At 41.1% G+C, this 108,674-nt stretch overlaps 14 protein-coding genes and 1 non-coding gene across 26 annotated transcripts; 9 read left to right on the top strand and 6 right to left on the bottom strand.

Moving 5' to 3' along the window:
• Positions 1-6,132: 6,132 nt before the first annotated feature.
• LOC128306461 (histone deacetylase 4) lies at positions 6,133-23,139 on the bottom strand. Its single transcript, XM_053043983.1, has 12 exons — positions 22,577-23,139; positions 11,384-11,511; positions 11,206-11,313; positions 10,963-11,094; positions 10,808-10,878; positions 10,511-10,650; positions 9,716-9,859; positions 9,018-9,259; positions 8,517-8,942; positions 6,703-8,424; positions 6,321-6,625; positions 6,133-6,221 (listed from the first exon to the last, which is right to left on the bottom strand). Exons 1-12 carry the CDS (start codon positions 22,593-22,595, stop codon positions 6,161-6,163), a joined length of 3,498 nt encoding a protein of 1,165 aa, XP_052899943.1. The 5' UTR covers positions 22,596-23,139; the 3' UTR covers positions 6,133-6,160.
• A 734-nt stretch (positions 23,140-23,873) lies between these two features.
• Positions 23,874-27,734, top strand: LOC128306521 (rab GTPase-binding effector protein 1). 5 transcript variants are annotated; one of them, XM_053044058.1, is made up of 5 exons: positions 23,874-24,031; positions 24,121-24,305; positions 24,370-24,647; positions 24,748-24,855; positions 25,744-27,734. In XM_053044058.1, the coding sequence occupies exons 2-5, from the start codon at positions 24,140-24,142 to the stop codon at positions 27,100-27,102; spliced, it is 1,911 nt and encodes a 636-aa protein (XP_052900018.1). In that variant the 5' UTR covers positions 23,874-24,031; positions 24,121-24,139; the 3' UTR covers positions 27,103-27,734. The 5 variants fall into 5 exon arrangements, with proteins under 5 accessions (XP_052900018.1, XP_052900016.1, XP_052900017.1 ...); XM_053044056.1 differs by having other exon boundaries at positions 24,748-24,867; XM_053044057.1 differs by having other exon boundaries at positions 24,745-24,855.
• Positions 27,735-27,821: 87 nt separating this feature from the next.
• LOC128306833 (rho-associated protein kinase 1) lies at positions 27,822-37,142 on the bottom strand. The gene is made up of 11 exons (XM_053044454.1): positions 37,102-37,142; positions 36,897-37,042; positions 34,859-36,826; positions 34,380-34,528; positions 34,088-34,309; positions 33,313-34,014; positions 32,832-33,118; positions 32,576-32,760; positions 32,400-32,511; positions 31,997-32,329; positions 27,822-31,926 (listed from the first exon to the last, which is right to left on the bottom strand). Exons 1-11 carry the CDS (start codon positions 37,140-37,142, stop codon positions 31,827-31,829), a joined length of 4,245 nt encoding a protein of 1,414 aa, XP_052900414.1. The 3' UTR covers positions 27,822-31,826.
• Positions 37,143-40,091: 2,949 nt separating this feature from the next.
• Positions 40,092-44,854, top strand: LOC128306769 (sphingomyelin phosphodiesterase 4). 3 transcript variants are annotated; one of them, XM_053044377.1, is made up of 8 exons: positions 40,092-40,183; positions 40,440-40,536; positions 40,602-40,681; positions 40,756-40,972; positions 41,062-41,164; positions 41,240-41,477; positions 41,547-42,714; positions 44,675-44,854. In XM_053044377.1, exons 2-8 carry the CDS (start codon positions 40,486-40,488, stop codon positions 44,678-44,680), a joined length of 1,863 nt encoding a protein of 620 aa, XP_052900337.1. In that variant the 5' UTR covers positions 40,092-40,183; positions 40,440-40,485; the 3' UTR covers positions 44,681-44,854. The 3 variants fall into 3 exon arrangements, with proteins under 3 accessions (XP_052900337.1, XP_052900336.1, XP_052900335.1); XM_053044376.1 differs by lacking the exon at positions 44,675-44,854 and adding an exon at positions 43,737-44,507; XM_053044375.1 differs by lacking the exon at positions 44,675-44,854 and having other exon boundaries at positions 41,547-43,875.
• A 1,814-nt stretch (positions 44,855-46,668) lies between these two features.
• On the top strand, positions 46,669-51,924 carry LOC128306913 (RNA-binding protein FUS). The gene is made up of 4 exons (XM_053044577.1): positions 46,669-47,243; positions 49,042-50,912; positions 51,066-51,304; positions 51,507-51,924. The coding sequence occupies exons 2-4, from the start codon at positions 49,070-49,072 to the stop codon at positions 51,915-51,917; spliced, it is 2,493 nt and encodes an 830-aa protein (XP_052900537.1). The 5' UTR covers positions 46,669-47,243; positions 49,042-49,069; the 3' UTR covers positions 51,918-51,924.
• A 4,728-nt stretch (positions 51,925-56,652) lies between these two features.
• LOC128307179 (dehydrodolichyl diphosphate synthase complex subunit nus1-like) lies at positions 56,653-57,696 on the top strand. The gene is made up of 2 exons (XM_053044914.1): positions 56,653-57,085; positions 57,162-57,696. Exons 1-2 carry the CDS (start codon positions 56,749-56,751, stop codon positions 57,632-57,634), a joined length of 810 nt encoding a protein of 269 aa, XP_052900874.1. The 5' UTR covers positions 56,653-56,748; the 3' UTR covers positions 57,635-57,696.
• Positions 57,697-58,309: 613 nt separating this feature from the next.
• Positions 58,310-59,153, top strand: LOC128307291 (carbonic anhydrase 7-like). The gene is made up of 2 exons (XM_053045054.1): positions 58,310-58,462; positions 58,527-59,153. The coding sequence occupies exons 1-2, from the start codon at positions 58,310-58,312 to the stop codon at positions 59,151-59,153; spliced, it is 780 nt and encodes a 259-aa protein (XP_052901014.1).
• A 50-nt stretch (positions 59,154-59,203) lies between these two features.
• On the bottom strand, positions 59,204-62,841 carry LOC128306788 (IWS1-like protein). Its single transcript, XM_053044401.1, has 6 exons — positions 62,704-62,841; positions 60,968-62,143; positions 60,547-60,907; positions 59,978-60,267; positions 59,782-59,896; positions 59,204-59,688 (listed from the first exon to the last, which is right to left on the bottom strand). Exons 2-6 carry the CDS (start codon positions 62,089-62,091, stop codon positions 59,566-59,568), a joined length of 2,013 nt encoding a protein of 670 aa, XP_052900361.1. The 5' UTR covers positions 62,092-62,143; positions 62,704-62,841; the 3' UTR covers positions 59,204-59,565.
• Positions 62,842-64,367: 1,526 nt separating this feature from the next.
• On the top strand, positions 64,368-77,045 carry LOC128307325 (RNA-binding protein squid-like). 5 transcript variants are annotated; one of them, XM_053045103.1, is made up of 7 exons: positions 64,368-64,756; positions 69,412-69,452; positions 70,025-70,299; positions 70,537-70,801; positions 71,172-71,246; positions 75,980-76,057; positions 76,423-77,045. In XM_053045103.1, the coding sequence occupies exons 1-7, from the start codon at positions 64,596-64,598 to the stop codon at positions 76,500-76,502; spliced, it is 975 nt and encodes a 324-aa protein (XP_052901063.1). In that variant the 5' UTR covers positions 64,368-64,595; the 3' UTR covers positions 76,503-77,045. The 5 variants fall into 5 exon arrangements, with proteins under 5 accessions (XP_052901063.1, XP_052901062.1, XP_052901061.1 ...); XM_053045102.1 differs by having other exon boundaries at positions 71,172-71,327; XM_053045101.1 differs by having other exon boundaries at positions 71,172-71,330.
• On the top strand, positions 70,879-70,953 carry LOC128307483 (small nucleolar RNA snR61/Z1/Z11). Its single transcript, XR_008287634.1, has one exon. It is a non-coding gene; the product is annotated as a small nucleolar RNA snR61/Z1/Z11 (small nucleolar RNA).
• A 2,820-nt stretch (positions 77,046-79,865) lies between the features above and the next one.
• LOC128306465 (ubiquitin carboxyl-terminal hydrolase MINDY-3 homolog) lies at positions 79,866-85,050 on the top strand. 2 transcript variants are annotated; one of them, XM_053043986.1, is made up of 6 exons: positions 79,866-80,005; positions 80,099-80,600; positions 80,696-80,829; positions 80,923-81,508; positions 82,166-82,463; positions 82,586-85,050. In XM_053043986.1, the coding sequence occupies exons 2-6, from the start codon at positions 80,381-80,383 to the stop codon at positions 82,890-82,892; spliced, it is 1,545 nt and encodes a 514-aa protein (XP_052899946.1). In that variant the 5' UTR covers positions 79,866-80,005; positions 80,099-80,380; the 3' UTR covers positions 82,893-85,050. The 2 variants fall into 2 exon arrangements, with proteins under 2 accessions (XP_052899946.1, XP_052899947.1); XM_053043987.1 differs by having other exon boundaries at positions 79,908-80,600.
• A 29-nt stretch (positions 85,051-85,079) lies between these two features.
• LOC128306464 (uncharacterized) lies at positions 85,080-89,170 on the bottom strand. Its single transcript, XM_053043985.1, has 6 exons — positions 88,874-89,170; positions 88,666-88,817; positions 87,514-88,570; positions 87,283-87,434; positions 86,993-87,209; positions 85,080-86,915 (listed from the first exon to the last, which is right to left on the bottom strand). The coding sequence occupies exons 1-6, from the start codon at positions 89,168-89,170 to the stop codon at positions 85,080-85,082; spliced, it is 3,711 nt and encodes a 1,236-aa protein (XP_052899945.1).
• Positions 89,171-90,552: 1,382 nt separating this feature from the next.
• Positions 90,553-91,702, top strand: LOC128306337 (prostaglandin reductase 1-like). The gene is made up of 2 exons (XM_053043804.1): positions 90,553-90,730; positions 90,807-91,702. The coding sequence occupies exons 1-2, from the start codon at positions 90,625-90,627 to the stop codon at positions 91,700-91,702; spliced, it is 1,002 nt and encodes a 333-aa protein (XP_052899764.1). The 5' UTR covers positions 90,553-90,624.
• Positions 91,703-91,806: 104 nt separating this feature from the next.
• Positions 91,807-92,430, bottom strand: LOC128306455 (5-hydroxyisourate hydrolase; the record flags this gene model as incomplete). Its single annotated transcript, XM_053043975.1, has 2 exons — positions 91,807-91,946; positions 92,044-92,430. Coding segments are annotated over 2 exons (477 nt in total), but the record flags the coding sequence as incomplete, so codon positions are not given.
• A 2,125-nt stretch (positions 92,431-94,555) lies between these two features.
• On the bottom strand, positions 94,556-99,378 carry LOC128306452 (uncharacterized). The gene is made up of 4 exons (XM_053043973.1): positions 99,241-99,378; positions 97,444-97,495; positions 94,747-95,616; positions 94,556-94,698 (listed from the first exon to the last, which is right to left on the bottom strand). The coding sequence occupies exons 1-4, from the start codon at positions 99,376-99,378 to the stop codon at positions 94,556-94,558; spliced, it is 1,203 nt and encodes a 400-aa protein (XP_052899933.1).
• Positions 99,379-108,674: the final 9,296 nt, after the last annotated feature.

Raw genomic sequence — 108,674 nt, 5'->3', positions numbered from 1 at the left:
ATATAAACATTGGATCGATCGATTGTTAAACATTTCCAGTTTTGCTTTAGCTTCTATTAACAGCCTTAACCAGGGTGAGAAATTAAAAAAAGAATATTTATTATAAAAGTACCGGTCGATATTTCGTGAGTAAAAAGAAGAATAGAGAGACGGAAAGGAAAATCACAACAACAACAAAACATAAAAAGAGCTCCAGCTGAACTACGAGGAACAAGTTGTGAGAGTGTCATTCTAGTGCATATTGTTTAACAGTTACGTTTCAAATTGTTACCCTTACATGTGTAGAGGAATGAGAGCACAAACCAACGAAGGCGTTACACACCAAAACAAAATCAAAACTTTCACTTAAAAAAACATAAAACAATCTTTACTTCTCCATCTTCAGGCTTAAGGTATGGAGAGGAGCTCAGAAAGGAACGCTGATTTTAAAGCTAGATCAAACCAGCCTCCGTGTTCTAACTTTAAAAAATAAACAAATCTGTATTGCCTATTTTTCTCTCTTTTTGTGTGTTTTTCTGCTGCTATTGCATAAAATTATAATTGCAAAAGTTTCACCTTTTCCCTAAGATTTCCCTTATGTTATTTTTTCCTCCCCGTTTACTAGAAGCCTACCAGGCCCTGATGGTGTGATCCCACACTCACTGCGTGCGTGCGTGTTTGTATGTGTTTTTCTTTTAAAAGGGAGAAGGAACACCCGCTTTTCCGGTTCTGTTTCTTGTTGCTTATCCATTGCATGACTATCTTCGTAGCATTCAAAATATACTTAAAACAAATGGGGTGAAAAAAGGGAGTGTCCAGCACTCTTTCGTTTTCGTTTCATTTCGTTTGTTTAGTTACAAAAAAGGCTCTCTCGTTCACCGTTCACCGCTAAATATACATTTATATCTCTCTGTCTCGCTTTCTGGCTTGCGTGTGTGTGTGTGTGTTTGGTCTAAATTCTGAACTTTCGGGATAAGATAGCCTTGCCTACTACTACGTAAAAGATCAGGTATACCAAGATGACACGGGTATAAGTTCTCGTCCTAATACCCAGCTAAACCATATGGACCTCTGAGGTTTGTCAAGCCAAGCAATAATGCGGATTAATCATATGTTGTAATGGGTGAAAGAAAACATGGTAAGGGATGAGTCGGTAAAGTTATCCAACAGGCGTACAACAGCTGGTCATTCAAACTGGTTCATTTGTGTAAACGCGTCCACTGATGGCGATCGTTGTCTTAGGAGTGGGCTATGAATGCTTCAGGAGTGCTTATGAATGGTTAATTTATAGCTTATCCCTATCAACCCAACGGTAGTGATTTAGAAGTATCTATTCCCATACAAGCACCTCATTTCCTGTCGACTGTATGTGTGTGTGTGTTCGTTATATGTTCCTGTTGCGCCGTTTCATTCTAAAATCATGCATTTGTTGCTCTAAAGTTGTTCTCCTTTCAAGATTCACTTCCTCGAGGATTGGGGCATTCCATTTGTTGGCGGTAAATACATAGAACATTGAAATCCGTTTGTTTCTCCTGCTTCTTCTTTTTGTTCTAGTTTTCCTTTTTTTGATTTAATTCCTTTACAGGTTGTATCCTACTGGACGCAAACAAACACGTTCTCTAAAATATGTTCCCTTACTATTCGTATTTGTGTGTGTGTGTGTGTGTGTGTGTGTCTGGGGGGGGGGGGGGGGGTATTTGCTTTAACTATCCTTGGATATTTCATTTTCAAGATCACTGTGTATGTTTTTGTTTCCCCAAACATAAACAAAAAAATTTTAAAAGTATTCATGTGTGTTTTATATCTCCAATTAGCTAAATTCTCCCCTGTTTCGATTCTTTAGACAATCCGTTTTTTTTTCTTGTTTGTGACCTATGTGTGTGTGCGTGTGTTCGTTCCATTAGGATTCTTTCCTAAGCAGGGGGTTAAACTGACCCTTGTCTGTTTACAATGAGTTCCCCTTTCATTTCCTAAAAAGAAAAACATTCAGTAAACATTAACCTACTAAATGTACGAAAAGAACTGGACAGGCTATGATGCATTATGAGAAACAATCCTGCAATCGCATATCTGGTCAATTTGCTTCTTAGACGTTGTAAAATTGAATTATATTGTTTCCTTCTCTCGTCGTATATCTTTTTTCCCTTCCCCTTCCCTTAGGATAACTCATTGTAATACAGACAATTTTACAATATGTGTTGCGAGTGGGGATATCATTTCTTATAAATTTCGTTTTTCTCTTCCTTTGCATCAAATTAATTCTAACTCCTTCCTTGTCTTTAGATCCATGCGACATAGGTCGGTTTTTGCGCATTTTTTGTTTGCTTGCTTTTACTTTGTAATATACACATGTTTTTGATGATTTCAAACAGAAATACACACATATGCACACAGACACACGTACAATAAATAACGTCTATTTAGAAAATTTTGCGATGATGGCGAAGGAAAAATAAAAAAAACTGCTCCTTTTTACTGATACCATCACATACAGAAACAAAACTGGCCTTTTTAACCGCCAGTGCCCTATCCGCTTCCTAGAAGTGGTGGTTACGCATAACCGCGCACGTATTATTACAACTATTGATATATCTCTAACCTTTTCCATTTGCACCATTATTACATGATGTATGTGTTCTTTTCTTGTTTTTTTTTACGATACACGTTTGTTACCTGATACTATTATATCACTTTTTCACGTTACGCTCCATCATATGTTTTTTTGTTTCATTGTCTATCTATATGCTGTGTTCGGGTTATTTGTTTTTTTTTGTTATTTTTTTCAAAGAAAATTTGTCTACTTAGAGGTAGAACATACACAATGGGCACACGACAATGGATCAACCATGCGTTGACTTTTACGCGAGTAGAACGGGTTTCGGCAGGGACAAAAACAGAACTCCGAGGGAATTCTTATCCACTGTTAAAACTGTAAGGAGAACCTTGGATATCCCTCCGACAAAAAAACATAAACATATACTTAACTCTCTGCCTAGCACATGAACGCGCGCGTTTGTGTGTGTGTGTGTTTGTGTGTACGAGAGAGAGAGAGAGAAAGAGTGGGTGTTGTGGGGCTTTTTAGAAACATTTCTTGTGCACAAGTACAACGATATGGGACTACTATGGACTACTAACTTTATGTGACTACTTGTTGTAAAGATACGGCAATATTATTGAGCAATTAAGTTAATATCCTTAAACCAACTAAAACAAAGCAAAGGAAAAATTAGGGATAAAAAGGCCATGTAACATGTTATTACAAACAACTAGACACACACATAGGCGCACACGCATGCACACACACACATGCATTATATCCATCATAGTTTTTGCTTTTTGCTATTGTTGACTTGGATTTGGGGCGGTCCGGCCTGGTTGGAGGAGTGGCATGATGGTAGCGGCGCCGGTCTCGAACGAACGAACCGGACCAATCCCCCGTAGCAAGGACTAACTATCCGGCTACGTAGTAAAATAAGTTCAGTAAGCCAGAAATGGCAAACATGACCTAGTAGGTCGGTCGTTAAGCCAAGAAGAGAGAGACTTTGATTTCACAAGTAAAACTCTGATTTTTGTTTTGCCTATTTTACTCTGCTTTATATAAAGCACACAACAAAACTAATCTAAACAAAAACTGTACTCGTCATACTTAGCCCTGTTTCGATTCTTCTACTAAGGCTTGCCACAAACACACGCGTGCGTGCGCTTTTGAATATCTAACATCAACAAAATGTTCATATACATTTGTTTGCTTCCTATCTTTCTTTATCTCTTTCTGTTTCTCTTTTTATTATTTAAAAAATTGTACGCCCATTAAAAAGCTTAATCGTTAAAAATTTAGACGGAATATTTGCGTGACTTGCTTGGTGCACTCTTAAGTTTGTGTCTTCCATACCACAGTAAATTATAATCAAGATATACCATAGTAATTCATGGATATACATTCATAATACCATCATCAACGATAGCGTATAGCTTCGTGTACGTTTGTAGTATGTACGTGACGTGCTGCCGTTTCAAAGTAACAGCTGTTTGGTTTGGTAGCAAGAGCCGCATTTCTCACATCTAACAATTCTTTCACATCCGTTGCCGAAACATAGTTCTAACAGTAATCCACATGATACTATAAGCCAGAATTATATAAGTATGTCGCGTTTTGTTTGATTTTTTATAGGCGAGAAAGATTAAGAGATATCGAGAAACTATCCAGAAATAAACAAAAAAAATAGACATAATCCACGAAGGAAAAGGAAATATCTAAGAATACCACTACTTGGATGTTTGAGCTTGAATCTCCGGTCTGCCTTGACTTTACGAACTTGAATTCCAAATATTCATGTGTGTGTATGTGTAGGGAAGAACTTATGAGTGTGTGTTTGCAAGTTGTGTCATGGTGTTTTTGGGATATTTAATTTGTCTTTTGCGAAAGTATTCTTAAACATAGCATAAATTAATTGGGAGGGTACTGTCACCACTACAAGCGATCAGTATAAACTTTGTGTAGAAGACGGCCTTCTTCGCGCTTCTGCTGAATGATCGCAGCAAAGATGTTTAGCTATTCTTATGAATGTCGTTCGAACTTTTGAGTTACTTGTCCTTTGCATGGGCGTTTTTTTACTGTAAGCTTTGAATTATTGTTATTTCAACGGTTTCCAACATTTGTCAAATAGCCTAACTAGAGCTTGTCTAGAATTCGGGTGATGTTCTCCACAGCGAGTGACGGTTTAACACGGCACTCAGTGGGTTAAATATGCCGATACTTCTAACAATTAAATTGCGATGGACGTTAATGCTCTGGATCACCGTTTTAGTGCGTTATCAAACAATTGTAGATATGTGGGTCATAGCGTTATCAATTTCAAGCCTAATGGATGCGGCATGATTACAACTGAATATGTTATACAACACAAGCATCAAGTTTTCACACTTCTAGCTCAAAATCAGAAACGACATTCGTAAAAAATGCTAAAACAAGTCTGCCACTCTCACTCTTTCATCACTTGCGTTTGTGTGTGCGCGTGCGTACGTGCGTGTGTATTTTATGCGTGTCCAATAAGAAAAATAAAAAGCAAAAATGTATGCAAAAACTCTTCCCTATAGTTCCGATTACATGCAACCTGTACATGCATAAGAGTTTCGAACATGTATGTTTACAGTTCGATATTGTTATTTTGTTATTTTCTTGAGTTTGCTTGCTTATTGTTTGTTTTTTTTTGCGTTTTTGCCTTCGTTTCCGTAGCGAACCCGTTTGAACAAATTAATTCTAACACTAGTAAATATGAAAAATCCATCCATACAATCCATATATGTAAACGACGGATTCGTATGCAGCGATGCCTCATTGACGAATCCGCTACGATCAATCGTTTCAAACTTTTAGTTTCGTTCCATTTTAGAACTCGTGTAACATCTCAATCGTTAAGTATGAAATTCCTTCCACCCTTAATAATTACACGTTTTAATAAACACGACCACACCAATAGCTCCTGGAACAGTACCTTCGTTTGGTGCGCGTGTTTTAACATATTCTGCCATGCACGATATGCACTTTGCAGTGAGCAGAAAAGCGTAGATAGAGTAAGTTAGGAGCTACCGGAAACACATAAACAAAATATCCATATTCTAACCATTCTACAACGGCAATTCGATTTTCAATCGAGATCCGTTTTGAATGTGTTTGCTGCTTTATACTCGAATAGCGCCATTATTCGGTTATGAACTATTGCATCGAGCATGCAGTATTAACAGAGAACAGAGTTACATTTACACATCACATTAACTCGTATTTTCTCCCTTTGACAATGTGTATAGCAGTGGTAGATATACACACGACACACAAGAAACAATCAACAACATTTTCAACGTCTCAAAGACGATTTCTAATAAAAATACATATTCCTCCCATACGAAAATTGTAACATTTCCAACAAAGAAAGTGTCCTCCTCTCTTCTGTGTTTTGACGACGGTTTGCCTATCTTGGTGGCTTGACAGTTAACGTTCACGCAGAGTGAACCAACACACACACTATATATATGTTTATATATATATATATTCATATATATATATATATATATATATATATATATATATATATATATATATATATATATATATATATATATATATATATATATATATATATATATATATATATAATGTACATATATGTATCTATTATAACAATTATTTGGACTCATCTTGGTCCATCGGTTCCTCAGAATCTTCGCAAGACACATCAGATGTTCTGTGTATCCCATTGTATTTGTTGACCGGAAAAAGAGAAATGGAAAATATCATAAATGAAAACAAGAACAAATCGCCTTTTACCAGTTACGACCATTACCTCTTCAGGGACTGCATCGAGAGCCCCGCCATCGCGGTAACAGTGTCCGATTCCTCTCTTTCGCTGCTGTGCGCCTGCAGAGCGGATAGTCCGACGGTATGAGCAAATCGCTTGACGCATGGCCAGTGTGACACCTGAATGGCGATCGTTTTCTGCAGCGTTTCGATTGCCGCCTGACAGGGTGGCCGTGCCAGTTCGGACGGTGCGATTGAGGAGGTGCTTTCACCTAACAGTGCCCTTACGCACTCTTCCGCAGAATCGCAAATTGCAGGCAAATCGTAGCCTCCCTCTAGCGCGAGTACAATCTAGATGAAAACAACAACAAAACAAAGCATAACTCAGTACTTAATCATTGTAATGGATTAACAAAAAAAAACCTTACCTTGCCGTTCGCGAGTTGCATCAACTCACGCGTTAGATAACCAAAACAGGCAGGTGAAACGACATATCCACCGAGTGGTGCCGGATGTCCTATAGCAGCATCAAACCCGGCCGATACAAGCACAATGTCCGGGGCAAAATCACGCGCTATCGGCATTACGACGGTGCGAAATGCCGCCAAATACTCTGCATCTCCCAGCGGTGGATTGACGCCACCCGACCAGGCCACATTTACATTGTAACCGAGCCCGGTGCCAACGCCACACTCAGCCGGTCCACCCGTACCCGGAAAAAAATTACCATCATCGTGCCGATGGACCGACAGGTAGAGTACGGACGCGTCGTCATAGAATGCCTGCTGCGTACCGTTGCCATGGTGCACATCCCAGTCGACGATTAGGACACGACGCATTTCATGCGGCATTCGGTGTCGTAACAATCGGGCGGCCAGCGCTATCGAATTGAAGAAGCAAAAACCCATCGCAGCGTCCGCCTCGGCATGATGACCCGGTGGCCGTACCACGGCGAACCCGTTACGGTTTTCGCCCCGTGCCACCTTGTAGCTTAGGTCAATGACGCACCCTGCCGCCATACGAGCGGCCGCCGCCGTATGATGCTCGTTCCAGGTCGTATCCAAGTCGACACCAACACCACCGCAAGCGAGCCGAACGAAACTTACCCGACTCGTATCCACCTTCTGCCGATTAAGCTGACTGGTGCCGAACAGTAGCGCATGTCCTTCAGTGTGAACCGTCTGCAGTTCCTCCTGGGTGGCTTTGCGTGAACGCAGCTTGTCGCAGCGAATTGCCAACCCGGTACCGAGCAACCGCGCCCAAATGCTCTGCAAACGTCCGCTATGCTCCGGATGGTTCGCGTTGTCACCGCACGCACATACGTGTTTGAGCATCAAACTGTCGAAGGCAAGCCCGGTAGTGGTTGTACGGAGTTTTTGCTCGCGACTCGCCCCGATAATTGCTGACGCGGACGAGGAGGTAGTAAGTTGCAATGCCATCCCGGGCGGACTGCCGCAAGTAGAAGACGAGCCCGTCGCTGAACCGACCACCGCAGCCGTGGTGCCGGCCGCTGGCGCAAGACCCTCGTGCGTGTAGCTCAGCAACGATCGACTGCGGTTCTGCACGGTCAGATTTACCGGGGGCGGTAAATCGTCGTCACCACCCGCAGACGATTGGCCCGTGTCGGAGAACATGCTTTGCTGGGCCGTCTGATGACCGCTGCTTCCGCCCCCCATCGAGCTCAGATGCACTAGCGGGCTGGAGGAGGTGCGTGATAGGGGTCTAAGCAGGTTTGCCGCTGCTGTTGCAGCAGCAGCACCACCGCCGCCGCCAGATGCATGATGCGTGTAGGGATCTTCCAGCACCGATAGTTGTATCGAACGCCGCATAAACAGTTCCCGCTCGCGATGATAGTGTTGCTGCTGATGAATCAATTCAGAAAGATGCTTTTGCTGTTGTTGGGCAGTATGACTACCGAGCTCATCGTGCTGCTGGGGTAGAAGGTGCGATTGTGAGGTGCTTTTTATGACGCTGTTGGCTAGCACCGTTTTGGGTGGTTGCTTTTTGTCTGTTAAGTCGATCACTTCGTTCGATTCTACCTCTTCGCGCAGTTGCGGTTCCCGGTTGACGCAATTGGCGGCACGCGTAAGAGCCGTCTGGCGGATCTTTTGTTTCATCAACAAATGCTGCTCATACGCTTGACGTTCAGCCTACGAGGTGTAAAATAAGGTTAATATAATGTGTGTGAAAAACTGTTTTACTCATACCGCTTATTAGTGTGTAACAACGCGTCAATAGTTACCTCACTGTTCTCAAAGTGTGTCTGATTGATGTTCATCATGGCAGCCGCAGCTACACTGTTCGCCCCGGCCAACATTGGGTGTCCGAGCGGTAATGGTGCCGATTGCGTGCGTCCCAGTGGCCTATGGCCCTGTTTGTGCAACCGGGCTTGGGCTACGTGCGCATCCGTGATCGACGGTTGATGATGATACACGGTCGAACCACCGGGTCCGGCGGAATGTAATCCACCTGTCAGATGTACACGGTCCAAACCCACCACGCCACTGGCGGCTGCGGCCGCTGCTGCAGCAGCCGCTGCAGCCACAACATTTTGGCTGCACTGCTGTTCCGTAATGTCCAGCATTGGATTGACGAATGGTACACCGCTAGCACCTTGGCCGCCGATGTTGCCTATACCGAGGTGCGTCGGTCTGGCTGCGTTGATAGTCTTCAATTTTGTGATGAAACGATATTTAACTATTAGATATGAACAGTAAAAAGTGAGAAAAACAAAAACATTTACCAGATGAGCAACGGTGGCGGCTGACGAGCCAAGGTGAGGCCGACCAAGGGAAATGTTGGGCATCGACGGTGAGCTGAACAGTGACAGATCGTTGATACTGGCGCGGGATGTAACCGAACCGTACTGAGGATCTTCATTCTCCTCCTGTATCGGTGCATTGGTGGGTGAAGCACGGCTGCCCACCGTTGGTGGAGAGTTCGGGCCCGAATCGGTTGTGGTGACGTTAGCTGCAGCCGCACAATCTGAACAAATGGATAGGATGAGGTACAATGGTAATGAACATAGCTCGGCAGACAGAAACCCGATTGAAACAAACAAAGGTGACACAGAGATGTATTTACGCTAAATGCAGGCAATCGTGAGATCATGGCCAGCGACATAGATGGCAATAGAACTCTTAGCAATAGCAACTAAGATTACTGATGTTAGTCAAACGGTAATCACGCACACACGCACGCATTTTACGGAAAGGATATTCATTTTGATCCTTCTGGTTAGAAGCTAAGAGCCCGCTTTTCAATTGCGTAAAATGCTCACAAAAACAACTAGTATGGAAAACAACGAGTAGTAATTTTATCCTGTACGATTTGACTAGATCAATGCCCTTATTGACCTCTTGTCCTTTACAATGTTGATAGCCGCTGTATGAAACTGGAGATATTTAAGAAATATTGTAAAGTGTCCGGGACGATACGTACTTGTTTGCGCGAGCGCCTGGTTGTGTTGCTGCTTCTGGAGTCGGCGCAAACGCTCCTGCCGGCGGGCGGCCAGAGGCCCGTTTAGTGAACGCTTCTCAATCACGCGCTGTTTGAGGCGAATTTTCAGCAAGTTCGGTTCGGATGCTACGGCGGTAGTCAGTTAGTGAGTCAGTACTTCCGTATCAGTAAAAGCGGGAAAGTTGCCTTATATATATGTATATACAAATATATACATACATATATATATATATATATGTGGGTATAATATGTGGGTGTATATGTGTGAGATACAAATGAAGAAAGGATAACAATAATGGAAAAGGAATAAGGAAATAAATGCATGACAGGGAAAGAAAATCACTTCATAGCGTGAAGCTAGATTTCGTTGCACACATTTTTTAATTCTCTTTTTAAATTAAACTTCTAATAACAAACAAAAACATACTGAAAGTTAGAGAATGGATACTGTTAAGATTTTATGAGCAATTCCATGCAAACTCGAACATCTCAATGTATTTTCCTCTGTACTCTGTAATTCATAATTAACACGAACTTTGGTAGCAATAGAGTCACAAAACATTTTTGCGCTGCGGTTTGCTGCATTAATTCACATTCAAATGCTTGTACACACTCACACACGCACATGCAGGTATAAATAAAGAAATAAAGTACATAACACGGGCAATAATAATGAGCTACTCAAGAAATGAATACAGATCGTACGCTGCATCCGTTGAGTGTAGTACAATCTGGCTCGATTGTAGATGATACATGAAAAACCAAATGAAATCTTACCGGTTTTGCGGAGTGGAAAATCTGGATCGTACTTCGAGATTGAACTCGGCGGTGGAGGGATTTTGTAAGGATGGGAACTAACAGCCGCTGCAACGGCACCGCCAGGGAGCGATTCGCCGGATGATGATTTCACGACACCCCTGCAAATAGGGAACAGATTAATGCTCAAGTTATGAAAACTTAGTTTTAAATTATAGTAAATATAGTTTCACATTTCATAGAATATTGTGTGCTTAGGAATATTATGGGTCGTGACAAAAAAAAAAGTCGCACGATCGGTTTTTGAACGTAATTTACCAATTTCTGTATGGCAACGGTGAAGATAATCCGTTCGATGCTGCGGCCTGTTTTTTCTGTATTAAGAAAGTCTGTAAAAATAGCAAAAATTTAATTTATTAGCTAGTAGTTAGTGGTAATGTTGCTTATAGTGTGATCGCTTGTCGCGTACGTACTTGCAGCTTTTGTTTCACCTCCGAGCTTGCGTTTGCACAACATTCATGTTTCTCTTTGCGCTTGATTGCTTCGCGTTCTCTTCGTTCCCGTTGTTGGGCTGCTTCCTCCGCCATCTTTTGATCGCGTAACTCCTTGAAAACGTAGATAACAAAAACCAGAAACAAAACATATTAAGAATTAAATCCGATGTATATCGATAGCGCAACGCAAGAAAAGATGTACGAACGGCAAAGATTAATTACCTGAAATTTGTGCTCCAACTGCTGCCTATGCTGCATCTCGAGTTCCTTATTCTTCTCCTGGAACGCATGCCAAAGTTTTTGCTTCTCTAGCTCTTGCTCTTTTTGAAGCTGTTTACGAGCGAAAAGAGATATTAGCAAATGTTCTAGAATAACAGGCAAATAATTTCATTCCGCTTACCTCCAAAATCTGCTGGCTGATGTCTGCCGGGGCCGTTATCTGTGACGATGAGCTACTGTTGAGAGCGATACCGGTGTTCGGTACGACTAGTACTCGGTCTCTTCCCATGGTCGAATCACGTGCCATTTCTAAAAAAAAAAAATAGCATGGTTTCATTAGAGCTTGCGACTACTCAAATCCAACACCGTACTCATATATTGCACGTTTTTCATTCAATTCATTGTATAAGATGTTTAGAATTGCGAGATCAAATGTTGTACATGGATTAGGAAGAAAAGCAAACCCACCTCATTCGAGAGGTCTTGTATTTCGATACACTGGATGTTGAAATTCCAAAGACTTGGAAGGATGCGAAAAATGCCAGGATATGTAGTTGCGGTAATAAGTGAACACATAAAAAACACACGCTTCCCACGAACACACCCGCACCATCATGTAGGTGTGTGGGTCTATGTGTGGGCGTTGTGTTGAGTGCTTCATATACGCAATAAAATAAAAGGTACGCCTGGAGAAGCTATTTTTAGTCATAAATCGATAGACTCTGCCCTTTAAACCATGCCAATGCGCTAGCACACCCACCAAGCCGCGCTCCCCAGCTTCCCTTCCCCCGATCCGCCTTTGCTATTCCGTCATCGCGTGTTGGTGGAGTGTCTATTAGCAATGTAGTTCCGAACATGCCATCAACAATTCCGAATAATGGTAAGGATGGAAATGTCGATTGCAAGAAATATGCGTGAAAAATGTTTGTGTGCCTTATATTATACCTTCCTTCATACATTTCCGACAAAAAAAGATAATTGTAGTATAATACGGTTTGCTGTTCTATCTTATATTCCATCGTCTCTTTTGTAGTGCATTGGGGCATAGGAAACATAAATAACTGCAAAGGAACTTTCAGAAAAACTTATAGAAAATATGTAGATATTGGCTTGTCATTAGTTTAGATGTAGCGAACTACATTAATAATTTGAATAACATTAACGAAAGGTCTCATAATTCTACGATCTGTGTTCTGAAACCAATTTTTACATTCTTACTAGATTCATCCTAACAGAATAGGTGTAAATCAATCGGTATGTTTCTTAGGATTTTTATTTATATCATCTCCATAACTGTAGCTCATTGAAATGACAACATTAGCGTTTTTCAATTATTTGCGTTTAGCGTCCTGAATGTGCTGGATTACTGGCTGGATACCAACATTGAATGCAAGCCACTTCCGTAAATTATCAACATCAGTAGACATTTGTTATAATAAGGGACATGTAGGTTGCTAAAAATGATCTAAATCAAAGAACATACAGTGTATGTATGGTCGGCCAAGGTCAAATACCATATCCATGCAAATGCCTGTTTAACCGAATGTCTATATATAAACTCAGCGCAAATCCCCTAGAGGGTACACAATAAACACACAAGAAAAGTGTGTGGAATAGAGAAAGAAAGCACGGAAGAGAGAGATATTGCAGAAAATAGGGATTCGTTTCTAAATTCGAGTTTGAAATATGCAGAATATTATAGAAAATTTGAATGATACCTAAATATTTAAGTGCAGCAAAACCGAATATAGGTATACTCTTATCTTTTCTTACACGATGACTATAATATGCAGGTGTTTATTCTTTTCAAAAGCATAACAAATGTATATTCATCAAACCTTGTTAATTGATCGAAGTCAGGCGTTGTACGGTATATGCATATGAATAAAGGTGACTTAAACGCTGCCTTACAATATTCTAATAGGGGATTATCGTTTGTGACGGATATACCTTACCAGTTATCGCCATAACACATCACCTGCAATCTACCCTAAAGCAGAAGCAATGAGGCACATGCGTTATTACTTCTACATTATCTAAATTACACAAAGAGTGATTGTGTATGTGTGTGCGAGAGAGAGAGAGAGAGGTACCGGAGTGTTGACGCGTTCTCCAGCATGGTTCATAAACATTTCACTTTTTCTGTTCCGTTAAAGTTCTCTCTTATATTATATTCTCCACGTTTGGTTGCTGAGTGCGTGTGTAAAACCATCGAATGTGTTGATTGTTGTTGAACGTGTTGCTGCTATACTGTTGCTAATGTTGATAGGAGGTATGACGCACGCAAACAACGAAACACACATCAACCACACTGCCATAACGTCTGGTTCTATTTCTTTCAATCATCACACACCACTATCATTATCTTAAAAACTGTTTCGCACCTTTTTTGCTTGGCGTTCGTGTGTTTCTCACTCTGGTTGCTATTTACATCGCTTCCGTTATTCGTTCGCATGAGTTTTCGTGCAAAATTATCATTCGCTAGCTTAAATACGTCCAGCATAATTAGCGCTTCATCGTTTGTTGTATACTCCCACACAACACAATTCAATATTTAACATTCTGGAGCATTACATCGATCAAATCTCCAAAATAAACCGTGACGGCAGGTTTCTCCCTTAATGGACGCAATGGAACTCATACATATAAGCTGCCGAGCGCGCACGCACACCTAGCATTTTTTTTCTATTAAGTAGAAGTTTCATTTCATTTCGACTCCAGCAGATTGCTCCTATCCCTATGTTCGCTACGGAGAATACGTCCCTTTTCGCTCTCTACTGGACTATTTCTCGGTAACTCTTTATTCGTCTCTCTCTTTATCTCTCTCATGTTCACTCTCCTGTTTATACACCAGCTGTGGGGCCACGCATACTTTTCCCACAATGGGTTTAATACCGATTTTAAGTTAGAAAAATAAATGTATGGAACGATCTCGATCACGGATTGATTCCTTAATGTTAGGTGACATATACATAAAATTCACACTATGCTCAACTATCTTCGTAATTCGATGTTGAACTTACGCGTTTACCACATTCAAAACAATACACACACATTGTGCGTGTAAACAGCACAGCAAAACTTTCATACCGAACGCATTACCAACATTCTTATCAATCCGCATGCACCGTAACACAATAACTTCTGTCTTTAGATGTACCGGTAGTATTTTAACTCAGTAAATTTCGCATAATTGATAACTATTTCTCATAAAATAGTAGGAAGGTCAGGGACCATCAGAATAAAGTTCTGATTAGGAGGATATTGAGGAGATTATGGAGGATGAGTAGATATTAGGAGAAGGGCCAACAATACATGTAATCTTCTTAATTTTACAAGCCTATGTAGGTTGTGGACTGATTTACTTATTGGTTGACGTATAACGTTATAACGTAATTATAAATTCCAGTTTTCATAGAAATGAAGTGTCAAGAACTGCATTCTTGCAAATCGTTGTGCAATATTTGTAATATATGCAAGCCAACGAGACATAGAGCAATAACCGAACAATGTAATTAAACATTGGGACTGATGGGCCTGCACTGCACTACGTGTTTAAATAATTCACTACAGCTGGTTGCTTAGCATCCGATTTATGACCAAGAAGGAAATATGTATAATTATCTGTATCAGAATGTACATATCTCTCAAAAAATGCTTTTAGTAATGGAAACTTTCCCTTTAGTAGTGGAAACTTAAAAGTCGAAAATTTTAAACAATTTCGTACTTCATGTAAAGATTGAAGTGGGTTGCGAAACTTTCAATCCATTGTTGATGTGGAAATATTATCGATGATTGGATGTTGCAACTTGTCTAAAAGCTCTTTAAGATATATTCAAAACCAGAGTGAATGAAATTAAAGAAATAAAAATTCCCCGATCTAATTCCCTAACAAATGTTAAATGTCACGATTGCTTCGCTCTTGTTCATTGTTGGTCTTTCTTTTAATGCATCGTCTCAATAATTCTGCAATAAACAAAAATTAGCTGTGGAAAAGCGTTTCTTCCAAAGATGTTTTGTTGCAAACAAGTATTTTATTTCCTAATATTTTGGAGGTCCACTAAGTAACCATTGGGTCATGTAAAAATAGATTTATTCCACACCCTGAGGCACAAGATCGATCGAATGGCAACACGGCGCATTTGCTTCATGTAGTATTGGTTGCATTCATAGGCAAAACAAATGAAAATTGTTGTCTATTTATGTTTACTAAAAGCAAACCAATACTAGTGTTGCACAACTGTAACCTGCTGATCGCTGTGATAAGAGTTAAAAGCGATTGGTTTCGTGTCCGTTCGAATGTTTTGCACTAGGAATGATTGGTTTTCATAAGCTATTAATGAAATCTAAGGCAAAGTTCTAGCACACTCCAGGCTAGCGTAAGTTCTGAGACACTACTAAATATACTGCGTTTGATTGGAAGGGTTAATGCGATTAGTTCGCGAATTGTGTTATTATTTACATCCACCGAAAACAAGAATGCACAAGTTGCACAAGTTGCAAGAATAAACTAAAACTTCGTTCTTGATGAGTCCCTTCACGTCCCTGTTGTTTCTGGCAGATCAAATTATAGTCATATTGTTATTTTAAAAACATTTAAAAATCTTCTACTTAAGTGGTACTAACACGTCAGTAGAACAAAACCTGCCATTTTTGGCTTTCTTCGCTATTATTTCTTCGTAGTTGAATAGTCAATACGACACATTAAAACTGCAAATATCATGAAAATAAATAGTGAAGTGATACAATTTCTGCAATAATAATTGCTGTTTTAAAATTAATCAAAAGAACAGATCATCGCATAACAACTCCCACAGCAAATTTACAAGACACAAGACAGTCGTACCACGACTAAAAGCTCGTCATTTGCTTTCCTCAATAAAAAAAAACAACTGATGTGCTAAATGTGAATAATAATTATTCCCGAGACGAAATGATTATTATTAAATACAATCCGGTAATATAGCAGAAGGTACTGTTGTGGTAGTACACACGCTTTGGTGTACCAATACAAAGCCGAGAACCGTTAGGCTAGTCGAAGCGAAACAGCCAACAACGCATTCGGGGGATCTTGTCTTTTGATATGTTTTGCGTTCAGCTCTTGTGTTAGGTGAATCTTGTTTGGTTCGGTTGCAGGATTTTTTTGGTATCGGAATCCGGAACGAAGTGTTGGTTAGGCTGATAATTGTCTAGTAGCCATATATGGGGAAGCAGCACCGCTCAGGTCAGATAGTTCCTTTCACTCAAAAGCTACAGGGCAGTGGAATGCGAAAGAGTAGCAGAATAGGCAATGCGAAATGACCGAGTGAGCAAGCGAAAAACAACATTCATTCCCCCCAAAATGCCCCAGCAAACAGCAAGAGAGAAAGAAAGGGAGGACACAATCAAAAGAGGAGAAAAATGTACACGCACACAGACACAATTGCACGCACATGAAAAAATTAGACGAGAAGAAAGTTAAATCTTAATATTGGCTCGAATCCGCCGTTCTCACGCACCATGGAGCACATAGAAAACAACAACACCAACTGTTAGTAAAACTTTAAAGAAAATGTGACACTTTTCCGGCACGCGACACGTCTGATCGTTTGGAGCGTACTACTGACAATACGCACACGGAAACGACTGCGATCAACATGTAGCCCCACGCTCTCGATATCACTCGTGAGAGCCCGCACCACTCAACATAGCCCGGTAATCAGTGAGCACCTTCCACCAGAGCTATCCGATAGAGAGATAACTGCGCGAGGCGTCAAGCAAGCAAAAGAAAATAAAACGAAATGGAGCATAGAAGAATGCGCTGCACAATACAGTCCTGTAAAACTGCACACATATATGTAGGTATATACGTCTTGAAGGATATAAACAGTGTGACCAAGTGATGAAGTAGGGTGGAAGTTATATTTATTGGACCAATGGTGGCAATCAACGATGCACTCAAACAAGTTCTATTCGGTTTTGGAGATGTTTTAGAATAATAAACAAAGACTCTTTTAATTTCTAATACTTGCTTGCGTTGGCGATTCGTGGTGCACGCGTTGAGTTTTCGAATAACCCTCGCACATAAAAAAACGCACACATACATGCTCACAGAGCGGATTACCATTCGGTGTTCCAATCACATACCAATAGCCGAAAGCCCACTTTGGAATAAACTAACCATTCATACGACGCGCATGCACGTGGTGAGATAGAGTAAACGAGCAGCGGGAGAAAAGTTTAGTGAGCTACTACTGCACTGCTACGCAATGGCCCAGTGGAATGATAAATGATAGGCAATGTAGCAATATGCAACGACTGTTTGCTGACACTACATATTGTACCGAAATCAGTACCAATAGCAAACGGCAACTACTCAATTCCTACTCTATTACCCTCAGTGTTTTCTATGCTGCGTTTTAACTCTTACTCTGCCTGACTCCTTGATTGTTCTGCGTAGTGCTCAACTTGCGATTTGGGTGTTTTGTGGATTTTCAAACTAAAAACCCCAAATTTTCCACATGGAGCCTCAGAATGAAAATGGTTTGCTACTACTACTTTGCCTGCTAGGATAGATAGGATTATTCGTGCCTTTGGGCTATTTTTAATACTGAATTTGTGGGATTTTCGAAAGCAATATAACAAGTCAAGATTACAACAAGGAGTTTCTCGGACCAAGTCAACATTGTCGCCGTTAATCACAACAGCGTCGCTTTCAATGTCAACATGGTTCGACACTTACCTATATTTGCATTTATATTTTCACCAATGTTTCAGTGAAACTAATAGGTATCATGTTTGGTTCGGTAGAATCGATTTGATTTATGAAAGGTTGTTACCGTCGTTGAATACTGTTTGTATTGCAAATACTCATACCTAATTTTGAGCAAATTTTGTAAGGTTTTATATCAAAGGTTGATTATCTTCTTTAGAGTTCATTTGAAGAAAATTGCATAGTATTTTTACTATATCGAATGATATACCGAGTTCAAATGCAGTACAAATATGTCGCGCTGTTTTACGCGAATCTCAAAATTTTGATAGTTTAATGTTATGTGATTAATGTTGTACGTAAAATTAAAATTTTCAATTGAAAAATTCAAATTTTTCTATAAATACGTTGCATTTTACTATTGCAAAATTTACGCGGATTTTAAAAATTTGACATGTCACGGAGTTTTGTAAGCAGAATTTAATTTTGAAATTGTCAAATTAATCGCCGCCATAACAGAAATTACATAAATAATTCACCAAAATATATTCATATAGTAATGATATTCTTTTAAGCATGCAGTTAGAGCAGCCAAAAAGTTGTAAAAGTTCATTGAATGAAAATTTTATCAAATATGAAACAAGGTACCAATAACAGTTTCTTAGTAAGTGAATATTCTTTAGAGGCTTCTGGATGAGTTCGTCTAAACGTTCGTCGCTTACTTTCTCTCTCTCTCTCTCTCTCTCTCTCTCTATCCATCTCGCCTACACATACATACACTTTCTCTTTCTCTCTATATATACAGGCATTCCCCGAGATACGCGGTTCCTCTTATACGCGGATTCGGAGATACGTGGTTTTTGAAAATTTGACAGATGAGCTAGTTTATAGCACAAAAGCAAAAAGGTAAAAATTGGTCGAAAATACCTTTTTTGTCACATGAAACATTTCTTTCTAACTTATTTTAATGTAATCTTTCTAAAAATTCTTCTGATTCGCTGCATAAATTAAGTACAGAGAAGGATTGATTGTTTGATCGTCCGATGTCACTTACATGCTACACGGTAGTGATTTAAATGTACAGGCAGTTCCCGAGATACGCGGTTCTTAATATACGCGGATTCGGAGATACGCGGTTTTAAGAAATTTGACATCTGAATTAGTTTATAGCACAAAGTCTAAGCAAAAAGGTGAAAAGTTGGATGAAAATAACTACCTAAGTCATATAAAATATTTGTTGTCAATTCATGCTAACCTTTTCTTTCGAACAGTCGCCTGCATTGCTGAATAAATAAAGTGCAGAGAAGGAAGTCAACTATGTAAGAATGAAGTATAAACGATTTTACTCCCGGATTCGACTTACGCGGAACTATACGGAGCTATAGCAGAACTCACCTAATCTAATCTTTGACACATTAGAACCATTGGAAGATCGATCTAGTCTTCCAATCATAAAAGACCAAATTATTACGAATATTGGAACAAGAATTTGAACCATCACTCAGAGTGTGGGAGTTCCCACGTGCGTACTGGAGCAATATGATAACAAATCGATCGCAATTTCTACATCCTAATGCGTGTTATTAAAATTCGTTGTGAGTTCAAACTTACGAACACTCATTCCACTTAACCATTCAGCAGTGGAGTCTTTGACGACTTAAATTAGGAAGCTAGAAGATTAGAAAGAAATCATTCATTCAATTGAACGAATATTGAGCAATCAATTGTAACCAAGTTTCAATTTCTTGAAGGATTTTTTTTCCATCTGTCACCTTAGCAAATTTGAGTACAACTTAGACAATGCCACAGGGGCGGTATCATTGAGCCCTGGCTGGAATTGCAACGGACGATCACGGAAACCAAGTGTGAGCAAAGCAGGCAAAAGAACAGTAATAAAATGTTCGCAGTAGGTATCCAATTCAATTAGATCCTTTTGCGGATACAGCAAACAACACACAGAAAAGGGATATGTAGCAAAAGACAACCGCACGCTGGCAGATGGCGAGAGTTGTTATGGTGTACCGTGTTGAAGTAAAAATGCGCTCTCTTATGGCACGTCCCAACAATTCCTTTCCCTCCGTTCGGAGCCTTAGTTTACGTTAGCGCAGGGATTGCTACTGCTACTGGGCGGTGGACGTGAGCCGCTTTGTGTAGTATATGGCTGTGTGGTGAATACTATGTATTGTGAAAAAGGCTATTAATAGCTACTGCGCCGTATCGGTTTGCGCACTTGTTGGCATTTATAAATATAACTAAGATTTTCCACCAACCCCTCCCTATGCGCTGGTCTCCTGTCTTAACTCCAATCACACCGTACCGCGCTCAGCAAACGGTAATAACCGTTCCATCCAACAACTTTCTCGTTCATAGTACTTTCTTTTTCCAGACATTCATTTGTTGTTATTTTTTTTTATAACAAAACAAAAAGAACGGACCTCATGCGGAATACAGAGCAACATGCATGCGGTATTGTGCCACTTTGTTCTTAACATCTGTGCACTCCCGTTCTACCGTCTCCGTATCCCGCTTCCTGTTTCGTTGGAGGGTCATTTAATCAATATGGGTATTGCTACCAGATAGCATCCATATCAGCCACTTTCCCGCCAATCAGTGTAGCAAGACCTAATATAAAGCCATTCGATACATCGGCTTTCTACATTAGCGAATCCTGTACCTTGCTGTGCTGGATTCCTGCATTCGTATTTTTTTTGCGCATACTCGTTCGTCATCTACCATCTATACTTATTTCATCTTCTTTTGCACCGAGCCTCACTGGGGCAAAATTCAAAATGCAACATCCCGGAAGCCGGAAATGAAACATCCTGTGGTATCAACAACGACAGCGGCAGAACACAAGGCGTTGCATCCATTATCAACATACACAAACACGGAAAGTCCTAATTCATGGTGCAGGCGCGGTTAACGTTATATTGGTTGTTATAAATAAAACGACAACACAAAATGAAACACGGTTTCTTTTTTTGCAGCCTTCGCGGCTCCGCTGAAAAGAATGTTCGCTTCGACCGGATAATTGTATATGTGGGTGTCAGCGCATCTAGTTAGATTTTAATTAATGTGTTCAATTGGATTCATTACAGATATACGAAGACAATCGTTCATGCAGTCGCAATCACAATCGTGTATGCAAAAAATAAAAATCGTTATATAGAGGTTATTGTCGGCTTCATCTATTCAGTATCATTTTTGAAACGAACTCCCTAACGGAAATCGGCAAAAAAGCAGCAGATACAGTGAGTGTAAGTACACGATATCATTCATGTACGTTTTCAACAGCAGGAGAAACATGAACAGTTAAACATGAAGTACGATACTTGAGAAAGTAAAACAAATGTTATAAATGGTATCCACAGCCATGATGAATTCCAATTAATTCTATTTGCATCGCGTATGTAGGCAACGGGAAACAAATAATAAATTTGACTCCTGGAAGAATGTGGAGCCTTGCTGCTGCCTACGCACCGACACAGATGGATGTATAAATCCTTCGGTACGATTGTTTATTTTGTTCATGTTTAAAAATATATCATTGAATATAAATTGAAATTACAGCGGACTCATCGCAACTTTTCTCGTTAAGCGTTTGTTTGAGGTGAAACAGATGTATAAAAACGTTTTGTATTTCTGGACTACATCCCAACAAATGCAAATTCAACATTACTGGGCTGTTCCTCCACGGAAGGCATTGCACATAATTGTATGTAATATTTATTTTGTATGTTATGCAAATTGCTATTATCAGTCCAATCTGAATCCTTTATTAGCCCAAAGCTATACTATTTATTTTGATATATATATATATATCAAATATATATATATATATATATATATATATATATATATATATATATATATATATATATATATATATATATATATCTGTTTATTGAAGAAGCGCTTCGATATACGTGGCCAGAAAGATTAGACGACTGAAACGGCACGACTAAAATTAGAATCTCACTATTTGCTGATTATTGCCAAGCGCGCTATAAATACCGCGCGGGAAGAAAAAAGCATAGGAAGCATGGTGGGCAATCATAGAATAGAGACAGAGGAAGGTGCAATATGGGTGGACGCGCCCGCATGGGAAAGCGCGAGATAGAGAGCGACAAAAAAAGAGAGAGAGAACAAACAGTGTAACAGCGAACGAGCAAGTGAAGAGGAGAGGAAAAAAGAATAAATAAATTTCGTTCGACAATCCCTATTTTTGGCATCCTTTTTTCATAAACGAATTTTGCGAATATCGTTTATGCCCCAACTGTACCGCGTGCGATTGGTTGGGCTATCGTTTGGTGTACCTGAGCGATGGGTTTATCCTACTCCAACCGTACCGTAATACCTTTTCCTAAAGTCTTCTACTCGTTGCGCATATTGCTGTGCACGTGAAACCCCGCTTAGCTATATTTACATGCTCCTTAAGCACTCGACAGACCTCCAAGCTCAGTCCAACAGCATCATCTTCGACGTCGTCGCCACGGCATCCCTGCCCAGCATGGGCCTGGGAAAACAACCATAACAGATGATTGAACTGAACCCATTGAAGGTCCAAAGAAATTTTGTCCTACCGTCTTGTTTTGTTGCACAGCAAAATGCAACATTCTTTGAGCACATGCGATGGTTTGGGAATGGTTTAAAACTATGCAGAACTACGAACAGATTACTCACCTTTAAAGAAACTGTGCATTGTTTCGGCAGTTTAGTGGCTTTTTCTCCAAAATCCTGTCGACTCCACTGCGGTCGCTTAATTTAATGTTTTTTTTAAGAAACTGTTTGAAGGACGCAGATTGGTTACGTACGCCACATTTTGCCGAGTAGCGAACAACTTTACAGTAACTCGCAAGTTAGGTTAGGACCGTAAGTCGAAACACGTTCCGCTCTACGCTGGGATTGTATCCCACCAAATTCTTTTCCTAGGCAGTGCGCAAAATATTGGGTGATCGAGGCGGAACCGAACGAAGCCTCAGATAGTCTTGTGAAAACTACGATGTGCTTAATGTGTATAGTGCGTTGTAATAATAGGCTGTGTAGATACCGCGTCGTCCGCGCCTTTTATCTGACACTAGTTGAGCTCTATCGGCAAATCGGAAGAAGCAGCATGACTGTTTCCCTACAGTAGTAGCATAATCTCTGAATGTGTTCACTTCCGGTGTATGCTAAACATAGTAAAGGACAGCGGCCACTGGACTACGGCTCCGGCCTTAGACGACGTAGTAGCTTTTTCTGCTGATTCTACACCTACAATACTCTACCGAGCAGATAGTTTTCGGGCAAGATAGGAAACGTATGACCTGTTGTTCGCAACTTCTCGCACACTAGGCAGGATCAATCCAATCTTTGAGGTTCGCTATTTCGATACACCATGCTAGCGTGAATGCCTAGACTTGACGATAATTCATAACAGGAAAAAGTACACTAGCGTGCGCGATTTTCCTATTTGCCACAACACTCTTTTCCACTACACTCACTCTAAAATTGCAACTTTATGATGATCTAGAAAGATATTTTTCGTTGTTTATTGTGTCTGCTTGTTATCAAAAAGGAATCCAAGTGTTTTCATGCTGTCAAAACGATTGCTGCGATGACCAAGGTTGCTACACAATCAACAAGTGGGCCGACGGCCCCTCTCTGTACGCGCTCGCTGTCAAGGTTGCTATATGCAGCTCGCTTGGAAAAGATTTTGTAAAAAAACAACAATACATGATGCAATCACATTAGCTAAAACGTTACCTTATAGTTTTCAATTACCATTTTCACATAAAGTTTATGTCAAAGTTGTGATAAAGGTTTACTGGTTTCAACCATGTTATTTTTCGATGACTCGATGGTTAAATTTTCATTTATTATTTCTCTATGCTGAGGAAATTTTTGTGTTTCGCTTTTGTTGAAACCAATTCTGTTTATCGTCCTACAACCGTAAAGTTAAAACAGCAATAACTCATGTACATCTAGTTGTGCATTTCGGTAGCTGGGCTTGCTACATCACGTTCACAGAAGTTGTGAACATTGCGAGCCTGTTCGTCATTTGACGTAGGGAAAGGAACAGAAAAAAATAACGAAAACCTTCATATAAGCAATTTTCGTTGTGCCGTTCTGGTGTAGCCCGGTTTCAACGGATGAAAGGTAAACATTAGCGTTTTCGTATTCATTCTTTGAATTTTTTACAACACACTTATACACAATACTGTTGATCTTTCTACTGATATCTTAAGAAAGTTGAATACTTCTTAGATGGAGAGCGAAAGGGATGAAACGGAACCGCCGACCGGATCTGCTACTGCAACGGAAGCAACTTTGGCCAGCCAGAACCAAAGTGCCCATAAAGAGCTACTGCGAATGCGAGGAGAATTCAACCAACAGCGAGCTCGAATGAAAGAGTTATACCTTGCCAAAGAAAGTAAGTAACGGGTATGTGTCCGTGTCGGCAAAATTTTATGTTTTGTTGCAATGTTGTTCCGTAGATGAATGCAAACGGCTTGCAAGCGAATCGGCTAATACGCGAAAAGAGCTCGAAGAAACTAAAGCACAGCTTATGATAATGGAGTTTAGCAGGGAAAAGGATGCGGAAGAACAGCGAAATAAGGTCGAGGACGAGAACCGTACGCTGAAGCAACTGGTGAATGAAACATTGGACGAGTCGTCCATAATGCGCGAATCGGTAAAACAGATGAATGAAGAAAATTCCCGGCTCATGGATGAGATTCGGCAGCTCAGGGAGGAGCTTGCGGATAGCAACCAAGTAGGTTATGTTCAGGTTATAAAGCATTGCTAAACAGCTTTTTCCTGGTTTTATGGGGGGTTTCTACACATTTATGTCTTTATTTCTCTCTTTGGAGAAGGTGTCGCCTAGCCTTGCTAAAACAGTGCAGCAAGCGAAGAAAATAATACTCAAGCTCGGTGCAGCCGATTCAAATAGCTGCGACAACCTGGAAGATTCAATGCGGAAGGTAAAGAAATATGTACGTATGTATGTGATCGGATAGGAACGAATGTTCGATTTTATTTGTTTAGTATGAACCCATTTTTGTTTGCCAAACTGTGTAGAACGTACCCGTGAACCCCGTATTGATCGTTGCTTGATTTGTGTGATACACAAGTATGTGTGCCTTCATGCCAAACATCCGCTTTCCGCCTGTTCCTGCAAAGCCATGAAAGCTATCCAACCATGCAAAAACGCCAACTGTCATAATCAACTATCAACGCGTCTAGAGTAGGGCGCTCTTCGTTCATAGCATGAATCAGTTTGAAACAGTTTAGACCTTCTATTTCGCGATGGACCCTTCAGCAACAGTGGATGTGGTAAGAGAAAAATGTGATTGATAACAGTGATAAGAACAGTGGATTCATTCGTAGCTTATTCCCTATATCTGAGGTCTGCCTTGTTGGGGATAAATCGAATCTAATCATAACATTAAAACATCCCCTAACGAATGAATGTTTTACTGCCTTGTGCGCGTGTGTGTGTATGTGTGTGTTCATGGCACAGTGTTTTTTTAAGTTCGTATGGTTTGTACAAAAATTGCTGGAATAAGCCAGCACTAGCACAGTTTAAAGCAAGTTTACAACATGATTTATAATTTCGATTTATTGATATCGCAGAAATTAAAGTATACATCATCACCACGCATGTACGGTTATATATTAGTTTGGATGAAATGAAAAAAATCGTTTGTTATTGTTTTTGTTGTTCCCGTTCATGTAACAACATTACACGCTCGATCATTGCGACGGAAATCTAAGGATCCGCTTGTTGCGGAACTAGTTGCTCACATTGAATGGTACAGCAATTGCAACAAATATATTAATCAATATATAACCGCCCATTTCCAATACAGGCCCAGGAAGATGCGGAAGTGCTGCGATCATTGGTAGTACCGCTGGAGGAAGAAATCAAGTCACTAAAGGAAAAACTAAGGCTCGCATTCGAAGAAATCGAAACGTATAAACGTGAACAAAATACAGATGGCGGACAAACGTCAGCCTTGATAGGAATGCTAAGCCCGGCCTGTCCAGTACAGGAGACACCAACGGCCAATGAGCACATAGTTTCACAGTCTTGCGAACGATGCGCTACCTATGAGGCGAATTTAGCTCGCCAGCAGGAGGAAGAAATAAAACGTACAACATCATGGGAAAAGAGCCTTGAGCGGCTGAAAGAACAAGTGGACAAAGAAGCGGCTCTGCGTGCCGATCTCGAGGTGCAGTGGCACAAGAAGCGCGAAGAGCACAAGAACGAGGTACAGAAACTTACCGAATGGTCCACTGAGACGGAACAAGCACTCGAGAAGCTCCGCCGAGAATATGGTCAGCTTAAGATAGCCTTGCGGGATGAGTTACAGAAACTAACACAAGAACGGGAGCACATTTGCTATAAATTGAACAGCCTCCAGCAGGACAACGACTTTTTGTCCGGCAAGTATATTGCCAGCTCGGACGCATTGAAGGACCAAGAAATTAACTTTCCCCAGAGCATTGAGGAACTACAAGAGCTAGTGTTGACGCTGCATGAAAATTTAATCGTAACCAAGGCGGGATGCGAATTTGCCGAACGTAAAGCACGAAGCATGCAAGATGAGGTGGCACTACTGCAGGAGCAGCAGCGCTGCCGTGATCGAGAGGCCAAAAAAGCGGAACAACATTATATTCAAAAGCAGCACCAGCTGTTTGATCAGTTACGCAAACAGGAACAAGATTTCAACCGGCTTGAAAAAGCACGCGAAAAGTTAGAACAGACCGATATCGAACAGCAAAGGAATAATTCGGATCTGCGTATGCAGATCATCGACTTGCAAGGCTACACTGAACGGCTCGAACGGCAGAACAATGACTTGCGCAGTAAAATGATGGTACTGCAGGAGGATCTAGCAAACAACGAGGCCGTGCAGAAAGATTTCGTCAAGCTGTCCCAATCACTGCAGATGCAGCTTGAAAAGATCCGTTCGTCGGACACACAGGTGCGTTGGCAAGACGACGACGACGTCGATCAGTGTCCAAACTGCAAAAAAGAGTTCACCGTTACGAGGCGTAAGCAGCACTGTCGACACTGTGGCACTATCTACTGTCAACCGTGTTTGTCCAAATCCGTACCTTCGGGGCCAAATCGGAAAGCGGCTCGGGTGTGTGACGTTTGTCATACGTTGTTAGTCCAGGACACGGCACCATACTTTAGCCGAGAACCTCCACAATCACCATAAATCGACCGAAGGATCCTCAGTTTAAACGATCACTGTGATGATTGAACGTTTGGTCATTACATCTGCGCCATGTAAAGGGATACATCCAGGCGTTAGATATTTACTTTCGATTCAGTACTACAGCCACTTTGAGAATCTGTCGTCTCATTACAAATACGCCCAACAAACATTTAACAGTGAATTATGCCGTGTGTAGTTGCAGAATGGCTGATTTAGTCATGGGCAACAATTTCGTAATTACAATATTATATTTTAGATGTATTTTTTATGTTTTAGACAGCACATTCTTCTTCCTATTTTGAATACTGTACATCTGGTAATATATACGGCGTATAGTGTAGCTTGTTTAAAGTGCAATCTGGTGATTTATAGCGACCTGCTGCTATTGTTGAAACCGATGCTTAACTCAGACTTAACTTGGATTAATACGATTACGTGTCAAAGACTAGACATTTTAAGCAGATAGTAAAGAGACGAAAGAAAACGTTTAGTTAAAGATGACCATTCCCTGGATCGGACGCCTTTTTGATTCGGTAACCTTTTCGTGTATAGTTGTATTTTCTTTGTTGAAATTTAAAAACGAATTAATCTGTAGTATGTTATTTGAAATAAAGAATTACTCTTCTGCACGATCAGTTCAGTTCTTATAGGCGTGCTGAAAGAAACCATTGTGCGCTTTAAGAAGAAAGTGAACATAATAGCCTAAGTTCTTTGTTTTGTTTATTATTACAAATTTTGCGGTTTTTAGGATCCCTACTTCCTTAAAAAACGCCAATTGCGTATTATTTGGAAGTCTGTACAGTTGGCAACATTTGGGGTTTTCTCACTCATACATTATTCCTTTTTTATATTGTCGGTTTGTATAATTCCTCTGATTCCATTGTTTTTATTTACATCTGGTAGTGGTTGCATCTGCCTTCTGATATGAATAGTACTTTCATTCGCTCCTAACTTCTGTTCTTGCAGTTGCAAATCGAGCAACGTATTCTGCTATAATAATGGTTATGATATAATTCATGTTTTGTAAATTTCGGGAAACGTGTTATAGTTAACCGTGCGAAATGTGTTCCGTTCCAAGGCACTTTTATGTTATAGCAGGGCACATGTTAAAACAGCATTTTTTGCTGGTTCATTCGCGCACTGCCTAATCCGGTAGTATCCATTTTTTCGTTCAAAATTAGACTACGTTTGACCTTTTGAAACTGTTCTAGAGCGCAACATACAGATTCGTTGTTTGTTACTTAATCTTCCGCCACCTGCTGATGCTCCCCCTACGATCATTCGATTAGATTAGCTCACTTATTACATATGGTATTTTCCCTACTTTCATATCGCCGTCCTTTGTTGTAAGCTATTTATACCTCTTGGAATAAAATGTTGCGAAAACTATATCTCCAACAATCCAACAGAATATACAAAAAAACAACAACAGTCTATTCTAGGGGGAACTTTTTCCATAGAATTATCATAGCACGAAACAGACAAATGCATTGATGTGCGAAAAATACCACATCGAGTCGTAAACTAAGTCGTAACTCAGCATCAGCCTTGTAAGGAATTTAGAATTCTCCATAACGTTTCCTCTGTATCTACAAAACTCTCATGTGGTTTTTAATATTGTTGGTCGATGTAGTTGCATTACTTTCTAACCGTTTATCGATTTTTCCCTGTGTTGTTTGTTAACTTTTGTAGAAAAAAATAATGTTATCTGCTTTCCTTTTATGTTAGAAGCAAATCCACTAATTCGTCTATGAATACTTCCGTTTCAAAATATACGACTCGCACGTGTTTGTTTTCTATTACTTATAATACGCCGGATTATATAGTTGTCCAATCCAACTCCCGGACAATACCGTCTAATGCAACTAAATGCAACTAATACTAGCGAACATTACTGATGTGCTATGTCACTGCTAATAAATCTGCTGTACTATCTGCAACTGTTGACTATTATTTAAAGACAAAAAGTTAACGATTTTTTTTACAAAACAAACACTTGTACACTTTCGTCATACAATCTTATCGAGGTTAATATTCCCTTTTTTCGGGTTGCAAGTATTGTTTTTGCTAAACGCAATTTTCCAGCAATGAATGGTCCTAGTAATAAAAAAAACAAATACAGCTAATACATTTTTTTACTGCGGAGTATCGCGGTGTTTACATACAGGAATGCAGCAGATGAACTTAGATACTGACAAAGGGCGGTTTTATAGAAAATGGATTTTATCGCAGTCGGTTTGGTCGTTTATGTATTCTCTTTAAACGTGTTTTCAGCAATCAGCAAACAGAATCCTTCAAAATGGCATTGGTTGGTGAGTTATAATGGGAAGTATTCACACCTGAATTAAATTATCGCGACAGGCAATAATTATTAATTTAATACTAGAATATCGGCTATGACCATTTGTTAAGAAGTATGCCTGTATGTCTTTGGCAACGCCAAAATTGGATGGTTTTGCGCGCGTTTAATTCATTTTTAGTTTAATACAGGGGTCGGCAAATGGCGGCCCGCGGGCCAAATCCTGCATTATCCTGACAATTTTGAAAGACCAAACAAACAACACAAGATCTCTTAATCACGACACTAGCAATGTATACATGCGTCTCATCATCGTCGTCAAATGAGTCATATTTGTCTACATTTTTCAACAAAATTTCTTTGGTCGTCTTTTCCCGACCAATTAATTCTTGGTCAGTCTGAAAGCTTACTTAGGTTGCTTGAACGCGAAGACCAGGTTATGCGGTAATGAAGACAGTTTGGATTCCCATATTCTGTTTAGTTATTGTTTCACGCACAAAACGAAACCTCAATGTAACGATTTTCGGTACCATGTGACAGTACTTGACAATGGCAGAGTTTGGTCAATTATTTCAAAATCCGACTGAGCAGCTTCATTTTGTCACATTCCGCAGATGTTCAAAGGATCGCAGATATTCAAAGCCAAGAAACATTGGATGGCATTATAGTAATATAAAAAAGTATAAACAATTAAAAAAGTATTGCGTACAATTTGGAACCATAATTTAAAAAAGAAGTACATGTACCAGCAGAACCGATACGCTTGGATAATTTAAAAGAAAATCTTTTCAAAGATTTTCTTATATCACCTGTGTCATATATCTAAACCCTTATTTAGAGTATCTGGCCCGCAGCTTCAGAATTGCTTGTACTATCTGGGCCTATTCGTGAAAGGTGTGCCGACCCCTGGTTTAAACAATTCACTTTTTTTAGAACGGCCAGGCCGTATCGACTTATTTTTACCTCGTAGCCGGTTAGTCAATCCTTGCTACAGGGGTTTGGTCCAGATGGGGGTTTTCCTTGGTCCTGTCGTGTGAAGACCGGCGCCGCTACCAATGCACCACGCCATTACTAGTAAAGCAAATTGCATGAAGAGAGATTGAAATAATAAGGTAATACAGTCGCAGGCTGTATGGTTCATTTATAACACTTTCGCTTGTTTGGAGGATGTTAACACTAATAATTACGAATTACGCATGATAAAAATTAATAATGATCCTTTTTTCATGCTTAATTGTATAATTGAAATTCGCAGATTAATTTCTGTACGCACACGGCGTATACGCGATTACAAGAGGACAAAAATATGGAACAAATGCAACATTTCGATCGCACATGGTGCATGGCTCTATTATCATATTGAAAGCAATGTTCGCTTTTAAAATGAAAAGTTGTGTAACGCTTGAGATCTGATGAATGCGAATAGTCAAAAGCTGTTGATCCTCACACTTGAGCAATTTAAAACTGAAAATTGGAAAAAACACTATCTTCACTATCACTTTATGTGTTTTTGTCCGTGGAATTGTTTTCCGTGTGCTAATATGAGGATCATGAACAACACAAAATTAGAATGAAATTAATTCATTTACAGAAGTCATTCGCATTACGCATTCACAACTATTGTCACACAAATCAAATAAATAAAATATTTCAATTACAACGAACAAATTATCGTTTGAAAAGTTATTGGCACGGTTTCCGGCGAACGTTACTCGATGAGTAACTGGATGGATCGATACATTGGTTTGTTTTTGCATTGCTCCATATAAAAGAAGGACAGCAGAGGGGATTAATTGCTTAATATGTTTGGAAATAAGAAAAATATCAAATAACTAAAAATTTGATACCTGTTCTAATTTAATAGGTTTTAAGCCTTTAAGGTGAAGACCTTTTTTGTTCAATTGACGCTTCACGCTGAATAATTCCTTAAACCCGTTTCAATGGTCTGGCAAGTTTTAGATAGATTTTCATTGCTTTTGTCAATTATGTAAATGACGATTCATCCTAAAAAATCCTAAAAAGACCAAAATTGGATTATTATTCATCCCAAAACACAGTCGGTGAAAACTATTTACCGACTGCAATGTAAAAAAACGATTTTGCACACCGTATGACACGGGTAATGATTTGCAACTGTAGTATTGAAGTTAGTTTAAAATTGTGGAAAACAAAAATTCGTATATGCTGTATAGCATACAAACTGGGGTGTGAGTTCATCACGAACGATTGCTCGTGAGCAATCGTTCGCCAGAAACCATGCCATTATCATTCAACGGACGGTTTGGAATGAAAGAATATCCGGGAAGTTAATAGAAAATATAAAAGATGCTTAAAGTACAGATATAAACGTAGCAATATTCGCAGCCAAATTATAATGCCATCAGACGGCACTGATCCGTATACTAATGGCGGTGTCTGTAGTTGATCACGGAGGCGATTGCTTTAGAGAAGCATTGGTTGGCAGAGTGGCTGATCGTTGTACTACGGTTGCCGAATTTGGTTTGTTATTTGATCGAGCAGATTGGCTGAAAAGATTCAAAAACTGAGCATTCCTATATAAAAAAAAATCATTCCTAGCAGACCGGCGCTTCTTACCTGGGTGAAACTTTCGTTGAATCCATATTTGTGCTGGAGTTACCTGATGGTAGATTGTTACCGTTGTTACCTAGACCACCGCCACCACCAACACTACTACCACCGGTCGAGCTGTTGGCACTTCCACCAAGCGTACCGACATTGTTATTCGAGTTAGCCTTATAGCCACTCTTTTGAATGCGCTTGGACAAACGGCTAACCCAACGATGTTGATCATCGTTGGAGGCAGCGAGCAACAGCATTTCACGTGCGTGATTTGGATCGTGATGCAGCTTACACGGTGCTAACGGGTTGTTGTTGTCCACATGCTCCTTGTGCAGCTTGAATCGGCAGCTAAAACGTTAAAAGTAGAAAAAGTAACGTGAAACCATTTGCATCAGCCGCACAATATTAGCAAGCTTACCGTTTGCATTCATATGCCGGCAGTGATTTGAACACGTGCCAGAGCGTCTTCTGGCACGAAGGAAGATCGCATGTCGTTGGAATATGGTAACTTATTTGGAGAAACTCGTGACCTACGTGCAACAAAACATGTATATAAGAGGGATAAATACTACTAACAGCCGCATACTAGCTTACCTTTGTACTGCAGCGTGAGTGGCTTTTCATCGCTACGCGAAGAAGCAACGTCCGATTGCTGCTGTTCATCTGGACGACGTGCCTCACCCTCGCCAGCATAAAGTAACTGGAAAATCCGCGGTATTTCTTTGGGATCGGCTCGAATGACGTCACCTTGCGTAACTGGACGTACATGAAACACCTTGCTGCAATGCGTGTAAAAAGAAAATAATGAATTAAGCGTCCAGTCAATGAAACGCATTACAGGTTATCACACCTCAGATCGATTATTAGCAATGGATCGCTTGTATTTTGTTTGTCCAGCTCTGAACTGTAGAAGATAATTCGTTTAGGAGAAACCACCACAAATTGGCGCTTCCATCCGTGACGCTTTATATTCTGTTTGTTCGGTACGCTTAACCAACCCTCGAAGATGGAGTCTTGATTTTCTTCCATCATGTCATTGTCAACAGAGGATAGTGATGCTGTCTCGATCAGTTTTATTTGCAGATGTTCGATCTCTGTCGCTTTGCAATCGATTTCCATCTGTAGCTTGGTTTTGATCTGAAAGAAAGGAAGGATAATGTTCCGTTTCATCGAAACAAGACATTAGATGGTGATAGGTTTCGTTTTTTTGTGCTGTGGTGTATCGTCGGAAATCTTCTCCATAGGTACGATCGGTTATGTAGTTTTGAGGCGTCGGCCACTTTTGCGACTGTCGCCCCAGAGAAGATAGCTATCTCATAAGTTATACATACATCTATTTCACGCGATAGTTGAGCGATGGTATCATTATGCTTCTGACACAATTCGTCATATTTGGCACGTTCGACTGACAGCTCTTGCTGCAGTCGCTTGTTCTCCTTTTCCTTCTTGCGAAGTTCTGCTGTCGAGTTGACTTTCATTTTCTGCTTGCTGGTCAAGTTGTTATCCTTCCGGTTCATAATTTCCGCCAGTTTATTCACCGCCTGCTGTTTCAGAATGGTTTCGTTCACCAACTTTGCTCGACACTTGTCCAGTTCTCCGAGTTCGTATTTAAGACGGTAGAGTTCCTCCTGTTGTTTCTTGCTTTGTTGCATCATATCCTCCAACTCGTACTCCTTGTTGCCCAGCGACTTCTTCAGTTCTGCTTCGACATCCTTCAGCGACGTAACCACTGCTTCTTTAGCCATCAGATCGTTACGATGTTTGGTAAGCAAATCCTTCAATTCCAATTCCTTCATTGTTTTTTCTTTCTCCAAATCTGTCACTGTTTCCTCGGCGATTGAACGTGCCAGTGCTTCTGTGTCGGCGCGAGCATTTGCTAACTGCAGCTGATGCATAATATTGCAACGTTCCTCGTCCAGTTTTTGCAGCTGACGCATACGATCCTTCATCTCTTCGCGCAACTCGTTGTATTGCGTTTTATACAATTTGGAAAAATACTGTTCTACCTCCAGCTGATCTTGGACTTCTTTCATCTGTGGATCAAGAGAGATAAAAAACGAATTTAAGCGCTGTGTGCAAACAAATCAAACAACACGTCAAACCTACCTGCAGAATATCCGTATTGTGCAGCTTTTTTATATTGGTCACATCTTCTTCCAGTTTCTTACGCGTATCACGCAATTGCTGCAGTTCCTTCTGTGACTGCATTTCCTTCGACTTCAGATGAGCGACCTCGGAACTTTGAAGGCTAATTTCGGATAGCAGGCTATTCTTTTTGCTCTGCTCCTGCTCCAACTGACTGTGTAAGGCAAGTACCTTTTCCGATTCCTTTGAAAAACAATTGTAAATCAAGATAAAACGCATAACCGCGTGGAGGTTTCTTGCATATAATTCATACCTGTCGATATTCGCCTTCAAGTTTTTGCAAACGCTGTTGAATCTGGCGATAGTCAACAGATAGCATGGACAGTTGACGTTCCTTTTCTTGTGAGTTTTGTTCGGCTTTCTGTCGGCCCAATTTTTCCTCTGTGAGTTTATTTTGCAAAGCTTTCCAGAAACGTAAAATATAAAAAAATGGTATAAGTTTTTTCCGTTATTTTAAATATCAGCGAAGTATAATAAAACCTTTTTTCTGCTTACTTGTATTTTATTACGTTTGACTTCTTCTTCTTTTTCTTTACCGGCACTACAACCTCAAGTGGTCTAGGCCTGCCATTTGCTTTATTTACCCGTAGCTGAATAGTCAGTCTTGCGTACGAGGGATTGGACCGGATGTGATTTTGGAACGGTCCGGTCGTGTAAACACCGGTGCCATAACCGAATGCACAACCGGACAACCCAACGTTTGATTTAAAGTCATCTAAAATAAGGACGTACCTTTTACTTCCTGCATGTTCGCTTCCTCGTTGTTCAACAATCGTGCCTTAGCCGTTTCCTGATGCGCCTGTACCTCCTGTTCGTAACGGCTTTGAACTGCCTTCAACTCACATTCCACCGAGGCATATTCTTTTTCCAGCTCCGAAATTCGATCGACAAGAGTACGATTGTCGGCAAACACCTGCTGCTCGCGAATCGAAATGCGCTCCATATCTGCACACATTGATTGCACCTTCACTTCGAGCTCCTTTTGCAATTCCATCCTCTTGATTCGCGTGTTCCGCTCCTGTGTTAGCTGGCTTTGCAGCTCCGTCATTTCCTGCTGTAGCATATCACGCATCGTTTGCAGTCCCAACAGCATTGACTGCAGATCGAGTGCCTTCTGTTCTGCATTGCTGCTTAACATTCGGAGCTCTGCGATCTGCTTTTTACATTTCTGGCCAGTCTCCACCTCTGCCTTGTACTTTTCTTGTACATCCGCCAGCTGCTTCTCGAGGGCACTGATTCTATCGGTATATTGTTGGAGATTGTTCATTTCGCACGTTCGCAGGTTTCGTTCTTCCTGTAGCCGCTGTTTTGTCTCTACTAACACGGTTTCGAGCTTTTTACGCGTTTCCTGCTCTCCGTCTGCTCGCCGTTGTACTTCACGGTAACTATGCTTCAACATAGTTAAATCTCGCTCGTACTCGTTTGCAAGGGTTTGAATATCTGATTCCCGTTTCGTTATAAGCTCAATCTGTTGACGAAGGGTACGTTCCTGTTTTTCTAGCGTTTCGACGGCCTGCTTCTCACGCTGCAGCATATTCTCTAGTCGCATCAGCTCAGCGTTATTTGACAGACGGTGGTGGTGTGCTTTTGCTACAGCTTCCTTATTGTCAGTGGTGTCCTCTGTTGAATCATTATCGTTATTTTCACCTTCGCCGCTTAGCAATTGATAGTCGGGCGAGTAGGTAAATCCAATGAATGGCAGATTATCGCCAACAAAAGTGGTTGGCGTGGGAAAGTTAGGGCCAACGCTGTTCTTACGGTCAACTTCGACAAAATTGCGCGTATCGTCGTCACCGCTTAACTCGGGCACTACTGGCGGTACCGAATCGCGAACATTCTCAAACGTCCAGGTATCGTTCACAAAGAACGGATGTGACTTGATCTCCTCCACACTGTGCCGACCGAGCCGCACCGTACGATCCGTCAGGAAGCCTTTAATCAGCGATTTAGCATTCTCGCTCATCGGGGCATTGTCCGGAAATTGAAGGCAATTTTTAAAATCCATAATCTTACTGTACGTTCCTACCAGACTGTCGGAGAAGAAGGGCGTATCACCGATCAAAATTTCATAAAGAAAAATGCCCACCGACCACCAGTCGCACTCGCGCCCATAGCCGTCCGTAATTCCCTGAAACTGCAATACCTCCGGGCTAATGTAATCCGGCGTTCCGACTGCATTCGACGAACGCACCAACCCATCGCTGTCCATACGCATGCATGTACCAAAATCTGCTAGCTTGAGGTGACCGTACTTGTCCAACAGCATGTTGTCGGGTTTAACGTCCCGATGGATGAAACCCATCTGGTGGATCGTGTCCAGGGCCAACACAACTTCCATCGTGTAGAACAGTGCCCACTTTTCCGGTATCTCGTAAACATTCATCAGCCCTACGATGTCACCGCCGGGCATAAAGTCCATTACCATGTACAGAAATTTTGCATCCTGAAAGGCAAAATGCAACTTGACGATCCAATCGGAGTTTGCATTTGCCATAATGTAACGTTCCTCCCAAAAGAATGCCGTATCGGAACGTGTAATCATTTCGTACTTGGACAAGCGTTTCATTGCGTACACCTGTTTGGTGCTTTTGTGTCGTACTAGCAACACCTTACCAAATGATCCACGTCCGATGAGTTTGATGAAAGTGAAATCACTCGGATTCATCCGTAAGGTGGTGATGTCACGGGCCAAATTCTTGACTAAGGATGAGAATAAAAAAAATTACCGTTAGTGTCTTACTGTGTAGCGATCGGGTGCTTGATTCCTTACATCGTTTGATAAATGTTTCGATGTTCTTAACTATCTTCACATTATCATGATCACAGTCCGCGACTAGCGCGGTCAGTGTATCTAGCAGGCAATCGATGTTGCCCATGCTTGTCGGGTCACGAATTTTCTGCTCCAGGGACATTAATCTGCAGATAAAAATATGGATTGAATGTTGAATCTTATAACTACCGGATCCACTACTTACCGTGCCCTACGAGCCTCGTCCATTGGTTTCTTACTGGACATGATGTTTGTGTGTGTGTGTGTGTGTGTGTGTGTGATTTTAATTTTGCTTTACATTTGATTAACCACCTAGCTGATCGTTACTTCTCCTAGATCGGATTTACATGCAACAGTAATTCAACACACACACACACTTACAGCACCAACAGTTTGGCGGAAAAGTTGCTATTATCGTTGTTTGTTTCCACTATTCCAAACCATATATATACACATATATATTTCCTTTTGTTTCTTAAAATCGCATCTATCTACCTTTCAGGTATACTTGATAGCGAGTTCCACTTGTTGATGATCTATCACAACTCCATTCAGCCCTAGCGGTGCATTCGATACAATCACTGGCGGTCGTACATCTAGAACACTGTGTTTTAGTTCTTTCTTAGTAGGCAATGCTTGTTAACGTTACAGGATGTCCAGGATTGTAATACATTCCATGTTCGGACGCAGTCCTTGTAAACTCTTTCTTTCTCACTTGGTCACTCCCGCTCTTTCTTACTTTATCGCACCACGTTTGTCTTATTCTTTCATTCCTGGTACTGTTACTGTTTCCGATGAATCTCCACTCGTTTCTTTCTGCGCCAAATTTTCGGCGATGACGAACGCGAAATACACAAAACTATCAGCACACTGTTTAGCACTTAGCTATTAACGTGCCGATAGACACGGTGGGCATAAACAGAATCGACGAATTAATTTGCCAAACGATAGGAAAGCCAAAATCCACAACCATCAAGTAATTTCCAGTACGCCTCCCTTTCTCAGTTTAGATAGATACGACTCTAAAGCCGGAAAGGCGAACTTCTTGGTTATTGCGAGAAAACACGTCCCACCGAAGTGCAGGTAATGCGATAGAGAAAGAACCACTGGATAAAGCAAAGTATGCTGCGATAAACTGAAATTGCGACACAAAAAACAGGAGCAGAAACATTTAGATTCTCAACCGATGACACTACCGCAGCATTTCACTGCTTCCTCTTTTCTTCTTTTTTAAGACTGTTGCTTTTTCATCTGTCATCGAACTGTCAAAAACGAATGAGCGATGCGTAATCGACACATTTCAATTTGGCTGCTTACAATATCGTACGAACGGGTTTGGAGTAAAGTTTAAAACTAGTATCCATCAGTTTTTTTAACTATAGGTATTGTAAATATTTAACAAGCATTACATTCAACTGTCTCTTAGCAATTTTATCTTTGCAGGAATGAAAAGAAGAAAATTGAAATTCTGTACGATGAACTGGTATAATTGGATAGCGACAATCGACGCACAATGTTTGATCGACGGACATTACAGTTCTGCAGAAGAAAGAAATTTGATATATAATAATTTTCTAGTGCTTTGAACTTGCCATATGACAAAAATTCTATTAAAAACTAAATTCTAAATTTGCTACTTTACAAGAAGATGGTAATGTCAACATTGACTTTTAGGAAATTTCTATTTTCAATAGACCTTGGTCTCGGTCCAAAATTGGTATAAAAAGGATGTTCATGGCATCTGACAGACTGCCATCTTGAAATTCAATTTGAGAACTGCAGTCGATGTTTGTTTACCATCAAAAGCTGCACACACAGTACTAGTGCAGTTGAAGAACGCGTTCGTACAGGTAAAAAATCTTTTCATTTCAAAAAAATCTAAAATTTCATCCTTCACCACATAACCTGATCGCACATATTCTGATATTTCCCTTCGAAATAACCGCACACCTTGTGAGCATTCTCAGTATGGCCTTTGGGAGCCGGTAGAGCGCTCTGAAGTTCAGATTTCTTGTCTTGATTTATCATTTTATCCCTAAAAAGATGCATTCAAAACAAAAAAAACCATTTGAAGTTGAAGTGTAACATTTAGAAAGAGTATGAGAAACCCTGGACCAAACCTACTTCCACTGTCATTCGCTTTCACCCGCAATACCCAGGTAACTGTTCTGTCATGTTGAAAAATGTCAATTTGCTCTAGATAACTTTACATTCTATATTCATATACCTTGGTCAATAGGGCGCTTCCCGGCCAGCATAATTGGAGATTTTGTAAGCATGTGGTGAATTTGCCGGATTACATAGTTAATGCGAGAAGCTCAAGCTCTCTCGGAAAATGCATGGGGGGCTCTCGCGCGTATTTTTTCTCCCGTGAGCTTTTATTTTCTTTCAATGTGTTCGTGCACGCGGATCGAGGGTGATGAGTAACAGTGTGTGTTGTGTAACTGTGAACTACAACACTGTACACGCGATCGATGCGGACGAACGGAGGCACATAAATAAGGACGAAAACAGCATGATCCTGGCCGTAGATGTACCCATAATTATCACACTATCAGACAATAAAGTCAATACACGAGTGATTGGTAATGCTAAATGAGATCATACGGAAATAATCACTATTTCAGAACAAAAACAAAACACCAACTATGTTTAGATGCATAAAAAGAGAGACGGAGATGCATAAAAAGAAAGAGTTTAGAGAGATTCCTAACTCCAATATCAATGCGATTGCCGAAGCAATCACGGAGTTTAGGAAGAAAACAAACATTACACATTTAAGGCATTGCAAAAACAGGCATACAAACTCTTCCACTCTTTAAAAACAGCACCCGTTAGCAGACCGCAAATGCGCATCACTTGGAAACTGTCGCGTATAGTTGGTATACATGCACAGATCGAAAATGTTCTAACCCTACACACGTCCGTCCAGGACTGGACCTTGCTATGATGGGGTGAGGAAGATGGTCGCTTTAGCTTAGTGCGCCGGCTTAATGCGGGAGCAGGATCGCTGCGATGAAGGACAATGCGAGAAGGAGAGAATTCGAGTGTGTATGCGCTTTACTCGCGAAAACCGCTATTAGTTTACGTACACATTCAACTGCCTCTTGTCTTTTCACGGCGTCGCGCGTTATTCACCCAAGATTGTTTGGCCTGTAAATCACACTTTATTTTACTCTCATTGTTTGTCGGGTTGCCAAGAGGGAATAGTGTCACTTGCCAGTAGGGTACTTTGGTTCACATAAATTTGGTTGAAGCTCGCTTCAAACAACTTCATTTTTTTCTAGGTAATATCATCACAGCCGGTTGTTCTATAGCGCACATTATTGTTCTAAGGATTTCCGTTCGTTTGTGTTAAACTGCAAGCTGAAATTATATGTTAACCAAACATTTTGGTCATATTCTGGATAGTGTTTGTAGGGACTTTGGCAGCCGCACTTGTGAATGTTTTGTTTATTGGTAGCATCCCATCAGCGTAGCACCATTGCATTCCGGTTCCGTACAATCTTCTAATTATTATTTGTGATATTACTTTTTCAATAGTTATTGATGATTTGTGATTATCCATCATACGTATCTCCGCTTGGCAATGTATTCCTCGAAACCTTTGAATATTAACATGCGAATGAACCCTCATGTGGTAAGATACTCTGCTGTCGTTATTATGGAAGCAACACTGACTATATTTTCAATTATTATTTACAGTACTGTCGTTTTACAGAAGTACTACGACATCCGCTAGTGCAACGATGTGAAGAATTAAGCCAAATATTTGAACATGAAAGGTAAACATGTGCACATTCATTGCAACCAAGTTGCCTTATGACCTTATGACTTTGTTTCCTTCCACCACGTCCAGCATTCACAATTTGTACGACATATTTCCAATGCTTATTAACTCGATCTTCGATCTAAACGGCCCAGGATGGAATCTTCGTAAGATAACACGCGAGAATGCACGGTATGAGTTCGAGTTGTTGCATGATTTTTTCTCTCCCTTGCGAGGTCCAATGATCCGGCTCTGCTATAAGATAATGGAAATAAGCAGATATGAAGTGCCTATTAGAAATTTGCCGGTAAATGTGAATCTTTTCAACTGTTCGATCGACTAGCCCGTATGTGTGCAAACAACTTCGGACTTATTGTTTGTATTTTTTGGTGACAGATTAAAATGCAGCATATGCTAGTTGCCGGTTTATATCCACCATTCTATTCAAACCGCGTTAGGATCGATCCGTTTCGACGACGTGCCGTTGCATTAGTGCTAAGTAAGTAACATACAGATGCAGATATATTATTTGTACGCAGCATATGCTAATGTGATGGTATTTCTCTGCTTTCAGATTCGTTTGAATATTTTCTGATCAGTTTCGCTTTGTACGGTATAGTTCCATTGCGTAATTTGTACCCAAATATTGCAGCAAACAGTGTAGAAAATAGTCGTAGTGAAACAATTTATTTGATTCTTGCGGCGGATCTTTTCATCGTTTCTGTGCCGAGCCATCCGGACGTATACCTGTTAGCGCCGGAAGTTGCCCCAATGCGACCAGCACCACCTATAACGCGATCCAAGAAAAAAAAGTAAATTTATTTCTTATTTGAAAATATCTGGCACATATAAAAAATTTTATATTTTTTTCTTTTATCTAGCCAAAAAGATTCTACAAAACCGCTGAAATACTTGCTTCCCCAGCGACTATTCATCCAAGCTCCTGTGGTAAAACCACATCGGGTAGACGCAATAGCGGAAGCTTTCCATTGGCGCGCTGAGGGTGTAATTTACATCTTGGCTGACGTTTGGCTCGGAACGGAGGTTAATGAATCGGAAATCATGCCAGATATCGATTTGGTGCGGTATGTGCGAATACTGGTCAAGCAACTCCATGGATTTTCTAACTGTACTGAAGTGGGCACGAACACCCAGATAGAGATGTTGCGTCGCGACACGGAGGGTTTAATTGTACCGCGTATTACAGTTTTTCTACGTTATTTGTTCATGCTTTGGCCCCTCGATCAATCGTTCATGGACGTTTTAGAGCTGTGGCTCAGTTATATCCAACCCTGGCGCTACATCGATGGAAAGCCCCGTAATCGCGAATATGACGAGCCAATAGATTCCCAATACAATGGATTCATCGCGTGCAACCTAAACGTGTACAGCGAAATGTTCGTTTGGCTGATGCTGCGAATAGCGGCGAGTGATGAACCAATTCAGCGTTACACCATGCTATTGTTCCGCACTTTAAAAGTATTTGGTCAAGGCAATCTGCTTCAGCTGTTACGTCAGCAAAATGAACGACAATCCAAGATAAAGATGGATTCAAATACCGTTGCTAACATATTACCAGTGAAGCGAGAAAAATTCGAACTTATTACCTACCCGTTTGATGATTTTCGCCCTAACCTTATTCGACACGAGGCCCTGCTGATACCGATGTTCACGGAACAGGTACAGATCGCTCTTGAAACTATTACGGGAAATATTTGTACTCGTATACTCGACAATCGATCTGTGTTGGCAGAACTAGCCATCGAAACCGAATTTGCGCGTCAATCGTGGACGCGATGGATGCCGTTAACATTTATCCGACGCTTACAGTATGAACGTACGGCAGCAGAATTGAGCGAGGAACAGCGTCGGCTTGAATTCGCGGTGCAAATTCTTCAAGAGAGCTTCTTCATAGTACCAGTGTACAAAGAACGTGAACCTACCCCGACACACAAATTGTCTCTATCGGATCCCCTGAGAATCGGTGACGATGCGATCAAACCGGTCGCTAGTAGTGAGTGCAAGTTTTTGGTGCGCTTTCTATACCAGGTAAGCTTAAAGCTAAATGTAATGTTTGGTGAAGATATGAAACGAATGTGGGATCAAGGTGGATTAATTGGGAGAGTTGCACGGAGGACTCTGGAAGCGCCATCTACGATAGCCAATTTTGCCCGTATGCCTATATGTACCCAGGGCTCAAAAACACTGGTGTTCACGGATGTGGGACCACGCATCAATTTACGCTTTCTAGCTTCGTACACGTCGATAGTAATCATCTGTTGCTCGTTCTTGCTCGGATATATTTTCTTCGGTGCACCGAGCTTCGGCTTTATAGCTTTGTTACTTGTGGCGTTTCTGTATGTACTTGTAAAACCAGAGAGCGACCTTTTTCGTCAACGTTTACACTTATAATACGTATTTGATTAAGTTTCAGCTAAGTTTTAGAAACGGAATATGGATGTGGTTGTACTTTGCAGAAAAGTACTATCATTCCCCGAGTTACGCTAATAATGCGTGCTAAAGAAATTCGCGTACCTCGAATTTTCGCCTAAGTCGATTAAAAGGATCGTATTACGAACGTCGTACTAAAGAATCCAATACTTATTTATACGTATTAATATTATAATACGATTTATAAGTATTATTACAAATCGTGTTATGCGTATTACAAAACAATCACAATTTGTACATCAATGTACACAATTTCTCAAATATAACATTAGTTTTCAACTTATTTTAATGTAATATTTGTAAAAATCGTCTGAATCGCTGAACATATTAAGTGCAGCGAAGGAAGTCGACTTTGTAACTTTGAAGTACAAACGAAATTGCACCATGATTTGACTTACGCGGAAATTCGAGTTACGCGGGTGATTACGGGGTTATAGCGGTCCATTATAATAGCATATCTCGGGGACTGCCTGTATTTGAAGTTTGACATATTAGAAATTGAAATCCAAGATCTTGCATTCGGGTAACTCGGATAATACAACTCGGACTGTACAATAATTTTATGTTAAGCTGCATAATACAACTAAAACTTAACTCTGTCAACCACTATCATATTCCAGGCTACTGGCTTTGGTACTTTGGCTACTGGTAGCCAGAAAGTTTGGATGCATATTTTTGAAAACGTAAGCCAATATCAATGCAACGTTCTAATGAGAATCAATTTAACTTTTCAAGTTTACTCTGCTATTAATATGACGCCTTCACTCAAAACCGTTTTTATTTAGAAAATTAAATCAGAATAATAACTCAGGTGATAGATAATCGTGAATTACTCCCACCAAACAAATTTCAAGTCAATCGGATTCCTAGAACCAGAGGAATAAGCAATCATAATCGGTTTGGCTACCCGGGTAGCTGGTTATCTGGAATAGTGTTAAAGAAACAAACAACGGCCATAAAAAAAACAAACCCAATACCGAAATATCAGATTCTATAGCGCCGTTCAGACGTATGTAGAAAAACGCGCAAACGAAGCGCAAACGCTGTCAAGCGGGCCGGTCGCGCTCGGAATCGTTCAACATACGTGTGAACACCTTTTTTTGGTCGCGCCACTCAAACGATTAGAATTTGAAACGGGTGGATTTTGACCGTTGATTTTTGTTATTTTTTGTTTTGATCTTGGATGTTTTGATGTCGCGCTTCCATTTTTCCTGCAATGCACGTTCGGGCGCGACATACGACAGCGTTCGCGCTTTGGTCGCGCGTGTTTCTACGCACGTTTGAACGGCGCTCAAGTAATGCCATTCTCTCGATGGTGAAAGATAATGGATCTAAAAGAAAGTAAATACATCGTTAAGCATAAGGTCGAATAAAATGTCAAAATGCGATTTAAAAAACCTAGATAATATTTTTCTTTTCTGTCTATAGTGTTGGTTGGTTAGTTTTTTTCTATCTATCTTCTTGTTCGTAGTTTTGTTTGATCTGTGATTTGTTTGGTTTGCGTAACTTTGGTTTCTAATTTGTGTTTATTATCTTTCCTTTTTTCTTCTACATTTAGCTTTGACACGAAACGCGAACCCTAGGGAGAATTGAGTGAACTAATAGGTTGGGAAGTTTGTCAGGCCAACGTGAGAACAATAAGATCCAGCTTATTTTAATGTAATCTTTCTAAAAATCGCCTGATCCGTTTGCCTAAATTAAATACAGAGAAGGAAGTCGACTCTGTGACTTTGAGGTATAAACGAAATTGCACCAGGATTCGACTTACGCGGAAATTCGAGTTACGCGGATTTTTTCCGGGTTATAGCGGTCCGCTATAATAGCGTATCTCGGGGACTGCCTGTATCTCCGAATCCGCGTATACGAGGAACCGCGTATCTCGGGGACTGCCTGTATTTCACATCTTCGGGTGTTCACACGAGAGCATCGCTCGTATCAAAGTGGGTAAAGAGACTAGGTGGGCTCATAGCTCTTTTCAGAAGGCCATTTTTAAATACCCATTTGACGTTTCGCGTTACGGTATCCGTGCACAGTTGTTTTTGTTTTGATTGTGTTGCCTGAAGCTCTTCCTGCAAATTTGAATCAATAATTTCTGTTTCCCAAAAAATTGAGAGATTTATAATCAACAGTATTCTGCTCCTTCCCTACTCTTTGCGAGTTTATTTTTCAGTTCAATAAAGGTGTCCAGCTTCCTGAGCCGTGTGTGAACAACGGGCAGCCAACTTCGAAGTAATTTCGGACCGACAACTGATTGGCATAGGTCCTAAACAGCCGTATTGACAGCAGCTCGTAAAAGTGGGACGGTTTTTCTCCGGCATAAACGAAATAGATCACACAATCACGTAATGTCCGTCGTTACCAAACAGGTTGCCAACACGGTTCATATGCGTTTCGTGGTTCTCCAGGATCGTAAAACTTTTTACGTATGACGCCGCGATGTGCGGGCTCGTTATCTAAATAATCTAATGGACTTCGCACAGCCTTGATACTCGTAGATATCCAGTACCGTACCGCGAACTGTCAAACCATTTCAACTTTTTTTTCATAGCGCGGTTGTCAAATCGTTAGGGATGAGCCCACCTAGTCTCTTTACCCACTTTGTCTACGAGTATCAAGGCTGTGCGAAGTCCATTAGATTATTTAGATAACGAGCCCGCACATCGCGGCGTCATACGTAAAAAGTTTTACGATCCTGGAGAACCACGAAACGCATATGAACCGTGTTGGCAACCTGTTTGGTAACGACGGACATTACGTGATTGTGTGATCTATTTCGTTTATGCCGGAGAAAAACCGTCCCACTTTTACGAGCTGCTGTCAATACGGCTGTTTAGGACCTATGCCAATCAGTTGTCGGTCCGAAATTACTTCGAAGTTGGCTGCCCGTTGTTCACACACGGCTCAGGAAGCTGGACACCTTTATTGAACTGAAAAATAAACTCGCAAAGAGTAGGGAAGGAGCAGAATACTGTTGATTATAAATCTCTCAATTTTTTGGGAAACAGAAATTATTGATTCAAATTTGCAGGAAGAGCTTCAGGCAACACAATCAAAACAAAAACAACTGTGCACGGATACCGTAACGCGAAACGTCAAATGGGTATTTAAAAATGGCCTTCTGAAAAGAGCTATGAGCCCACCTAGTCTCTTTACCCACTTTGCTCGTAGATATCCAGTACCGTACCGCGAACTGTCAAACCATTTCAACTTTTTTTTCATAGCGCGGTTGTCAAATCGTTAGGGATGAGCCCACCTAGTCTCTTTACCCACTTTGCGAGCCGCATTCGGCAGTTGCGGCATAGTTTGGATTTTTGCATGACATTGACAGAAGGCGGCAGACTGTGCCATAAACCGACTTGTCAAGCTGTATGTGTAGTTTGGCTGTAAGGATAGCTTCATGCAGGTGCAGAAATCAATTGAATAATGTAACTTTACTGGATCAACATTACAGTACGCATTGTCCGTGCTTTTCAAATAACCGAGGTCGACCATCTCCAAACGCGTCTCCCAGGGCTCATCTGTACTCTTCCGAGCAGACCAAATTACGTTTAATTTAACTGACTGAGTAACTAAAAAATAAGTGACACAAAGAAAATTTTCAGCGTCAGAGCGGCCAAACGTGCGGCTAATTTTCTTGCATTTTCTGAATGTACACGGGCCGTCATCGTTTTGGGCCTTTAAAGTTCGTACTGTAGGGTGTGCAAAAAGGGCTTTCTTGCCTCCATTGCCCATAACTCCGCTATAAAAAAGGAATCCGATTTTCGTTTTGCTTTCTTCTATTGGGTCCGTTCTTCAGCAACACCCATACGTGTATTCATACGGGACTAGATGTTTAAGGCGAAAGCTAAGTCTTATAATTGAAAATTAAAGTGAAAATAGGAAAGATTTAGTCGACCGGGTAATACGGATTGGCACACAACTTCCGGCTCTACCACGATTGCACACCATATAAACGGAAATACGAACAAAAGAGGTAAACTTCGCTCACCGGAAAACTACGGAAGCTGCAAGTAACGATCCGCGCGGGTTTTATTTTACGTTACTTCCGTTCTTCCTTCCGGCCTCCGTATCATCTGCTTTACCATCGCTTCCAGTATCTGAATTCTGCAGTCAAAATCTTCTATCAGGTCAGTAAACTTTGTTATCCCTATCCCCAACAACCATATTCTTATTTCCTTATTAACCTTATTGCTATCATTTCTTTCTGTATTTTAATGTTGGAATGCATTTGATGCTTGGTACTACTTTCAACATGTCAAAATTAATTCCTTTCCTGACGCAGGGTAGTTCTATTTTCCTTTGTAAGTAATTTGCAAGCTTAATTCTATGCTCAAGGTCCCGAAGTAATGGTGCGTTTGACAGCGTGAGATTCAGTTATACACGCTTCATTATTTTGCTGGCATTTTTCTTGGACGCTTCTATTTTTTTCACGGCAAATGTGGATACCATCCTACCGATCCTCTTTCTCTTCTAAGACCTGGACAAAGACAAGGTTCTTTGCACAGTTTTTGCACATGGTGTTTTAGGTTAGGTTTTGCTTTGCGGGTCTGGCCGTTGGTGGGTAATCAAAAAGGGAAAAGTGAGGCGCAGGTAGGGACCACCTGCCCTATTCCCCAAAGGTGCCTGTCTCGAACATAAAGGAATATTTTATTTGAGTCTCTACGTGCTTTAACGCATCAAACAAGAACAAGACTGTGAGATTTCATTCCTCTATATGAGAGAATGAGACAAATATTATAGTATTTCACTGATACACATACACAAAAGAGGTGCGTAAATATGGCTTGCTAATAGAAACTTCACCGCCAATGAAGAATGAGCTTACGCACACTTTTATACTAGTCTGGTGTATGTATTCATTTTCTAGGTACACACTTATCCAAACGCCTCTCTGAATTCTACAAACATGCACACACACTAACATGCCTTACGCTCATTCATGTGTGTGAAGGCGTTCGTAGGAATATGTCGGCAAAAGATGTCCCAAGATTTAGCCAATTGCTTCACTTCCGGCATGATTGTGCTGGACATTATTTTTCTTCCATTGTCCCGCATTGCATTTGCCTATATGTTTTCCACATAACATAAAAAAGTATATTTTATACTTTAGTGGCGCTAAAACGGTTCGAACAAGCAGACAAACAGTTACCGACAGAACTCTTTCGTAACTGTGGAGGCATGTGTTTCAATTTCTGTCTAAAAGTTAGTTTTGCGAATAATGAAATCCCCATAGAGATTAAAATCTTCCAATTTGAATCTTTAGCATGGTTTAGACTCTCCAAATCATTTTTCATCGCATTTCATCAAGTACCAGTAGGAAAAGTCGCGCGGGAGAAAAATGCAACCTTGTCAATTTTCACGCTTATAGAACACAGCAAAATTACAATAGTAGAGAATTTTCAGGTGTAGTAGTTTTTGTTAGTAGGGACATTTGATAATTTCCAAACAATCAAAGTATTACACCTGTATTGTAACCATATTGGACTGAGTGAAAAAGAATAAATAGCAAAATTTAGGATAAGCTAAAAATGTAAACATATATATTAAATAAATTTTAAACATTGCTGCTTTGCACTGCTGATTGCACTGTTTAGATAAAACGTCTGTTTCTCGGAAAAAAAAACGTGTGTACTCAAAGGCGAATTAAACTCATCACGAATAATAATTATGGCCGAATAATGTTAGTCTGCGGTATGTCGAAACATGGGCTTTAGTATTATTAATATTATTTTTGAATAGCATGCTGACTATGTACTATTTATATTTTCGATTATCTTGATATTTATGAAAATTCATATAAAGACTCGCGGTGCACTTTCATCTCAGGAGTCTATCCTTATAAAGAAACAATTCTTTTGCTCTCGTTCGAACTCACAGTAATGATGTTGTTTTTTTTTATCTTTTTGCGTGTTTGCCACTGCACAGTCCGAACCTATTCTACGCTACCCCTGCCATGGTGATGGATGCCCAACCCTCGCCGCAGAATGTCGGCCGAGAATTTGTCCGCCAATACTATACGCTACTGAATAAAGCGCCCGATTTCCTGCACCGCTTCTACAACAGTTCGTCGAGCTTTGTGCATGGTGGACTGGACGCGAAAAGTCAGGATGCAACACTCGTGATCGGCCAGAAGCAGATTCAAAATAAAATCCAGCAGCTTAACTTCCGTGACTGCCATGCCAAGATAAGCCAAGTGGATTCCCAAGCAACACTTGGCAATGGAGTGGTGGTACAGGTCACCGGAGAGTTGTCCAACGATGGTCAACCGATGCGACGCTTCACGCAGACGTTTGTGTTGGCCGCGCAATCGCCGAAAAAGTACTACGTGCACAATGACATCTTTCGCTATCAGGATGTTTACTCGGATGACGACATGGACGATGCGTGTGACCGTGCGAACGGTGGCACGGACGAGGATGGGCTACATCCGCTTGGCACGGACGGTACCGACCCAGCTGCTTTGGTCGTCGGTGAGACGCAGATGGGGACTGGACCTGGCAACACTACCAATGCAACTGGATTGGTGGGTGTCGGTGTACATGGCCATCCGACGCAACCGGGCCAGCCACCTGTGCTAGGGTCGCAAAACGCTCCGCAAGCGCTGTACTATCCATCGAATGTAATCAGCTCGTCTGGGGCTGGTTTGCTACCGGGGGTAACTACTTATGGTGCACCACCATCAGGCGCTCAAAATCAACCAGCTTCCCAGCAGCAACCAACGCATCAGCCGTCCCAACAGCAAGCTCCCCAGCAGCTGAACGGACTGCATGAAAGCTTGTTAAAGAATGTGGGTACACCTGAGGGTGCCACGGCTGCTGCCGTCGCCGCAGTACTACTCTCGTCGTCCGCCGATCCGCAGGGGCTGAAGTCCAAGATCGACCAAACGCCAATGGGTGTACCTGGTCATCTGCTCCCCGGTCAGCAGCAGCAACAACATCAATCTCAAATTAATCAAACTCAACCACCAACCACCAATCAACTCGGCCTAGTTCAGTCGCAACAGCAATTACCGCTGCAACAGGCACCGCAGACCCAGCAGCAACAACCGAACCGTCATCAACTATCCGCATTAAACGATACAGACTCTGTTTCGCTAACTTTAGGTGAATCAACGGCTACTGCAACGGGTGGTGTCGGGTCTGCTTCTCACGCGGAGGTGCTCTCTTCCAACGATCTGGACAAAAAGCAGCAGCAACATAAATCCCATCAGCAGCACTCGCATTCACAGCAGTTGCATCAGAAGCAGCAGCTTGGTTCCGGCAATGTTGGTTTCGGCAAACAGCAACAACAGCAGCCCGTATCACTTGAACCAAAAACATACGCCAACCTTGTCAAATCGGGTGTAAGCTCTTGTACACCGTTGAGTTTTGCCTCCGCTATACAGGCATCGCTGAGCTCACTTAACTCATCTCAACAGTCTTCGCAATCTGGCGGTCAGCAGCAACAAACGCAACAGCAGCAGCAGCAGTCGCATCAACAGCAACACCAGAGCTACAGTTCCAATTCGGGTAGTAACAGACAGCAACAACAGCAGCGGGATATTCTATCACCAACACCCGTAGGTGGTGTTAACCAGAACACTTCGACTAACGGTAGTGTTGGTAATAAGTATGGTTCCGACAGACAGGATGATCGAGGCACGCTCGGCAACGGAGGCATGTCCCAGCAGCGATCTCAGCAGCAGCGCTCAATTCGCAGCAATGGCACCAGTAGTAACTCAATGGGGGGTGGCGGTCTACGACAACAGGACAACCGACAGTCATCATATTCGCGACAAAACTACAATGACAGTGACGGTACGTTTCAATTTTGGCACATGTCTGTTTACGTATCCAACCGATTTCTTTACTCCACCAATCTTCATGTAGCCCGTCACATTGAACAGTTATGCGCTCGTATTGAATAGTTATGAGTAATACAAATTTTTAATACTATTACTACTCTTTCAGATCGCCGCCAAGGCTCATCCTCGCAGTTTGGCGACAACCATCAATTGTTCCTTGGTAATATACCGCACCACGCCACAGAGGAAGAATTGAAAACGCTGTTCAGCAAATTCGGCACCGTTGTAGATCTTCGCATTATGTCAAAATCGGTTCAAAAAATGCCAGGAGTACGCACGCCGCCTCACTATGGTTTCATTACGTATGAAGATCCGACATCAGTTCAGAACTGTCTTGCTAATATGGTATTTTGCAGTATTTTGTACTATATATACACGAAATATGAAAAAGTTAAATTAATATATTATATTCACACTGTATATATATATATTGAATTAGCGAAGAAAAATGTTTGCTTCCATCACAGACGTTTGAAGGCGCAATGCTAGAAGCAAACCAGATGTTCGGTTAGAACGTGCTTCTAATTGATCTTGTTGTATTTTTCAGCCGCTCTATTTCCCCGAAAATTCCCCAGACGGGCATAAGCTAAATGTAGAGGAGAAGAAAACAAGAGTTCGCGGTCCAGGCGATGGCAGTGGCCGAATGAACAGCGGTGGTGGAGGACTAGGCAACGCCAACTCAAATGGTCCCCGCTCAGGCGGTACTGGTTCCGGTCAGTCCCGAGCACCAGGTGGACAGGGTGGCGTATCCTCGAACAGGGGTAGTGGTGGAGGCGGTGGTGGTACTGGCCAACGCAGCCTAGGTGGTAACGTCGGTGGAGGCGGCAACGGTGGAAATCGGGGCAACAGTGGTAGCTACGGTCAGCGCTCCGATCGAGGAAACAATGTAGGTAACAGCCAACGTTCCGTGGGAAACACAAATGGTATCAGTAACCGTGGCTTTGGATCAGGGTACTAAAGGCTATACGGGTCCCGTTCAAAAACTACCGTTCAACTGAATAGAAGTGAAAAACAGAAATTACTTTGGTACCGGTACCATCGATTCAAATTTCATCAGACAAAACTGTATCGCTGGAACCACCAAAAAAGAAATCCTAAGGTTCCAACAAAAGAAACAGCAAGTGCTTGAGTTTATTAATGAAACTAAGGAATTCTTCACGGTATGCTAGTGCAGAAAAAATGAACGGGACAAGGAAACCCAATGAGTATCGTTCCCTGTTTATATTCTGCTGGGGAAAAAATTATGACCATTTAGAGCAAACAAACATCAATGATACTAACATACAAGAACATACAACAAGAAATAGCGGTTCTTATCTTCTTTCTATTTTTCTTCTGGAGACGTAATGATCCGCTAGATTACATCTATCATATATTGGTATATGTACTAGCTTTATTCTTTCACCGTGTAGCCGGACGGCGTAGTCCCCATCGCCTTCATAGAAAAAGAAGATTATGTTTTTATTATACTTCTATTGCATTCGTTTTGTACACAACATGGACTTAATTTGGAAAATTGTCATCATAATTCATTCGCTGAACACGTTGCAACACTAAACGAACAGAGTCATGCTATAACTGCTTCATTGAAAATGCGACAATTTGTTGTAGTGCATGGGATGACAAAAGTTTCACCAGTCCTGAGAAACTGTAGATCTGAAACTGATCGCTACTTACCGAAGGAGACAGTGGAGAGGGACAGAACTGACACAGACTAGTAGCAGACAACCTTAGGATACTAATGCATCCAATACGCAATGATTTTCTCATTTCCCGAACAACCAATCAAATTCCAACAAAGAAAAAACAAACAGTCGTTTCCAGTTGATACGATCATATGAAATAGCAACACAACACAACATGTAAGAGCTATGAAACTATAATTATTAATAGTTCCGGGATGCACGTCAAACAAACAGGGAAAAGGCTAGAGAAGGCGTGAATAGGGAGAGAGAGAGAAGGAGAGAGATAGGAAGAGAGATAGGGAGAGAGAGAGAGAGAGAGAGAGAGAGAGAGAGAGAGAATAACAGTAAGATAAACTATGCTAAAAAATAAATGTCAAATAATATTATCAGCGAGCGAACAAATAGATGGCCGTTCGTTCTAACAAGCGCTCGAGCTCCGGTATGCTATGACATAGGCAGTACCGGCTTTTTCTAGGAAAAAGTTAATTATACTAATGCTGAATCTGCACTCATAAACATACAAGGACATGCAAAAACACTACACAATCGCCCATTAATAAAAGCTTTGTGATTGCCTCGGGATGGAGCTGTAATGCGTACGCATGTGTGCATGTGTATGTGAGTGTACGATTCATTGCATTTTTATGATGATGCTTAGAACGTTGAAAAAAGAACTTCATTGAATGCAGCGGTATTCCATGTCTCGCACAGGAGTACATCGATGCATCTAATACAAGGTCGCAGATACACAGAAAGGTTCAGAGCATCTCTAGGAAAACAAGGACATACCATGCAACTTTTCTTTAATTTCTACCTTCCGTAAGCGTAACAGTGTAAAATAAAAACCTAAAACAAGAAAAAAAACACTTAGGAAAACTGCTCCGCGCACTGGATAAATTAACAGAAGGAAAGGCATAACAATAATTCTATTTAATTTTCTTTTATTGCAACATATTGAGCAAGATAGCGAAAGAAGATTGTAAGCAACACTCGATAGAAAATTATCTCGATACTTAACTTTAAGTTAACGCAGACTAAACATGAAAATAGTTTGAATCAAGTATAGTAGTATCAGTGAACATTAAGTTATAATTGTGTTTTTTATACTATGCTAGTATTTCGCCTATGCGGTTAAGCGAATAAACGATGGGATTAATAGTAATACATGCGGATTTGGGAAGTGTCTGTATTTATTCCTTGGTTTTCTTAACATGTTTTTTAAACGATGGACAAATTTCTTTCAATTCTGAATACGGGTAGTGCCTTTTCCTTGAATTATTTTTTTCTTTTTCGTAATTTAGTATTATCATTATCATTAACTTATCGTTCGGTAGAGGTAGAGACTTTTGGTGTTTTTGGTAAACCTTACCAACATTCATTTTCCATCTCGAACGGATTTTTGTCCAGATTGGTAGGTTGTAGTGCAAGGATATTTGCTCACATTGTATAGAACATCTTTCTACTGCTCCACTGAAAGGAGGGATGTGATGTACAGTCAGTATAGTTACAACGTGCTTAACCTCAATGAAACATCGGTTCCATTCCATTTCCGGTTTGTTTTATTACGTTTGATATGGTTTCGACGTTTCGCAGTATTTACCTCAAAGTCGAATGCATCTTTTTCTTCTTTATATAATTGTTTCCTCTATATAAAATTTCATTCATTGTAACGCTTTTCGGGTGATTGTGATTGTTTGAGCGCTATACCACTGGTGCACGAGCGAGCGAAGCGATGAGCGCTATTGTCCGCTATAGTCCGCTCTCACATTTTCTCTATCTGCGACGACGCTGCGCGCTTACGTTCGCTTTGCCCGTTTCGTTTCCACCATGCTCAACCATGCGCACAGTTCATTGATTTTCAATCAAAGCAATTTTTTTGTCAATCATCTGTGCGACTTAACCTACCTTATTATTTGCGTTGTTTTGAATGGTCGCCAAAGGGAAACCCACTATTGCACAATCACTCCCTGGGTAAACTCTTTCCATGGGTCGCGTGTCTTCCTTTTTTGGCCAGGACGAGGGACAATCTAACACAAATAAGCAACACAAAGCAAACAAACGTGTTTATGTATCCAAAATTACTACATGATGATTTGTGCTATCTTATTGGAGGCCAAAAGGAGGATAAAGCTACCATAGCAAAAGCGCGTTACAGGGAAGAAAGTTCACTCTAATATTTAATATTTTAATGGACAACAAAAATTAAACCCGCGCGCAGGAAAGCCACTATCACACGATCCCTACTAATCCCAAACTAAAACATACCTTAAAAAACGGATCCTAGTATTTTAGTTGACCTAGTATTTTTGTTTTCAAATGCTTAAAGCAATACAAATCTAACCGGCTATGCAAAACACAAATTATTATTATTATATAAAATTTGCGTTGTTTGCTTAATGAGATACACAATGTTAAACAATCTACTAAACAATAAATGAATAAAAGAATCGAAATTCACAACTTAGAAACTAACTCATTTTGTATTGCAAAACGTACTGGACTATATTCCTGTTATCAAGATTCAAGATCAAGAGCCCCGGTAGGAGTCTTTGTGTTATTTCCGGGCAACTCGGATTACAAGTTACGGCGTTGAACAGTTCTGGTTTCCCCAAACCATTGAGTTTTAATACTGTGCCTCATGTATCCGCTCACAATGATGGTCCAAGGACAATCCGTACGAAAGATATTTTTTGGATCGATCGATCGATGCGCGACAGGAACCGACTCTTGCACCAGGACTTCCATAGGAAAATTGGACAAATGTGGATGCAGATCTCCTACGGTTTGTTCAGCACCAGCAAGATCTATCAACCCCGCGTACATTTTGGTTCGAAGTTGTGCCTAACGTTCTCGCAAAGGCAAAAAGGAGGCAAAGGCGCAGCTCATCACGAACAGACATGTGTTCATACGTACGAACATCCGTGTTAGTGGATTGCATGTGATAAATACCCAGGATGCAGGATAGACAATATCGATTAGGTCCACCACCAACTACTGGTGCTTGTGTGTTTTGTTAAGTTAAGTTGAGATCGAAGAAGTATCTCTGAGTGTTGCATGGCGAATCTCCCAGAAGCACAGCGAGCGAACCAATTCAATGGCAAAGTGCTCCTTGAATGTTGCAATTGTAAATTCCACCACGTGCAGCTTCTCGAAGTTGGCGCTCGTATGATTGTAGGTCCATTTAGAAGAGTACAGATACAGTGGTAACTGGTGTTGGTGGTGATATAGCCGGTTCCGATATTGTATTCGAAGATGATGATGGCCCTGGCGGACCATTCGAAAAAGATGATTAGGGGCGGCCCAGTGGCGGATCAAACGGTAGGCGGAGTAGGCCCTTCTTACTGCGCTTTTCGCTTTGTCTCATTTCAAGGGCCTCAACGTTCCTTACGATTAAATCTAAGCAAAAGGGTGAAAATATGTCCGGAAATACCTTTCTTCGACACGTAAATCAATTGATTTTAACTTATTTAAATATAATCTTTATACAGATCGACTGATGCCCTGAATAAATTAAGTGCAGAGATGGAAGTCGATTCCTTGACTTTAAAGTATAAACGACCAGGACCAGGATTGGATTTACGCGAAAATTCGAGATACGCGTAATTTTCTCGGTTTAGTGGTCAACTGTAATAGCGGATCTTGAGGACTGCCTGTACTTAAATACATATTTTTGGCATTTTGCAATTTAAAAACAAATCACCCAATTTGAAAAGCTGTAAAATAAAAACGGGTTTGTGTTGAGGTGACAACGCTGTGAATTATTAACAGTGTAAACTAGAAGAGTTAATTTAATTTTCATCGAAGCATTGCTACATCGATATTTGATTACGTTTTCAAAAGTTTTATACATCAAAACTTTTTGGCTACCCGTGTAGTCGGTTGCCTGGAATATGATAGTTTTGTGCTTCCCATTGACAGGGTAAAAGTCCAAGAATGTCAACAATATTTACTTTTTCTTCGTATTTGTTTCTCCGCTCCGTTCAGCGAGTGTACGCACTGAATTCAACATTCACCTGTCATCATTGTGTGGGAAAATATACATGAACCGTGTCAAGTGAAAGGTTGAAAAAAGATCTACGTTGTAGCAGCTACAGCAGCTTCGAAATGAAACCACACGAATTGAGCAAACTTAAGACACCAAATGTTATAGCGAGTTCAGTCTGGTTGCTGCTTCACATCATCTTCACCTGGATAGAGAATTTATTGCGGTATTTACGACGGTGCCGGAAAGCCATCCAGCCACTAGGAACAACTATAGAATCATACTGCATGAAACAATCGCAGCAGTACGTGAAGTCGCAACTCCAGGCGGTATCCAAAATCCCAACGCATCTGGTGGTGCTACTGGGACCTGAACAACCTGACTATTTACGACTATCGCAGTTCATTTACTGGTCGTATGCAGCCGGTATTGCGTACGTTAGTTTCTATGATCATAATGGTAAGATGTTCTGCTGTTAGTTTTACATAATAGTAACCAGTTCTTAATTTACCAATCATTGGTTTTGATATTTCAGGTACAATTAAACGTAATCACGAACAGATCAAACGATTTGTGGGCGAAGTACCATTAGAAGATAAACTTCATATCCGCTGGTCGGATCAAGACCACGAATCGGTTGATATGAACACAGTGCCGTCCAATCAACGATGTACAGTTGTGAGGTTCCTTTCACCTGAGGACGGTAAACAGGGACTGGTTAGCTTGAGCCGCTCGATTGGTGAATCAATGCGGCGTCGTGATCTGTTTCCGTCCGATGTAAACATAGAATTTTTGGACAGTCGACTGCAAGCATCGTCCGGTTACGTACCCGATCCGGATTTGGCCGTTTACTTCGGTGAAGTTTGTTCCACGTATGGGCTGTTGCCGTGGCAGATACGGCTAACAGAATTTCTGCCACTTGAGTGGCGACTGGAGGACAGCAACGAGCATCATTTCGTCGATTGTTTGCTTCGGTTTGCCAAGTGTGAGCAACGTTTGGGAACATAGATGAAGAATTCCATGGCAGCTGATATAGGAAAGAATATAAAGTCATACCATTGGAAGACTGCTATACTGGAAGCATACTGATTCTGTAGTGTTGACCGAAGTAATAAATAATCACGTGCAAAAATAACGTTCTAAATGCTTTGTCCTTAAGGCATGTTGTCATCACGAAATATTGCATCATGTTATTGTAATACGCAGCTCTAACGCTCGTAATAACTTTTTTTAGTTTCATATATTCGGCGTGTGAAGGAGGGGTAGGTGATTTCAACATGATCATTCTTCAGTCTGCTCCAGCCGAACTCCTAGAACATACTTTTACGATAGTTTCTAAATCATCATATAGTCTTATGTGTGCTAAGGGATATAAATAACCCGTGTTCTATATATATATATATATGCATATATTACACTGAGCAGACTGTAAACCTAACATGCATATTTTAAATTATGTAAACATTTACTTCATCTGGAGAATTGAACTATTTTCGTCTAGAAAATAATTCACCCCACAAGAAACATGGACAATACAATGCAATTTAAATGAGTTTACCTCAAACTCTTTTTGGAGTGGACGAACAAATCGATAGTTCTTATATTGATTTTCGATAAATCGTCTCATTGGCATTACTATGTATGAAATGAACTATCCCGGTGCTCCACAGTGTACCGTAGACAATGCAACGGACGTTATCAAGAGCCGTACAGAGTCCCGTGTGCCTTATGCAAAGCAAGGCGCAGATCGTAGACGATGCTGCGCCATTACGTTTTATTGGTCATTGGGAAGATTGGGGTATAGCTACCCTAACTAATAACGGACAGTCCGCTGTGGTTAGTAAGATTGGAGTACCATTATCCGACCTGATATTTACATTGTCTTGATTATTTACTTCAGGTGAAGCTTAGCGATCGGCCTTACCAGCCGTTTTTAGTGGGTGGCCCTCTCTGCGGTGTGTACGTGTTTGAGCAACTGCACTTCCATTGGGGGCCGGACGATACCGTAGGTTGTGAACATTTGCTCAATGGACAAACCCACTCGATGGAGGCACACTTTGTTCACTATAACGCACGCTACGGCAGTTTTGACGAGGCATTGGACAAAGACGATGGATTAGTCGTGGCCGCATTTCTTCTCGATGCGCACAACAATGGAACTGACTGGATGCCACTTCAACCAATCGTACGCGCTCTCGGCCGGATTCAAAACCCGGGAACTACATCACCAATCCCTTCAGATTGCCTTCGTTGGTTGACTGGATTAGTGCTTGATCGGCATTACTATACGTATCACGGATCTACGACAACCTCGCCATATCAAGAAAGCGTAACCTGGCTTGTGTACAACGCGCCAATTTTTATTTCATCGCACCAGACAAATGCGTTCCGCCGTTTAATGCATAAGCATCCCGGTGCTGCTCTTGCACCAATCACGAGCAACTTTCGCCCTGTGCAGTCGCCTTCTGATGCTTTCGGATTACTGTTTGTACGCAATAGTGCATCTATTAAGCGTTCCAAATTGTAACCAACCAAATCAAACCCAACCAATACGTGCATTGCTTTCTCGTACTCTTCAACAGCGGTTTTCTACGTTTTTATTGTCGCTTCAAATAATGATGGATGTGAACAGGTTACGGTAATATTGCTAAACCGGTAAAATAGATAAAGTTAGATTTCAAAGACTAAAAGAATCCTTGGCGCTCGATTGATTCCACGAAATTGTCAATACATGGGTTCAATAAAATATACATCTCAAACAACAGAAACCGATGGTGCTAGCAGCGTCGCTGCGCTGGTCGCAACGTCGGTCTTTACATGAAAGTCGTAACGCCAAGAAAAGAAGGAAGAACGTAAGAATAAGTAGTTGAAATTTATGTAACGCGTGCTTTCAGGGAACTGCCTGTATACGAATTTGCAACAGCAATCGGAACCCTAACCTAAAGAGCCATTTTACGCCCTTCGATGGAAATGTCTACCGCTCGGCGCGAAGAGTTCAGTCTCTTTTGGTCGATGAATTTCTTAAGATGTTTTTCGTAACGGTTCAGCTTCTTTTTAGCAATCTGCAATCCAAACACAAAAAAGACGTTAATAATTGTACTGTTCTTTGAGCGAAATAAGCGAGAGAAGGAAATCACAGAAACGCAAAAACTTACACTGCTCATATCGACATCGATTTTCGATTTTGGTCGAACGATGTACTCTTTGTCGGATGGCATCGGAACTCTAGCACGCTGAACCCAGCCTTTATCACCCGGTCGAAGAGCCCCTCTGCGAAGTAACAAAACTGTTTAAAAACGTGTTCTAACACAAAAAGGTTTGATTCATAATTTGTTTTTTTTTTTAACGTACTTTTCCGCTTCGGTGAAAGGCAAGCCTTTTTGGTTTTTGCTTGTCGAAGCAGATGAATCCGGGGATGGTTTGCGTTTGCGTGGCATGTGCTGCAGGTCACGCTGCTGGCGTTCTTCGCGCGACATTGCTTTGAAGTCAGTGCTAAGGTTAAAGATTGGACGAGACCAGTCATTTATCAATCGACCGGCTCGTTCACGGTTCGCCTTCGTTTCATTCGGGTGTTTATACAAGTACATAACCGCCTTTCCAATTCCAGACTGCTTCAAGTATGACTTGTCGATGGTAGGAAACTGATGTGAGAAAGCAAAGGAATTAGGTGTGCGCTTTTTTGTGTTGTCTGTAAACGTTGCAAGATACTACACTGTAACTTTTTCCTGCTCATTTCACAATGAATTTTCAACTAGATTGTAAACTTGAGTCTGGACTCCTGCGCTTACATGACTAAATTTTGAAATTTTCATGCTTAACTTACAGGATTTGTATAATTCATAAACATTTCGAGGGCATCGATACACATACGGATTTCAATTAAAAATTAGTCTAGCAAACGATCAGGAAAAAATACTTACATCTGACAGCAGCTTGAGAATGCTCTCTCGAATCTGCAAGCACGGTAGTGCTTTGTTAGGCAGCGGTGCAATCCAGTCGGTCAACACATTCAATACGTTGTGTTCGAGGAATGCCAGCTGCAAATCCTTCTTGATAAGCTGCGACATAACATACTTCAGCATAGCGATTTTTTTCGTGGCCGGTTTGCTTTCCAAGTTTAATTGCCGGTCTTGTTCAGCTGCCTGGCGCATCCGCTGCAGCAATTGCGCAATCAGATCGTCATTGTCATTGATCAAATCAATATCGTTACGTTTGCGGCGTCGTGACTTTTCTTCCTTCTTGCGGGCCATCATAATATCAAAGTCTGACATAAACTGGCCCCTGGTGCATAGTAAAAAATAGTTTTAATAATTATCAAGAATCGAAAACGCTTCTGCTTACCTTTCTGAACCGTCATCTTTGATGCCATCATCATCAGAATCAATGATGGCCGGTTTTCCCGCCTTATGCGAAAGTTCTGCATCATCTGCAACAGAACCACCCTCATCGGGATCGTCTTGTCTTTTATCGTCGTCTCGGGTGCCGACTACTTCATCGTTATCTTCATCGTCAGAATCTATGATACGTTTTGGTTGCTTAAGGTGTTTTCCACCGCCGGAGTTACTCGGTCCGGCAACATTTTCTCCATCGCTGCGATTTCCGCCTCCCGTCGCCATGGATGGACTCTTGCTGCGGGATACGGAACGCGAGCTATCGCGGCTTCGGCTGCGACTAACGCTACGACTCACGCTACGACTAATGCTCCGGCTTCCGGATTTCGATTTAGAGGAACGTGAGCGTGAACTCGATCCAGTTCCGGAGCGCGAACGGGCTCTTGAACGAGACCGGGAACGAGAACGTGAACGAGAACCGGAACCGGAACGAGAACGCGAACGAGAAGCAGATCCAGAACGAGAGCGCGATCTGGAACCAGAACCCGAACGGGAACGAGATCGTGAACGCGATTGCGATCGTGAGTTTGAGCGTGAGCGTGAGCGAGAACGGGAACGAGAACGCGAACGAGATCCTGAACCGGAACGAGACCGCGAACGCGATGGCGTTCGGACGCGACGGCTGCCACTTCGATGCGATGAATTGCGACTTCCGGAGCGGCTACGGCTACGACTAACGCTAGACGTGCTACGATTACGCGACCGTGTCCGCCGGCTGTGGCGTGATGTGCTGCGGCTCTTTCGTGAATTGACTTCACTAACTTCTGATCCGCTACGTTCCCTGCCTTGGTGATGATCCTCTTGTTGCGATGTATGGCTATGTCGAGAAGTGCTACGGCTGCGCATCAAACCAGGCGACGGAATTTTCTCCTCGACATTGGTACTGGATTCCTTGTTTTCTTCTTCACATGATTGCTTGTTTCCGTCACATTCGCTATTGTCCGTTTCTTTTGGTTTTGAATCTGCGTGAACATCGACAACGTTAGCGTTGGCCTCGGTTTTCATTGAATCCTCATCGTTCGGTTGCAAATTTTCAGCCGAATTCTTGGCGATTGACTCGCCGTTTGCTTCCATGATGAAAAGCGTTGAGTGATGATTTTTTTAACGTTTCCCCGTCCAAGTGCAACTGCGGTGAAAAAATCGTGGTACAGTATGAATGAGCAACCAATGTCAATTTTCTTTTGATACGGCGCCACAACTTTGACGAGTGTTCATTTTGCTAGCATGCACTGACAGGATAGTTCCTGTTAAGTTGCAAAGCCGGATGCTTTTCCCTCCGAAGCGCAGAAACCAAGCGATTGAACAAAAATGGCGATCGCGATCTCTATTATATATGGTATGAATAGTATTGTAGAATTAAAGCATATACGAATGTGTATACATATATATTACTATTTAATATAGGTGTAGATATGCGTATACGTACGCCACACCAGAACAATGCAAATCATAACAAAATGCATGTTTTGGCACCTTTTGTGTAAAATGAGAATACCTAAATGCCTTCCGGCAGCTTAATTGAAGTATAATTCAAGTACACAGACCATGCAAAATAAATTCTTGTGGGAACAGTCGCTGGTGCCGCTTCAGGGATATAGCTATGAATATTGGCCAGCCATTTATCGTGCAGATTCTATATTATCTGCCTGTATATATTGTTCGACTAACTGCTAGAATATACCATACCTTAGAGCGAAGGAAATTGTAGCCCGAATAAAGTTGAATGGCGAAATAGCGATGTTCAAGAAAAATGTTCACTAAAGATCCCAATAAAACCGAAGCAGTCTCGCAGTTGTTTGATAATGTCTTCTTCTTCTCTTCGTTACAGCCAAATTACACGAACAGTTTGACAGCAGACGTTGCTATAATCGTTGGTTTCCAGACCAAGGTTTATCAATTTAGAAGGTGAATTTTTATCGCTTTGGCTGGGAACCATTTTGGTGGACATCTGTCAGACTTTCTTTACAAAATCATATGAATTGCAACTTCCAAAACAAATGAGCATGCTCTAAATGTTCGATATTCAGTTCACCAAAGAGTTTAACAACTCAAATCAAGCTTTATCAAAGAGCTTCTCAACTTCTTTCATCGCATAACCTGATCGCACACTTTATGAGCGTTATTTCCCTTCGAAATAACCGCACACCTCGTGAGCATTCTCAGTATGGCCGTTAGAAGCCGATAGAGCGCTAGATGTGCAGTGCTTTGAAAATTGATTTTCCAGCTCCAAAATCAAAGTTTCTTGTCTTGATTTATTTATTATTTCATGCAAGAAAAGATGCATATAACTAAATAAGATATTTGAAGTTTGGAGAAATTATTTTGGCATTTAGAATGAGTGTGACAAACACTGGACCACCATCAAACCTACTTCCGTTTTATTGTAATTCTTCATCAACAAATCGCGTAAAATGCGCAAAATTGATGGTGTGCAACCCGGTAATCGTTTTGATGTACAGGCAGTCCCCGAGATACGCGGTTCCCGCGGACAACAGCAATACGTTTTCCACTTCATTACACCATTGTTGCTTTTCTTGCTCTACAGTCGTCTTCCAAACAACACAAACGCATAGGACAATTCAATAAAGCGCTAGAAACATTTGCACATTGAGCCATACACAAGTTCAATTCTATAAATAGCTAGCTTGCGTTAGGACTGTTATAGGGATTAACTGGGGAATGATGACCGAAGGAAAAAAAGTCGCAAAAATAGTTCAGAAAAAGCAGCACAAAAATAGTTTTTGCTGCGGCACAACTTTTTGTACAGCGGTTGATGTTTTGTGCCGATGAGTTGGTCCGATGAGGTGTTATTAAGACGACTTTCCGCGGTCTTTTTGTCCCCGAAAAGACCACGGAAAGACGTCTTTTCATGTTCCGTTTTGGAGCTTGGGTAGCTCTGGATAATTTTTTCTCCTATATTCATATACCTTGATCGGAGTACGAGAATAGTTAGCTTGATTTTTCGAAATATCGTTTACATTTGGCAGTTATAGAATCGACCTACTGGTTTGTATGCTATCTCTCTAGCATTTATTGTTTCCCACTAGATGGTAATGGATTTTCTTCTTCGATTTTCTTTACACGTGATTTTTGATACTAGTGCGCGATGCAAACCAGAAAATCAGAACCAGAAAGTATTCCTTCTATATTTTTCCTCGAGATAATTGGTAGATAATTTTCTGGTTTGAAAAACTTACCTAGGAACTTTCTTGTTTTGGCGGAAGTTTCATTCCGCGCAGTTGGCAACGCATCCCTCGGTATATGTTGATAGCAATGTGTGCGTGAACTTGAATGCGGCTTGGTCACCGAGGGTATAAATCTTCATAGAACCGTTCTTTCTCTCTGAACCGCCTGTGGTGAAGGTGCGTCAAGCTTGCTTGTGCCGTGTGGAATCAATAATAAGTTAAAAAAAATTGTGAAGCCCTATAGCAATAATCGAGTAGTGCTTTGTCTATCTATCTGTTCTAAAATAAGTGTTGAAGTAGTGTGTTATTTCACTGTTCCCTATACAGTGTGGTAGCAATTTTCGGAACCATATTGTAAAGCTTTCGTGACGCTCCCATAACCTCTTAACCGAAATGGCAGACGCTCCGGAAGTTGTGAATGGAACGGGCCAAGAGAATAATCAAGACAACAGTAACAATCAGCCTCAACTTACGGATCAAGCTGGAAATGGTAATGCCGAAGCGACAAACGCCAATGGCAACACTGAAAATCACACCGTGCGCGATGATGACAGGTATGTAGAAAGGCCCGGTTGAAATTACATTATAAACTGCTTTCGGGTAGTAGATTCCAATTCGCGAAGAAAGAAAAACGCACGTACGCGTGGTTGGCTCTATCGGCCGCGCAGAGAAAACCTTAACCTCACTTTTCTACTAAAATCAGCGAATATCTGTATTATCTTTGTTATTTTCCCAATGTAATGTTAATGTCTATTTTATAAACGTGTTTTCGCGAAAAAGTGCTGGATTGTGATAATTATATATTTTTTTTATAAAACAGTGCCTATTTCTGCATTCCATTTAATCGCCAATTAATCTCGCGCGTCTCAAGCAGTGCTTCCGGTTTAGTTCGTAATAAGTCATGTTCGACATACAAAATAAAATGTCGCAATTTTTATTCCAGTTTATTCCTGGGGGTAGCATCATGCCTTTGTGCTCTTTCAAAATGGCGGGTAGGAATTTTCCCTTAGTTTTCGTTTTTTTTTAATATTTTTGAAAGATTTTCGATGTTTGCCGACAGGTGTGAGCGAAAATGTGGTGTAGTGGTAATAGAATTTCGCTGACGATACGCTCGGTGAAGTGTTATTGCGATTAAATACTACATATTACAACCATTTTATAAAATGATTTGTGAATGATATTTATAATTTTTAAAATTAGTTCATAATAAAATTTTTGTTAAACCGCCGTTCTGCATGATGGAATGTCGTCTACTGTAAAAGTTAAAATAGATGGTTATTACGATTTTCCGTCTTGCAACTTTAACGACTCCCGATACTAATAATATTTTACGTGTGATTTTTTACCCCAAGGATGGGAGTGAGATTTTTCACTACATTACTGCAATCGAAAGATTATTATACAGTAATGGTGCAGAATGTTTTATCTCTTGCGTTGATTTTTATATAATTTTGTGTTGTACACATAATTCCTTTCTCTAAGCGCAATAATTGAAATGCTACTTCTTAAAATTGTAATATTTTTAAATTTTTATGTATTATAAAAAATTTAAATATATATATTTTTTATACTCCATGATGCGATTTATTATGTTTAATTTCATGATGTGTAATATTCATTTTAGTTTGGAATTTTTTTGTAGCGTGAATTTTTTCATAGTTCAGCATATTGTGACTCAAATTCAAACGCGTAAATTACGAGGGATGGTGTTTGAGGACTTGAATATCAATCGATAAAATTTGCTTCACACTTTTGCTATTTCTGGTGTTAGTGGGGATGCAGAAGAATAATAGAAAAAAATACGAACCCAATGATGACACGCTCATTGGACGAGACACAAATGAGAGCTCGAGAGAATATTCGGTTAGCTTCTCACTGTTTCCGGCTAACGTCACATCGTATTCATTAGAAATTATCAACCCGCATTTATGGCGCATTTAGCTCAAATTATCACTGTCTACGAGAGTAGAAAATTGTGTAGTCTTGGGTAATTTTTGTAATAAAAAATATAGTCCGGAAATAAATCTAAAATTCATTTATAATTTAACCGAACTATAAATGAACATGATTACATGCAAATAATAGTTGGAAAGGTATTCCAATTCCTTCTTTATGACTCGTTCATCCTAGGCTTGCCCTTAGTTGTTGGTCAAGGAATATGCATATGTAGCTATTATATACAATCAACATATATCGAGTCGTACATTGCACAAGATTTTTTTGAGTAGCATTTCGCTGTTATTGTTCACTGGTCAACGGTTGTATGTAAAACTGTTTTGAGTTTACTAATTCGATTGATTCGTTATTGGTTCGTTATAGTAAGTGTCCGTCATGAATATAGAGTCAAATTTGATGCTATCCCTGCGGATCCGGATTTGTATTTCGTAAATTGTGTTTCCGTGCGAGAGCAATTAGTGATGGTTCTGGGTTCCAGATGAAAATTTGTTTACAGTGTTTAAAAATGTAAAAGGTGTTTGCATTGCATTACGCGAAAGATTTCAGTAAAGAGAAGAGTAATTTAAAGAGAGTAAATACTTCATTTGTTGCTCTTAAATGTGTATCGCCGTTCCTGTGTTAAATATAATTATAGCGAGTCTAGTTAATCGAACCATCGAAGATTTCCTGGAGAATATATGTCTTGTATACAAAAGCAAAATGTATGAAAATATAAATTGCTATGTTTCTTATATGCACAAATCCACTTAACGTGTTTGAATGTTGGCAATACTGTCATCATAGCTCCTTTGCAACAAAGTACAAAAAGTATATAATATATAACAAATATATGAAAACGCAGAACAATACGAAATAATGACCCAAATGATGTTTCCTGTTTAGAGCGAACGACTAATATTGTTCCTCTCCGACAGGTGTTGAGAAAATGCAAAAAGCCTGAACTCTGAGGACATTGGAGAAAGAGATGAAGAATGTTGGGGATTCTGCACCAGGATGTGCACGTGAGAAGATGGTATTTATGCTAACATAAATGACATAAGACAACAAAAATAACCATAAACCTTGAAAATCGAGTTCAACGTTCCGAAAACAAAAACTAAAATAACATAAAAATTCAAATTCAATTATAATATGGCACCTTTATTATAGTAATACATCCCTTTAGTAATATATTCCTTCCTTATTCAAGGGTAAATGAAATAAAACCAATACCCTTTAAAATTTCGAGTGCCACATATAGGAATTTACGTGTATTGTTTTCGTCATAACACTATTAAAACAATTCCACATATCCTGTTTCCTTTTGTCCCTATCATCCCTATTGCTCTTTATTGATGCACGCGTGCGCACACAAAAAAATACATACATTCATACGAACACAAGAAATGCATACGAATGAAGAAATAAGAAGCTAATCACTTCATATGTTTGTAGCATTCCAGAGGGAAGGATAGAAGTTGCGATGTTTAAGCATTTATTTACAATTTTTCATTACAAGCTCATTAATATCTTGAATATATCAGGCTAAAGTTAAATGTTACTACCGTTAACAGAATCTTATGTATTCAGTAAGAAAATCGATACTGTAATCTGGCATCTTCGGTTAAGTCGTCGAATTCTTTTTCGAAAAACGTAGACAATAGCATCATTTGATCTATTGTGTTAATGTGCCGTAAAATCATATACATCAATGTAGATTACCCTGATTTTTTATTTGTCTATCATTCCCGATTAACATAACTCCTGTTTGTCTGCGTCATTCGTTTGATGGAAAGATTGTGATGTAAAATTGCACTAATTTAACACACAACACTCATTTGTGGGATGTTTATAACGTATGCCGCGCAACATCACATGGATAGTATTTTCCTTTATAAATTCCATTTAAACTTCACTCCCGCGAATAGTCAAATCGGTTTTATCACCCTTTATGCTCTGAATGCATCATCCTCACTCACCACAAAACCAGATAAAGACCGTGTGCGTGCGCATGTGTGTTCATAAAACATGCACGCCTATCCGATTTTTGTTTTTTATTACATGTTTCAGTTTACATTTTACAGAAATAAATTGCGCTTTATTTTTATCTCTACTTCCGTCCACAATGTACAATTAAATTTCTTTAATAAGATCAATAAAATTGTTCCAGAAAAATCAGCGTTCTTGCATTCATGATACACTCATTATGTGTTCGCTACTTAATTGTAGAGTTTTGTATAACACGTAAAGAAAATTTATTTCGATTTTGGCAGTCCATCGTGTTAGAATTAACGATCAATGAGATTGGATACCTCCAGTACTACCAGCAGCATCTAGAAGATAATGATATCTTTCATCCTGTGCGTTTGCAATTTTGACGCGTTTATATTTAAAGTTGCGGAAAAGTTTTATATAGATATATACGAATGAATAAGTAAAGCTAAAAATAAATGAATATTTTGAACCGGAAAGTAAACTTTGCTCGTACATATTTCTTTTTCTCATCTGTCTGTTGTCGAACATTTTAATATTAAGAAAGCTCCATGTACACTGTTTTTTTGTAAGCTACGTAATTTGGCAGTGAGACTGATGTATAATGTGGTGCGTGTGCTACAAAATATGCACTGCAAATTCTTATCTTCATCTCTGACGAAATGCAGTCTTGAGTCGTTTGTTGCAATAAGCGTTTAACGATTAACACATCCAATGCGTCCACGTATAGCTTAAATTTGGTTTTCAATATTTTTTTCCGACATTTTATTTAAAAAAATGTCATACTAAAAAAAAAAGGTGAAACGATAACTAATGTGTGCTATGTTTTTGTTTAAAGTCACATAATGATCTTTTTAGGTGATAAAGATATGGCATATAAATGTATAGTGGTCAATCTTACGTTGCTTTTGTTGAAAATTGAAAAAGCATTGAGCTCCGGCGCAAGCAATATAGATTTCACTTAAGTGATAAATATGTAGCATGTACACCAGCTTTATACAAAGTGATACCGGCCATACTTAAAGTAGTTGAAAAAACAGTGTATTTTTAACTGAATCTTACTGTGAAATTTATGGGAAGATTTAATAAACTGCTATTTACCAATCAAAAATAATATTTATAACGTATTTATATTGTCACTTAAAAGTTGTTACTATTTAACGTCAAGATTTACTCATTCTTATGCTGCAATTTTATTAACTTTAAGCAAGCTTTCTATTTTTATTATCAAATTATCAAACATTAAATATTCTAATTCGTAAATTTTCATCCACTTTTCCAGAAAATTATTCGTTGGTGGACTAAGTTGGGAAACATCAGACAGTAATATACATTTTTCTTTTTTAAATTCAATATTTTCTTAACTAATACAAAGTATATACTCCTCTTAATTAATAGTACATTCAAAGTCTCTATATTAAAACGATATCGTATATCAAAATCCCGTTACGTTTGATCCAATTATTTCCGTATTATTTTCATTTCTAAGCCATATTGTTTCAATCTGGAACGGGTCCTTCCATTTTCTTCCTTTCTTAGCTCTCCTCCTTCACTCCCCATTCCTGCTTTTCCTGTTTTGTTTTTGCTGTTTTCCCCATTTTATAACCATCAAACCTTCTTCCCTTCATTCACAAATACGTTGTTTTCCTTTTGATTCAGTAGCTTAGCATCATTCACTCTAGGAAAAATAAGTTCCTTTTTCCATATGGAACCTTCCTATTTCGTGCATATTTCCTTTTAATTTATTGATACTGTAAAACAAATTATGAAACGTATACACTTAACACTCGAATGTGTAACTAGGGTTAGGAATTATTTTTTTACAATTGTCATTTTCTTTTCTTCCTAAACAACTTGCCACATGCTGAATGACACACATGCCTTAATCTGTGCAGAGGAACTTAAGGAACACTTTAGCCAGTATGGTGATATCGAGAGCATCAATGTGAAGACAGATCCGAACACTGGACGTTCGCGAGGTTTCGCATTTATCGTGTACAAATCCGCTGACTCGATTGATAAAGTCGTATCGGCCGGTGATCATGTTATCAACAACAAGAAGGTTGATCCCAAGAAGGCTAAGGCTCGTTACGGCAAAATCTTCGTCGGTGGCCTGACCTCGGAAATCAGCGATGAGGAGATCAAAACATTCTTTGGACAATTTGGAAATGTAAGTTCGGTGGGCAAGTACGTTTACCTTTGCCATGTCTCCCGTGTATGGAAATTATGAACATGATGATTTGATTTTTTACCAGTTCTGCTACTTATAGTTTATGAAGACATTTTACATCACTCACTGATCGTTCAAAAGTTGTGCACTTTTTATTATTGCACGTGATGATGATGGCGAAGAAATAACGAAATGTGCAGTTGGATGATGGATTATTATTTAATATTTTATTTTTAGATCGTGGAGGTAGAAATGCCATTCGATAAGCAGAAGAACCAACGAAAAGGATTCTGCTTCATTACGTTCGACTCCGAGCAGGTGGTGAATGAGCTGCTGAAAACTCCTAAGCAAACCATTTCCGGCAAGGAGGTCGACGTGAAGAAGGCAACCCCTAAGCCGGACAACATGGGCCCAATGGGTCCGATGGGTGGTCGCGGTGGTATGCGTGGTCCGCCACCACGCGGCATGCGTGGTGGTCGTGGCGGTCCCGGTGGACCAAAAGGTGAGTTACAAAATGTTTAACTATTTGGCGTCTGATATCATGCAATAAGCAGAAGAATAATCGTTCGATGCGCTGTTTGAATATGATGAAACTTTTCATCAGTTCTGCTTATGAAGAATTGTGATTATACCCAATACCAAAACATCTGATTGTTCAAAAGCGCTATCATAAAATTAGTTCATGTGATACATTATCACATGCGATTCAGAACTAGAACTATTACTATTACACATATATTTTATCCTCAATGATTATTTTACAAATGGAAAACAAAATATGTAGCTATATGTGTGTCGTTACACAACCTGGTAATATATGTTGATAACTCATTTTATTGCACGCTTTTTTCTCGCTTTTACGAATACATTAGGCGGATATGGACAAGGTTGGGGCGGACAAGGATACGGCGGCTACGGATATGGACAAGGATACGGCGGAGGTTACGGTGATTATGGTTACGATTACTTAACCAGATGGTATGGAGGCTACAATAACGGTGGTTACGATTTGTCCGGCGGCTATTACGGTCGTGGTAAATTCAACAATCGCTTGCCGAACAAACATCACTAGTGTGTAGTTTAGCCAAAATTGTTGGCACGGATGGAAGTGATGCTACATAGCCTCGATTTTTACATGTTTAGTCGTGTTGATATATGTCCTGGAAATCATGTGTTATTCAAGTTTAATAATTTAACAGATGCGACAAAATTAATTTCCAAAATCAAGCCTTCACAGCTAAATCCAAAGTCATCAAGAATAGGTGACAAATTTATGATCGTTTCTAAACTCAGAAACCGTTCGGCTGTTTATTTGACCTTTTTTTATTTCCTGGATTCAACGATGAACAAATCTCTCATGGTTTTTTTTAAAGTGTGGAGTCTAGCAATTATACTTTATCTAGCGCCAATTATCCAACAAATAACTGACCAATTTTTTGAAGTTTTGGTGTTTAAAAATGTACCATCCATAAATCGTATTTTTGTTCAATTTTCATGTTTAATCTTTGCATTGGAGGTATATTTGAGAAGTTCAAATGGTTGCCCATATTAAATTGTCTTTTTTTACAAAACCTTTGTGCTATACACGAATGGTGAGTTGTCGATCTTATGCTTATTTTTTCATCAAGTTACGCCTTGAGGCAAACATCACCTTAACTTACGATAATCGAGAATACAGCTTTCCGGCTAATTCGTTGGAGCAACCCGTTGGAATCAGGCTTCTAATGGAACGTGAAATAATCTAAGTCATTTTGGATTACAAAAACGAGCCAAGACGCTCGTAGTTTTAGAGCCACTGATGAACCAGTAAAATTGCAGGTACTTGATGAATGTTTCTGGGCGGTTGTTGTATTTAGCGTTTATTACAGTTCTCCTCTTTCAATACCACTATATGCTACGAATGTTTTGTTGTGTAGTGTCTTTACAAAACAAAAAAGGATCCATACAGAATGAAATGTTTTAGTTATTATTTCCGTACTTTATCGGATGTAGTGTTGTTGGCAATATGAAACTTAGTGGTATTATTTATACACTAGTTACAAACAGAATGTGAAAGTTATGAGAGATCTAAAGGGAAAGACAGAGGTAGAGTACGTTAGCAATAGCGTAACACGTATGATGTGGAAGCTAAACGAGGTGAGCATAAGGTAGAATGTAGAGAGGTGTAGCAAGCCTATGAAGCGGAAAAGATGTGCTACTACAAAGGAATAGTAAGCTCTTCGTTACGATGAACAGAAGAGCAGTTGAATATCCTTAGGCTATACGGCGAACAATTAAGTAGAAGGATATTAGTAAGTGCTGCTTATATGTTTGGTTTCGCTTATATTTTCGTTTAGCACCTTTCTAAAAACGTACACATTCAATGTTTAATTTGCACAAAATCTAGAAACATGAAGGGACATTTCCTTTGCACGTCTGATTACATAAAATCTTCTTCAATATTAAAAAAAAACGACCCTTCGTATCAATAGAAGCGCTTGCACAATCATCTCTGTGACCGAATGCAAATGGCGTAACTGAAACATATTTTGGTTTTTAAATAGTATTTTATTTTTCTATTATGATCAATCGTAAAGTGCAATACGAAAGAGATATGTTTGGTGTATTAGCAAGTGCTGCAACATACACTTTTCTCCAGGAGCCTGACGGAAGCCAAATCGTGCGCAAAATCTACATTAGAGAGCAAAGGTGCGTCCACCTGACGGTTGATTAGATCTAAAATAATTTTAGAAATGGATGCGACTGATAATCATTGTGATAATAGATTATTTCAGAGCTTAGGATCGCATTGCGCATTTCCATCTGGAAGGGGGCGTTGAATGTGTGTTACCATAAAGTTATTCTTGCCTTACTATATATTTAGCCTTTTTGCGTCCTGGTGCCTATCTCTGTGGGGAGATGAGATATGAGTGTCTAAAGTTGTTATGGCTGATGCATTGAACTTCACCTATGCAAGGGAAGGACGGACCGTAACAGCAGACGCGATCATACAATATCGGATGTTAACAAAGATACAAGTTAATGCCGATCGTGAGAATGTGCTAAGTGTGATCTTGAGCAACTGGGGCTTTAATTGGTTACTTTTGTGCGCAGAAAGTAGTCAGGCGTCAACAATGAAATAGACTTAAGTCTATGCACAGTCTTAAGGCCGATTTCGACCTCTCTCTATAGGCCATCATTTTGTTGAGCAACGTTGTTATGTTTTGCTCCGGACTATGGAGCTTGAACAATCTATCTCTATCTCTCACCAAAACATTATCCACTTATTCAATTAGGGGATATATAAATGGAAGGTAGCTATTTGGGGTAAACGATAATATTCATTTTAGTGGATAAAAATTGTTAGATCAAATGCGCAATTTACACAAGATTTATTCTACATAATAAATGCCCTGCGAAAAGGCAAATGATCAAGAATAACTGTTAGTTATGGAATTTCAATCATCTTTCCATTGCTATAACACATTTGGAATGGCTTTTTTTTTATTTAATCAAATAACATTATGGGCGGTATGTTTTGTTGGTGGAAAATCGAAAGAAAGGTTTTCGATCGTGTTGTCGTGTTTGTTTTCTATGTTGTCTAATTTACGAGCATCGTATGAAATGTTTTATGTTGACAACTTGTTTGTCTTTTCTGATACAAGGCTTTAACAGTGGTTTGGATTTGTGTTCTTATATATGGCGTTGCGAGCCTGTAGGTCATGAACACTCTGTTTTGTATCTGAACATCTCCCTGTTACCTTTAACAAATGCCGTGCGTATAAAGTAGCATAACAAGTGTTGTGAGAGCATTTTTTTCATGGTGATGTAACTACAACCAATAAAGTATAGAGTATTTTTTGCTATACAGTTACGAAGTGTTTGTTAAGAGGGAGGTGAGAGCTTTTTAATTCAGGATGAATAATGGTATATACATCCTTTAAATTACATTCAAAATTTATATAGGATATTTTCAATTTCTTCGTCAATTGGACGGGGGACTTCTTCGTAATACACGGGATACACCATAATATTGTGATGTGAAATACGTGAAACTACTAGTGCTCTAAGTAGTTTCCAATAATGATATTTTACAAAGGGAATAAGATGTGGTGATACAGCAGGAAAAAAGTGTGTTGATGGTGCACTACATTAGTTTTTCATGTAATTCAAGTTGATATTATGTATGAGTAACAAAATGTCAACATTTAAATGCGTGCAAACTGCTGAAAATTTCATTTTGTTTTGCCCTTCTTACATTAAGGGTTTCACGATGTTTTTGTTCTTTTTATCATAGAAGTATTATGCCCCGACGCTTTTATTCTGTTTTTTTGCGCCCTCCTATTTCATTGCACATTAAATACTATTTAAAACCAAAAGTCAAGTTACGCGTGTACCCGCATACTGTATATACAGAATAAGAACACACATGAATGGAAACGAATTAATACTAAATAAAATAAGTTATGGAAATTATGACAAAACGTTACATCCCTCTATGACCCCGATTTTTATTTGTTCGCCCTTCGTTCATTTGTTTCTGGAAAGAGAGAGACAGACAGAAAGGGAAAGGGTGATTATGAGAAGGAGAGAAAGGTACGACAGGACGCGCGGAGATTGATGGTGACTGAAATCATAATTTTAAAATTTCCATTAGTTACCTTTTAGAAGATGTTTGCTTATCTACGTGACAAGACGTGTATGTTCAAGTGAAAAGACATTCTGAATAGTATTATAACTTACACTGAAGAAATTCCTGTCTTTGAAAGGAATCTTGATAATGTTAACGTAGGATTAAAGTTAAAGCAGGGACTCAAAGAAGTGCATCTAATATGTAAGATTAAATTTTCGTATTAATTTTACCACTCCACAGGTAGTTTGTCAAAGATCAGACTTATTGGTAGTTGTTGCTTGCCTGTGTGTCCTAATAAGCGTGTGTTAGCTATATTTCTTGTTTGCGTCTCCAGTAGATTATTACGTTTTCGGCACTTTATCTCGTGCTGTTTTACAATTTTTTTCACAATTAGCACACGCAAAGTTTTTTTTGTTAGTTTAATTTATGCTTCGGTTCATATGGGTGGTATTGAAAAGAGGAAATTAATGACGCTTTACGAATGCTCTCCGATCGCTCTTACCTTCTCCTTTCCATCTTATCATCCTTTCAATACGTGCCTCTCGGTCTGTGTAACGTGATTTCCATCCACATCCGAAAAAATACTGCCCAAAGACCACAGCCGTCGGTCGGAAATCGTCTATCTGTGGTAGTCTCCTGCCATTGCCATATACACTAAGTCTCAATTGCTTATGCCCGCACATATATCGCAGCGAACGAGTATATGATCACTGTCGTTATAATATGTACAACGAACTCTTTCTGCAGCAGTTCCGTAAACATTTTATTGAAAAGTTCTTAAGTCACTTTTTCTTAATGGGATAGTGTTGTGATGTACCGTAATTTGTATGTGTATGTGAATAATTGGATCATATGATGTAAAGATCAATTTTCTGTTTGCTTATGTTCTTCCGTCTGGCAGTGATGCTGATGGCAATCATTAAGTATTGCATAAAACTGCCCATGAGAACTATAATATTAAAGACATCGAGAATAAGTTCTGTATATGAGACTCAGCATACTGTTACACAATCAAATTCAAATATTCTTATTAGTCGTTTTGATTCATAATGTATTTCCATTTTCTAGATGACTATGGTTATGGAGGATACGACGGTGGTTACATAAACGGAGGCCGTCCGGGAGGTCCTCGTGGAGGGGGCAAAGGTAGATTATTAAGTTAAATGGTTATTCTTTATAGCTCCATGAAAACGGCATTAGCCGTAATGTGATAGACTTAATGGTTGTGAATCATTTATTTATCTCTTATTGCTTATTTAATGTTGAATTTAATTATTCATTTGTTAGTAACGGAGAGTCCAGTTGTAGATGTTTAGTTATGCAAGCGAAATCGACGAAATATTGGTACGTTGCGTTTATATGTCTTTTAGTGATACGGCTAAGTTCTTCCGTATTAGTCCATCACGTACTAAAAATCTCACTCAGATCTGAAAACCACAGAATATGTTGTATTTTCGAGTTTGTGCTTTGTCTGCAAATGGTATAATGATTCCTTTTGTTTATCTTTGAAGGTGGCGCTGGTACCTATGGTGGCGGAAAGCAGCGAGGCAATGGCGGCGGAGGTCGCCAACAACGTCATGCACCCTACTAAAAAGACCATTTCATACCTAAGTAGAAACGAGAAAGATTGCAGATCGATCGTGCATCGTGTTGAACGTACAAAGCAAGAAAGAGGAGTAAACTAACACATGCACATACTATGCTGTAACTATTGCTCGTATTTCGTCCACTGCTCCCTTCCACTCCCATTGAATCCATTACTGTTTAGTTTTACAACACGACTATTTACGTCTGCGGCAGAGCGACAAGCGCATGATGGGGCATCAAAGGATGAGAAAAACAATATATTTATAAGGTTCGCGCGAATCATCACTATGTTGGTGAGATGTACATTGAATTCAATTTCCATGAATAGGAATATAGATAGGGCAGAGCCAACGAGACAAAAACAGCATCCAGATATACAGTTACATACATTACACACTAGCGATGTGCGCTAAGCAGCGCACGAACGGCACCAGAGCCTGTTCCGATCACAGGCCGTGGGTTCGAAATCGGCTTCGAAGCCGGCTCTGTATCTGGAGCCATTTTCCCATCACTTTACCCATCAAATACACGTATTTCTTCTATAGTTCGATTTTACTACAAAGTGATTTGATAATTTGTTTTTTTTTTTTTTAATTTGTAGAAGAACTCATCGGACCAACACAGCATGATGGTCTAAATAAATACTTAAGACTAGGTTCACAGTTTCGTGTTAATTAAAAGCTAAACTAAATGCTCCCAAAAAGCTAGACAGAGTTTTTTTATAGTCAAAAGGTCAGACAATGTGAAGGCTGGAAAACACACGTGTACGTTTATTTCTAGGGTAACGTATTGTTTCAATATACACTAAGGAATTGACTTAGCCTAGAAAATAGTACACGCATATTAACCTGCGTTGTATTTTGGGCGCGTCGATTGTACCGATGTACGAATAGGGTTTGGGCTATGAATAGATCTACAGATCCGTGTACGAAAGTAATCGAATATAATTGACACTGGAGCGGGAAAACGAAACTAAGGCACATTTCTCGACATAAATATACAGCGTATTAAGGTTTACACCATTCGCTTATTTTATTACTGGCCTTAAATTAAAAGGTTTTACAGCCATTCTCATACCGTATACATATAGTCACATTACACTTTTAGGAAAGCGATCAACATGCATAGTAAAACATGTTACGGAAAGAGAATCACAGACGTCCAGAAATAAAAACGGGTCCAAATTAATATCCAGAGCAGTTCCAGCCTAACGAACAGTCACGAAAAGAGTTACCTGAATGGCAAATGTATGCGCCCCGCCAATTTGATCGTTACACGATCTGGTCTCTGAAACGACGTTTAGCATTCGCGTGTCCATGATCATTATGTCGTGAAATTCGTTGTTGTTCGATCAATGCCAAATGTAGCGTGGTTGCTCTTATTCATACCGGTTTATATTTCACAACCCTTTCGGCTATTTTTGCACGTAAGTTTCGTCATTCCATTCCAATGAACAGTGCGAAGACATTTCCATTCAGGCGCATTGAAACAGGAATTTAGATTTGGAATTTTATACATAATTGTCCATCGATTTCAGATAGCGGCAACTGAATATCGGTTAATTTGTTTGCACAACAGACGATGGCTTTAGAGCACTGTAAAGGACAATCAAATCTTATGATATCGCTATTAGTAACGTAGCGTCTTGAATACTACATTTTGGTGTGGAAAGAAATTCTCCAGTAATTATGTTATTCTATCTTCCGTAGCCCAACGGACACACTCGTTTAAACTGGTTGGTAAGAGTATATCCTGGTAAGAGGGTATCCTAGTCCAGGGATCTATCCAAGTCTTGTCCTACTTTTGAGCATGATAACGCACATAAATGCGCAAATAAAATTACAAAAGAAACAACGGCCAGCATTATATTTATTCAATTTTTCAATACAATTGTTTTTGCGTGTTGCGAATAATTCGCACATATGCGGTATTCTGTTTTAAATCTGTAAATTCTGTTTTATTTTTGATATGTACGCATTCTTTTGAATTTCCAGCGATGATATAACGTTTGCTGTATACTTATCAATCGCAGGGCCACTTATTCTGCGAGTTACTGTGGATAAACCCGTAACCATGTAGCCCGCAATGGCTTTGAGTATGTAGGATTAGGACAATGATTATGTCCACTGTGTTAGTAAATTTTGAACAAATGCAATTAGGTGAAGGCTGGTCCTGTCCTTCTTGTGCCGCTTACAGTCGAGCTCAACGTGTTGATATGGTCAGGTCATCAATCCGTTTCCAGGAAATACGGTGCAGCGCTGTTCCACCCGCGGCTGCATCCAATCTCTGTCAGGTCAAGCTCGACTTGATCCAGCAAATATGATCGCTACGCATCGTGCCGAACGTATCGGTCTGGGCCACCATAAAGATACACGTTCTGCTTCGCCAAACGCTCTGCAAGTTTGTGGTTCATACTACTTCTCTCCTATCTCTCATAGTGGGCATTTGATTTTGTTAGAATCTACTATATCGTAAGCGTTCCAGATTACGAGAAGCAAGTACTTCACACATTGATCCTCAATTCTACTTCTTGAGGCTTGTTGTTTGGAAACGCTGCAATTTAAAAGTTGCAAATTCTATAAGAGCTATCAAACAACATAGTAGCCGATTCTATATTTCCGTTTTGTGAATTTAGGTCGTTGGAAACAGACAGAATACAGACCAATCCGATGGCAATTGTAGAACATAAGGTTACGGCCGCTACTCTACAATAAAGCGAAGGTCATTTGAATTGAATTTCGTTTCCCAAGACACAAACCATTTGGTGTCACGAAAAGGCTTCCATGCCAAGGTATAATATCTGAGGTAGAGTTATCAGAGAGGATTGATATTTCTCAAAATGACAGAACAGTTTCATTGGAAGTGAAGGAGAATGGAAGTAGGTTATGGTGGTACAGTATTTCTCATACCAACCATAATTGTTAAAACAATATCTGCAATCTACAAATGTTTTCTTAAAGGTTATATGCTTTTTTTTATTTATTTTAAGTCTAAAAACCAACAATCTTGATTTCGTACCTGGAAAAACAGTTTCCACATTCACATGAAACGTGTTTTACAGATTAGAAACATTTGTCAAACATTTTTAACCAGCATGAGAAACTTTGTGTTTCTAGCAATTTACTGGTTCTCAACGGCCATACTGAGAAAACTTGCCTGCTCGTTCGTTTTGGTGTTGCAATTAATATAATTTTTTAAATTAATTCTGACAGGTCTCGACGAAGATGGTTCTCAACCAAAGCGAAAAAAATCACTTTCTAGATTAATACACCTTGGTCTATGCGTAGGTCGGCAGTGGTGTCAAACTTCAAATAAACAAGATGGCTTCTCGCAAAACTCGTTTACGTCGCGCCTTCTTTAACATACATTCTAATCGAGTGTCCGAATGACCATTACTTTACCAACGGGCTTCGCTTGAGAATTGTTTCTCAATTTAGTGTGTAAAATGTTTCTGTGTGTCGGCGTGTGTACGTGTACGTGATTAAGTTTGGTTTGTGTGCGCGATTGGTACGTGTTTTTTGTGTAGTGTTACCTTGAAATCTCAGCTCATCATTTCTAATAACATCAATTTCAACCCTCAATACTTCGATCAACATACAGCTGCAGCGCTGCACCCGATGCAGTTGTTCCTGCTCCGTGTGCTTCTGTACCGTACTGCGCTGCAGCTGTAGCTTGTGGCAGATCTACTCTGCCTCCGTCATCGTAACTAACGGTCTGTGCCAGACCATTTTTCAGCATTTTTGACTGCTTGTGAGAAAGGGAAGTTGCAAAAGTGCTTCCATATCACGGTACTTCGGTGCGTGAGCCATCAAGTTATCTCAAGTGCACAAGTACGGCGCACTTCCAAACGCAACCCCACGGCGCACCCGTCAGCTGCAGTCGATGGGAGAAAACCTGGCACCGGCGTGCATCGCCACGACCGTAGCAACGACAGGAATAGAACAGGCCGAGGCCGGGTCATCCGGTGCAACGGTAGCTAGTGGTAGTTACGAAGATGGTGATGGATCGGCTGCCAGTGCTAGGAAAGCGGTGTCGAAAAAGTTCTTTTCTCTCCTCTGGGGCGAAAAGATAAAGCATGACGTGTTTCGAAGATGGTTGCAAGGTAAGCTGTGAAGATGGGAAATGGAAACGACGGGGAAGCAGTTGAGCGACTTGTAAAATATACTGTTTATAATGTTTCATTCGTCTTACCTCCAGGATTCTCTTTCAGTGATTTCGAACCATCCGCTTTGGTGCAGCGCGATGGTGGACCCTGTTGTGTAATAGCCCCGGTCCAAGCGTACCTGCTGAAGATACTGCTCATGGAATCGCCGGAACATGGTTTCAATGAGGTAGGTTTGTCATATGTTTATCAAGCATTATGAATGAGAAAATGAAAATGGAACATCACTAACCTGTTGTTTGTCGATCCTACAAAAATGCAGCTTACGGCAGACAAATGTAAAACGCTTCTGATACAAGCCGTCTGCCAGATACTGATGAAGTGCAAAACGGACGTGTATCGTATCGTGACGCTGGAAGACGATAGCGACAATGGATCGATTTCAACTACAGCAACCAACCAGAGTGTCGAGTCCACCGTCGATGAAGCGGGTTGTTCTGGATATTCCCTACAACAGCACGATAGCAATGAATCGCACCGTCCTGGGATAGACACACACGATGCCGCACTAATTCACCCATCGGTAATAGAACGGGCAAAGAGTATATGGACGTCGGAGGCATTTCATGAACGAATTCGGTTTCGTGAACATAAACACATCGACGATGTTCACAAGTTCTATGTGCAAAATTTTCACGTGCTGACGGACGAATGCGGTGTACTGTTATTGCTCTATACTGTGCTGCAGACCAAGGGGCTAGAACACATCTTGTCCGAGATGTCCGATCCGAACGAATCGTTGATACATGATACGTATGGTTGCGGAAGCCAGGCGTTGATTAACTTGATGCTGACCGGACGTGCAGTACCACATGTGTGGGATAACGAGCAGGATGTTGGAGGAATGAGTAAGTATATGAAATATTAGTTAAAAGGAAAGGATAGTTTAGTCTTAGCTTTAAATGGGCAATCCTAAACCCAATTTTGAGATTTATGGTGTCGTTTACGAATAAATGACTGGACATATTTTAGCCTACATACAACATTAATTTAATCACAAATTACACATACAGTTATCTATAGTGCCCGCAATTAATGGTACTTTGTATAACAATTTTCACGGATCATTCCGGAATCACGAATTAGTTCGAGCCGTAATCGAACCTACCGATCAGATTAGAACGGAATTTCCCTTGACTTGAACCGTACTGCGTGCAATAATATGAATTGCTCTAGGTTGCTTACGGATATTTCCACCCCGGTAAGCGTCCATTCAATTTGAGGAAAAAATCAAAAAGGTATACAATCGGTTATTTTGATATTAGGTACTTTCCCAACTCCTCGAATAACATATTTTTTATAATGAAAACACAAATACAAATTTTATAATTTATTGCTGCCAGATACTGTGCACTAAGATTATTATTCCATGCACAACTTATCATTATGATCATCACACCCCTTTATTCTAAACTACGTTCGTTTGTTAAGGACACTTGCTAAAAAAAGAAAGCAACAATGTTAAAAAAACACTTGTTTTCCGTTTCTGCTTGATTTATTTTCAGAGCTAAAAGGCATTAACCAGCAGTCCGACATTGGTTTTATTACTGTAATGGAACAGCTCCAGTACTGCACCGTTGGTTTCTTTTATAAAAATCCAAAGAACCCCGTGTGGGTGATGGGCTCCGACACTCATTTGACAGTGTTGTTTAGTCACGAGAAACGGCTTGTGTCGCCGGAAACTCCCGGCGAGATAGCCCGCCGCGTCTTTCGCCAGTTCGACCCTGATGAAAGCAACTTTATACCGAGTGCAGTGTTGCAGGACGTTTTGTGTGCATTGGAACTGGTCAGCGAGCCGGAGTAGTAAGTACTGCAGTTAATATTCCACAACACTTTTTTGTTTCTTTCCACTGTATCGTATCGTCACCATAATTAACTTTCTTCCACTTCCACTACTCTTTCCCACCTTTCTACACTTCTTTCAGTGTGGAGTTGATGCGGAGTCGACTAGATCCGGAAAATCTCGGTATTATCTTACTAAACGCGTTCATGAGTGAATTTTTCCCGGACGAGAAAAAATCCACGCCGGACACATTTGATTTGCTACATTACAATGGTATCCCGAACTCCAACTATGGCAACGTGGTGAAGTACAGCAGGGGTCAGGCGGTATTGCTGGAGAGTGATGTGCGAATGTGCAATCCCTCCGATCCGATGCTTACATGTTTGCAAACCAAATGGCCCAACATTGAGGTGAATTGGAGCGGCCACCGGACACCCTCACTTAATTGATCCGATGTGTTTGATTTGCTACCAGATGCCGAATCCCAAACCCCGCAACCTGTTTTGGTCAATTTCTTCTCATTTCTATCCTTATGTAATTGTTCTATTCTCTATTTTCCATCCTGTTCTTATGTGCTCTCTGCCATCAGTACCAGTAATTGGATAACAGATCAGTCCGACTTCTCGTAAAATTGCTAGGTGCATTTCAACGCAGGCTATTTTTTAGCGTTTTAGTAACAATTTTGTTACCGTGAAGATTACCGTTTGTTTGCTCTTCAACATCAGGTAGATAGCAATACGGCCTGGTCGTCTCTTCCGAAGTAGGTTTCGATAGGTTGCATCAGGAAGTCACATTGAAGTTTCATTTGATGCATATGCAAATTTATTTTTTGTAATTGCCGTTGTCATGGAACTAGCACATATTGCAGTTTCAATGCTCTTTCCCATGACTTTTGGTGGTCATGCCTGTTTGAATGGTTGTAAAAAGTAGTCATCGTGTTAAACATTACATATTTTGGTGCAATCGAAATGTAAATTGATGTGCTGTTAGAATAAGCTTTTCTTAACTTGCAATATCCTTTTAATAACATTATTTGCATGTTTTTTTTTCTTAACTTATTGCTTATTGGATGGAACTCTAATGGGACAATGTTTCGATGTTAAGTTGAATACACCGAAGATAACAGATCGAATCTCAGGTGGATCAGCCCATTAGAGCAAGAATATGTTAACGGACAACTTGTTGAAAATATGTCTATTCAGTCATTACACCGGCAGGCAAGGTCCTAGCAGGCCATTAAACCAAAAAGAAAAATCTTTACTGTGCCGGGCATCAAAGTGCAAATAATAGATTTTGAAATTCATGTAACTATCGCACCGACATTCGGCGTTTTTCCTTCAAACATACTCATATATTGTGTTTGTTTTCCGTGCAAATTGTTTTGAATAAGACCACCGCATGCAATACGACTTCCTCCATTGTATTTATTAGTCTTGCTACTGTGCTTGCTACTAATAATTTATTTTATCTGCCTGCATCAATGACGAGTGGCGTTGTTTTAACTTCTTCTCCCTTCTATCCTTGGCCCTGTCCTAGGACTATCCTAGCATTCTAATAATCTCTCATATATACTTACCTGTGGCCTTGCGCTTTACGTACAAGCGTTTCGCGAGAAATCTCGATGGGGTAAAAAAGCAAACAAACAAAAAAGGAATGCACAACTTCGTAATCGAATAAAATGGTTGTGTTGTGCAACATACTCGCGAGTCAGTATAGGTAACAATTTATTCAAACGAATCGATGTATTGCGAACAATGGGTAAAGCCATTTATTTCGGATCGGTTTACCGTGCGGATATCTCTGTTTCATTGCATCCTTACAACCATTAAGCACATACTCACCATTAAGGTTAACCATAGCTGCAGCATTTTCCCTGACCAATCCATAGACGAAAGTTGTATAAACTGATCCTCTTCCCATTTAGTCAAAATGTCAGCAACGCGACTGTGGAGACGGTTAATGCAAATGAACAGCCTTGGAGAAAACCGATGCGACTCCTCTAAATCCAAGTTCTAAAGTCTGTTGAGAATACACTATGATAAATATGATACAAAATCGGACTGGTTTTTATTACTTATTATTTTTAAGATTCAGTGGTTCGGCCCCACCGCACACACGGTGCCGAGCGACATGTTTATTGCAACAATCGAAATAGAATAAAATCTTTTTTGAATCGAATATGCACACGGCTTTTACGCGAATAGTATTCAAATGAAGGTTTCTTGTTTTTTTTTGTTGATCGTAATTAACTCATAATCGCTGTTGGTCGTTGTCGTGGCTCTGTACATAAAGTGGTTCACTATCTGAACTGAATTATTAATGGGAGGGGGGCGGTCTCGGTCCCGTCGAGATTTGATCCCCGAACGGATCAGCTATAGTATTGTGCGTTAACGACTTTAGATAAAATACCTGTGAAAAGAAAATGGACTCATATGAATCAGATTCATAAATGAATAATGCTACCGTGAAGTGTGGAAAAGTACGGTTCCCTTACAAGTCGCGCAATGAGTAAGTGTTGTTGAAAGGGATTTAGATAGATAATAGTTTGAGAATGCATGCATAGTCTAAACTTATGTTTTTTTTCTTTTTGTGTTTCATGTTGCTGAGCTGAACTCCTGGACTACTAAAACACTGCTTCACTCTTCGGTTGTATCCTGATCTAGCAGCTTGTTTATATTCATGATGTTTTTAGTGCTCCACGGTTCTAGCGGATCTGGCGGCGAACCGGTACCATCGTCGGGCCTGGTTCCCGCTGTAGTGCGCCCGCTGGAACCGCCTCCAATGCTGCCCATAATTGGGGCGGACTTCATGCGTTTGTCCTGCTTGCCATTACTGCCACCGCCTCCGCCAGTGCTCTCGTTGGAGTTATCGGGTGAAATTTTATTATGCTTACCGCGGCCCAAACCATGGTGACTGTGTTCTCTCTGATGCGATGATTTCCGCGTCTTGTGATGCTGTTTGCTACTGCTTTCGCTCGAGTTCGCGTCCCGATCGCGCACAGATGAGCCACGACTGCGCTGATGAAACTGCTCCATGCGCCGATGCAATTCCTCTACCGTGACGGCGTCTTGTTCCGCTGCTTCGCCCGGTGCCATGGTGCCAGGCGTACCCGGTGCTGCCGATGTGGGATCGTACAGAAGACCATCGGTCTGCCCTAACTTACCTGCAAACTGATCGACCGGGCCCCGCTGATCACCTTTATCTTCCCAGGCTATCATAAATAATGGGTGCTGGTCGGTTTTGCGCTTACGCGAGGTACTACGCGATACAGCCGATTTCGCACGCCGGATAAGGGATATTTTGCCCAATACCGGTTTCTCTCCCGCCTCGCTGTCCGTATCTTCGAGCGCCTCGAGCGTTTTAAGAAATTCCCGTTCGCGCACAGGATCAACCACGTCCTTTGGGTTCTGAAAGAGCGTTAGCTGGCCCAGATTCTGTTGCTGCGTTCCTGCCTCGGCTGGTTGTTGCTGTGCTGAGATCTGATGCTGCTGAGGTGCTGGATCTCGCCGATAGAGAGTCCCGGGTGGTGGCATTGCACTGATGTCGATCTCGTGCACGTGATCTAGCGTCGAGGCATCGATGGCGAGCGTTTTGACATTTTGCGCGTAATTTTCGTCCACCGAGGCGGATTCGGAAATAATCACCAGCTCACGCAATGGATCTTTATAATCCAGTTTCGCCTCCGGTCCCAGACTGATCGTTGCAGGTGCGCTTGCCGTAGAGTGGCGTCTCGTCGCTTGCTGTCGTTGCGGTTGCTGTGGTGGTGGTGGTGGTGGTGCTACGGACCCCGCTACTGGTGGTTTGACAGCAGTTGGGGCAACCGTTGTGCCCGGAACCGCAGTAACGGAAGATTTCCTAGCCGTAGTCGTCGTCGTGGGCGGCACTATCGGACACACCGTATCCGTGCTCACCATCACGATGTCCTGCGTGAACGACATCACGTCAATGGCAGCGGTAATAGCGAACGGATCGCCTAACAAATCATCCATCTCGCCCGGTCGCTTCTTCTTGGCGATCTTCGCTGGCGATGTGATGGACGATCGGCCCCACATAATGCGCCGCAGCTCTTCCCCTGTCATACCACGCTTCTTCAGCTCGTTCAGCGTGACGCGCAACACACTTTTCCAGTTGCTAACCGCGCCTTTGCGCTGGCGGGCACGCGTTTTGCTTTTGCTCTTGATCACCATAACGCCACGCGTCTCGTAACGTGGATCATCTGACGGCCCGAGCCCAATCGAGTACTCCTCCAAGTAACGCTTGGCGTCGTCCTGCGTTACCGCACGCTCGAGATTTACCACGATCTTGGCCCACTGTTTCATGCCCTCCTTTTCTGCCTGCTCGATAACATAGGCGTAGGTATTGCCCATCATAGCAATCAACATGTTGAGCAGCAGAATCGGCACAAAGATCATGAAAATAACAAACACTGTCTTTGCCAGGTTCGGGTACGTGGTGAGATTTAGATCAGCGTACTGGCGAGGAAAGGGAAAGGTTCAGTTTGATAAGCAAACGGCACTCGGAACAAACGTAAGCAAGTGTAGATACTAACATCATAATCACCAAGTGTGGTCTGAAACAGTGCCATCCATGTTCCAAAATAACTACCGAATGGGCTATCCTCCGCATTTGGATGACCTTTGTAGAGGAAGTAAAATGCTTGAGAGAAGCCAAACAGTACGATCATGTAGATAATGCCAAACGTAAACATGTCGCCCGTGATCATGGAGAAGATCATCGTCACGAACGGACCGGTCAGTCCAATAGCACTGAAGATGATAAATGAAAGACGATTAGAATTACCAAATGGTCTTGCGGTATTGTGGAATCATTTGCAATTACCCAGCAAAGAACATTAGCAAAAACCAGCTGCCCGGCACTGCAAACAACAAGATAGCTTCCTCTGTCTCCGTATCGCCCATCATGCGTAGTGGAATACAGGCTAGAATCAGAATGTTGGATATGAGAAAAATCGCTTTTGCCGGTGCCTGACCCTGTGGAGGACAACAAAAAACAAATCAAATATCATTTAATGTTGAAATTTTTGGTTTCCTGTAAGACTGTACACATTACCAACGACTTGAGAAATGAGAAGAGGCCCTGGTTCTTGATCTCATCACCTTGCTGCAATACCACGTAGCTCAGCACACCCATTACTGTCGCGACTTCAAAGCCGTACCGCACCCAGGTGGTGAAATCGATTTCTTCGCCACTGTCTGGGTCTGCTGCGTCGTCACTGTCCGTGCCATCATTTAGCGAGGTCGATAGATCACCTGCGCTCACACTGTCGCCACCGTCGTCATCATCCTCTTCCGAAAAGACACGCACTGGACGCAGATACACCGAGCAGGACAAACAAAACAGGTGAATAGCAAGGATTAGCAGTCGCTTTATGAACTGATTGCGTGCGAACGTTTTCCATTTTTCGTCCAGCAGACGCTCCACGATGCCACCGTCAAGCATGTTGAGATGTTCCTCCTTCGTGCCGTTCAGGATGATGAACAGTGCCGAGTTCCAGTTGGTGCTGCCGTCCGGCATTAGCGTATCGAGTGCGTTCAGCGGGTAGCCCGAACAGGTGATGTTACTGTAGCGCCAAAATTCACGCGCCGATAGTTCCAACATCTCGCGAAACACCTCGTCTCGGCCGAGTCGACAGGCGAGCGTGAGCGGTGTTAACCCGGCCGCATTGACGATGCCATTCTTGCACGGCAGCTTTGGATGGCGAAGAGCGTACCCGAACATGTCCAGCTTGTCGCACACTACCACCATATGCAGTATCATGTTACCAAAGCTATCCTGTGCGTTAGGGTCGGCGCCACACTCTAGCAGCAAGTTGTAAACCGATTCGTTGGCACAACAAGCAGCCCAGGCGAGTGGATATTCCCCGAGGTATGCAAGACCTTCGTAGTCGGTGGTCTTGACCGGTCGTAGACCCTGCTGATCGCGCGGTAGAAAGAATCGTCCCGTCGCACGTTGTGAAACGTCCGCTCCTGCGTCGATGAGATCGCCCACCAGCTCATTATTGCTATACGCGATGGCTAGATGAAGAGCGCTTGCACCAAGATACTCCTCGCCCTCCATCACATCGATGGCCTGTTCCGGAAAGACTCGCAGCAGTATCCGCGCCAGTCTGTGTCCCAAGTAAAATGCGTAAAAGAGTCCATTTTGTTACATAGAATTGTTTCACCCTTCAAACAAGCATCATCCCGCAAAGCGAGTACGTACTTGGTGTGAATTTTCGTGTCGCAAATAATTAACACGTGCAGCAAACTTTCGCCCAATAGGCCCCGGTACTGCATCTGCCAGCAAGCTTTATGGTCGACCCACTTACTGAGTGGATCGTGGGGCGAAAGGGAAGCCTCTATCGGAATGATGACCTACCGCAAAGAACGTTAAAAGAGCGCCGATGCAAGAATTGTGCCGAATCGCTTACCTCATGGTTATCCATATACTTCCAGCGCAGATATTCAGCTCGGTTGATGATTTGACCGCGACCCTTGTTGTACATGAATACGCCAAACTGTTCGCGGATCAGCTGTTCTACCGCTTTCTGGCCACCGATCTGGAAGGCATCGATTAAATCTCCGCCACGCTTGTAGTTGGCCATCTTGTACAGCAGACATTGGTTCGAGGCCGAAGCGGACTGCGATATTACTTGGTCCAGTATTGCGCCACCCTGCGGAATTTTACGCTTTTTGCGACAAAAGCGTAACGGATCGAGGTGCACCATAGTTCGGTCGCCTTGCCTATCACTAGTTTAGTAAGATGTTTTAAAAATTCCTACACTTGCTGTAAGCGATTTAATAATATTTATTCTTCGTACAATGAATCACGAACTTCCAACAGAAATGTTCAACTGTTTAATGCCGTCGGATTCGAAGCGAATACTGCTTGCGTAATTCGCAACAGTTTTCTGTAAGGTCGTCGTCTGCATGGCAACGTGTGTTCGATCCAACATCGAACCGAAGCTCCGGTTTGGTCTAAGGAAGCAGCTGTGATGGCAACCAGGACCAAACAGTCTCAGCTACATTAGTTCCGCATAATTGCGAATGAAACATTCCAACTAGGACATTTTCAATCAAGCTTTCAATGTAATTGAAGCATGACTTGACTGTTGACTGTTATGCAACATAATCTTTTTTTGTCGGATGGAGATAAGAGTAGTCAAAGTTAAGATAACGAAATCAAAGGAAGCTCTTTGGCGTACTTTTCAATTTCATTGAGAGTTTCGAGGGTTGCTGGAATCGAGCACCGCAAGGTAGAAAGGTTTGGCATTTATTTTGTCGGGGTGTTTATTTGTACGATAAGAATATTGTTTAGATCTGCATACGGCCTGGTGTGTTCACGAACAATCGTGATTGTTCGTTCTGCTGCATTAGAAGAGCATGTCTTTTTAATCCAAAATCAGTGTTACAGGTGACTATGGTGACTGATGGTGCTTTTATTAATTACTATAATTGAAACAAATAATAGTTAAATATAAAAAATGGAATTGTCTATTGAAAATACCTTGGAAAAATTAGACATGAGGTAACGTAAATAGTTATACTTCAGGGAGGTTCACAATTTGCTTAACAGCATTTAATGCTTTAACAGCATTATCTATTCTATTTTTTAAATAAACAATTAAACAATTTAGGATTAATACATCAATATCCGACATGAGACTTAATCATTATCTAACTATCAAACCTACCTTCTTACCTTCGAGATTACTGTTTTAAAAGTTCTTTCAATCCCATTTCAAAGTGAATTAAGTTTTGAAAAGAATTTTAACGCGAAAACCCCCATTTTCGGACCAACATAATTTAAGAATAGCTTATCACGCACTAGTTTGTGTGTAGAATCACAGTAGATTTTGATTGCTGTGCAGTAGAAAATCACTGACTCACGCAGATCATTTAATTCTTATCACAATGTTATTTTCTATTCATCGTTGACTAATTACGATAGACGAAACTGAAACTTGAAACAGATTACCTTACCTTTTTATTCAAACTCGTTGGCATTACAAAATGGAGATAGCAGACGCTCAATATTAGTGTGTACGTGTTATCTTTGAACACGGTTGACGGCACTGTTGATCGATTTATATTAAGTTGTGTGCAGAACACCGGCACTGTAGTAGTCTCGATTCGCCTGTTGCCAGTTCATCGTCCTGTTCGTCCAGTATATACAGCAGCAATGGTGGTTGCACGAAAGTGGATTTACGTGAAGCCCTTCGAGGGACTGCCGAAAGACGAGAACTTCAGGCTGGAAGAGGAAGTTTTGCCAGAACCAGCAGACAATGGTATGGACCGACCACGATTTGCTGAAATGCGCTTTACATATATTACAAAAGTCTTATATTTCTTTGTTCCTTGCAGAATTTCTCGCCGAGGCTGAGTTTCTAAGCGTCGATCCGTACATGCGCCCGTACATGGCGAGCTATCCGGCTGGATCGCTGATGATTGGCGGACAGGTGGCAAAGGTAACGGCAAGTCGTAACGCTAGCTATCCGGTCGGTTCGTACGTGTTCGGTAATTTCGGTTGGCGCACGCACACCATCGTCAGTCCGGATAAGCAGACGGGCGATAGCAAGCCGTACGTTTTGCCCTCCTTTGGGAAGCATCCGCGGTCGCTCGGTGTCGGCATACTCGGCATGCCGGGCAATACGGCGTACTTTGGCTTTCTCGAGCTCTGCCGACCCAAGGAAGGCGAAACGGTAGTCGTGAGTGGGGCTGCCGGTGCGGTGGGTAGTGTTGTTGGGCAGATAGCGAAGATCAAGGGTTGCCGGGTAGTTGGTATCGCCGGTACCGATGACAAATGTGAATGGTTGCGGCAGCTTGGATTCGATGCGACCATCAACTACCGTAAGGTTGGACAGGCCGGGTTTGCGGCTGCCTTGAAAGAGTCCGCCCCGAAAGGTGTGGACTGCTACTTCGACAACGTGGGTGGATACATTTCGGAGGCTGTGCTGGGACAGATGAACCTGTACGGGCGCATTTCTGTGTGTGGTACGATCTCCAACTATAATGATGCACGGGTGCAGGTGTCCGACCCGCAGCGTGAGTTCGTATTTAAGCAACTCTGCCAGGAAGGTTTCATCGTGACCCGCTGGGCCAACCGATGGATGGAGGGTATCCTGCAGAATCTCCGCTGGATCGAGGAGGGCAAATTAACCTACCAGGAAACGCTCACGGAGGGTTTCGAGCAGATGCCGAAAGCCTTCGTAAGCATGCTCACCGGTGGAAACACTGGTAAGGCGGTGGTAAAGATCTAGAGCGAAAGCACAACAATCAACCAGTTCAGGATTTTATTTGGATGGAATAAAGCCAACAACGGGGTGTTGTGAATGGCAATCTGCCATCGTTTATTAAACATGGTGCATTAGTGGAGTTATAAATGTGTGGAGTGTTTATTGTTCAGATTACATGCTATGAACCACGGTACGTTGTGTAACCGAACGGATTCAGCAACAGCGGTATATGATAATGTTGTAATGGATCGGAAACGTTGAACACGATCTGTAACGGGAAAGAAATTGTTTTTGTAAATGAATGTTATGTCGGCATGTGTGTGTGTATGTGCATGTGTGTGTGGAGAAAACCATTGATGACTTACCTCAATGAAGGGATACAGACTTTCGACACTGCGTCCACGGAAGTACGGCCCCACATCGAAATGTAGCTTATAAACACCCTTCTCTAGTGCCGATTGACCCTCAGTGAAGAAGCTCCGGAAGCGTCCATCGCTGTCGGTAATGCCCGTACTGATCTTGGTCCAGGTTTGGCTGGATGTACGGTAATGCAGCGTCACCGGTACCTCCGTCGCCGGCTTACCGCGCGTTGTATCGAGAATGTGCGTCGAAAGCTTCTGCATCGTTTCCGTAGCGTTACTGATGTCAGTGTGAAGGTTGTTGGTGATAGTTGTTACTGCCGCCGCAGCCGAGGGCACGGCATCAGTGATAAGCAGAACCGTCAGAAAAGCGGGCAGTGTTGCCAGCAATAACGTGCGCAAGTGAATTATATGTTTGCCGATTTATGGATGTAAGTAGAATCTGCTTCTGGCTACAACCAATCCGCAGGCCGCATCGAGGTGGTGTTGGTTGCTACTAGATGTGTTTGCGCAGACTAGACGATGCTGCACGTATTTATACACACAGCAAGCATCTCTAACAATACCAGCAAAGTGGTCAATATGACTCGCATGCTTATCTTACAGCATTTCTATTAGAAGTTCCAGAACATAGAGAGCGATGATAACAATATTCAGATGCATTATGTTCAACCTCAAGCCATATTTGGTGGATGCACACGTATGCAGCAACTAATGTTTAGCTACCATTCTGCCTGTTATCTTATTTTGTTTTGCTCACTCATTTCCCTTTGCTTGTTATCAATATTCGGTTCGTTTGTCTCACATACGCTTCTGTCCGTTTCTTCTGTGGACGCTCGGTAATCTTCTAATCGATTTCCCTGATGATGCCACATGTTAGGGCATATTGGTAGAAGCTTCTAGACCAGGGGTCTACAAACTTTTCAGTCCACGGTTCGCATTGGCTGAAATACCGTAGTTGGCGACCATTTACACATTATCTTGCGTGCCGCAGACCGTAGTTTCGAGACCTCTGTTTTAGACGCATCAATCTTATCGTACGTTTCGATCGGAAAAAGTTGTCGCACATCATGTTGCGAATTGTCGTGAATGGTTAACATCTTATCAATTTTATATGTTATTGATAATATTTTCTCTCTCTTGTTATATGTTTTATGTTTAATTAGAAAAAAATGTTAGTTTTCAATATTCAGGGTGCGAAATGGTTCGCATATTTAGATCGTAATATATCATATGATTAAATGATAATAAAGTGCCAATTGAACACTGAAAATGCTTAAAATATATAGCGATACGTGGGATAATAAAGAGAAGCAAATTTTGAAACAAAGTTAGAGCTTTAGTTTTACGTTCCTTTTTTTCGATTTGAATGGCCAGGTGTCTACTTATTTTACCACGTTAACGGACAGTCAGTCCATGTTAAGGGGGAAATAGTCTTTGCTTGGTGCTTACGGGATTTGCTTTCGGTCCTGTCGTATGGGATCGGTGCCGCTACCTAATACACCACTAGGCCGCTCAATTTTATTTCATTTTCACAAGAAAGAAAAAGCCGTGTTGCTATTAATGGATAAGTTGTTAGTAGACGATATATAGATAACGTCTGTATATATGTAGTATAATGTATATATATATATAGTAGACAATATATTGTACTGGCACATACTTTTTTGAATGTTTTAAGTGATATGCGATATAAAATGCTCAAATGTCCATTGAAACGGACATAATTCCTGTCTTGTTGGATCATTTAAGCCTTTTTAACAAATCTTTTTTATGTTTAGGGTTGTTCCTTTCCTGTTTAATTTTTTTTATGAATATTAGAAGTTTAGCTTTGTAACTGGTGTTGGTAATTGGCTTAATACGTTTTTTTTTGTTATAGATTTTTCTGCTTAATAAATGCGTTTACCGTTTTGTTGTTTTTGTTTACCGATGTGTGAGATTCCAATTGTTTTTTTAAATGAATGATATGTTCGATGCAGTTGTCTGTTATATGTAAGTTTTTTTTCCGAGGCGACTCATGATGACTACCAGTATTAAAGGTATGAAAGAAAAGATAAGATAAAAGTAAATATCAGAAAATAGGGACAGCGGAGCAGTTTAAACAGGGACCGTTACAGGTCTGTTCCTATATCCATCATTTCAAGTTTAAGCCGAAGATTGATGTCATTTTCTAAACCCAACAGAGATTCAACAGAGAGAGAGAGAGAGAGAGAGAGAGAGAGAGAGAGAGAGAGAAAGAGAGAGAGAGAGAGAGCAAGAGAGGTAAGAAAGAGAGGGGAAAAAAAGAGAGAGAAAGGGTTACAGAGAGAGAGAGAGAGAGAGAGAGAGAGAGAGAGAGAGAGAGAGAGAGAGAGAGAGAGAGAGAGAGGGTGAGAGAGAACGAAAGAGAGAGAAAGAGAAAGAGGGGGAAAGAGGGGGGAGAAAAAGAGAGAGAGAGATGATTTGTGTATTTCCACATGTAGAATTTTTAGATCTCTGCGACAAGCTTTTCTTCTGCACATGGATATTGACACGCAGTTCAATCAAGCGTACAGTGCAGAGTCTTGCTTTCCTGATATTGCTTACCATAATCATCGCCACTCTTGTAAGACACAGTTGGTTCCGTGGTTGACTGACGGCTTGTACTTGGAATTGGTTCTGACTGCCTGTTGCTACGTGTTCCTCTAGCGATAGTAGACGTATCCGACTGCAGCGACGGGATGTTCTGACGACTGATGGATGGCATGTTCTGACGACTGGTGGATGGCATTGGTTCTGCATCGCTGTTGAATGAGATCGGGCGTTTGGGTAGCGGAGGAGGTTTCGATTCTTCCTCATTTAACAGCCCGGTAGAAGAATCAACCGACAACGTTGCCCGACGAAAGGTGGTCGGATTTACACGGAATGGTTTAATGGTTGTTGGACGGGTTGTGCACGCTGACAGTTCAGATGTTTCGCCAGATGTCTGACGGCTGCTGGACGGCATCGATAGTGATAGTTCGGTAATCGACACGCCGTTGGACACTTGTTCGGGTTGTGCTTCAGCTGCATGGCTGCTGTTGGACGAAATCGGATCAGAAGTTCTGATGGCTCGGTACGGTTCGCTGTAGGACGGATCTCGCGGTTCAAACATGCTAGCATACCGTACATTCGGCGGAATCATCACTTCATTGCCGGTGTTAGAGCCCGGATTGACAAAACGATATGTGTATCGGTCGTTTCGGCTCACTTCCATTATCCCATTGTTACTGGGCGGGCTACGACGGAAGCTTCGTACACGGTCCACCTGGTTGCTAGTGGTACTCTCACGGTCCGCCACGCGATTCATTTGCTTCACCTTCGCTATCAGGAGGAGTAAGGCCAGGATAGAGTGCGAGACTAGTATGCTGATGGAAAGCACGCGATATGCCAGCTCCATGTCTTCAACCATCATGTGCACGATGATCCCGGTAATTGTCAAAAAGAGACCAAACGAAGCCAAAAACACCTGCTCGAGTACAAGCATCAAGCTGTGTCTAGCGGCGCGACCAACTAGCTGAATCATCAACAAGGATGCGTAGGTGACCATGCCTGTGATTGCCAGGAACACACTCATTTGCACTGTCGAAAGAAAAGAATGTTAACAGAAATTAAAAAAGTTACAGAAATGAAAGCACTTCCGAAAGCTTCAACGAAAGATGAAAAGTTGGATGAAATCTTTCAACTCGCTGCACTATGGGATCAGCAAGCGACATGAATAGTTGGCGTCTGAATGTCCGTGACCGAACCATAGTGAACCGAGTTGAAAACTTTCAAGAGGTTGAGATACACTGACAACCAAAACAAAAACACCCTATTCCTGGCAACCGCACTACCCGGGAAGCTGCGAACTTTAAAACCGAGAAACATTTTAATGCGCAATCCGATATCGATGTAGCATTCGGTTGAAAATTAATCTTACTCTTCTAGTATCTATTACTATCCTTCAATCTACCAACATCAGGACGCGTCAGTTGTCCCTATAATGGAGGCTCATGAGCATCACCCTCTACTAGACATTTCCATCGTTCTATCATGTACTCAGGCTCAACCTCTGGGATTCTCTCATTCACTCCCAACTCGTCCTCGATAGCTCAATTAAAAAAAATAGGTTACGAAAGATTCAACAACATCCTCTCTCATACGAACTGGTGTGCTTTAAAACAAGCTCTTGCATTGATAGAGCAACCTCCCCTTTACACCAATAAAGTGTGCTCTGCTCTAAATACCTGCACTCCAACTTTTCGTCACGCCTCCTATCCTCCTTGGTCCGATCATAGGTTGCGCGCGTTCAACAGAGACAAGAATCACTTGTTTCGATTATTTAGTCGTTATAGATCGGATCATTATAAATGTGCCTATAGATATGCATTCTCCGCCAACGAATATATAATAGATCTTGTCAACGCATGTATCTGGGAAGATTCCAGCTCCGATTCCCCTACAATCCTCGTTCATTCTTGGGCTTTGTCAATGATCGCCGTGGTGGCAGTTCTTTGCCTTCTTATACGACTTGCAATTCATCCTCAGCTGATATTCCTCCGCAGATCTGCTCTTTATTCACCTGCCACTTCACTTATGCTGACTCTATGATTGATCCTGATTACATTCTTCCTGAACTGGCTTATACGTCTCACAATGTTTTAAACGTTGACTCTATCAGTATAAGTGTTTCAGGGAGTTATGGATGCATTGTTGAGAACCCTAAACCCTCTTTCTGTCCAGGCTTTGATGGGATACCAGTCTCAATCGTAAAACAAGTTGTTCTAGTTTAGCCGCTCCGTTGAGCCGGCCTTTGGGATAGAAATTTGAAATGTTTCACGCTTTCAAACACAGTGAAACATTTCCGTCGAATTTGTTTCTTCAATAATATCAGCTATAAAATAAGATGAAAAGTTACGGATTTTGACATCAGTTCTAAAATTTAGTACAACATGTACAGTCCTAAATTTGGGTTTCCAGTAAAAAGTCGACTCGGGAAAGTCGATTTGGGTTGAATGTATGCGCCTGCTAGTTATGCAACTTGCTGAACAGATCTGTTGGGTTTGGGTATTAGCTTTGGCATTGGCGAGTCGATATTGAGCATCTGTATAGCAAATTGCATAACTAGCAGGCGCTTAGTTTCAACCGGGGTGTTTTTTGAGCGATGTAACGCTTGTATGTGAAAGAGACTTGCATGAAAAAGATGGCTAACAACATTTTCATACAAGTGGTTTAAGCGTTTTTAAATTGATGATGAACTTCGTAGAGAAGCATTGAGTTGTTTGGGAAAGTCATTGATCAACTACGGCAGAATTATTGAACCATAAAGATGAATGTGATTTAATTGAAAAAGATCATTCTAATTTATCTATGTTATTAATTTATGCGCTATTATAATGCATCACAAAAACCGGTCATATTACTTACCCGCGATATCATCCGTCCCGAAAATAATTGCCGGAAGCTTCGGCAATGCATCCTGTAATGAATAAAGTATGTATTTTAATATATGAACATTAGCCAATTATTGTCAGGTGAGAAAGTGGTTTTAAATAAATAAAAACTATGCCAGATTAGCAAGAGAATTTTGGACAAGATTTTTTTTTTGTCGTCATAATGGAAAAATAAATTAAAAAGGGGATTTATTGGGAATTGGGTTCTTTGGTAAGCATTCGCATTGAAGGTAACATAGAAGAACCAATGCCGAAACTTTTACCTTGGAGCTGTCAGTGACCCACTGACTGTACTGGGATGAAGAGATCATCTTCTTGACGCAGACTTTTGGTGGTAGCAAAAGTGCCCTGAGAGTAAAAGTATTTGCACCACCACTTGGCGCGTAACTTTGGGTCGTACCAGTCTGGTACGTTTGGTTGAGATTCCAACGGAGCACACATTGCATCGTAAAGCTTTACCCTGCGGTCTTGAAGTCAACGCAACGAGGGAAAGAGTGGGGCTGCTGCTTTGTTATCTTTTCCAAGATTCGGCCGCACGGTGAAGGTCTGGTGCAGAGTTTAAATGTAGCATCTTACATATTTACAACCTTAACCCCATTTTTGTTGGGGTAACAGGGGCATCTGCACCAATACCATGATCGACCTGAATGATTCGACTTGCACCACCTGCAGTGAAACGTTCGTTTTCAGTCGAACATGGGTCGAACATTATGGGACGTTATTGGGCAGATCGATAGAAGCGGGTGGTGGTGATCAGTGCTGCTCGTTTATGGTAGCATTAAGGGGAAAGTTAATGTTTGTGTTACGAAGCATAAGAAGAAGCGTTTTATGAACATGTTTGCTGTTTCTGCCAAAATCAATTCCAACAAAAAAAAATCATCGTGGGGTTTTTTTTATGAACAGTGAATTGGGACTCTTCTTTCCCTGCTATGTTGGTGCCCTATATCATTCGCGCTCGTTATCGTTGATATATGATATTGACTCGCGAGACTGTTTGCTCTTGAATGAGCTAGAAACATCTGCACGCACACAATCGCACACACAAACAAAAAGGGGTTGGTAGACCACACTGTTGCGCGCTGAATACAAGGGAGATGCTTCAGAGCGTCAAAGTTTGCTGCAGTACGTAATCACTGGATGACTCAACCAACTGTTGGTTCAACAAGAATAGGAACATTGGAATGTAATAAAATCATTTATTTATCGTTAGAATTTCCAGCGCTGTATCGGCAATGCTGTGACTATATGCCTACTATACCTATACAGCGAACGACGTACGTGTGTGTTGCGCAGAGCACCACATGACGTAGATTTCTCATTGCTCTGTGCTGTGCTCGTTCTAGCTACCGGTGAAGGCTATACGCAACGCGTCTGCGGTACATGCGCAATACGCCCCCCCATAGGCATTGGATAGCACAGCTGCTAAGCGTATATACGCATACAGATTGGTGCGTGCGAGCAACTGCTTAATTGGATCGGTTTTTGAAGCAATCGATAGGGCGGAGCATTGTGCATTGGGTGCGTGAGTTGTTACGGTCTATGTACGTGACGTGACGCATCACGCTGCCGACCGCTGTGAAAAGAGTCTATTACGATTGCAGGTTGGTGGTGTTGGTTTATGCATTTCTACCACCGTATTATGAAAAGAATATCCAACTGAGCACGTTTATTCGATGCTCTTCAATGAATGGGGACACTTTTATATTACCAATTGGCCTTTTTATCTACTAAAGATTCGGATTGTGGAATAAAACATTCTTGACCTCCTTACATTGTGGATGTTCTTGGCCGATATTTCGAAGTAGTTTAGTGTCAACTTTAGCTGAAATTCTAAATCATTTATCAGGTTCAGTTGGAACACTACAAAGCTAAATATGAACTCTTGCCAATATTCCACGCTACGATGCATCATAAGCAAAAATTGCAAAAAAGAACTGCCAACATTTGCTTGACCGTTCGGAAGCGAACAGCAGCTTAGTTAGAAGAGTCAGAATTGGCAGTTGCGTGTTGTATGCGTAAACGTTGCAATACGGCAACGTAGCAAAAATCGCCAATGCACCAAGATCCATGCGGTACTCAGATGCATACGTCGTAAATTAACTTATTGCTGAAGGCCTCAGACAAACGTACTCGTGTGTGTTTGTTGTTGTAGTTTTAACACCCTTTCAAACTCTCTCCCCCCCTCTCACACCCTGCTCCCCCTTCTCCCCCCCTCCCACCCATCAAACTGAGGTGTGCCCCGTCTGTGCGTCAGCCTAAGGTGTTGCAAGCGCTGCCGTTGAACAATTGCGACCCTTCCTTCGCCTTCATCCGTTTGACGCCCTTGACCAGTCCGGTACCTCGGTTTTTCTTCCCTTTGTACAGTTCCCACACATTCTCGGGGTTTCCCTTTTGCACACGGCTATACTGTTTGTTAAGGGTTTTGTTGCTGGTGCTCGCTCTCCGTTGCACTACGCGAGATCGGCACGTTGGTGCCGGGTGCAACCTGGATGCACTCGACAAACCGATGCATCATTCAATGATGAAAATGGTCGCCCATGGTAAGTCGACCGTAAGACACACAACTACGACAAAAAAGAAGATTTCTTAAAACCTTGAAATTCCGATGGCATTTATCAACCGCCGTGAACATCGTTTGCTGCAACAAGCAGTAGTTCTATCAATTTATTCTGTTCCCCCTGTTCCTGTTGGTGGACTCTCTCTCTTTTTGATTAATTATTATTAATAACAGTTTATTGTACTGTTTAGATTTCAAATTTGGCTTGTAATGATTACCATTACCAGCTACACGCACACCCGCACACACGACGCTCATTTTGATTAATCTTATCTGATAAACCTGGCATCGAGCCAGTCGCATTGCTGCGTTTCTGTGTGCCTTTCGGCATGTGTTTGTTTCCCTTCTAAATGGTGCAGCGGACGGTACGGATTGGTCATGGGCCCAAGTCTGATGAGATCAGCACCGAAAGGCGGAGTTTTGCATTACTTTGTACTACAAAATGTTGCAGCGCGCGGCTTCTTGAACGAATATCGTACCAAAAGCGAGTTATGGCAACAGGCCGGGGTTTAAAGATGGTTTAGAAAGAAAAAAAAGCATTACCAGAAAAAAGATGTTGCATTATTGTTGGCACTAGAATTTGGCAATCGACGAAAGTATTGCATCAATAATTCAGCTTGAGGTTGAGTTTAAACATTTCATAATTCGGTCAAACATACAGAACAAACATTGTCACAAATGCCATCATTATTCTCTACCCGCTTATTAATAGAAACACAAAATTGAGTTTCAATTAAAAACTGCTAATGTACAGATTTATGAAAGCGCTAGAATACACATAAATAAGAGTTAAATATTTCAAAACAAGTACCTTAACAAAACTCAAAACGGTTTTGTAAAGCAGGAACATTATGCATATAAAAGCAAAAAAGCCAAATTATTGTAACAAATACACAAATAGTAATATCTAAACAGTAAAAAATCACGTAAAAATACTAACGTAATGTGAATTTGTTTTGCTTAAAGTAATTATCGCCTCTTACATTTTTTTTGGGTTAAACTTTTCATGAAAATGAAAGTTAAGTTCTGTTATATAACTTTATATTATATAATATTGTATTGTAATATGTTATATTTAATCGTTGTTTACTGGTTGTATTATATAATATACTATCTATAAACTATATAATAAACTTTCAACTATCTCCCCCCACTGATCAAATTATTTACTGTAAATATACACTAATGTACCATTAAGCGATAAATCAAATGAATGCAATAAAATGGGAACTCGGTAGTTAAATTGTAGAGCAGTTAAACAATAGGTTGTTTGTCAGGTGCTACAATCGCTTCGCTGCTACAGGTGGTCACTGTATCATTCACTGTCGAGCAACCCCCGTCCACACCTACCAACACCATGTGAACCTGACGACTACAAAAGACTGCACCGGCTGGGTTGTCCGGTGTCTTTCTAATGCACACTTCATCATACCAACTTCAACAAAGCAAAAACTTTATAAAACTCGCCAGTCCTCCAATATCTTTTCACAAAAACGGACCCAACCTGCATCGTAGCATTACGACTCCCCACGATCGCCTATCGCAAAGCGAATCGAATCCCATCCCCTATCGCGTTATTATAACCTACCTGATTGATGAACTCCGTTATCGGTGCGGCGGTATTCATTTGTCCGGATATTTTCACACACCGAAGAAAGAAACTAAATCTGAGTGAAAACACAACGATTCACAACGACCAAACAAAGGGATCCAATCACTTCACCGAACAAAGATTGTAACACGTTCACACAACTGGTTCAATGCAGATTTTGCGTCCACTTCGTAACGACACTTGCGTTCAAATGGAACCTGTCTATGAAGCCGACTAGCGCTCAGTATCCTACTTCGTGCGTTCGCTGAGTGCAGTTGCTCGCTCTAACTCGGCAGATCGCGGCCCGCGTTACTCATCGCCTACATCTCCAGCATATGCAAAGCTGCGGACGCTGTGTGTGTGTGTCGAGGGGGAATGAGCATCGTGGGAGCATGGGAGCGATGCTTAGTACGCCTTAGAAAACTGCGCTGTGCTATAGAGCTGTAAAAGTGTGTTCGTATCGTTCCCGGGGTCCGGCAGGACTCATTCCTCAGCTGAATGGATGATATTGTTCCACAGTCTAGTACGCAACACGCACATTTGCTCAACTGCTGGTTGCTGGGTAGCAAAAACAAAGCAAAAAAAACACCCCTATTTCCTGTGCAACCCCAACCTCCCCCCTCCAGCCCCCCCTTCTCCACCACCCACCACTCCCTCCAACGCAGTGTTCGTACGTTTGGACGATTCTCTATTCACGATGTGTTGAAACTACGCTTCGCGGGAGCTGAGAGTAACTATTTCATTACACTAAAACAACCAGCGTTGGTGCCGTCAAATGAGCAAAAATGTTAGATAAATTGATCGTTTTCTAGATCGTTGTTTATTTATTATTTTTGTGCTCGTAAACGAACATTTAGTTTAGACATCTATTGCAAAAATTGCAAACATAACAACGTATTGTTAAAATTATTTTGCATCTAAAAATCTATACGGGATTTCAGACAGTCAGCGGCTCGTACGGTTTTCTTCCAACAGTAGGGCTGGGAATACTCTCGCGAGATAATAAACACATTCATGAGTACGTTTACAAACAAACTGATAAATTATGTCGGATTTCGCCACACACCAAAAACAAGTTTAGGAATGTTTCGAATAGTAACAATGTGGCAAAATCTTTTTGTTAAAAAAAAGCGAAATTCGGTTTGAACACAAGTTGGTAATTTTGCACACAAAACAAAGCGAAATAAAAATGAATGGCAACGAGCCGTTGTCGATCGTCAAGGTTGCTGTTAATGTGACAAATCAATCGGTACTCAGGGATGGGAGAGTTGTCGCCCGATTAGTAAAGCCCTTCAATCTTTAATGACGTTCGCGCGCTATGGTACACGTGTGCATCCGCAACGTGTGCATGTAATAAAGTTTAATTAGCAATATTAGCAATTAGCAACGAGTTGATTGATGTAATAAAACAACAAACAAAATTTTATGATAATTTGGACAGTTCACAACATTTTTTCCATCATGTATTGCGTAAGTAACTTCACTAAGGGGTTACAAGAAGTTTTCCAATCCCAGGGCGTGATTCGTACAGGCAAGTGAAGCAATGCATCACGCGTGCCTGAACTGTGATGTCACGATTAAAGTGTCGTTTTTACGGTAGCATAGGCTTACAACCAATAAATGTAAAAACACATAAAAACTCCCCCAGTCCACTCACTGCTTGAAACGGTTTCATTGTTTTAATTATCGTGTCATAAAGTCATTTTGGTGCCAGATTTGGGCGGCAACGTCACCCCCTTCATTATGCTGCGTGAGTGAAACGTATGCGACGATCATGCTTCTCTGCCTCGATCGCTCGAAACGATGTGGAAGAGTACGGCCGTTTGTCCCTGAACCCGATCGTACCGTGCTTCCTGTTACGAAGCGGATACGATTTGAAAATTTACGGCCGACCGTTCAACGGCGACGAAGCAAAAAGCTTCACCCTACCGTTCAAGATCTTTCCGTTTTCCACTCGTCCGGTGTTCGTTCCGTCCGATGCGATGCGTGCGTCTAAAACAGTAGTATTATTGAATTTTCATTCTCTGCCTTCACACTGCCTGTTTCGTTCCAGTTGCGTTCGGAATGTGTTTCATGCTCGATATTTTTCCGTACAGTTGACGTAATTCGTACTTCTGGAACTGATTATACGGTTGATGGGTGCTGCTTCGTTCTGGAATGGAAGGATTTTACGACGCACTAATATTTGATTTATCGGAAGAACTTATGTTTTGGAGAAGAACACCACAACCACAACGTAGCAATAGAAAAAAACACCCTTAACGATTGAACAGTTTCGATCGTACTGTTTTGTTTTGCTTCATTGAAGAACAACGCCGAACAACGGGTAGAACAATCGAAAGCATGCACCAGTCATCAATATTTAAGAAACTCTCAATCAACTCCATGATGTTAGGTTATATAAACTCTATTTATTGCAGTTTGTTTTCTAAATATTCTTGCCCATCGGTTGGGGTGTTTGTAGATGGTGGCAAGTGTTGTTGTAATGTGAGCCGTTGGATGTTAGCGTCCTCGGAGCCGTTGGCAGATTCTGGCCAGTGCGGATTGCACTCGATTCAGCCAGCGAGGTCGGCTTCTGTCTGCTGCAGGTGCTACCGGTGCTGCTGCTGATGGTGCTGCCGGTTTTGCTTTTACAACTCGTGTATTAGGCCGGCTGTGTATACAATCAAGCAGATCCAGATGACGGCGACGCTGTACAGCATCAGCATCATGAGGTACGCGACGAACATGAGCACGCCGAGCACTCCGTAGTGTGCGTACGAATACGCGATTGCGAACCCGGCCAGTATGCTGACGCACAGCATTTGGGCCAGGTTTGGGATGCGGATGTCCTGCAGGACGAGCATCCAATTCCGGCGGCGTGGTATCATCGCCATCCCGTTCCTCGGCGATGGGTGGCAGCGGCACGAATGTACGCAGCGGCCGCAACGGGATCGGGCGGCTATTCTTCGCAAGAAACACCCGCTGGCGTTTGGGTTGCTTGGTTCCGATGGCCAGTCTGGCTGGGTGGACCGTGCACTAGCAGACAGCGCCAGAAACCTCCCCACGCTGGTTGGATACGGCACCGGTGTAACGCGCCAATTGCGCACAAAAGCTACCAGAAACAAACCGTACTGGGCGAGGATTGGCAACGGAGTAAAAGTTGGGATAGCTGGCACCGTTTGTTTGCTCGAAAAGTACGCCACAGCCCTTGGCGGACGGACGTGGTAACCGTGGTAACCGGAGCGTTCGCTTCGCCTCGGCTTAGACGCGTGTGAGCGAACGCATAAACGCACAAACACTCACTGCGACGAAAGAACAAAAAATAGTCGTCGCATTCTCGTCGGTCGTTGTGCTAAAAGTGAGTTACTGCACGGTGGGAAGAATGGAAACATGACGTCGGCTGACGCTGCTTCCAGACAAAGGTTCGTTAACGGCGCAATAAAAAGAGGTGAGCGAACGGATCGTCTCCATGCCAGCGCACGCATGAACATGCAGGACGGTAGCGAAAAACCGTCTGCAGTGCATAAATCAAATGTAGAATAAAAAACCGAACCAGCAGTCCACGGAATTGAGACGTTGGGGTAGGCAACGTGTTACGTGTTACCGGCAGACCGGTGGGGTTCGATCGTTTCGATGGTAACAGCAGACGGTGCCACCCATTGGCTAATTTATTTGCATGCTTACTATCAGAACTAACTTTAGTCAATTTCCAAGTCAAGACCTTTTTAAAACGTTTAAATAATCCAATTTTTTCTGAGGTCTGAGTCAAAGACAAGCTTTTTCTGGGGTTGGCAATAGTGCAAGTAGTGCATATTCTTGCATTTCCCCAACTCCTATTGCAGCATATTTTTGAGTTTGTTAAACAGCATAAAGTAAAACATGTTGTTTATTTATTTTATATAACTTCCTGTTATGCCTTGGGGTTCGGACGGATGGACGCGGAAGCACACGATCGTTTACGCTGCTATATTTTACATTTATTAAAACAAAATCAAATAAAACCTGTGAATTGCAGCACGTCTGCTCACCGCTGATGCTCAACCCGAAGTCCTGCCGATTACGCATACGCGTTGCTATCGGGTCAATCACGCGTTGACCCGTAAGCGACGCACCTGTGCCACGCACACATCGGGATGCTGTCGCATGGCGCGAACAACCCAGGGCGCAAAACATGCGACACAGTCTGCGTCTGCAACACTTCCAGTATGACGAATTTTGCCGTATTATCAACACTGCTTGTTTTAAATACATAAAGTAAAATATAACCACAAAAACCAATATCTTGTGCTAGATATTCCCCTAGATCTCCATTCTTTTTTGCATCAACAACAAAATAATCGTGTTGATCGTACTTATCGTTGTTTGAAGCGAACGTACGCATTGAAAGGCATAATGAAGTTAGAATCATTTCCATGGAACGTAACAAAGACAGAACACCGTAAAACGGAGACTCTAGATTGTTATCTGGTTGAAGTAGGCCACGAATGCGCCATTGCATAGCGCCAGTCGTGATGTTTGTTTAGCAGCCAAACTTCCCCTTTTGCCTTCGATTTGTGCTAGACGACGGCTGCGCATACCGATGAAGATAACGACCTGATGACGACATCGGCATAAGGCGGGGCTTACAACAGTTTTTCCTTTTATGGACCAACGTTAGGCGAACGATTTTTCCCGCCGCAACGAATCGTGCTACCGAGCATTGGATTGATCCGATGTACGCAAAGCGAATGATGGGATGACAAAATTACCAATAAACAAATTATTCATATGCTATACAGTGGTGGGGAAAAAAATATAAATCTCACGCAGAAGGTTCAGAAGTGCAAACCAAACCGCACATGTTATGGCTTCTTCACGGTTCTATCCGCCAAAGAATTTTGGAAATAAAAAAAATCTATTATTTTTCTACTGCCGCTACCGCTGCCGCTGAGAACGACGGACCACGACGGATCGTTGAAATTTATGATTGCTCTTTGGTTAATAGCTCTTAGCGGTGGTTTGGACGATGTTGAAGGAGATTTTCGAATGTGTAAACAGAATATAGAAGAATAAACAAATATATTGTATGATCACTGTAGATCATCACTTTTATCTCAATTTTATTGAATCAAATCATACAATTTGGCATTTCTGTAAAAAAGTCAAGCATCGATAGGATTAATTTCAACCAAGAGTCACATTAAAAGAGCCAAAAGCCAGCTCACGCCCATAGGAATGAAGCGGATACCGGAAACATTTTAATACAAGGAAGATCATGCTCACTACTGAATCGGAACTTTAACGAAATGTGAATATTCGGGAATGAACGCGCATTGATGAACACCGACAAGCATCCAGATATAGTTGTACAGCTTAGTCGGTTCCGGTTTCAAAAGAGCGGCCATGCCATGTACAGCACGAAGAGGAGCAGGGCAATGATGCCCATAATGCACAGTGCATTACGGAGGCGAATGATCTCCGGCGAGTAACGAACGGGTGCATAGCGCGCGGGAACAATCATGTTGCGGCGGCGATTGCTGCATCCGTAACCCTGTGGGTACACGGAGAACTGTCCTCGTTTAATATTCTTCACCCGGATACAGCCTTGCTTAAAGTGTGGCGTGGATGCGTGCAAGGTCTTCATCTTGACGACGCCTGAAGGGTTGCTGGCAGATAAAGAAATAGAAAAAGAATTATTAATAATTAATAAATTTATAATATAATAATGTTTAGGTTGATGCGTCTCCCCCATGCTTATCGCTTCTTTTCGGTAATAGCAAACACTTCAGAAGCATCTCACCAACCAGACAAGTGCCCTGGACAATATTCCGGATAGAATTTATGGCTTGCGAATAACATTACTCTTCTTATGTTTTGTGGCACACAGGTCAATATTAATGTTTCTGTGGTCAATGTATGTATTATTCAATTTAAAATCCCCAAAACTAACAACAGTATGCTTCGGCAACTTAATATATTAAAGCATTTCATTGCAATACTTACCGTAAGTTGAACTTAATCTTCGCTTCTGGTGGAGGAATAAACCTTTGTCAGTTGCTCGGTTAGTTCTCTGTAACGAAGAAAAGAATATTTTTTTGCTTTCACTTCGTATGCGTAACTCCAACTGAATACATGCGACACCTTCAGCTGCTCTTTAATGCTTCTGCTGTCTAGGCGCTAGAACTTACCGATTTTGCGTGTGCTCTGCTCCAAGAGGTTCCGAAGAATGAGATGAATGAATTGTACGCAATGTCGTTCATTCATTCATGCGTGGTTGCAGCGAGGACGGCTCAACCACCCACACACATGCAAATACGCATAATCTCAGAACCAACTCACACTCTCCGACTTGGGGTGTGCGTACGTGTAGCAAATAAGAAAAGAAAAAAATCAGCGAGCTAAAAAATGTTAAATCAGCTGAACCAAAACATAAACGAAGTTGAAGCAAAGGGTTGGGCGTTTGGTTCTGCTCTGCCCAGCTCCAAGTCTGTACAAATAATAACAAAGAGCATTCATTCTCGTCTGTTTACTTCATGAATGATGATTTAGGAATGGTGTCAACTTTACCATCGCGTCTGAAAAACCAGGCACAGAAAAAAGGCATAAAATGGGAAAATGTTAATTTTGCATCGTTCAGCAAATTCAGTTCTGGAGGCAATGGTGAGTTTTATAGGTAGGTTGATTTCGACATTGGCGTAATAAGCAAAAGTAGATGAAGAAAGACCGCATAATCATGAGACGATTTACGAATGTGTTTTGGGGTCAAAATGCTGAAAGTAGTTTACGAATTCTCTGTACATTGGACTAACTATTCAGCTAAGGGGGCACGTCAATCATAGCCAGAAACAGCAGGCCACAGAGTTTGTCACTCTTTCGACGACAAAAATAAAGTTAAACAAACCAAACGCGTCGTTGTGGCATAATCAAGAAGAATAGGAACGAGAGGAGGAACGTTACGATCGAAAATATGAGTAGTGAGTTCATTGCCTCTGCTACGACATAAGTGTACGAACATAATTTTGTTTTGTTTTTTTTTTATCGCTAGAACGGTCAGGCCGAATATTTACGAACATATTTTAAAGTGGAGACAATTAAA

Source organism: Anopheles moucheti, chromosome X (genome assembly GCF_943734755.1).
Source record: "Anopheles moucheti chromosome X, idAnoMoucSN_F20_07, whole genome shotgun sequence".
Taxonomy (NCBI): Eukaryota; Metazoa; Arthropoda; class Insecta; order Diptera; family Culicidae; genus Anopheles; species Anopheles moucheti.
The sequence above is the reverse complement of the archived record's forward strand: the minus strand, read 5'-3'. Positions and strand labels throughout refer to the sequence as shown.

What these genes read in the sequence shown, in the direction of transcription:
- LOC128306337 (XM_053043804.1), top strand. Translation starts at nt 90,625, where the DNA reads ATGGTGGTTGCACGAAAGTGGATTTACGTGAAGCCCTTCGAGGGACTG. An exon ending in GCCAGAACCAGCAGACAATG is followed by an intron (nt 90,731 to 90,806) that starts GTATGGACCGAC and finishes TGTTCCTTGCAG; the next exon opens with AATTTCTCGCCGAGGCTGAG.
- LOC128306913 (XM_053044577.1), top strand. Translation starts at nt 49,070, where the DNA reads ATGGTGATGGATGCCCAACCCTCGCCGCAGAATGTCGGCCGAGAATTT. An exon ending in AAACTACAATGACAGTGACG is followed by an intron (nt 50,913 to 51,065) that starts GTACGTTTCAAT and finishes CTACTCTTTCAG; the next exon opens with ATCGCCGCCAAGGCTCATCC. An exon ending in AGAACTGTCTTGCTAATATG is followed by an intron (nt 51,305 to 51,506) that starts GTATTTTGCAGT and finishes TGTATTTTTCAG; the next exon opens with CCGCTCTATTTCCCCGAAAA.
- LOC128307179 (XM_053044914.1), top strand. Translation starts at nt 56,749, where the DNA reads ATGAAACCACACGAATTGAGCAAACTTAAGACACCAAATGTTATAGCG. An exon ending in TAGTTTCTATGATCATAATG is followed by an intron (nt 57,086 to 57,161) that starts GTAAGATGTTCT and finishes TTGATATTTCAG; the next exon opens with GTACAATTAAACGTAATCAC.
- LOC128306769 (XM_053044375.1), top strand. Translation starts at nt 40,486, where the DNA reads ATGTATTCCTCGAAACCTTTGAATATTAACATGCGAATGAACCCTCAT. An exon ending in TGCGAATGAACCCTCATGTG is followed by an intron (nt 40,537 to 40,601) that starts GTAAGATACTCT and finishes TATTATTTACAG; the next exon opens with TACTGTCGTTTTACAGAAGT. An exon ending in TGCCTATTAGAAATTTGCCG is followed by an intron (nt 40,973 to 41,061) that starts GTAAATGTGAAT and finishes TTTTGGTGACAG; the next exon opens with ATTAAAATGCAGCATATGCT.
- LOC128306833 (XM_053044454.1), bottom strand. Translation starts at nt 37,142, where the DNA reads ATGTCCAGTAAGAAACCAATGGACGAGGCTCGTAGGGCACG. An exon ending in ACAATACGGATATTCTGCAG is followed by an intron (nt 34,015 to 34,087) that starts GTAGGTTTGACG and finishes CTTGATCCACAG; the next exon opens with ATGAAAGAAGTCCAAGATCA. An exon ending in AACTATCGCGTGAAATAGAT is followed by an intron (nt 33,119 to 33,312) that starts GTATGTATAACT and finishes CCTTTCTTTCAG; the next exon opens with ATCAAAACCAAGCTACAGAT.
- LOC128306452 (XM_053043973.1), bottom strand. Translation starts at nt 99,378, where the DNA reads ATGCATCGTAGCGTGGAATATTGGCAAGAGTTCATATTTAGCTTTGTA. An exon ending in CGGCCAAGAACATCCACAAT is followed by an intron (nt 97,496 to 99,240) that starts GTAAGGAGGTCA and finishes TATTCATTACAG; the next exon opens with GATGCATTGCCGAAGCTTCC. An exon ending in CGGGACGGATGATATCGCGG is followed by an intron (nt 95,617 to 97,443) that starts GTAAGTAATATG and finishes TTCTTTCGACAG; the next exon opens with TGCAAATGAGTGTGTTCCTG.
- LOC128306465 (XM_053043986.1), top strand. Translation starts at nt 80,381, where the DNA reads ATGGGAGAAAACCTGGCACCGGCGTGCATCGCCACGACCGTAGCAACG. An exon ending in CGGAACATGGTTTCAATGAG is followed by an intron (nt 80,830 to 80,922) that starts GTAGGTTTGTCA and finishes ACAAAAATGCAG; the next exon opens with CTTACGGCAGACAAATGTAA. An exon ending in GCAGGATGTTGGAGGAATGA is followed by an intron (nt 81,509 to 82,165) that starts GTAAGTATATGA and finishes ATTTATTTTCAG; the next exon opens with AGCTAAAAGGCATTAACCAG.
- LOC128306461 (XM_053043983.1), bottom strand. An exon ending in TCAGCCAGCAGATTTTGGAG is followed by an intron (nt 11,314 to 11,383) that starts GTAAGCGGAATG and finishes GCTCGTAAACAG; the next exon opens with CTTCAAAAAGAGCAAGAGCT. An exon ending in TTTTCCACTCCGCAAAACCG is followed by an intron (nt 9,860 to 10,510) that starts GTAAGATTTCAT and finishes CTACCGCCGTAG; the next exon opens with CATCCGAACCGAACTTGCTG.
- LOC128306521 (XM_053044054.1), top strand. Translation starts at nt 24,140, where the DNA reads ATGGAGAGCGAAAGGGATGAAACGGAACCGCCGACCGGATCTGCTACT. An exon ending in GTTATACCTTGCCAAAGAAA is followed by an intron (nt 24,306 to 24,369) that starts GTAAGTAACGGG and finishes GTTGTTCCGTAG; the next exon opens with ATGAATGCAAACGGCTTGCA. An exon ending in AGCTTGCGGATAGCAACCAA is followed by an intron (nt 24,648 to 24,744) that starts GTAGGTTATGTT and finishes CTCTCTTTGGAG; the next exon opens with AAGGTGTCGCCTAGCCTTGC.
- LOC128306464 (XM_053043985.1), bottom strand. Translation starts at nt 89,170, where the DNA reads ATGGTGCACCTCGATCCGTTACGCTTTTGTCGCAAAAAGCGTAAAATT. An exon ending in TCTCATTTCTCAAGTCGTTG is followed by an intron (nt 87,435 to 87,513) that starts GTAATGTGTACA and finishes TGTCCTCCACAG; the next exon opens with GGTCAGGCACCGGCAAAAGC. An exon ending in TTGCTAATGTTCTTTGCTGG is followed by an intron (nt 87,210 to 87,282) that starts GTAATTGCAAAT and finishes TATCATCTTCAG; the next exon opens with TGCTATTGGACTGACCGGTC.
- LOC128307291 (XM_053045054.1), top strand. Translation starts at nt 58,310, where the DNA reads ATGCAACGGACGTTATCAAGAGCCGTACAGAGTCCCGTGTGCCTTATG. An exon ending in ATAACGGACAGTCCGCTGTG is followed by an intron (nt 58,463 to 58,526) that starts GTTAGTAAGATT and finishes TATTTACTTCAG; the next exon opens with GTGAAGCTTAGCGATCGGCC.
- LOC128306788 (XM_053044401.1), bottom strand. Translation starts at nt 62,091, where the DNA reads ATGGAAGCAAACGGCGAGTCAATCGCCAAGAATTCGGCTGAAAATTTG. An exon ending in TTCTCAAGCTGCTGTCAGAT is followed by an intron (nt 60,268 to 60,546) that starts GTAAGTATTTTT and finishes TTCTCACATCAG; the next exon opens with TTTCCTACCATCGACAAGTC. An exon ending in TCGATGTCGATATGAGCAGT is followed by an intron (nt 59,689 to 59,781) that starts GTAAGTTTTTGC and finishes TTTGGATTGCAG; the next exon opens with ATTGCTAAAAAGAAGCTGAA.
- LOC128307325 (XM_053045101.1), top strand. Translation starts at nt 64,596, where the DNA reads ATGGCAGACGCTCCGGAAGTTGTGAATGGAACGGGCCAAGAGAATAAT. An exon ending in ACCGTGCGCGATGATGACAG is followed by an intron (nt 64,757 to 69,411) that starts GTATGTAGAAAG and finishes CCACTTTTCCAG; the next exon opens with AAAATTATTCGTTGGTGGAC. An exon ending in GTCCGGCGGCTATTACGGTC is followed by an intron (nt 71,331 to 75,979) that starts GTGGTAAATTCA and finishes TCCATTTTCTAG; the next exon opens with ATGACTATGGTTATGGAGGA.